At 40.4% G+C, this 121896-nt stretch overlaps 1 protein-coding gene across 2 annotated transcripts; it reads right to left on the minus strand.

Annotated features, from left to right (window-relative positions):
• Window positions 1–60625: 60625 nt before the first annotated feature.
• GRB14 (growth factor receptor bound protein 14) lies at window positions 60626–117871 on the minus strand. Of its 2 annotated transcripts, XM_088145186.1 has the most exons (14): window positions 117708–117871; window positions 115406–115538; window positions 98083–98239; window positions 78369–78490; window positions 76848–76922; window positions 73932–74069; window positions 72484–72594; window positions 72172–72267; window positions 68589–68666; window positions 65939–66055; window positions 65787–65856; window positions 64674–64761; window positions 61246–61339; window positions 60626–60772 (listed from the first exon to the last, which is right to left on the minus strand). In XM_088145186.1, the coding sequence occupies exons 1-14, from the start codon at window positions 117869–117871 to the stop codon at window positions 60626–60628; spliced, it is 1590 nt and encodes a 529-aa protein (XP_088001312.1). The 2 variants fall into 2 exon arrangements, with proteins under 2 accessions (XP_088001312.1, XP_088001314.1); XM_088145188.1 differs by lacking the exons at window positions 115406–115538; window positions 117708–117871 and adding an exon at window positions 106030–106092 and having other exon boundaries at window positions 65781–65856.
• Between the last annotated feature and the right edge of the window lie 4025 nt (window positions 117872–121896).

Raw genomic sequence — 121896 nt, forward strand, 5'->3', positions numbered from 1 at the left:
GGGAGGAGATCGTGGACTCCGTCATCCCCGCCAGCAGGCTGGCTGCAAAGGCGGTGACCCGAAGCCAGACCAAGGGGGAGCGACGGGACGCGGCGCCTGAAGTAAGGCAAGGGTTCGCGGAGGCGGCGGAGCGGGACGCTTGGCTCAAGCAGAACCGAGAGGCGCTAACCGGCCAAGAGGGGTTGTGGTGGCACGAAGGAAAGCTGTACGTGCCCGAGGGTTGCCGACGGGAGGTCATGGAGAGAGCCCACGACAGCCGGAGCGCGGGGCATTACGGCTTCGTAAAGACACTCCACTTAATCCGGCGGCAGTTTTGGTGGCCCACGCTCCGGAAGGACGTGGAGGCGTACTCGGGGGGTTGCCCGGTGTGCGCAACAGCGAAAGGAGCGAAAGGCAAACCTAGAGGCCTACTCCAGTCGGTAGCGGAACCCGACGGCCCTTGGCAAGAGGTCGCCATGGACTTCATAGTGGAGCTCCCGGAGAGTAAGGGGAAGACCGCCATTTGGGTGGTCACGGACTTATTCTCCAAACAAGCGCATTTTGTAGCGTGCCGGCGAGTCCCCACGGCCGAGGGGCTGGCGAGACTGTTCGTGCAACATGTCTACCGACTCCACGGCGCACCTCGACGTGTCGTCAGCGATCGGGGCGGCAACTTCATCGCGCGGTTCTGGCGGGAGTTCCTGAAGCGGGTGGGGACGAAACAAGCCCTATCCTCCGCGGCGCACCCGCAGACGGACGGAGCCACGGAACGCCTGAACGGGGGGCTCGAACAGTACCTGCGCTGCTACGTGGGGCACCAACAGGACGATTGGGCGGAGCTACTACCATTCGCGGAGGTGGCATACAACAACGCCGTCCACAAGAGTACCGGGTTCTCTCCGTTCAAAGTAGCCACCGGGAGAGATTTCGTCCCCATGCCGGAGCTGCCTCAGCCGGAATCCCAGATCAACTCCCTGGACGCCTGGTTCGCCCAAATCGACGAGACCCGGCGAGCGGCGCACGCGGCATTGCAAAGAGCCAAAGCCGACTACAAGAAGCACGCAGACCGCAAGAGGCTCCCCGAGGAAAAATGGAAAGTGGGGGACCAGGTGTATCTGTCAACCAAAAACCTAAAGACGCACCAGGCATCGAAAAACTCAGCCCAAGGTTTGTGGGGCCGTTCCCCATTACGGAGGTCATCAATCCGGTGACCGTCAGGCTGACGCTCCCGAAAAGCCTCGGGAAGATCCACCCGGTGTTCCATTGCAGCCTGCTAAAGTTGCACCAGCCGGGGAACGCCTGGCACAAGGCGGAGGGAGTACCGCCACCCATCATGGTCGGGGGGGAGCAGCATTTCGAAATCAACCGGATACTGGACGCCCGGAGGCACAAGGGGCAGACCCAGCTCCTAGTGCAATGGAAACATTTCCCAAGTCCCACAGCGAATGGGTGAGTAAAACCCAGATAAGGGCGCCGGACCTAGTGCGGGACTTTTACAGTAAATACCCCGGGAAGCCGAAATAGAACCGAGGGGGGGGGAGTTGTCTTCAGGGGGGCGGCATGTCAGGTTCGGTCAGCACGAGGTTTCAGGGAAGCACGGGGCTGCAGGGAAGCTCGCAGCCAGACCACGCGGAATCCACCGGCGGTAGCTAGCGGGGAAAAGAGGAACCGAAAGCGCCGCTAATTAACGAGCCACCTGCGGCCAGCTAAACAGGAAAACCGCAGCGGAAGCTTTTAACTATGAACTGATAACGGCGTGAGCATGCAAGGAACAGGGCCGCAGGGCAGCGAAACAAGATCGCAACGCAGCACAGAACCCGCGGGTCTGCACGTAGCAGGGAGGGACCAACCCAGCCGGAGGGGGACTGGCAATCAAGGACAATGGACTCTGACCGACCCTGCCATCATGAACGATCAAGGGGGACATTGGGGGCCTAATAGTCCACAGCTGCAACGCGATCACGAGGCGGGAAAAAGCGCGGGAAGGGGGGAATATAACAAGTGATGCAATTGTACCAAGCCAGTCCTGGCTTTGCTTGTGACTACTACGTTACGCATGAGTAAACCTTCTTTGTGACCCCGAGGAGAGGCGGAGCGGTCGACGGCAGTCCACCGGGAGGCGAGAGGCGACCAGAGCCCCGAATCTGTGTTTCCGATGCGGAGGCAGAGGCCACCGAGCGGCGCAGTGCCCGACGGAGCGGGAAGGCGCCCCACCACGGCCCGAAGTCAAAACCCCGCGTGCGAACGGGAAAAGGACCGGTGACCGACCGCGGAAGGGGGCAGTGGCGGCGGTGACCGAGAAAGGACGCGGGGGGTGGTCGACCCCGGAGACAGCATCCTCCGGAGAGGACTCGGAGCCGGCGGGAAACGAGGCGCGCTCGCACTGAACGGCGTCTCAGTGCGAGCAGGTGAGTCGAGGCGCGCGGACCCAATAGGAGACGAGGACTGCCCACCGTTCCGGGTGAGGATACACGTCCGGGGGGTGAGATCCGGAGGGGAGGCGCAGCTACGGGCGCTACTGGACTCGGGCTGCACCCACTGCTTGATGCACCCAGCGGTGGTCTCGGGGCTCGGGCTACAGCTGAGGCACCTCCGGGAGCCCATTTCATTCAGCCAGCTAGATGGCACGCTGGCAGGGGGGGGCCCAGCTCAGTATTACACCGAGCCGGTCCAGATGACGATCGGGAGTCACCGGGAAGAACTGAGGTTTGTGGTGGTCCCGGTGGCCGACTACGCGGTGGTACTCGGCTTGGCGTGGCTGCGGCGGCGGAATCCACGAGTCGACTGGACGGCGGAGGCAGTGCGGTTCGGGGTCGACAGACCGGCGAGGGGCGAGAGCAGAGGGGACCGAGCCGTGGAGATGGAGGCAGCCGCAACCACCGGCGGGCAAGCGGAGGGTCCGGGACACCGGGAGACGGGGCGAGAGCAGATGGGGCCCGAGACCCGGGCGGCAACAGCAGCAGCAGCAGCGCCGGGACCCCGGAGACCCGCCATGATCCCGAGGCGAGGGGAGGCAGCGGCGACTGGCGAGGCGACCGCAAAGCGAGGGGCCGGACCCGGGGAACCCCCGACGGGCGGCGGAATCCCGAGGCAGTATCGAGACCTGGCGGCAGCGTTCGGGGAGAAGGAGTCCGACCAGCTCCCACCACACCGGCCCAGTGATTGCGCCATCGAGCTAGAGCCAGGAGCGACCCTGCCTAAGCCGAAAATGTACTCCCTGTCGAGGAGGGAGATGGGGGCCCTGCGCGAGTTCATAGACAAGAACCTAGCGCGGGGATTCATCCAACCCGCGAAGTCACCATTAGCGGCCCCGGTGTTATTCCGGGAGAAGAAGGATGGCTCGCTCCGTATGTGCGTAGACTACCGGGGGCTGAACGCAATCAGCACGGAGTACAGATACCCCCTCCCCCGATGAAGGACTTGATGTCGCATCTGTCTAAGGGGAGGGTGTTCACAAAACTGGACTTGCACGAAGCCTACTTCAGAGTCAGGATCCGCGCAAAAGATGAGTGGAAGACGGCGTTCAACACCCCGCTCGGAAGCTACCAGTTTTCCGTGATGCCGTTCGGATTAAAAGGGGCCCCGGGGGTATTTATGCAGCTAATAAATGAGGTGCTGCACGACCTACTCTACCGGGGCGTCCTGGTCTACCTGGACGACATCCTCATCTACACCGAGACCCTGGCGGAGCACGTGAGCCTGGTGCGCACGGTGCTCCAGAGACTGCTGAAGGCACAGCTGTACGCAAAGCTCTCGAAATGCGAGTTCCATCGAGAGCAACTAGACTACCTCGGCTACCGAATATCCAGCCGGGGAATTGAGATGGACCCGGCGAAAGTAAGGGATGTCCTGGGCTGGGAAGCGCCGCGAACCCGGAGGCAACTCCAAAGCTTCCTAGGGTTTGCGAACTTCTATCGTCAGTTCATCCCGAACTTCGCCCAAATCGCCCTTCCCCTAACCGACCTGCTAAAAACCAAGGGCACTGGGAAACCCCCCAAGCCCAGCATGGCACTCGCGTGGACTGCAGAATGCCAGGGGGCGTTTGAGGAACTAAAACGGCGGTTCACCGCGGAGCCGATCCTGCGCCATCCCGACCCAGACCGGCGGTTTATAATCCAAGTGGATGCATCAGACGTGGCAACGGGAGCAGTCCTGCTCCAACCCAGCCCGGAGGGGGCCATCCACCCATGCGCCTACGCCTCCCGCAAATTCACCGAGACGGAGAGGAGGTGGATGGTGTGGGAGAAAGAGGCGTACGCGGTCAAGTGGGCGCTGGCCACGTGGAGGCATCTACTGGAGGGGGCAACTGAACCGTTCGAGGTGTGGACGGACCATAAGAACCTCGAGGCCCTGAAGACCCCGCGTAAGCTATCCCCCAAACAGGCACGGTGGTCCCAATACTTCGGGAGGTTCAGGTTCACACTGAAGCACATCCCCGGGAAGCGCAACTTCCTAGCGGATGGACTGTCTCGCATGCCCCAACACGCCAGCCTACGGGAGGAGATCGTGGACTCCGTCATCCCCGCCAGCAGGCTGGCTGCAAAGGCGGTGACCCGAAGCCAGACCAAGGGTGAGCGACGGGACGCGGCGCCTGAAGTAAGGCAAGGGTTCGCGGAGGCGGCGGAGCGGGACGCTTGGCTCAAGCAGAACCGAGAGGCGCTAACCGGCCAAGAGGGGTTGTGGTGGCACGAAGGAAAGCTGTACGTGCCCGAGGGTTGCCGACGGGAGGTCATGGAGAGAGCCCACGACAGCCGGAGCGCGGGGCATTACGGCTTCGTAAAGACACTCCACTTAATCCGGCGGCAGTTTTGGTGGCCCACGCTCCGGAAGGACGTGGAGGCGTACTCGGGGGGTTGCCCGGTGTGCGCAACAGCGAAAGGAGCGAAAGGCAAACCTAGAGGCCTACTCCAGTCGGTAGCGGAACCCGACGGCCCTTGGCAAGAGGTCGCCATGGACTTCATAGTGGAGCTCCCGGAGAGTAAGGGGAAGACCGCCATTTGGGTGGTCACGGACTTATTCTCCAAACAAGCGCATTTTGTAGCGTGCCGGCGAGTCCCCACGGCCGAGGGGCTGGCGAGACTGTTCGTGCAACATGTCTACCGACTCCACGGCGCACCTCGACGTGTCGTCAGCGATCGGGGCGGCAACTTCATCGCGCGGTTCTGGCGGGAGTTCCTGAAGCGGGTGGGGACGAAACAAGCCCTATCCTCCGCGGCGCACCCGCAGACGGACGGAGCCACGGAACGCCTGAACGGGGGCTCGAACAGTACCTGCGCTGCTACGTGGGGCACCAACAGGACGATTGGGCGGAGCTACTACCATTCGCGGAGGTGGCATACAACAACGCCGTCCACAAGAGTACCGGGTTCTCTCCGTTCAAAGTAGCCACCGGGAGAGATTTCGTCCCCATGCCGGAGCTGCCTCAGCCGGAATCCCAGATCAACTCCCTGGACGCCTGGTTCGCCCAAATCGACGAGACCCGGCGAGCGGCGCACGCGGCATTGCAAAGAGCCAAAGCCGACTACAAGAAGCACGCAGACCGCAAGAGGCTCCCCGAGGAAAAATGGAAAGTGGGGGACCAGGTGTATCTGTCAACCAAAAACCTAAAGACGCACCAGGCATCGAAAAAACTCAGCCCAAGGTTTGTGGGGCCGTTCCCCATTACGGAGGTCATCAATCCGGTGACCGTCAGGCTGACGCTCCCGAAAAGCCTCGGGAAGATCCACCCGGTGTTCCATTGCAGCCTGCTAAAGTTGCACCAGCCGGGGAACGCCTGGCACAAGGCGGAGGGAGTACCGCCACCCATCATGGTCGGGGGGGAGCAGCATTTCGAAATCAACCGGATACTGGACGCCCGGAGGCACAAGGGGCAGACCCAGCTCCTAGTGCAATGGAAACATTTCCCCAAGTCCCACAGCGAATGGGTGAGTAAAACCCAGATAAGGGCGCCGGACCTAGTGCGGGACTTTTACAGTAAATACCCCGGGAAGCCGAAATAGAACCGAGGGGGGGGGCGTTGTCTTCAGGGGGGCGGCATGTCAGGTTCGGTCAGCACGAGGTTTCAGGGAAGCACGGGGCTGCAGGGAAGCTCGCAGCCAGACCACGCGGAATCCACCGGCGGTAGCTAGCGGGGAAAAGAGGAACCGAAAGCGCCGCTAATTAACGAGCCACCTGCGGCCAGCTAAACAGGAAAACCGCAGCGGAAGCTTTTAACTATGAACTGATAACGGCGTGAGCATGCAAGGAACAGGGCCGCAGGGCAGCGAAACAAGATCGCAACGCAGCACAGAACCCGCGGGTCTGCACGTAGCAGGGAGGGACCAACCCAGCCGGAGGGGGACTGGCAATCAAGGACAATGGACTCTGACCGACCCTGCCATCATGAACGATCAAGGGGGACATTGGGGGGCCTAATAGTCCACAGCTGCAACGCGATCACGAGGCGGGAAAAAGCGCGGGAAGGGGGGAATATAACAAGTGATGCAATTGTACCAAGCCAGTCCTGGCTTTGCTTGTGACTACTACGTTACGCATGAGTAAACCTTCTTTGTGAACCACACGTGTCACGAGAGTTTCTCTGTCGAACGGGGCAAATCTTACACTGCCTATTCTTCTTCTATCTCCTAAACTCAAAATCTGTTGCAAAGGGTTCTCTGATTTTGGAAGGGCATAGAGGAAGAGAAAGGGTAAATCTGGTTCAGTGGGAAACATCACTTTTCAGTGGACTGACTCTTTTGAATATAATTCCAAAGCTGCTAGCTTTCTAACATTTCTGTTTGCATGTGTATTTTATGACATTAGTTTAACAAGTTTTCAGCAGGAATGTATAGACAGAATGAAGGAGAAAGGTTTTTAAAAGGAACAGAACCAGAGAGAAAAGAGAGAGAGCAAAAGGGAGAAAAGTTGGTTGGTTGGTTGGTTGGTTGGTTAGTTGGTTAACCTCCTAAGATATCCATGAAGTTGTTCATGTTTACTTTGAAACAATTCCCAATGAATTCAGTGGAATTTATGTATACATTTTATACTTCATCTTCCCATCCACCAGGAAAATCACAGCTAGTTACAAAAGTTAAATCACCAAATTATTAACACTTAATTTTAAAAGACCCATGAAAAAGTCCTCTTAGAAGAGACTAGTCTGACATAATCCAAGGATATTTAGGATTGCAATCTTGATATATGAAGCCAAGTCAATCTATAGCATTCATGTGTTTTGAGGATCATGATAAAAAAAATCAGAAGCCTGACAGAATCCCTGTTCATGCATCTTTTTTTCCAAAATGATTAATTGCATTTTTTCCTGCAGTACAAAACATCCTTCAAAGATATGAGGAAGTTAAACTGGTAACTGATTAAAAAAACAAAAACAAAAAATCTGGCAATAGAAATTATTGGATTAATAGCTTACAGAAGCATCACAGGGAAGAGACAAGTTCTGAGAGAACTTACACTGTTATCCAACATGGAAGAAAAAAATAATCCTGATTTGCAAAGGGCTGGTAAAGCAAGTTAGAAACATGTTCAGTTATTAACCCGGAAAATTAGAACTCTGTTAGGGCTAAGATACTATATAAATGCACAATTGTGTTCCTGATAGTTCAATAATTGCTCAGTATGGCTTTGGATCTTAATTGCAGCAGTACAATATACTTATATACAGACACATATTGTTTCCAATATAAGAGAAACTAGAATTACCTTCTTCAATGAAGACAATTACTTTGGTTCAAACAGATCATCTCAAGCTATGTACACCAAAAGATGTACAGAAAACCCATTCTGCTAACCATGATGTACCTGAACTCACTCTGTTAAGTGGATATTAATTAACACTACTTTACAATAGAATTCCTATGAAATTGCACACATTATATACGCATTAAAACCCAAAAGGCTCACCAAAGCGCTCCCTGTGATTAATATTGTAACAAAGAAAAGTGGAGAATCACCATGATTTATTGCCAATTAGTGACAGATGTTGTCGACTTTTCTTTAAACAGATGAAATAGCCTTAATATTATGCCATGGGCAAAAAAGAGTGGGGGCGGGGGAAGAGAGAGAGATCACGTGGTTCAGACATGGGATTCAATGTTCATCCTATAAAGGAATTTTTGTGGGATTCAAGTCCAAATGGAAAGGGATCTACTAGATTTCATGGAAGTTGGTACGACCAGTACTGTTTTTCCCCCCCTTGTTCTGGTTTTATTTCCTACACTATTAATAATTAGATGCTTGACGCGTGCTAAAATCTTCCACTTGATGCTCTGGGAGATTTGAGAGAGGAAAAGCTCCCTCCGCAAATCTTGGCTCCTGGAGGCTCCGGACAATCCATTCGAGCCTCTCTATTCTTCCTTGTATGCAGTTGTGCTTAACTGCCAATAAGGCACTGTGTGAAGCAGAGAATTAAATTAAAAGTTCAATAAACACTGATCAATATTCGTGTAAATATTGAATCCATAAAACGATCTTCTCCTTAACTGTAGTTATACTGCAGGTGTTCGTCCGTGCCCTCCCTGCCGGAATGGAGCTGATTGTTTTCCAGCTTCCAGCCCAGCTCATAAAAACGTTGCCGGAAAGGCCGGCGCGCTTCCAAGCCGCGCTCTGCCTCGCAAAGTGTGGCCGGGCGCCGAGCTCGCCCGCGGAATGAAGAAGTCGTCTTCTGTCTAACATGTAAATAAATCATCAGCCTCACTTACTTGACCACTGGCTGCTTGTCATTCAGGGAAATAATGGTTAATCGATGGCTAATCGATGAAGATGTGTAACGTATTAGTTTGCAGTCCTTCATCATCCTATTTTCTTCAATTGCCTGGGGGGCTGTGTTCGTTACTTACAGAATCGATGGCGGGGGGAGGCGATCCTTTCACTCGCGCGGAGAGCCCGTCAGCGGCGCTCTGAGGGAAGAGGGGAAGGGGACGGGGACGGGGTTTGCCCTTGGGCGGAGGGCGAGGCGCTCGCCTCTGGCTGCAGAGGACGAGAGCTGGGAAGCGGGGGATACCCCGAGCGGCGGGGAGGGAGAAACGGGACACGGCACGAGTCGCTGCAAGGCGCGCGGCAGTCGGGGAAGACAACTTTTCCGGGCTCCGCAAGAATCAGGGAAGGAACGAAAAGCGCCGCGTGCCTGAATCGGAGCACGCCTGGAGGGAAGTGACAACCCAGGCCAGGGAGGCCGAGGGGCCATTCTCCCCACTTCCCACCCCAAGGTCACACTGAATGCTGCCCTTGTTGCGTGTGGACGCGCTGGACAAGTCCTCCGTCCGAGTCACGCCCAAAAAGTTCCTCCTAACCGAACGCTCCGGGAAACAGCAAAGATGCGCAAAGACGCGGGCAACGTTTCCGCCATGCAAAATGCCCAGTTTTAATGTGTTCCTTTTTAAAAAAAAAAATCCATTTATTTATTTTAAAGGAAATGTAAGCTTGTTGCCACCGGTATCAGGCTGCGACAAGCCTGACTGGTCTCCTTTAAGCCCCTGCGGAGGGCCGCAATCAATGCATTAATCATGGCTTTTAGCATTTCCCTTGCAAATCCGCGCCGCTGACCGTCACCGGGAGCGCGGGTGAAGCCTAAGACACATTCAAGTCTTTTCGGGAAATAGTTGCAGCGGAACAGGACGGATTCAAAGCGTAGCATGTGCGTATGTATGCAAGGGATACCCGCGCGCGCAGGCCCGGGTCAGCCGCGGAGTTTGCGTATTTATACGCAGCCACGGAGTGTGTGAGCGTGAGTTCGGGTTAGCCGCGGGAGTTTGAGTGTCAACAGCACCCTCTTGTGGCCGAAAGCCTCCAGGTAGCCTCCCGCCAGCACTTAAACGTGCCGCTTTGGTGGAACTTCGGTGTCTGTCCGTTTGAAGCTTTCCAAATGGGACCTCGCCGTCAAAACGTGGAGTCGGACCAGAGGTGAAAAGCGCAGCAGCTTGTTCAAACCTAGGTCCGCCCTAACCAGGTCAAGGGGAAAAAGATCGACGACGAGGAGAGGATATTCCTCTATGCCTCAAACCGTGCTGGGGGGTCTGCCAAGCCAAATAAATAAATCTTTCAAAATTTCTGAGTTTTAATTTCTAGTACAATCAATATCAATAGATATAACCCACATAAACCAAAGCTCTTTGGGGTCCTCAATCGTTTTTAAGAATATAAAGGGATCCTGAGGCCAAAATCTTTGAGAACCACTGCTCTGTTCCCAGCATAACTTTCTGCTGGCTTCTCCTCCCCTACGGCCAGGGTCCAAACTCAGCTGAGGGGGCAACCTATTGGAAAATTGGGAAACCATGGCCCTGTTCGTCCCCAAATTAGCAAGGCGCTGATTTGGAGGTGATGAGGGACTTCTCTCTCCCTAACCCAGCTTTTAGAGGCGGGGAAGGTGGGGTGGAGGGATATCTTCTAAAATGTCCCTTAAGGAAAGGCTGGCTATAAATGTAATAAAACAAATAGGGCAGCCTAATAGAAGGGTTAATCACATCTCTGGATTAACAGCCTTCTGGGGCCCAGAACACTTTTATGGTATTTTTGTTAGGTGTTTTCAACAGCAGCAGATAAACAAGACCAAGTCTGCTGTTTGAGGAAGCATTTGTTGCTTTTTAAAAGAAAGGATTCGTTGGGAAAGAGAGAAGAAAAGGCTAGTATAAGGATGAAATGATACTGAAAGTGACCATTTGCCTTTTCATGTATGTATGTATGCACAGGGCTTGTATGCCTCTCCAAACTGTCGTTTATTGTAGCTACTGGGGCTTTTAAAAAACATTTTAATCAAAATTGTGCTTTGATGTACTGTCCCCGGTCAAAAAGAAACCCTATCGAGTGTTTGGATTGGATTTGTTTTCAGGATTTTCTATTCCTTTTGTTTCAGATACTGAAACAGCAAACAGACTATTTAAAATAACAGCAGATGAGCTGGTGCACGCACACACATAGGTCAAATTACATAGGCACCGTGGGGAAAGAAAACCACTTTTGTAATATTCAAATACTGCAAGTACTGTACATGATAAATCTGCCACTGAATTTTCTGAGGTAATGGAAAGGATGGCAAAAATGAACATAAAGGATAAAGAAAAGATACTTCCGGAGCTTCAGTCACTCCACTGCATGTCTGCAGTTGTTGGCTCCTTGGCCTTTGTTATCCACAGCTCAGACGGACGAAAGCAGAGGAGGAACTGTGTAAGGTGGTGGTGACACAAGAGTCTTCAGGCTAGAAAGCGTGTGGGTTCAGCTTAGGCCTAGCACGAAAAGCCCTTGTACCAGTGCAGTCAAAACTACTTAAGGTGCCAGATGCAATTTGTTTGTTACTCGCCAGTTGCTGATTTTTGCTATGTCCTTTTCAACTCCAAAAAAAATTAAAAATGTTATGTTCCGCATCGTAGCATTAGGTTTAGTTCAACTTAATTTCTTTATATGTTGCACTTGTTTTTAAGACTATTATTTTTCCTTTCCTTTAATGTGATGCTGTGTTGTTACAACATGCAGCCACAAGAACTTGATGATATCCTTGGAGAACGCTGGTCTTTGCATTCTGAAGCAAAATGACTCTGTCTGTACCTTCCACGTTCATCTGTAGATTGGAACCTGGGCATTCATTAATTGTCCCAAAGAGGACCAACAGTTTCTGCACCAGTAGGAAATGCAGAGACTCTTTAAAAGGCACACTCTGCTTTGAAGGAGACTATATTCTGAATACAGATTTTGAGAAAAAAATACACCTGTCTCCTGTGAAGTGGTTTGTAGTCTACAAAAGCTTACACCGTAATAATTCGGTTAGATTTTAAAGAAGTATCTTAAATTTGGATTTTTAGAAGACAAAAGAAAAATCAAAAAGAGAACAGGCTTATGATTGAAAAAAATGAAAGTCACACATGTTGAATAGACAGTTTCTTCATAATTAAAAGGCAATTAACATTGTTTGGTTAGAACAATATAAGCACTAGGAGTGTGCAAAATCTTCAAAAGGAGGTCTTCTTGCAGTACATTGGCACAAGCAAACCCCCCTCCCCCCCCATCCAAGTGTTCCAAAGGCTGTGTCTTCCACAAGGCTTGGGGCATCTGCTTCAAAAGCTCTTCCAATTCGTCAGAATTCAACATTTAGAGAGGATTACATTGGAAAAGGAGAGTTTTAGGAATTCTTCCAGAATGCCACCAAGGATATAAACACTTAACACTGGACATTTTGAGTAATCTATGCAAGGATATCTAGGCATCTTGGGTTACTCTCATTCCAAGGGCCCCTTTTACTACCTCCTCATAATCAACCTGTATCCTGGCACTCTAAGATTGGTGAGTTTAGAGCAGTAACCAGGGCAGAAGGAATGGATTCTGACAAAGATCCTGCACTCAGGCCTGGCTCAGTGTGCAGAAAACTCAGTCGGATCACTTGATCATTCTTCTGAAGAATTATCCTCAGGAGGCCATGACAATCTGTACATTAATTAGCTACCTAATGCTACCTTTTGCCAGAAAGCGTTAATAAAACCTACCATGAATGCACAATTATTTCTCCGAGATACAATGAAAGAGATAAGTTTATCAGGTGAACATGCTATAGCACTAACACTTACCTGAAAATACCCTTTTTGCTATTTGTACACAATTCATTTTGCACTATTTAAACAACTTTGCCGTCAATATTTACAATGAAACCAGAATACACCCAATAATACAACACTAGTGAGCACATTAACAAGTCACAGAAAATTACTATTGTGTTTGCTGAATAATATTGGAAGTAGCAGGATACGAACATTTTACAAAAATACACCAACTATATCAGCAGGATTTGCACATCAGGAGTTTATTGAACAAGCTATATTGGTCTGGTTCACAGATGATACTAAGCAGTAATAGGTGGCGTTTTGCATCACACTAAGCCAAAACAATTAAACAAACTGCACTGTGACATTAATGTTGTATGAGAACAATACTCCAGTGACCAACTTTAGATCTCATCTTTAACATTCAAATTTAGTATTTTGACATCCATAAGAAGTACCACTTAAATGCATCTCCAAAGGGACCACATTCATGTTTTCTCCTGTCCTAGCAACATATGTCCTATCTAAATATAATTGGTTAACTCTGATTATGATCCCAAGGACACTGTGAAACCAGAGTTGACTTTGTTGAATTAACATGTATGAAACGACAGCAACAATGAGACATTTTCATTGGGCTACAAGGAGAAGCTTCAGGGACTGGGATAGCCTTTAGCCATGATCTAACAGATACAGATTAAAATGTATCCAAGATTAATACAAAGAGTAACCATGGTATTACATCCTGGTTTGCAGCCAGTCCTCGACCATGGTTCAAGTATGCAGATATGTTAGTTATGTAACACTTAACTGCAATTGAGAAAAATCTACGTCTGCTATGCATGAGATCTTAAGATACCTAAGTGCTTTCATCTTTACGTTTTTCTGAAGATTCAGCAGTACGACCAAAGCGTAGGAAAACCAGGCATATCTTATCTGCCCTATCATCACCACACATAAGCAGTACATGTTAACATCTCATTGTCTGAAGACAGTCAAAATTTATCCTAGGCCATGTTGTTTCTTCTCTGAGTGTCTGCATGTTTGTTTTAAAAATGGATGTAAATGCTAGAGTATCTGGAACAACCTCCCAGTGACCATAAGATTTCTGCCTAAATTTTGAAACTTTGGCATCAAACTTTTATTTCCAAAGACTCCAAGGGCTCCACATAAATAGCCAAACAAAATTTAAAATTCAATTTATAAAGACAACTGACAAAATGAAAGTAAATAGAATGATGATACATGTTTATTGACACAAATGATGTTAAATATCATATTTATATCATCAGCAAAACAATGACAAATGAAAGACTCAGCAAAGGTTATGGTTTGACAAAATAACATTTTTAAAAATGTGGACACCAATCAAATTGCTGGAAGCATCAATGATGCAACACTTTCTGACACTAAAGTCTTTACTTCTGCTTAAATATATATAGGATTGTTTGCTGCAATGGCCTAATGTCAACTTTTGTCCATAAACTCTTTCATAAAACAGAAACAGAAAAAATGATTTAAGCAGCTCAATTTGTCTGTTTATCTTAATCTTTAACTATTCCCATATGCCTTAGCTACATGATGTATGACTCCTTATAAAGCCATTTTTCACTGATATCCAAGACAAAAAAAAAAGTCAGGCTAATAACCTTTTACCCACACTACTTTCCAAAACAAGTGGCAAAGCAGACTTTAGGCTGTCAGAAAAGTTATGGTTATTTTGATCAATCTAGGCCCTTTTGGAAATTGTTTGCATGCAATCTATATACTGTACTCACCTTTAACCATCAAATTCCAAAGAAACCTGGAGGTATAACTCCAGTTGTAATGTCTCAGATTGCAGCCAAAGGTGGAAGATTCAGTTTCAGTAGTCTTAAGATTGTACTGAAGTGTGATGATGGTACAATATTGCACTTTTGAAGTCAGGCACTTTTCATAATAGCTGCAACCAGTTTGTAGGTTGCCTTGTAGAGCCTCTATGTATTGAGAGAGAGAGAGAGAAAGAGAAAAAAAGGAAGGAAGGAAGGAAGGAAGGAAGGAAGGAAGGAAGGAAGGAAGGAAGGAAGGAAGGAAGGAAGGAAGGAAGGAGCAGCTCACATGGCCAGCGTCTGGGGTAGGATAAGGATAAGGAGTTCCATGTGGGCCACTTACGTAAGCAGGGGAAATCAAGCTGGATAGTTTGCTACAGGGAATATAACACTTACTGAAGAATAAAGATCTAGTTGTCTGCTGTAGTTGTCTGTGAAATCTGCTTGAAAGCTCTGAGTTCAGCCAGCAGGAGGCAGAGTAGAAAACAGCCCCCCACCCCAAAAAAAGCTCCAGAGAGAACACTGGGTAGTCTACCCAAGGAGGAGGATGGTGAATGATCACAGGGTGTGGTACCATGGCGAAAACAATGCCAGACTGAATTTTGACATGATACAAAATGCACTGAAAGTGTTAGGTAATGAACAACTTGCCGTTCAGGAACTTCTAGTAGCCAACTGGAGAACTGAAGACCATTTTTAATATTCAGATTGCCTTAGTGTGAACTTCCCAGAGGATTTTCTCGTTGACCTGTGTTTAGCTGCTGAGGGGAACATAAGTTGAGCCCTACAGGTTCAAACTAAAGGCCCATCTAGTTAAGTCTTCTGTTCCCACATGCCAACAGAATGCCCACAACATGGACACAAAGAGAAAGGTGCCTTCTTGTTGTTCATGTTGTGGGACAGGAGAAAAGGACAACTGAATAGATTTGGAAACATACAATCAAACAAACCATGAACTGTGTGCAACTCTCAGAAGTGTGGTTTGCAAAGTGGGGAGATGATTTTTTTAAAAATTGTTTACAGACAACTTGGAGAAGCAGTGGTGAATAAATGTGGGAATAGTAAGGATTACAAATGCAACAAAATACAAATGAAATGTTTTCACTTTCTCACATTGTTACATATGCGTACTATTACCTTTACAAGTAACAACAAGATGGCAGAAGACTCCCTGTGGTTTTCCTGAAGCTTGTTTTCCACATAGAACAGAAGTAGACAGTATGTGCTTCCAAATGTTCTTGAACTTCACTCCCATTACATAGACAATGCTAAGGGATGTTAGCAGTTGCAGTTCAGCAACATCTGGAAGGACAGATGTTGCCTACTCCTGACAGCCTTCCCCAGCTTGGCATCTTCCTGATTTTGGAGGTCCTACCCAAAGGAATTCTGGGAGTTACAGGGTCTTAATTTCCCCTTCATATTTGGAGAGTATTGAGAATACTCCTGTGAATATGGAACCATCATTTCAAAAGAGACATGCTTTTATTTCAAGGCAAATAAGCAATTAAAAGTGCCAGTTCTCACTGGAACCTTATGTCTCTCAATTAATATTCCAAAATTCAGGGAGTATATGCTTAATACAAGTAGCATTTCCATAAAAGATAATATAAAGATATAACTGCTTGTTAATTAAGGCGAAACTGGTGGGAATCCTCCAGAAAGTGGACTAATTTTCACCTGGGATCTCTTCCTTCACTATTACTAGAACTAAAATGGCTATTTTAAAAACTTCTAGTGAGCTTGAGAAACTGACTGTGGATCATGTATACAACACAGGGTCAATGCTGTATTGAATTTTTAGACCATTTTCAGACTACCTTCTGGCAATGGAAACATTTTGACCACTGACACTCCCTATGGGTATATCTGACTATCCTGGTACCATGCGCCATTCCCCATTATTGAATCTACAACAAACTGCTGTAGGTTATTCATTGATTGAGTGTTTAAGTGTATTCTTTGGGAGTAAATGGAAAGTGAATTCTGTAGACAGCCACAGAAAATAAAATTCTAAAAAATCAGCAGAATTCCTGGCTTTGTGCAGTGGCACTAATGTGATTACTACTACTACTACTACTACTACTGCTACTACTACTACTATTATTATTATTGTTATTATTATTATTATTCCACTTTCCTGAACCACTTTCTATGGATAGGGTTGTTTTTTTTTGTTTTTGTTCTTCTATTCACAGGAGATGGATACTTTGTCTGAACAAAAAAAAAAAAAAATTAAGTCATCACCAAGATGACTATGTAGGGACCTAATACCAAGGCATATTCTTACATTAACTTCTTTATCCAAATCAATTATAACATGCAACGCTCTTGTTAAATAGCCCCAATCTGCAAGCAAGAAATGGCCTTAAAGAACGGCTGATGGAGGCCAGGGCAAACAGGCTCCGTTTTTACAATGTCTGTGCCCTTCCATCTACTATCTATATACTACCTGGAGAGTTAAGGAAAAACACATGTTAGAGAAGGGGAAATTGAGAAAAAGAGGCAGAAGAGCCCTCCAGAGGCAAATCATCTGATTGCTTGTGGACAGAGAGAAAACAAAACTATCTAAACATCTTTTTCTGTAGGGTAAAATGGGACTAATCCAGCCTAAGTTCATCTGGAGGGAAAGGTATGAGAGCATGGGGAAGGGACCGAGCTGACTCATACAGGACCTGCCTTGTGTAGATAACGCTCCTCAGTCCTGTTCTCAGCTTCCTCAAGTAGGGTTGGAAAAGACCCCAATTTGAAACGCTGGACAAGCCCTGTCACCAGTAGGAGAACATCTTGGGTTAGACTAACAGTAGCCTGGCTTAGTAGAAACTACGGCTTACTCTATAGTACTGCTTTCCAAAACTTAAGCTCTGTTATGAATCCATCCCTAATTTTATTTGATTGCTGGCCAATCCATAGCTAATCTCCCCCCGCTCCCAAGATGCACTATGGGGATGATTTTCTGTAGAAAGCAATGTGGGTTTCTTTCTACATAAAGGACATTACTACGAAACCCTGCTGGGAAGTGACTGGCAGACAGTTGGGTTGTAGGTTGGGATGATCGACCCTGTGGCTTGATACAAAGGAAGAGGTGTGTAAGTGTGATGAAAGCCAAAAGGCAGAGGCAACAGGTCTCTATCCCGTATGAATGAACAGTAGGGAATGCCGGTTCGCTATTTTGCCTAGGGCAGAAAAATGCTTCATGCATACCAGAGAAAGGCAAAGAGTAGAAGATCTAAACTGTTGCCATTAGCCTCCAAAGAGTGAAGCCCTCTTCCTGGATGAAGACGTGGATGTCATTCAACATTCAGGGCTTGGAGAGGATGTTTAAGTCTCTGGAGGCTAAGCTGCATTGAAGGGAGTATTTCTCAAGAATAAATCAAATGTACTTTAGGACCCTTGCGCGAACAAATATATTTTCACAGGAATCTGGCATGTTTCCAGACAGGAACTGTTCATGTTTGTTGAGTAAATAATACAGCTTTGAGAAACACTTTTCAAATCTGTATACACCTGGCACAGTTCATAAACACTTCAGTCAAGTGGGCAAATAAGACTAATTGTAAGCACCACAAGGAATTTAGAGAGTGCATTAAAGAGATTTAAGAATTCATTTAACCTCAGAATTGCTGCATCACCCACCCAGACTCACTAAATCACTAAAATACTTTATAGAGTTTGTGTAGGTGTGTAGAACAGAAAAAGCCCTGCCAAAATCAAAATGTCAACCAGGAAGGAAAAGGGAGTGCAGAGGAAATCCTGAAGTTAAACTAACATGACCAAACTTTATGATTTCAGGAAAAAATATACAGGAAAAAAATGAGTGTTGCCTTTTCTTCAGCATTACCTTTCAGTCCATATCAGTCTCAGTTATGGGAAAAAGCATTCTAGCCGAATGGCTTATCTAGGAATTCACTTCTTCCAGACGATTAGCAGGAGCTGTTTGTTCTGCACACCAAACCTGCGATGCCTGCAGCCAGCAGAGACAGAAAGGTGATGCAAAAAGGCCAAGTGGTCACCGTCTTTAGAGAAATCTTGACACAACCTCCTGGGTATGCAGTCAGTAGCAAGGAGGAGTAAACATTGCCCTTGTCCACAAGTCAAAGGATAAACCTGAGCTACAAGAGTGCAGGGTGATTCTGAAAGACACATTGACAGTAGGAAGTCCTTCTGGAAAGAAGTCCTTTCCACATGAATGAGATTGCCGAGGCAGACAACGGTGAATGGAATCGGTGCGCGTGTGTGCATAGTAAAGGTAGAGGCAGAGCATCACCTATTATGATCCAGCTTTCCCATCTGAAGTGGGCTTCAGACGTGCTGGGCGATGGGTTCTTTCCTCCCCTTGTTAGGAATTGGGGGCAACTTCTTTTTGCTTTTATGCATTATAGCTTTAAATAATGAATGCAGCTTGTGTAGGCTGGCTGTGGCAATGGATCTAGATAGGCAGAAGCCATTTTAACAAATGAAATGAATGGGCAGTTTTCAGATAGCTCATCTGAGGCTCAAAAAAAAAAGTCCACAATGCATAAAACAGAAATTATAAATAACATAAAAAAATAGGCCAGAGTGAGAAGTCAGGAACTATAGGCAATATCAACAAAATGTGATGTAAGTATCAGGTTCCTAAACCAAGGGAAGAGAGGGAGACTGAATGGCTGCAACAGGGAACAAATCAGAAGCAAGAGTTCTGGTCCTGGTGTTCTCAGTGGACCCCGAGAGACACAAGTCCATCAGCCCAAGTTCTCATCTCCTTTCCTCAGCCCCCGTTTCCTTCTTTTTTCTTTCCCTTCATCAATCTGTCTAGAATCCAGGAGACGGTGAGTTCTAGTCCTGCCTTAGGCATGAAAGCCAGCTGGGTGACTTTGGGCCAGTCCCTCTCTCTCAGCCCAACTCACCTCACAGGGTTGTTGTTGTGGGAGGAGGAAGGAGTACTAGGTATGTTCACCCCCTTGAGTTATTTATAAAAATAAGAAAGGCAGGATAAAAAAACATTTTTTTAAATCAATCCTATCCATTATAACAACTGTGTGTAGTTAATGCTCCTTTTTTAGGAATCATGTATCATATGAAGTGGACTGCAATCTAGGAAAGTCTACACAATAATCAATGTATTAAAGTTGCCAAAAAAAAATCTTTTTTTCTTTGGTGGGGATGAATATCAACACACCAGATGCCGCAGCTATCTCCCTGATAAAGCCAAATAGTAGATCATTTGGAAGAGCTTTCATCCAGGATATCAAAACAAGAGCAGATACTCATAAGCCATGTAAAGCTTTTAAAATACATTGCTAATATATTGTTCACATACATTACTGTAATTTTTGTTTTTCGTTTTTGTTTCTAGACAGCACCATTGGTTAGATCTATTTTCCACAAGCATATTACTAATCCTTCGATGGTGGTCTTTTGCCATACAGCATAAGTACAGAGGATGGAAGGTCCAGGGATCTGACGGACAAACTGGGGAGCCCTAGCCATCTGTTTCCAGTCATGATAACCACAACATGAATAAGCATGTGTTGTGATGTCACAACACAAGCTTCACCCATTTGGGCTTGCACTGTGATGTTGTGATACAGTGCACAGAAGTATATAACTGGTGAAGTTGGCATCACAACATCAAGACATTTGTCTCATCACTCACCCACCCTACCACAGATGCCTATGAAGCCAAGACTTTTATCCATTATATGTAGATTCACGGAAACCATAGATCTGCATCCTTTTCATACATCCATACTGTCTAATTATATAACACAACAGTAAGATTATTGTTGGGGTCACAAAGAGTCGGACACGACTTAACGACTAAACAACAACAAAGATTATTGTACTTGAAAGGCCAATAAAATGCTGGCAACTCTGATGAAGCTGTGGCACATGTGATATTAAATAAGGTTTGTATTTTACCATCTTAGCCTTTCACTTTGCTGAAGCTAAACGAAAATGAATTTGGTCAAAGCCAAGTGAGAATATTATTTTGAAACTCTATATATACTCTTTTTCTGTTTCCTGAGTTGCGATGGGATAAAATAAAATTGTTTAGTTCCCCACATTTCTTCTGTCCTTGCCCATTCTACTTCTGTTTTTCACAAGTCTGTCTTTATCAAGTTCCTATCTTGTATGAAACACCAGCATCTCCTACTGGAGTGAACATTCTTACAAAATCATATGGAAATCTATTATGTATTTACTAACTTACCATTATTAAATGATCCGCTTTACATGGAGTAGAAAACATTCCAGTGACATCCACTTCCACTATCCATTGGAAGTGACCAAGACACATCTGAGCCCTATTATCTGGGAGGAATTTGACTCAGTTAGTCCTGAGGAAGTGGACAGAGTCCTCGTGGCTATGAGTTTGGCCACCAGTGTTCTGGATCCATGCCTCTCTTGGTTGGTTAAGACCTCTCAGGAGGTAGCATGTGGTTGGGTCCAAGCAGTGGTTAATGTCTCTTTGTGGGAAGGGGTGGTACCACCTGCCTTGAAGGAGGCAGTGGTGCACCCACTTCCCAAGAGGCCATCTTTGGACCCAACAGTTCTTAACAACTTTTGTCCAGTCTCCAATCTTCCCTTCATGGGGAACATTGTTGAGAGAATGGTTGGTGTTCAGCTTCAGATGGCCCTGGATGAAGAGGATTGTCTGGACCCTTTTCAGGTTGGGTTCAGGCCAGGGTACAGTACTGAGGCAGCATTGGTCAACTTATTGATGACCTTTGGGGGACTGGGGATAGGGTGGTGCAACTGTCCTGGGCCTCCTGTATCTCTCAGCAGCTTTTGATACCATCAACTACGGCATCCTTCTGAGCTGGCTTAAGGGACTGGGAGTGGAAGGCACTGTTTTGCAGTGGTTCTCCTTTCTCTGTGGCTGGTTTCAGTTGGTGTTGGTGGGAGGGGAAAGGTTGAGTCCTAGGCCCCTACAATGTGGGGTACCTCAGGGCTTGGGTCTCCCTCCTCTCCTCTTTAACATCTGCATGAAAACTCTAGGTGAGGTCATTTGCTGGCATGGGGTGCAGGGTCATCATTATGCTGATGATGCCCAGTTGTACAACTCCACCCTGGGATGGGCAGGTGATGGTATCAGGGTGCTGACTGAGTGTCTGGAGGCTGTGAAGGTCTGGATGGAGAGGAATTGGCTTTGACTTAACCCTGGCAAGATGGAATGGCTTTGGGTTTTTGCCCCCCCCCCCAGGGTCTGGGGATATGTCATCTTTGACTCTAGTTGGGGTTGCACTTCCCCGTACGGAACTGGTGCACAACTTGGGGGTCCTCCTGGACTTGTGGCTATTGCTTAATAAGTAGGTGGCAGCCATGGCTAGGGGGTCTTTGCACAGATTTGTCTTGTGCAGCCTTTCCTGGAATGGGAGACCTTGCTCACAGTCACTCACACCTTGGTCACTTCCCATTTGGTTTACTGCAACACAGTCTACATGGGGCCGTCCTTGAAGACCACCAAGAAGTTACAACTGATCCAGAATGCAGTGACATGCTCAGTGTTGCATGTCCCTAGGTTTGCTCATATTACACCCCTGTTGTGTGAGCTGCACTGGCTCCCAGTTTCCTTCTGGGTGCAATTTAAGGTGCTGGTTATTACCTTTAAAGTCCTACATGGCATGGGACCAGGTTATCTGCAGGACCTCCTCTCCCTGAGGACATCTGTCCGTTCCACCAGAGTAGATAGGGTGGGCATGCTCCAGATCCCTTCCCTTAAATACTACCATCTTGTGAGGCCTTGGAAGCATGGCTTTTCTGTTGCAGCCCTTGCCCTATGGAACACCCTCCCCCTGTGATCTGACAGGCCCCTGCCCTTCTATCCTTCCAGACAGCACTTAAAATCTGCCACTACTTCCAGGGATTAGGACCAGGCAAGGTCAGGGCAGGACGAGAATGTGGGTGCATCAGAGAAGTATGGCTGTGGCACCAGTATTTTCTCTTTTTAGTTTAATTGCTGTTAGTTTTGTACTATTTTATATTGTTTTATTGATTGTAAGCTTCCCAGAGATGGGGGGCTATATAAATGTTTTAAATAAAAAATAAATTCATTCATTCACTCACTCACTCCAACAATTTGTATGTCATTGAGTTTACAATATTAAAAATGAATACGAGGAAATGAATTGGGGGTGGGGGGTTTCAACCAACAGAGAAGGAAACTTTTGGTGCCTGGCTGTCATTCTGGGCACCTTTCCCCTCTGTAGTTGAAGACAGGTGAATTATGTCAAAGTTTGGAGCTTTATGCTTAATCCCAAAAAATGGAGACCATACCTAATAAAACTAGGCATGGCTGGACAAAGCAATTTCCTCCTGCATTAATCTTAAACACTAAGAGTTAACAGTTATCAGAGTTTTACTTCAGTGGCCATAGCTTGAATGGCTGGTTTTAACAGAATACATCTGTCACGGGTCTTCACATGTTCTCAAACTGGAGGCCATGACAATTTAATACAGGTTTCACTCGAAGAATACTTGATAACGAAGTGTTCTGGAACGCTTTGGCCAGCAGTAGTTTCTTAAACTTTTCTGGAATTAAGTTTTTTCATCTACAGTGAGCCTTCTACCACAACTCATTGTAGAAAGAATTCTGACTTCCAGTGGGTCTCTTTGAAAAGGCATCCTCTTAGAACACATCTCAGCTAGTAAAGAAGATTACACTGAGGGTAATATAATAATAAAAAAATCCAAATACTTGATACATATTCCTGCTCTAGACTTACCTATGGATAGTGACCTCTAGCAAAACAGCAGCAGATTGTTTTTTGCTGAGTGGTTAGTGTATGACAAGAAATTTCAATCTCCCTCTCTCTCTGATGAGAGTATTCCATGATCTCCGGCCCTGTTCTTCTCTCCTTCACCCTCATCATCCAGGGTTGTTCTTACTGCCCAAACCACCCCAAAACTCATTTAATGGCAAGTCTCTTTCAACCCTCCCATCTTTCTTTCTCTCTCTGCATTGAGCCCTTTCCTGTTATTTCTACTTGAAACTATTCTTGTAAGTTAATAGGAATTGGTTAGGAAAAATGTTTTTAATGAAGTTAATACATGCTGATTAAATTTGACTGAATTGATTCTTCATTGTAGGGTTTTTCAGAACGTATTGTTGCTAATTTTGGACAGCCAAAGCAACCAACATTTGCACTGAAAAGTGCATTGAAAACTGCAGCGTGTTTATCGTTTTTCATGTTTGGTTGTTTTTCCCATTTCTGGGACAGCAGGGTTAAGGGAGTTGGTTCTCAGAGTCATCCTGCCCCAACACCAAAAAAATGTGAAAAGCAGGCTGAAAAAAAAAAGCACTCCCCGCTCTTCTGATGTCTTCACCTACAGTGTAACATTCAGAAGGTGAAAAAGCAGAGCATCTCAAACATTGTTCAAACCTAGGTTAGGAGGTTGTCTGTAAGGAGGTTCAGGCATATCACCTAAGGTCTCTGAAAGAGAAATGTCTTTGTCCATGATGTGAATAGTTTTAGCTGGGAAGCGCAGGTGATGGCAAGAGGTGTGCTATTGTTAAATACCATAGATGTAGTTGCCACATACTTTAGTTTTGTTTTGAATACTGGCAAATGTGTAGGTTACCGCTTTTTAATTCTCCCAAGATTTTGGCATCTGCTCTTTTATGACGGGATGTTGCATGTGTCTTGAGGCGTGGTTTTTTATTGTCTGTATTTTCTATGTTTTATTTTCTTACTGTGTCTTATTTTATGTGATGACTGCCATTTGACTGAGAGTTGGTATTACGACAGATTAAATAAAAGAAACACAGGCAGAACTTAACACAAAATTAATCATATGGTGATATGTATTAAACCTAGGTTAATTGATGTGACAATAGAATTACATTATCAGAAGTTATGTCTCTTTGAAATTTAAGCATTCACTAAGCTATCTTTTCAGCAGATCCATTTTTTTTTATTCTTAGCTAACTCATTCTTGGTTTTTTTTTTTTTTCAAATGCACAAAATATATACCTATCATCCTCTTGATTTAAAGTGACAGATGTATTGGAGTGTGTGGGGAGTATTAAATGAACTTATTTCATTCAATATTTCCCCAACCTTAATTGTTGGAGACACAGCTTGTGCTTTCACAATCAATTATAATGCTTTCTTTAAATTCCCAAAGATGGGGTGCTTTGGGGGTGCACAGTTATGGTGCTTTACAGGATAACCTTTCATGTGTGTGCTAATTGCAAACATTTATTGGCCGAAACATTATACTTCAAAATACACCAGGGAGAATTCTGAAACCTTTCTTGCCTTTGAAAGGTTAAAAAAAAGTTCCAAAAATCTAGCAGGGCTAAACCATCTGTCTCTTTAAAATCTATTTTTCGATAATTCTTTCTGTTACTTCCCCTGTTGTAGCCCACCCATCCCCTTATCCTCAAATCAAATCAAATCAAATCAGATCAGCAAATAAAAGAAGTGAAAAATGTGGAAGAAAAGTTTGCTGGCCCAAGAAAACATACAAAATGGACACTTTCCCAGAAAGAAATATAAATCTAATAAATAAATAAGAAGTGCTAAACTAGGTTGAAGCAACAGAAAGCCTAGTTTTTGAAGGTTGCACAGTGATTGTCAGAAGCCTTGGCTATTATTTTAGAAACAGGACTACAGATACCATATAGAAAAGGGATGCAAAGTCTATTGTCTGGGAGTGATAGGAGCTGTAGTCCTTATCAGATCAGGTGGAGTAACCAGATTGAGGTAGGACTATAGTAAATCCAATCAGCAATGGAAGAGAAGAAAAAGTCTAGGAGCGATAATGGTTCCCTAATTAAGGAGAGGTGGGCACTAGAGAAACAGTGACGAAATATTGAAAGTGGAAGGAGGAACAGATAAAGGGCAGAATGTATAAATGTAGCACTGAATCAGGAGAAAGAGGAAGAAATATCAGAACAGGCAGAGGCAGATTTTCATTATTTCATGGGCAGGGGAAAGCAAAAAGCTTAATTTCCTTGTCTGATGCGGTTACCTGGAAACTCATGGTGGACAGACTGAATGATCCCAGCTTTCATCCGTCTAGCATGGTCCCTGTTCTTCTCAGTCCCATGGAGACCAAGACTGGTAGAGATGGTGGTAGGCCATCCAAAACCCCCTAGCCACTCTGAGGATCCCACAAGTCCTGCTGTGTGCAGAATAAGGCCTAAAATCCTAGAACAGAAGATGGTAAAGCAAAGCCCTGAAGTAGCCTAAAGGAAGTACCAAACAGGGGAAGAGGCAAGGGAACTGTGAAGCAAGGCAAGCCAGCTAAGATTTGAGTTGTGGCTGGCTTGATACCTTGGAAAACCTCCCCTTGAACTTTCCCTTGAAGTTTTTCACTAGTTACCCTCACTGGTCTTTGTATAATGCAGAGTTCTCCTCTTCTGCTTGTCATACAAAGGCAAATGAACTCAGAGCTGATGATCAGTAGGAGGTGTCTGAAATCAGGGGCATCGGGGAGTGTAAAAAAAACTCAAGATGGCAGCTTTGACTGTATGGTTGCAGTCCATCTTGACTTTTTTGACACAAGCACGCACACACACACACAGACATACATGCATCCTGTGGACATCTCTGTAAATACACCCCGTTTCCCAACTAACTGTTTCACTATTGCCAGGGTGGGGTGATCCTAATGCGAATGGAAATTCCCAAAGCTGACTTGATCTAGGAGCAACATGATATAAACCTTCCTGTCCTAAGTGGACTTCTCTAACAATATCCATCGATTAAAACCATTTCAAACTAGGAGGGAAAAATGTCAGTTTAAAGCAATCTAATTTTCTATAAAAGTTTCTTTACAGATAGTTAGGAAGTGAAATTTTTCCCTTGTGACATTGCCTTAACGAGAAAGGATCAAGTATATTGAGGTGCTGTGCTAATCTGCCTCAGAAAAGCACTGTATTTAAAAAGTATAATCATTTTATTTATACATCAATGTATTCTGTCACCCTGAAAGTTATGTATAATACATATTATAAAAGGAACACCGCTGGCCATCTTATTGTTTTTTTCCTTTAAACAGAATAATCCAGGGAATCTAGCAATTAGCAGAGAAGATTGGCAAAACCATGGCATCCTCAGGTCCAGTTGATTTCAATGGGGCTATAGAAACAGAAGGAACCACTGTGGATTGTAGCCAGTACGATATTTCAGGATAGGAAATAAAGAATTTCTAGTTGAAACTGTAGTGGAATGTCAAGCAGGCAGAAGATAATTTTGAAAACTTGGGATTTGGCCTGATCACAGGGATGGATTCAAACCGTCTAAAGGGGAAATTCTTCTAGTTAAATTTAGGGTCAAAAAACACTTAAGAGCCAACAGAAGATGATCTATGAGCCCGTCAGAAAAGGCACACGAGTAGTCCTGCAAATGAGGTCAGACAACTGAAGCACAGGCCATTCTACTTCTGGAGTGGTTCTGAAAAATTGGTAAACCTAATTAAAATAAATGGGCAGACAATAGCCTTTGATGCCCATTCACCAAAGATCGCTTCTTTCTCTGAAATTAAGATACTCCAATTCCAGGAACTTAAAATCATTTTTCATTCCCCGATGTGGAGGGCAGGCACACATGGCATGAGGAAATGTGCCCAAACTATGTCAGCAGCACATGAGCGGATAACAAAAAGAAGGGAAAGACGGATGATCAGGTTCTCGATAATTAATTTCTCTTTATACCCAGATCCATTCACAGCAGGAAAGCCAAGAGGGAAACAAAGCGATTGCCAATTGCTTTCTTCTTCAACAGCCACAAGGGTGTTTAACTGAGCTTGACTCATCATCACAATGACTAGTCAGCCTATCTATCGGCAATAAAGAGATTTGCCTGGCTAGCAAAGGTCAGCATAGAACACAAAGCCATGGATTTTACCATACAGAAAGATGACTGCAGGGCTACAACACTGGGTGGCTGCATCTATGAGAGGACCATAAGCACGCTCCATTATTTGTATTATAATGCGGCTGTATGCAAGGCATAAATATTATGCAACAGGTAAATTTCAGTAGTGGTGCCTTATATCCAAGGTGGGGTTTAAAGAAGGTTGTTCCGAATCCTTGGCTGTACATGGCAGGATTCTGCATGGCTCCAGAATCAGCTTTCAGTCCCTGTGATCCCCCTATATAATTTATTTTCACAGCAGAACCAATTTATTTCCAGTTCAGTTGCCATGAACTTGAAACAGTAGAGGATCTAGCTGGTTGTGGCTGTGGCTGTGTGGACCTTGAGGGCAAGGAGGCTGTTCCCCATTTGCAAAGCTCTTAGACTGCTGTTGGCTGGCAGATCTTTGAAAGGGAAAGGTCCACCTCCCCTCGTTCCTCCCTCTTATATATCACAGGAGCTTGCCTGGTAAGAGAGGAGAATGTTTTGCTGCCCTAGATCCAGGCCAAAATCTCACTGGGGAACTGCAAATGTACAGGCTGGAGAGGGATCCTTGACACCCCCCCCCCCCCCCAGTGAAGAGGCTGGGTTGGGTCTAATCTTTGGTGCATCAAATAGTCCTGGGAACCTCATCCTGTGATGCTGAAAGGCTGAAGTTCTACTCTGCTCCCTCATCTGATCACTGCCTTTTGCTAGGAGGGGAGCTCTGCACCTACGGCTGCCCCCTGTGTAACTTTGATTTCAAAGATGCTGAGCAAGCCAGAAATGCACGGCTCCCAAGGATGCCCCTTTTTCTCAGGTCAGAGGGAGGAAGGGAGGGTTTTAGTTTATCTTGAAGGTCTATCAAAGCAATTCTCCAGCTCAACTTATACCTAGCACAATTAAGGTGGAGTTACCCTGAGTCTCTTTCTCTGGTTTCCCTCTCCTCTGGATTAGGAATCTTTTCTGTAATAGTCCTGCTCTGTCCTCCAAGTTCTCAGGGCCTGTGAGATATTCCATCTCAGCAAAAAAAATTACTGCAGTGCAAGGCCACCTATTCTTCCTAGATTCTGCAGCCCAAAGAAATGTCTCTTTTGGTACAATCACCTGTCCTGTGAGAGTTGGGCATTGTGACATGTCTTTAACAGAGGCAGAATGCTTAATGCCAGAGCTAAATTGTCTCTTTTCACTTCAACAGCATTAAACTGGAGGGTTTCCTGGGTCATTAATAGGCGTGATTTGATTGTAAGGCTTGGCTAGAATCACTCAAGAATGAACTATGCTGAGTACGCCTGTTGTGGCCTAACTAAAGTTTTTCCCCCAAGTCTGATTCAATTTGCCTATTAGCACTACTTCCTTTGCAGGATATGGCCAAGTGGAGCCTCTTGTTCATTACTCAAATTAGATTTCATAGGTACAAAAGAAATAAGCCGTGATGGTGGGAAAGCATAAAGAATATGTTATTTTGTAATAATGTTTAATACACAAAATTAGGAATAGGCTAATAATAATATGAATAACTTACCCCTTCCTACCCTGGCTTCCAATCTATAGTGTCTATTTAAAGAAATACACTTAACTGATTTATTTGAATATATTTCTCACCAATTAATGGAAAGCAGCAATACACAAACTGAATGAGTACAGGCACACCCATCTTGGAAAAAGCAATGTGCAGTGTTTTCATTATTAAAACTTTAATTTGCAGCCTAAAAATTAATGTACGTTAGAAATTATTCCTAGAAACAGCAACATTTACTAAGATTGCAGAAGAGAGTACAATTTCTGAGATTCAGCCGTTACAATTTTCTGTAGCTCTATAGGCAATTAATTGTAGATATTTAACTCCATTTGTTGGATAAAAAAATATCAAATATTTAACTGTAGGGGATTTTGTCATAATTGGAATTTATTATTTGATTACCTGTCGGTCTTCTTACCAGGCCTCTGGTATAATAAGCGTTTCTGCGGTCACTTTTCTTTCCCCTGAGAGAACCACGCCTTGCATCATTTATCTGCTTTATGAATTGAGATGGGTTACGGGTTCTGCTTTGAAAATGCGTGTGGGTACACGCACTTTTTTGTAGCTGCTTTTAGCATTAAAAGACCAAACAATAATGCCAGTTCCTCGCAAAGCAGTGTCCCCAACTCTCTTTATTAACCCCTATTTCCCTCTCTTGCACACACACACCCATGCGCGGAGTCAGAGTCCCTTAGCAAACGGCTTTGGAAAGATGCCAAGATGACCAAATGGGGCTCAGGACCTCTGCTAGCATCAGGATTTGAACCCAGGGCTTCTAAGGTGAAAAAGGGACTGAGAGGCCCCCTTCACCCCCATGCCTCCTAGCATTGATCATATTTTAATACTAATTAGTCACTTACTTGGCTGATTATTCAGTCAAAATATGCTAGGCTGAAAAAAATTATATTCTTAACACATATTTCACACACCGGATCAAGCCTTGCAAGGGGTTCCTTTTATTATTTATAAGGTCATGTGACACTTCTGTGCTAAAAAACGAGGGTCTGCATGAGAAAAGAGGTAAAAGAAATGCACAGAAATGAAACAATCAGATATTCCCTAATGATATTTAAAAATAGAAAAAATTGCTACTGCTACATACAGCATGTTCCATCTTTTGAGATTTAATGGCTCTCTTGTGGTTTAATGGAGAATTAGTTTCAGTAATTGATTATTAAAATTTAAAATTGCTAACCATCTTCATTATTAGACGAGTGAACATGTTATCCTTGTAATTAAAAAAAAAAAAAAAAGCTTGAGATTGGCTTTCATCCTGTTGACAGACTGGGCACACAGGCTCAGTGCTCCAGTGTGATGGTTTCAGGCTGGTCTCTTGTTTGACCGAAAAAAATAAGCAGCACATTATTTTATGATAAAAATGTATAACATCCACAGAGGCTGAGCGGAGAATAATGAACAAAGATAAAATTATAAGAGAAATGACAAAGACTTAGAAGCTAATTAAAGTATTGGGGGAGGGGCTAACGTTGCCCACTCTCATTCCGCACGTTGCTTCCTTGTCTTAAATCATACTTTGCATTTGATCAGGAAGAGAGATATTGGGGGATAAACCATCATACAAAGGGTACAACATATCCATTGCATGCAATCTGTCCCGAGGGACAAGCTTTGCATCTTCAGATTGTGGGGTGTTCCACATACTCACTCCGCCCATGCTTTCATGGCAGGATTGTTGAGGCAAGAGAGAAGCGCCATCCTTGCACCCCATCCCACCTCTGCCATCAGTCCTATCTCTGTTCACTACTGTGCAGGGTTAATCTTAAGCAGGGTTGCACATTAGCAGGAAGCCTTGTTCCCTTCACTGTGATCATGGAGAAGGAGCAGCGATTTTGAGCACAGTGGGATCCCCATCCCCACCTGTGTTTCTACTGCCATTACATCAGTTAAGCAATGGGGAGGGGGGCAGGAATTGGCCATGCCCCACAAGCCACAGAAGGAGCCACCAAGGGCTGCATATGTCCTCTGGGCCATCTCCCCCTGCAAGAGTTCCCTCAGATTGGAGGTGAGTGGAGGAAAATCTAATTGACTGTTGGTTGCTGATCTGCAAGCAGATGGAATGAATGCCATTGGATTTCACTGATTTTTCATATTTACTTACTGAGATCAATCTCAGCCCTATTCTTGGGAAATCAAATAAAATCTACTTGCCTTATAAGGTAAAGGGGTGGGCTCTCTCCACATCCCCTCACTGAAGGAGTGCCATCAGCAGGGGCTGTAGAAACATGCCTGCTCTATTGCTGTCCCCTCCTTTGGAAAAGCATACACACACACACACACACACACACACACACAATGTCCAATGACTCCTTTCCTATTGGCATTTAGAAAGTCTGTAAAGACTTGACTGGTTGGACAAGCTCTTGAAGCCTGAATGGGATGTTGGTCCCTATACTACCGGAAATGGTTTTAAGTGGGCAGAGTGGACCTCAACTAGTCTCAGAGTCTTAAGTTTTGATTTATGCTTTTGATCAATTGATTGTATTTGCTTTCTTTTAATCCAAGTTATGGAGGGGAAATGTTATGCGTCTCAGAGTCAGTTGTAATTTGAGTGGTCTGTAAGCCCTGTAAAATAACTAAACATGGAAATCAAGAAATAAATAATCAGTTTGCCTTAACATTTCTTGTCTTCCCTAAATGGATTTGTAATGTAAGCTTATTCAGTCTTCTTTCAGATTCCAAACCATGTAAGAATTCAAGATATCTGATTCCAACTTAGCAGACACCTAGGGCACCTATATTGACCCTATTTAGACAGTAAAGTTGTTTACAATACATATCTTTGAAACAAGGCACATTTTCTACAAATTCAGAATTTACACACACACTCACAAATATTACTTGCATAACAGATCTGTTCTTTGCACCAATCCTAATGTCTGAAGCCCCTTTTTACTATTATAGTAAAATAAAATACTAAAGATAAAACCATCACAACTGCAGCCTTTGCATTCCTATTGTCTCCTGGCTTTCGATCATTTCATGGGAAAACCATATTTAAAGCATTTCCCCCATTGCATTCAGAACCTGACAAGCTCCTCTAGCCTGGCCCCAAATGTCATAATTTACTGCCTTAATTAATGGGACTGTGTGCATCACATCTGTTAGTAAATGGCAAGGTGTCAAAATCAACAGCCACTGCTGGGCAATGACGTTGAGGCTTTGTCTGCCTGAAGAACAAGCCAACTTGGAAGAGTTTCATTTGCCCGGCAAGCCCTTACCCTGTCTTTCTTTTTTCTTGTTCAACTTTAGCACACACAAAAAAAAAAGAAAGAAAGAAAGAAAGAAAGAAAGAAAGAAAGAAAGAAAGAAAGAAAGAAAGAAAGAAAGAAAGTAAGTTGGATCTTTTCACTGTTCTCTCTAGAGTCTGATAATGTTATTTGCTAAATCTTTTTTGTGTCAGCATGGATAGAAGCTATCTCGGTACAATGGAAATGGCAGATTGTGAATAATTAACATCAGGCATCAAGGCATTGACATGTCACTCACTGATAACACCATGGGATGGAATGCCAATAACGCTTTCTAAATATGCCATAGAGGGAATTCCGAGATCCTTAACGGAGGATGCCTTGATACATAATGTATAAGGAGGCATCTACCTTCCCCTGCAGAAACTGTGCCAAGAGGAGGAAAGGTAACTGCATTAGCTTTCAAAGACTGAGGACACTGGCTCCAAGGAACAGACTTTCTTATTTATTTATTTTTTATTATTTTTGGGAGTATGGTTAAAAACACACACAGACACACAGACATGGATTTCAAAATAAACTTCAGCTTGGAATATGCTGTTTTTTATATAATGGCAACCGAATCCTTTCTCTTTCCCTTTCTCTTTCCCTTTCCCTTTCATTCTCACTCTCGCTCTAGCTGTCTTTGTTTAAGCAACCTAAAAGTTTTATTTATTTACATCCAATATTGATATGCCACCTTGCCATTCTTAACGGAATGATAAATATAAAGGACCACAAAAATCATGCTATTATCCTAACAAAGCTAAAAAGCCAGATTTTGGAAATGTTGACAGTAGGGCTACCATGTCCAGGGAGGATGGACCTCCTGATGACCATGGATTGGCAGCAGTTCTATTTACTACCATCTAATGATCATCTAGATTTTTTTTCAGCCCAGATATAATTACAGCACAGTAATCCAGAGAAAATGGATTTTAAAAGAAACAATGTCATTATTAAAAGACAACTGAAGCCCCCCCCCAAAAAAAAGGGTTAAGATTGTTTTAAAGCTAAGAAAGATAGTCTTAAACGTGTCTACGAGTTCCAGGAGTATGAGACAAGCACCTAAAAATAAGAGACCCAGTTGGGTCTAGTGGTTGAGGCTCCAGGCTAGAAAGCAGGAGATGGTGAGTTCTAGTCCGCCCTAGGCATGAAAGCCGCCTGGGTGACTTTGGGCCGGTCTCTCTCTCTCAGCCCAACTCACCTCACAGGGTTGTTGGTGTGGGGAGGAGGAAGGAGTATTAGGTATGTTCGCCGCCTTGAGTTATTTATAAAAATAATAAAGAAGGATTTTAAAAAATCTTTAAAAAAATATTTGCATCGTCTTTCAGTCTAACAGCCACTGGTGCAAACTGGATAATGACTCTGTATCCAGGAAGGAAAATGTTTGCTCACAAATTTAAGAGAATCCCATACATGGATTACCCTTTCCTTGTGTCCTTTCTATTCAGTTTCAGCTCTTCCTCTGTGTGAGGTCGATCTCCCCACCTTGTCACGTTCTCATAGATTTCATCCCAACTGGAAACAAGATGCCCTGCCATTCGTTTTGCAAAGGATGGAGAAAACATCTGTTAAGTTTAAGCACATCAAGACAAATGCTATAAGAAGAGAATATTAGATCTCCTGACCCTTGAGGAATTTGTTCTTAATCCATTACTTATAATTTGAAGAATTATTTAGTGTGCTAAGTGTGCCAGTTGCTGTAAGCATCTCCTATCTACATGACTTATTTGGCCATATTTTTCAATAATGCTCAGTTCACTCTATGAAGGATGCATGTGAGCTATATTGCAAGTTCTAAAAGCTTAGTTTTTAGTAACTAATACCTATAGCAAGAAGAAAAGGAAGATAACCAAATTTTTGAGATGTGCTATTTTTTTTTTAAAAAAAGAACAGCCAAATAGAAAAGTAATATGGTAAATAAAAAAAATAAATGAAGATATGTCTTTAATTTATTACTGCATGTTGGCTTCTTCCATGTGAAATGTCTCATTTTACAACATGTTTTTAAGTCAAGGGTATTCCCTGAGCTACAATCATTAGCATATAGATGATTCTTCTGAGTGAAATCCGATGCATGTTTACTCAGATGTAAGCCATACTGCATTCAACAGGGTGTATTCCTTTATGTGTTGACGATAGCAGGTTAGATGAAATTCTGTTCTCATAGAATGAATTTATATTCAAAACAAGCCACATTCCAATAATGTTTAAGTGTGACTGTTTGAAAAACAAGCCCAGAATTCCCTCATAAAGTTATTCATAATAAAGTGCTAAAGAGAAGACATTTCTGCATACTAGGATCAGCATCTCAGTTTTAGGTGAGATACTGTAATTTTCTAATAGGTTTCACTGTTCTCCTCCACCCCCCACCCCGTAAGTTCTTTTAAACAGCTCATTTGTGAAAAGGAGAAAGTCAAAACCCAGCTTGGAAGGGAACATAGCAGCAATTAGTTTCAGACCTACAGCAAAGTTCACTGAAGTTTTCCTTTTCACTTAAAGAAAGGGAGGGGGTGGGGATGGGAAGCAGAATATTGTAAGGCTTGCTCCAATTGCCATGGAAGTCAATGTTGCGACCATCAGTAGCTCCCAAGGGAACAGGAACAAGCACCTGCCCAGATTTTAAATTTAAAGTTCCTACACGGGAACACAGTTACCCTATGGGATGCCTTTGAAATCCAGTGGCCAAAGCATGGCGCAAGTCCTTTCAGAATACTATTTCTGGGATTGGCTGGGAATGTCCCTCAACCATTTGCATTAAGTGAGGAAAGGCCTTGGAGTTGCTGTTAGCCACCTGAGGTTAATACTGGCTTCCCTGTCTTTGGGGAAAGTCAATTTACCAGCAGCACTTCCTAGACTCAGAGATCAGTTGAAGTCATGAGTCTGAAAATTTATATCAGGGGTTACATTGACCAAATACTCTTTCCTTTGCCACTCAGACACAAATCTCCAGGAGGAGCACCATGTAAGAGGCAGGGGGATCAACACAGCCGCCTTCATTTCAGAAAGCATAGGGCAGCCTTCCCCAAACTGGGGCCTTCCACGTGGATTGGACTACAAATTCCACCATCCTCAACCAGCAGATCAGCAGGGGACCATAAAAGGTGATGGTTCAGCACAAATGGATGGCATTTAAGGGGCAGACTGAATTGAACAGTCATTATATAATTACTACATAAACAGCTAAATGTGTAGGCAGGAAGTTCCATTCCAAACTATAGAAAAGCAAACACGCTAGATGATTAAACTATCTAGGAATATTTCTTTTTCCATCTCTCCTTCACACACACTTTGTGGCTGAGTTCACACCCATTAGGCCTGAGTAGTTTGTGATTCATGGCATTGTGGAAACCCAGCCATTGTCTTAGCACTTTGCATGAAGCTGACCATCATTAAACCAAAGCTTGGCTTTGTGTGGGCAGAGCATGTAATTGGGCTTTGTTAATCCAGGTTTACACAATTTCTGACTTCCTTTCTAGGCTGAGCAAGATTCTTCCAGGTAATAAACTCTTGTCAGTCCAACAAGGTAGACCAGACTAAGACTCCAATGCCAAACAGGTCAGGGCTTCCCCCTCCCTCACTTTATCTTTGTGCAAACTAAGGAGGAGCTTGCCTGAAACATTTGCTCACATTACGTTCTTGCCTTGGACTCAAAATTCTTTTATCTGACTATTGCCTTGGTAGTGGCTCCTCCCCCTGTCCTTCAAGGCCATTCCCTCTTCCCTCTACACCTATACTTTAGTTCAAAGGCAGAAGACGTGGATTTTTTTTTTCCAGAAAAAGTGCTTATAAGAACCATGTTTGAAAGAAGGGGCTGCACATCCATTCTATTATTTTACAATGAGCAGTGTCATAAAAGGAGCTAATGTGTCTGACCCCAAACTCAACATTTATTCCTCATTGTAAACCTAAGACTTATAAGAGCAAAGGGAAGTGTTATCTGGTATCACCAAAGACTAAGAATCCATCCTCCCTGGAGTTCTGGGTATCCTGTTCTGCTGCATGTATTCTTACTGGCTTCAGTAAACTTAACAGGTCTCTGCTGTAGTAGTGGATTCTTCCACTGGGCAGGAAGTTGAACTAGATGATCTCCAAGACCTCTTCCAACTCTAATGTTCTATTCAAGGATTCCATGAGGATTCAGCTTTAGGGCTTTAGTTCATTCACAATTCTAGTATTTCAATGGGATACTCTAGGAAAGGGATGTATTAAGTAGCTCTGCTAAAGCCAAATTTCTCATTCAAAGGTGCATCCATCCTTTGCCACTCACTGGGACTACGCGAGCCCCTGAATTACATAAAAAATCCTATTAAACCCGCAGTTTTCCTGTTTCTACACGCATGGTGATTGCTCCTGCTCTGCTCTGTTTCCAACAAACATGTAACATGAGCCTTATTTCATAGTACAGGTCATCCCAAGGAAAAGAAAGAGGGAAGAAAAGGGAAACACAATGGATAGAAAGAAAGAGCAGTGTGTAACATCACCCAGTACTTATTCAGCTAATCTCTTTTTCATGTCTGCCATTTCTGTGATATCACTTTATTATTGATTCGTTTCTCTCCATAGCAGCCCAGGAGCTTTGAAAACAGAAGCTTAATCTAGGATTTCTGCTGTCTAATATGTATGCTTCTGTGTGCGTGCATCATCAAGAAATAGTAATAAAAATATGCAGAACACTAAAAAATTATAGCAAATAAACAAAGGAGGAATATGTTCTCTTTTTTAATCTTTCTCTGGCCATTAAATCTGAAATGGAAAATACATCTGTATATCATTGTGTTTCATTATATATAAAGTGTTCAAATGTGATGCAATAATCCCATTCATCAGAATCTAATCTGAAATTAATCTGATAGAAGAAAATGAAGTGAATGGGGACATTATTTTGCTCAAGTGTTCAAGGTGGCAATTTGGAGACTTGAATTTAAAACTTTTATAATTCAGTTTTCAGAGTATGTTGACAGTGTCTTTTGAGTGCAGCAATCAAGCGAATGAAAGAAGGAATGATGAATGAATGAATGAATGAATGAATGAACTCAACAAATTTAAAATGGGGCTCTGTTCAACATTCTAAGTCTTTTAACCAAATGGGTTTTGTTCTTTTTACTATATCTGTTTTTATTCCCACACTTTGCAGTTATTTCATTCTTGTAGATCCTTTTTCTCATCTGTCTTATTTTCTACTTTTATTGCCTACTACAATTATAATAATTTACCTAGGAATAATGTAACACCAGCGATACACATTTTAAGTTATTCATGTAATATTTAGTAATTTAATTTTATAAGATTAATGTTGGTCCCACCCTTGCCCTTTTTTGGGAGAGTAGCTGTCAGCAATTTACTCAAAAACTAGAACTATGCTTCCCTGAACTAAAGTGAAATACAAAAATTCTGAAAACTGTGAAAGGTAGGGAGTTCACAAAATCAACTGGTTTTGCAAATGATCCCAGTTAACACTTATGGAGAAATTTATTGTTGTGTAGATGAACCTTTTACTCTGTAAGACTCCCTTCCTCTCTTCCTCCTTGTACACCCTGAATTCTATACCAATGTGGCTTGGGGGATGTGGGGTATCATAGCAGGAAGGGGAATTGCCTGCTTCCAGCCTGTTTGATGGGTAATTGGATACAACCTATAAAGATCTAGTGGGTCAGACTAAGTATCACCCCAAGAATATTTGACTATTCTGATTGGCCAAGATTTTTCCCTTCACTTAACTGATCCTTTTTCATGGCGATCCTTTCACACAGAGACTGAATCCAAAAATTTCTGCATATAGAAAGACATCCCAGAATATGGTAACAACTGAAGAGTTGTCCATTGGACCATTATTCCAAGTTAGGTGTGTACAAAGGAGAAAAATGCATTTACTCTAAGAGCAAGATTTGTTTTATTTCTCCTTAATTTTGTTTCCATTTTCCAAATGATTTTTATGAGAAATCTACCCTGGTTTCTATTGCTTATTACTTTGATATTTCCAATTAAATGGCACACATTTTCAGACATTGCATCACACCTTCAGGCCATTATAACCACTTAATGTCATGCAGATTAGACAAAGATTTTCTATTTTAGCAGTAATTAAAAAGGCTGCTTTCTAAAGAAGACCTAGCTAGTCTTCTCCTGTTTGTCTCGTCAGTGTTTTCCAAGTTTTGAACTTCCTTTCTCGCGGCATGATTTGTACTAAGCCCAGTAGATAAAATAAATGTGAAAAATGCATACAGCGTTTATTATTTTTAAAGACTTCATTGTGCAGTAAGATGAATGGAAATGCATGCACTGAAATTTTTATTATTTTTTCAAATGTAAGAACAGCTTATTTCCAGTTGCATAGTTATAGCCTGTGCAGTCTCCAGTTGCTAGTTATGCCTGGAGTTGATTAAAGTTAGATGACTAGGAGAAGTGGTTTTATTTATATAAAATTATCCATGTATTTGGTACCTGACAGAGAAAAGATATGAGGATGCCCAATCCCAGGGATAACTGGAGCTTAAGGTGATGAGCTTGAGGCAGGGGGAATCTGGGTACAGTTCACCCATTTGCATTATTTGTGGGCTAGTTGGCACTGGCAGAGGCACCCTCAGAAGGATCAAAAAAGTACACAAAAAGGAGTGGGGCTTCAACCATGTGATCGTGCCTGCCACCTTGACTTCTTACTCATTCCTTTTAAGCCTCCCCCCCCCCCACGTCAGTTATTTCTTTGTGACAAAGGATGAGGTCTATAGGCTGGCTAAAGCAACAAGGGAGTGATCACAAGAGCATTTTAGGGAGAAGTTAGGGAATAAAAAGGAAACACAGGGAATCATCATACAGAGTGGGAGATTTTGGGTGACCATGGATGGCAAAGCTGAATGAGTGAGGAAAGGACGTGTCATGCCATACAGTCTGTGCGCAGAGATTAAAAAGACAAAGTCATATAGGCCCTCGAAGGCAAGGAGCACCAGCCTGTGCAGGCAACATATAGGGAACAGCAGAGAGGTTTAATGTATAGAGTTACATGGTCAGAAGGCTGAGAGAGAGAGATAATTTTGGCAGTAGAGTGGTAGATGGATGTCACTGGATTATAGTGCAACGACAGAAAACCAGGGAGAAAAATACTGTAATTAAGGCAAACATTACCATAGTATAAACAAGGCTCTTACTGGAAAAAATAACACACGAGCTTACTTCCTGAAGATAGTAAATTAAGAGGCTTCTTACTGAAGCCAATGTGTTTTTAGATAGTTCTTGATAAACCTATCCCTGCTTGATTAAAACATTTAGAGATTAAGTCTAAATTGTGGGTGTGTAATAGCTTTAGGCCAGGTGCCACACAAGGCCTTTAATTGGTGTGTCAGGGGATTATACTTGAAGACAAAAAAAAAAGTTTAATGTTATTTTATTCAAACACAGTTAATATGATTATCACTCCTCTGGTATTTTCTCATTCAAGTGGAAACTTTTGTCAACAATTTCTGTTAAAGGTTTCCCGTTCACCAGCAACTTTTGGACTGTTCTGGGGCAGCACCCAAATGTTGTACAGCAGGTTGGGCACACCCATGAGGTAATGACTGTCTCTTACAACCACTGAGCCAGGAAATTACACTGTCCGTCCTTCCTTCCTTCCTTCCTTCCTTCCTTCCTTCCTTCCTTCCTTCCTTCCTTCCTTCCTTCCTTCCAACATATTTCTCAACCAATTCTTATAGTATCCATTTTCATATCTAAGTTCACTGCCTCCAAATGGCACCAGGCAATCATTCATGTTTCCTGGTTTGTTCATCTGTGCTCAGGTAAAAGACACAGCTATCAGTCGTTTTGACCTGAACTGCTTGTACGTTACTTAAGAATTGAATAGTAGCTAAAAGGCATATTACATAGCCATGAAGACCTGTTCTTCTTTGTTACTTTTTTTTTCTTTTTTGCTGTGGAGCTATGCAAGTTGAGAGATGTAAAAGAAACTGAGATCATATTTTAATGCATGAGAAAATTGAAATGCCTTAGGACAACAGCATAACTATTGCCAGCTAATGTACTGGGTTCAGAAATAGAATCCATTTACCTTCCTTTTCCACAATTCACAACTATGTTACAAAAGGAAATGAATAGCTGATGGAGATCATTGCCACAATGATATTTCCTTCTGTTTGAAAAGCATACGACCAATTATAGATGCAAAGAAAAACTGTTAAGTTGGGGACGGGGTTAAATTTCAAAAATATGTCCTCCCACTATCAACACATGGTGAATTCCCCCCCCCCCCTTGTAGCAGAGAGTAGATATGTCAGATTAGTAGAAATGCACGGATGTGTACTATAAATCAAACATAATGTCCTGGGTATTCATTTACATATTTATTTTTTGACCTCACCAGTGGTCAACCCTTAACTTTTCTTGGCTGAAATTGGAAGTTAAGCAAGATGGCATTGGTTCATACTTGGATGGGACCCTCCTAGGAATTCCAGGGCTGTTGGTTGGACTTGGAAATTGAAAATTGAAAGCATTATGGAGGAAGGGAATTTCTGTAAAGTTGCCAAGAGAATTACATGGATGCAGTCCTTGTAAATGTGATTATTAATTATTTGAGGCCAAGGTAAATAACAAGCATCATCAAGATATTTGGAATTATACCTTCCAGAAACCCTTGCCATTAGCCAATGATGGCTGGGGCTAATGGGAAATGAAAGTTAAAAGCTGGAGGATAGCATGTTCTACCCTTAATTTAAGGATTTCAGATCTCATGGGATAAGAATTGTATAAGAATTGCCTGTAGATTGTTCTGCAAAAGAACAAGGTGTAGCTGAGAATTTATGCAGATAGCAGAATTGGACATTCCATTATTAATTGATTTTAATTATTTTAGTTAGCTGCTTTAAGGACATCTTGGTAGAAAAATTGGGGTAAAATATCTTAAATAAATAAATGAAATTATGAAAAGAAAATCATCCCTGTAGGAATGTGGTCTGCTTAATAAATTTTACACTTGTCCAGTGAAACAGAGATTTCTGCTCCTATTGGTCAAAGAATATGAAAGTTAGCCAAGTGATTGAGGTCTCTAATATATAGCCATTTTTTTCAAAGAACTTAAGAGAAACTAGCAGTGTACATAACTCAGTCATTACAGCGCAGCATCACGCTATTTTTAAAAAGCTATACCAGGATACCTGTTTCCAGCAAACAAAAACTCAGTTGCATCAATAGCAGAAATTTCATATTTTTGTAATATAGCTTTGAAGATGCCTTTGGATTGTCTGTCCTGGCAAGTCTTAGAATCCGGCTATAAAAATTATTGTGCACATAAGCCATGGAGAGAAGTAAAACAAAATAATAAAGACAGAAAGAATCATGGCACAGAAACTTGCTGGCAATCAAAGACAAGGGGAAAAAATTGCAAACAGACTTAATTTGTTCATCATTCTGAAATAAAAATCAAGATCATCATCATTTAGAAATAAATTGTTGGCCTCAGTTCAAGTGAAAAATAAAATGCAGATCTGAAACTGATGTTCATGTGTCAAAATTGGTAATAAAGTAGCATTTATTTCGTAATAAAATTGGCAACTAGCATCAAAACTTCTTTAGTAATAAATGATATTGCTGGAATGTGGAGAATAAGGTACTCTCAATTTGTTTATAATGAATGAATTCATTGTTCTTTTTTCCCTTTCTAAAGAATAGATAGCAGAGAATCCATATTATTGCTCAATGAAAAGGGGTCCCCCCACCCCACAATTTGCACTTTGCTCTCACAGAATTTTTCAAGACTTCCAGGTCAGGATCTGGAGCCATCAGCTGGGATCACACAATGTTCTAAGCTATGGGCTAGTTTACTGAATAAATCACAAATTAGTAGTTTCATGTATAATACAAAGCCATGAACTTTGCTTTAGAACTATCATGGCTGGTTTTATACTTAGCCAAAATCAAATGAGCCACATTAGGGTTTAGCAGGTGTCCTCAGTCTAAATCTCCCCCCGCCCTTTTTTTTTGGTGCTTTGATTCAGTGTTGACTCCTGGCAACTGCCTGGACAACTCCCTGCAATTTTCTTGGCAAGATTTCAGAAGTGGTTTGCCCTGGCCTCCTTCCCAGGGCTGAGAGAGAGGGACTGCCCAGAGTCACCCAGCTGGTTTTGTGCCTAAGACAGGACCAGAACTCACCATCTCCTGGTTTCTAGCCTGCGGCCTTCACCACTGCACCAAACTGGCTCTTGGGAATGTTGGGGATACTGGGAATGTTGAAAACACAAGGGCATTCTTACAAAATGGCTGCTGTATGTGTAGTCACCAAACTAACCACTCTCCCCCTGGATACTCCTTCCATCGGTCTTCTTTTTCTGGGCATATTGGTGCACTTCCAAGTAACAACTGGGATATAGTTCCCACTTATTTTTATTTTCAAAGTATGCTTCTTTAGTCTATGTGGGACCCAGAGGCATTATTGAACAGAAAGATGCTACCTGGCACATTGGTGCCCATATGGGGATGTCAAGATGGTACCTTTGGTTACAGAAACACCCCAGCAATTTTGTTTTTTGTTTTTTGAAAAAAAAAATACATATGCCCCTGGCCCATGGGCTCCACCTTGGTGACTTGGAAACAGTGCCTAAAACCAGTCACGGATCAAGCATCAGAATATTTTTCTAATTCAGCCACTAGGAAATGGGGTACTTTAAGATGTTGCACACATCAATGCAGACTTTAGTCAGATAAATATACTGACAAGTATTACAGTGTCAATGTACCTGGGCCTGTAACCTATGACCTTCCAAGGAATCTGTTTTGTAAGAACCAAACACTCTTCTGAATTAAAAATCTAAGAACCCTGCTATTTTGATCAGTACTCTGTAGCAATCCATTCATTTACTCGTATTATCTCTGAACATCTGTGCTTGATGTAAGATAGTTTGTTCTTAAGCTGTTTTTTCTACAAGCTGTTATTTACTGTGGTCCTAAGGTTTGCTTCCTTATTTGTCACCAGCAATTTAAGCCCCAACAGTGCATATAAAGAATTGGAATTGTTTGTCCCAATATCCATCATTTTACACTTCTTGGCATTCTACTACTTTAATCATTTTGTTACTTATTTATCCAGTATGGGGAAATCATTTTCCAAGTCTTTATAATTTGCTTAGGTCTTCACCATTTGGCATTGGCTACAAATTAGCCACTTAGTTGTTTGTTGTTGAACATTAGCACCAGCCCCAAAAACTCACTGGCAGAAGCATTCTTACTTCCATCTATCATGTAATCTTCCATTTCCTTCTTCTTGTTTATCCTATTATTAATTCATAAAATCAGTCTTAAAATATATGTGTCTTCTAAGTGGCAAGAAGTTTCAAGGTTGCCAACTTTTATATAAGATTTCTTGGAAACAGATCACTGGTTGGCATTAACTCTATTACTATTCCTTTTCAGATCTTCAGAAGAACCCATCATGTCATAGGATTTCTTTATCTCTCCTCCTTCCACCCCAGATTAACTACCTTCTACATACCCATTCCATATTCATCCCACTTTCTTTACTCAAATATGAAAAGAAAGACACTTCACCTCCATATATATCCTCCTTGCACCATGGAAGCACATTTTCAGCTGTCAGTAGCCTCAGAACACCTATTTTGATAGGTTATTATACATAAAAATTGGCAAGAACAGGATGTTCTCAGCCAATCTGCCAAATCCATCATAGTATTTTCATTTACCTTTTCCTATTTAATTCCAAATAAAAGATAGCATTGAGGTAGCCCCAAAGTTACAAAATGCAAAATTTAGTGGACTGTGAAAAAAAAAAATACTATTGAAAAATTCTGTATTTGATTAAACATAGAATCATAGATGAGAAACAATTGGCTTTTGAATTATTTTTCAAAAGGGAAAAACCTTGGCAAAATTCTAAGGGGCAAGATGCAGAGTTCTTGTATTTAAGAGGTGTGCAAAATGCATGTAAATGTTTGCCTTTCAATATACAGTACAGTCATTTCTTCAGCTGTCCACACTCTCTTTAGCTCCCCCATACTCTGTTTGAATTTCACAGAAAAACCCTCTCAAAAAACTCCTTATATGGAGCTTTTTCAAAAATTGGAGGACAGATTTTAGCATAATATTAGGAAAGAAATCATTACCGGGCAAACATTTTTTTAGGGATGGCAAAAATAACATAAATGTATGTACAAGCTTTTGAGTTCTCCAGAATTCTTCATGAGGCTCCAGTGCCAAAATCAAAGGAAGAGATAAGAAATAAGAACAGTTCAGCAATTAGGTCAATTAGTTTAGATTCAGATTAAAGGTTGGCGTTGCAGTCTAGAAAATAAATCACTTATTTTTTAGGGTTTTTATCCCGCCTTTATTATTTTTATAAATAATTCAAAGTGGTGAATGTATCTAATACTCCCTCTTCCTATTTTCCCCACAACAACCACCCTGTGAGGTGGGTTGGGCTGAGAGAGAGGGACTGGGCCAAAGTCACCCAGCCGGCTTTCATGCCAAAGGCGGGACTAGAACTCACCATCTCCTGCTTTCTAGCCTGGTGCCTTCATCATTAGACCAAACTGGCTCTCTTTTATTTTTTATTTTATTTGATAATTGCAAGTATCAGATTACACTTAGCATCCTTGGCCAAAGAAACAGTGGCTGAACTCACAGTTCTGGGAACACAAAGGCCAAATTGTCTCAGGTCTATCTTGGGCAAATCACACAGACTCCTTGGTGGAACAGAAAGAAAAGCAATATTATCCTTGTTTTGGCAGAATTGGAGATTAAATGTTATCAATGAAAAATGTAATTCTAATTTTATCAATTAGAATTAAACTTCCAATCACTAGATTATATGTCATCATTTGGCTTCAGTTGGCTCACCTATACATGAATGTGCCAGTATTGACACCCACAGCTTTACAGCAAATGAAGGAAAAGGAGGAGCAGTTTCTGTCCTGGTTCAGGCTCCAGAGTGGAAGAAGTTCAAGGTGGCCATCAATCTCTTCCTGGGGGCGAGGTGGGGGGAACCCATCGCACAGACTTCGGAACAGAAGCCGACCCACAAAAAGAGAGAAGTGGTGTTGCCGGCCTGCAGCTCTTTAGTACGTCATCTTCTCGAAAAGTTGATGGGGATGCAAAGCAAAGCTTGACATGTAATGCGAACTTTTAGCATGTGAGAGGAGGCATTACTTTTCCTTCTCTCGTTCTTCAAAGAGGGTGGATTTTTTCTCTTCTTAAAGGAATTATGACAGAAATGAGCAAGACTTTCAGAAACTGTGACTGACAGGACAAAAGCTATAAAATTTGGTACAGACACTGTTTTGAGCATACCAAGTGGCTTTCTCACCAAGAGCTAATAGAAATATCCCATTTCCTCATGACTGGATTTCAAGATACATTCTCTAACTCATTCGGAGGCTATAAGCTACAGCTGACAAGAGGGCAAATGCCTGAAACTTGTTACATCTATGACAGATTTTTATATATATATATATATATATATATATATGAAAAAAGGCATGATTTTAGTTATTACTAGTTTTCTCTAACAGATTACTATGAGGGATCGCAATCTTAAGGAAGTGTTCATAAAATGAAAATATTTTAACACATTAAGATTCAGCTAATATTAGCTGAATCTTAACATGTTAAAATATTTTCATTTTATGAACACTTCCTTAAGATTGCGATCCCTCGTATTATTCTGTTAGAGAAAACTAGCAATAACACAAATCATGCCTTTTTTCAGCATGCTATAGAACTGTGACAGTGTAAGTAGATCCTCCCCCCAACCCCTGAAATATGTATTTATGTGGAATTAAGCTAGCTGTCTTCAAAACAGCTAAATATATTGGAACAATGCTTGATTATAGTGAAAGCTTTAATTTTCCAGAAGGACTGCATTGAAGGACTCTCTGAATTAGATATCCTTTCCTCCAGATATGTATCCATTTCACTAACTTTGGGGCTTCTGAGTGCACAGGAGCTGTTTTGATGCTTTCAATCGCTGCCTCTGCCAGTTTTTATTTCCTTCCTTTTTAACATCCTATGCATCGCTTCCTTCTCCCCTCCCCCAATGCTTTTATGAAGAATTTCAGCTTTCTCCCCCTAAAAAATTAATTATAGAAATCATTAGTATTAAAAAGGTAATATAATGGTTCCAAGAACAAGCTTCAGAGAGTATCTGCATATTTAATCATCTGGGTTAATAAATATTTAATCATTCATTGAATTCAGGTTCTGTCTTGAAGCTTAACTTGATAACAAACCTTGCAACTGGTAGAACTAATTGGTACAGAAGAAGTGAATAATTTATCAGAATGAAAAGCGCCGGGTTTTCGGAAGGTGTGCAGAAACCAGGAAGTCACAGCTGTTTCAGGAGCTAACAGGAAACAATGGTTTCTTCTAGGGATTGCAAGCACACTGCTGCCCTCCCGAGGCTAACGTTGATCACTGGCTTCTCTCTTTTAAAAGAGAACTATAAGGCCGACTACAAAGTCAGATCCATTAAGTTTTAAATATTCATGCATTTCATTAAAGCTATCATAATTGGTCTACCGTACACATTGATTATGCATAGACCATCAAGTGTTTAACCTCTGAAAGCTTGCATGCGTATTTAAATATATCTGTTATGTCCTGTCTTGGTGGCTTCAGAGAAATCTTGAGCCACACAGAGCTGAATGAGAAAAACAAGAGGCTATCACCAAAGGAAACAGAGGCCATGGAAACAAAGCACAATAACAGCAGTGTTTCTATTTGCTTCTTCAGCATGATTGAAATATATGGTTCTGAAACATTTGATGGGACCAAACAGAAGAAAATAAGAACGGTTTGGCATTCCTTTACATCAAGCTGTTCCTTTACAGCTATTTTCCACACATATTTAATTTGCAGAGCACAGATTTTCAAAGCAGAATGAAAATGTCTGTTTTAGATGCACTGCAAAACTATGGTCAACTTACCTAAAAAGAAAAGGCAGAAGCCCCATCCTATCCAATAGCTCATCAGACCCAGCAGTTAAACAGTAAAGGACCATATAACATTGGAATACATTGTATTAAAACCCTTTTTAAATGCACAGTGTTTATAACCTGGGCTTTATAGTAGCAAACCTGACCAAAACCAAATACCTACTGATGGCCAGAAAAGGACCATTACTTTCATGACAATCAAACATATTTCAATCATATTCTTAAAGATATCCAATAAAATCTTAAAGAAACCCACTTATTTTTTACTTCCGGGGGAGGTATGGTGAATTGAAAATGTCTCTGCAAAAGTGGAGCCAACGACCACAGCAAAGCCCAAAGAACCAGCAAGTAGACCAGTTCCTGCTTTTTAACATCTGTATGAAACCACTAGAAGAGATTAGCAAGAGATATAGACCAAAGCATCACAAAAATCCAGACAACAACTAGAGATATTTCTTATATTCATCTTGTGCAGGTTAATAGACTAGATGGGCAAGCTAATGGACTAGATAAGCATTAATAACAGATATTAATTAATATCCAGACAAGGCAGAGATAGTCTTTGAGTTGTTTATTTGTATATTTAAATGACATTATTTTGGAAGGAAATGTACTCTTCTAAAAGATCAGGTCTATGGATTGATGTACTCTTGATTCTAGTACTGTAATTGGCTTCATAGCTCAAAATTCTATCTTCTATCAGCTTATATCTCGGCTGGTATATCAATTACAATCCTACCTGGATGGACAGTTTTTAAAAGTTATTCTTGCTCAGTTTTTAAAAGTTATTCTTGGAACCTCTCCGGATAAGGAGAGGGTGTGAGATTACCCACATGTGCTCCAGATGGCTGCTCCACAAGAGGAGAGTTTTCCATGGGTTTTAGCACCAGGAGACAAAGGGATTAGCCATCTTGCTCACAACCAAAGCAGAGCCTTTTAAATGACACTAAATTCACAGGCCTCATTTTTTAATCACTTTCAGAAATTGCCTATTAACCACCTTAAAGTTATTAGAGACCTTCAGAATGACAAGTTTGAAAAGTTGCCTGGTGAGTTTAGCTTCAACACTGAACAAAAGAAAAATTACTTACAAGCTTAAGAACTTAAAGAATTTGAAATAAACAGCAAAAAGCTAAAAAAGATTTTGATCTAAGAAAGTTACAAATGGATAAAGGGTCCAGTTAAATTTGGAATATTGACTTTTACCATAAGATTTTGGAATTAACTATACAAAATAAATAGCTTCTTGTGGGAACCAGTTATTTTGACTATCTTGGTTCATAATAAACAGAAGCAACTTTATGATTTTGGAAACTGGATACTAGAGAGGACTACAGATTCTAAGTAGAAGAAAAAAAATATAAGCCAGCTTTGGGTGTCGGTTAATTGGGACTTACAAAATGATGCAAAATGTTATGACACTGGAAATATTAAAGGAGACATTTGGAGAATAGAGCCAGAAATTAGTAGCTACAATATCAACAGTGTCAGGAATGATATCTGATTCTATGGATAGATTATGTCCAAAAGGTGTCAATGAGGGAATGACAGTGCAAATTTTGTCTGACAAGCAGAGAAAGTACCGAAAGTGGAACTACAAATGACAGGCCAAGAGAATGATTTGGAAAAGGACATTTTATTGGATATACAAAAGAAACTGACTGAGGCCTTAAAAATTAAAGCAGGAATACAAATGACAAACCAAGAGAATGACCTGGAAAGTGTTGGATCTACAAAAGAGGCTTAAACCCTTGAACAAGTTTGTGCAATGGGATAAAGAAGAACTGAAGAGAAATCAAATCCTACAACAATATTTGAATGAACTAAAGATTAAGACTGTTAGAAGTAAAGGAAGGAATATAAAACTAATTGATTTGATCAGGGTTAAAGTGAGACATTTGTTTGCAGTTTTGGCAACCCTTTGCCGACATTTTGCTGACACCAGGATTGAATAGTTGATATTTTATGGATTTGCTGATAGATAGGGGATGGGATATGGGATGAAGAGATGTCTGTGTGTGACCTTATAGGAGGTGAAGAGTTACTAAATTTGTCTATACTTATGTGATGAAGGTTGGAAGTCACTTCTTTATATATTTTTCTTTTTATCATATTCTTTCTTTTCTCTTTCTTTTTTCCTTGCACTTTTTATTCTAACTATTCTTTTTCTTTCTTTAAGTTTAGTTTGTATTAGTTTTTACTATTGTAATCAAAATCCTTAATAAAAAATTGTATACTAAAAAAACTCACATTAAATTTCTTTCTAATAAACATCTTAAATCATTGTGTAATCAGTTTTAACCCAGCACAAGTAGTATGTACAACTAGAGAATCTCATATAGCTTTTAAGAGCCAGGAGTTTCATTCAATAGGAATCAAATCAAACCCAAGCACATTCCTCCTGGGTCTTCTGCTATAACTATGGCCAATGTCTCGGGGAAGTTCTAGAATTCCAGCAAGACTAGAAGATTAATTCACAGGAATCTCTTTTCTCAACCACTTGAGTGTCTTGGGCATGTAAACTTACATTAGCAAATGGGCATGTCTTTGAAAGAGTGAAAATGGCCTGCCTAGGGGTCAGAAGCAGGTTTTTGGCTCCTGGTGGACTGGCACTGCCATTACGTTTTTCTCTTCTCAAAATAAGACTGAAGAATTCTACCCTACTTTCTTCTACCATTCCCTGCCATACAGGTGATAGTGTGAACAAGCCATCATTCATTCATTACTATATATTTCATCTTTTGCCAAACCAACAATTAAAACCTAGCAACAAAGTAGAGTAGAATCATAGATGAGCGTATTATATTATGTTACCATATTATATATAGTATGTACAGTATATCTATCTATATTTTTGTGTGAGAGTGAATATATACAAGTTTTGTTTGACAAAAGATGGCAAAATATGAAGAGTTTTGAAAAACTATGAGCAAAGGTGCTACCTAGCCAGTATGATCCAGTTCCTGTGAACTGGTTGTTTAAAAAGTTAGTTTTAAAAAGTTAACAGCCAGGGCAGAAGAAGTTAATTGGGAAAGAGAACCCTGAGATCACATTGATTCCAGGAAGGAAGGATTGTTTCCAGTTCCCAATTAACAAGAATGCTTAGGCAATTTTTGATGCTGAAGCCCTCTAAAGGGATGGCAAGAGAATGACTTCCCTTCCTACTTAGGGAAAGGACTATGATGACAACTGTTAATATAGGTTGCCTGCTGCTCCCTTGTCTTCTTTCCATGTTCCATGAACTGGTCTTTGGCTGAGCTTCTTGGCTGGGGAGGCAATCCAGTAATTTTGAAAAATTGGTTAGTGGAAGAAACTGGCCATCAAGATGTCATTCTTCCTGTATATAAATTCCTTTTGAAAGCTGTGATGGCATTGTAGTTTTTCAGCTATATGCTTTTTCCAAATGGCTCCCATAGCAGCTGTAGATTACAGGCTAGACCCTCTTTTGTGTTGGAAGGACTGAGTAACAGCTTGCTTGAGCCCATAGGCTGGAAGGTAGATTGAAACATGGTGCTTTCATAAGCAGGGAAAATAAAGTCAGGGTTTTTTGTGGCTATTTTAATAGGATTTGGAAACTTACTAGAAAAATTAAAATACTATGCACTGATACACTAGCATCCACAGGGCTGGATCAAAACAGGCAAGTTGCAGCATCCCTATTGAAGCCTTGCCTCTTTGTATGTTTGCAAGGGTGGATACCACTGGTTGCCTATGAAATCTATGAGTGACGTTGGCTTGATTGCCCAAGGACTGCCTGAGTGTCGGAACAAAGTGGCCCATCACCAATGCTGGATCTGTGCAAATATGCCATATATGGACATCTCTGAACCCAGAGAAACACATGAGCATCAGGCCTTCTTGCAGGCAAAGATGCTTTCCTGTGGGGAAGATCAACATACGGGCTTGCTAACAAGAACATTTCCTCAGTCTCATAAAACAGTTCTCAGCATTTAAAAAGCACACTATTTAAAAGGAAAGTGAAGCAAAGTATTTAACCTCATGAATGGAAAGCAGAGGTTTTGGGGATATTTATGAGCCATACTGCGGCATAGGACCATTCCCTGAGTAATGTTACTAGTTCCACAGGCAAGCCATAGTACTAAGAGGACAAAGGATACTAAGAAAGCAGCTCGTATGTTTAAACCTGAAAATGGCCTTTCTGGTGCAATGACCTTCTTACACATCAGCAGGGGAAGTTAGTCACCTTCTGATTATTTTTACAATGTGGTTTTGAGCCACAATCCATGATGTAGTCATTTGTACAAAGTGGGAAAAAATGTTTTGAAGTACACGCTAAGACGAACTACATCAATTTAATGAGCACAAATGGGGAACGTACATTAAATTTGTGCTGTAATCTTGGATGCACATTTTCTTGGGAGTAAGTCCCGCTGAATTTGATAGACTGTTCTTCAGAGTAAGCAGCATGTGCAATTTAGTCTGGATCCCATCTGGTACCTGGGAACGCATGTATCCTTCCAGAAATGTCCCTAGAGGCTTGTCAAGCTCCATGGCCCACCCTGGATCACAGTCCTGCCCTCTCCTTGGAACTGCCTTAAAACAATCTACGTTTATATTGAACCAGCATGCAACAGTTCAGTCTACTTAACAGAGCTAACAAAACAAATCATATGAAGCTTACACCATCTCATTATGTTTCAAGGCTTAATTCAAGTGGAGGTTTTGAAAAGAAATGGAGACCTGAGACTGCAGGAAGTGCCTTCTTCTAAATGAAGCCATGTAATGTAACAAAGGACAAGCTGGGGGGGGGGGAGCAGGGGGAGAACCAGATGCAAATCCATCTTCAGACATGGAAGCGCATGGGGTGACTCATTCACTTGCTCTGATCCAAGCTGCCTCACTCTTCTCAGCCATTCTTTTCACCCTACCAACAGAGCTAGTAGGAACAAGATAAAGAAAGCTTTAAAATGGAAACACAGAGATTATCAGACAGCTTTCACACCATTGTGTGCTTTCCTCGTTGCAGCTTTAAAGGAAGGAGTTAAGACAATGGCTTGGATCACTGACATAAGTTAGCTACAATTAAGCCTAATGAATGGGATTTTCCACTGATTTCAATGGAAGCAAGAAGTTTAGCTCCTATCCAGTGTTGCTTTACAACGGGTGGCTTTATTGCCTCTGGTGCTCTTTCTTGTTTCCTTGCTTTTTGTTTTGTTGGTTGCATACCACTTTCTATTCAATTTGCAGAGCATACTGGCATGTAAATGTTATAAGTCAACGTAAATAAGTAGAAGTGTATCAACCATGTAGATTGGAGCAACTTTTCCCAATCTGATGCTCTGTAGTTGTGTTAGAAGTACAGCTCTCAGAAATTAATTTTAATTTTGTTAGCTGCCTTGAGTATTCTTTGGAACAGAAAACTGGGTAGACAGGGTATAAATCAAATGATAATTTTTAAAAATAGATTCCCATAGCTGGATTCCTTGTATTTCTAAGGTAAGTGTAAGTTGACGTATTTGGACCATTTTCAAAGCTATTGCAATATCACTCTCAATTGCTTTGAAATGTATTATGATTGTTTCTTTACACATTAGGGACATAGGAGCAGTGCAATTAAAACTAAAGATTGATTTTACAGCCTAGTTCACTTAGAACATAGGCATCTCAAGGAACGATTTCTATGCTACAGTCACTTTGGAAAATGTAAGATAAATGCAAGTTTGGAATCTCGTCTTAGATATGACGCCTTGCTTGAGAAATTCTCTTCTCAGAAATACTCACTTTTTTCCTAATTTCTTTGCTCACCAGCTGAAGATTTTTGCATTTTCATGGCAAACAATCTTTATCTATCTATTATCTATTATCTATCTAACCTATCATCTATCTTTCCCATTTATATGACTGCCCATCTCAAATTCATGACTCTGGGCATGAACATTAAATCTAACAATATTTTAAAAACCAGCACAAAAACATAAAAAATAGAAAGACTACACATTCTTTAAAAAAAAAAAAAGCAGCCAAGGTAAAAACAAACTCACTAATTACAAATCATCATAATTTGTGCCCAATGTATGGGCTCAGTCACACCTCCTGACCCCCAGGCCTGGTGACAAAACTATGTCTTTAAGGCCTTAGGAAAGACTGACAATCTCTGGGGAAATGATCCAAAGGGTGGGTGCCACAACAGAAAAGGCTTTCTTCCTGGCCCCCGCCAGATGGCACTCCTTAACAGATGGGACCTGGAGCATGCTTCTTCTGCTGGACCTAATCGGATGAGTGGAGATAACTGGGGAGAAGTGGTTCCCTCAAATAACCTGGCCCCATTCCATGTCTGTGTTTCTATTTTAATGGAAAAATATTTGTATGGAAGGGGGCGGTATTAATGTAGTAAACAGGTATTCTTATGTATTACAATAAGATACCTGGCATTTGATGGGAGCTGTTCGTGTGGCTTTACATTATGTGACGATTTTGCAAAATATTTGTTCCTAAGACATGCATATTATATTGTTACAGTTATGCTCCCACTTCAGTGCTTGAAAGGGCAGGGCATTCTCTCAAAGGATTTCTTTATATATATAATTTTTATTCAAGAAGTTTTTCCACAGGGCAAAAACAATTCAAATTTTAAGTTAAAGGTTAAGAGAAATAGAGAAAAGCAATAGAAAAGTGAAAAAGAAATAAAAAGAGATCACAAAGGAGGAAAAAGGAAAAAAAATATACAAGTGGATTCCAATCTTCTTAAGAGCAGTTATAAATACATACATATTTTACCCTCTCTTTCTTTATATTCATTTAAATATATTTAAATATATATATATATATTTAAAGTTTATATATATAAAAACGAATATAAAACTAAAAGACCTACAAACAAAAAGAAAGAAAAGAAAAAAAGAAATATAAAAGATGATTTCCCCCTCCCTCCAAACAAGTATATGCATTAATAGTAATTTAACATCTTCTCTAACATTACTAAAAAAAAGCCCTCTTCATCCCCTTTCTCATCCCTAAACAATAACTGAATTATGAAAAATATTCAACACTCTAATCAGCAAAAGCATTAAGAGTGCCAGTAATAATAAACTATATATTTTAAGCTTAAACAAGTCTATTCTGCATTTTAACTTCTAATTTTTTCTGAAAAATAAAACCTAAAAGATCTCTCCCCTTAAGCATACAAAAGACCAGTAATAATTACATATGTATTTTAAACTAAACCAAATAAATCACTTTTACAGGTATAAATCATTGTCTTACACTCCTGGTCAGAAAAAGAAAATTCATTATTAACAATCCAAAATCAAAACACAGACAATTTAACTCTGATCTAATAAATCCACTTTGAATTCCTTTCTCTTCTTTTTGAAAGGCTCAGTCTTCAGTTTCTTCTCCAAATAAAACCCCAAATAGCAATCTCTTATCATTCTTTCTCTATCTATTTTGAGAAAAGGTTTCAGAGATTTGATGTTTCCCTTCCATGGGTCCAAAATAGGATAATTCTCAAAATCACTCTTCTGATCCATTACAGCTTCTTTCTCCATATCATTCTCATAATCAAGCAACTTTGAGTCCATCTTCAGATCCACAGCATTTTTTCCCATGTCTCTCTTAAAATCTGGCATTTCTTTAAAGTCCATTTTAGAATCCTTATTCAAGTCATCCTCAACTGCTATTTTATCCAGTAAAATCTTTTCATCTTTTACAACCTGTTAGTCCCAATTTTAAAAATAATTCCTCGACACACTGATTCCAAACAGCTAAAAATTCTTCTTTGAAAGAAGGATACTCCTCCATTGTGTTAAGAGAGATATATTTCTTTAATTGGTTTCTGTTCCCTCTGACCTTGAAAGCTCAATCTTGTCTGGTGTTTATTTTCAGAAGCAAAACTTTCCCAGGACAGATTTTCTTGCAATTAAATCCAAATTCACTTACTATATTTTCTTAAACATTTAAAACAATCCTTTAAAAAGCTGTTTCAAATCCATCAAGCCTCTTAACTGTCCCCAGTCAACATTCTTAATTCTCTTTCACTGTTTCCAAATGTTAAAATATTTCTTTTTGATCTTTAAACTTACTTTAATCTTCTTTCTCCCAGGATAGTAGGAAATTCTCCCGGTGCACAGCAACTTGTCTTTCAGAAGGTTTTTAATTGCCAAATAAATCACAAATAGGCAATTTATGTTGTTAATTAAAAGAGGAAGTAAAGCAAATCTAGTGTCCTTTTGAAGGCTCCGCACCATGGCTTGGGCTCAGTGTTTTTCCCTCAACTCCCAGAGCACTCCACCTGCTAGAGATTGTTAGACTGCAATCTCTTCATAGGGATTCTCTGTCAGGAGTACCTGTGGGTGATCCTGTCAATCTCCTTTATTTGGAGATGATTCCAAAGAGCTGAACCAAAGCCAGCACCTCTAACTGCTGTGGGCGTCAGTTCCACAAAAAAGGGAACCGTGTTCAATCAGCCATCTCTTTCCTGGAAGCCATATTTTACCTTTTCTTTCTAAGGTTACATCAAAGTTTCCTTCTTTCCATAACCTACCCTTTCTTATCATCAAATCCAAATCATCAGTTCATTTTTTTTCTTTTTTTAGCAAAAAGTCCATGAGGGGTTTCCAGTCACCAATAAATGTAGTAATTGACCTTTCTCTAAGCAAACAAATTAATTTTGCCATCTCTGCTAGTTCCGTCATCTTCACCAACCATTCCTCCACTGTGGTATTTCAGAATCTTTCCATTTTTGTGCATAAAGCTGTCTCACAGCAGTGATCATATATAAAAATAATCTTCCATGGCTTTTTTCTAGTTGTCTGTCCATTAATCCCAACAAGAAAAGGTCTAGTTTCAGTTGAATCTTAGTCTTTAAAATTATTTGTATTTGAACCCAAAATTTTCTGTTTTTTTTTTTTTATATAAGTCCTCCAAACATGATAAAATGACCCTTCATGTTGTCCACATTTCCAACATAAATTTGAGGTACCTTTAAATATTCTAGATAATTTTTTCTGGAGTCATATACCAATGGTACATCATTTTGTAAATGCATAATGTGAATTTCAATCCTTTCAACCACATGTTTTCCCACTGTTCCAACAATATGTTATATCCAACATTCTTAACCCATTTTATCATACACTCTTTCACTTGTTCATCCTCCATTTCAAATTTCAGCAAGACTTTATACATTTTGGCAATTACATGTTCATCATTTATACATAATTCAACTTCAAATTCTTTCTTTTGTTGCTCAATTCCAAATGTCCTATAATCTACCTAGAATCTTTCTCTTAGATGCATAGAATACATACAAAAACCATTGAAAATTAAATCCCTCTGCAGCCAACTGTTCTCTTGATTTCATCTTATATTCTCCATGTTCTTGTTCTAACAGTTCTCAACAGGTTGACCATTTCTCTTTACCTATTATCGACCTTTTTCCTATAAAATACTTCTTGTGCTGAGATCCATAAAGGCACTTTTGTGCACAATCTATTCCATATTCTCAATATGGCACTTTTGACATAGTGATTTTAAAAATCTACATTAACCTTATCGTACCACAGAAAACCATGCCATCCAAACCTCAGATCATGCCCTTCTAATTCAAAATTATTTCATTTCTCAGCAGCACCCATTCTTTCCTCCAAACCAAACAGCTAGCTGCAAAATAGTTTTAAATCAGGCAATTCTCCTCTCAAAGGACTTCAGAAAGTAAAAGGCTTCAAGTAAAATAAGAATTATCTTCTCCTAAAGGTGGCTTCCTACTTCCTAAGTTTGAAGACTTTCTTTGTTGTTCAGTTCTGACTTTTTGTGACCCAATGAACATCTTCTTGCCAGGATTGTCTGCCTGCCTCCTTGAGTTCTTTTAAGTTCATGCTTGTGTCATCAATGAGAGCATCTAGCCACCTTGTCCTCTGTCATTCTCAATTGCCTTCAGTCTTTCATTAGGGTCTTCTTCAGAGACTCCTGCCTTGTCAATAGATGTTATAGAAACTGGTCAAAGAAAGATCCACAGTAAAATTATGATAAACTCTGAGTAACCAAGGGAAGACAAAAATAACAGCAACATAGAACTAATCATCTCTATCATGACAAGAGCAGGAAGTGGTCTGAGTGAGGAGGAGTCAGGAAATGCATAGCAGCAGATTCTGACCATATTTTAATGGCAGACTTCAGCGAAAGGAGGAAGTATGTACCCAGAGGCAACACCCATGGATGGTGCAGGCCATGCTGGAAGAAATACCAAGAATGATGTAAAAGAAGGATGGAATCAAGAAGCTCACTGAAGGCATCCCAATGGTCATCCATCTGCTGCGCATCATCTTCCCTAAGATCCCAGATCAGAGCCTGCCAGCCTAATTGTGGGATGTCTGTAAGTTTGTGTGCATGGGGGGGGGGGGATAATTGATTATAGAAATTGTTAAAAAAAAATCTATTGCTGCTTGATTTTTCTATGGTCTCATTATCTACTATTGCACAAGGGCTGCATAGAGTGATCTGATGTCAGGCGGCATCAAATAAACCTAAACCTCTCGGCATGGGTGCCCAAGTGCAGCTGCCCCTACATTTTGGTATAGAAAGCAAGGACACTCAGGGACACTCCTAGAATTGTATAACAGTGTCCAAAGTTTCTCAGCGTTAGTTCTTCCAGTGAACAGTTTGTTTTCCCTTCATCAAGAAATGAATAATTCTTCTTACGGTCCTTCTCAACAGTCTTCTTCAACACCAGAATTCAGAGGCATCCATTGTTCTTCATTCAACCTTTCTGAAGGCCCAGCTTTCATAGCCACATGTTACAACTCAAAAAACCATGGCCTTGACAATATATATCTTTGCTTTCAGTGTGATCTCTGCACATTAATGTATATCACAGTTTTTCTCCCGAACAGCAGACAGCTATTTATTTGATGGCTACAGTCACCATCCATATGAATTGCTGAGCCTAAGATGATAAAGTCTGTTACTACAGCTTTTCTCTTCCTCTTTGCATTGGGCTGGCATTGCCTGTTGACACAATCTTAGTGTTTGTTTTTTTAATATCGAACAGCAGGCTGGCTTTTATACTCTCTTCTTTCACCTTCAACAAGAAATTCCTTGAGTCTCCCTCCTTTCCAGCCATTTAAATGGTATCATCAGCATATCTGAGGTTACTGATATTTTCCCCAGCATCTTTAAATCTGATTTCTTCTAATTCAGCAATTCTTGTGATTTATTCTGGATATAAGACAAATAAGGACACAATATACAACTTTGTGCAATTGTTCAGTAGTTTGAGTATCCTTTAGCACTGCCCATTTTTGGTACAGGAATATAAACTGATGCTATGTTTTCCATACCAGCTTACAACTACACGAGGCACTTTAACTGCATCATTTTATAAGATTCTAAACTGTCCTGCTCCTGCTGGTGTTTCATCAACCTCTGCATCTTTGTTGTTAACATTTTCTAGGGTCCATTTAACTTCACTATCCAGAATGTCTAGAAAGTTCAGTGACCAAACCTACCTACCTACCTACCTACCTACCTACCTATCTTCCTTCCTATATATATATATGTGTGTGTGTGTGTGTGTATTATATATACATATACATATTTCTGCAGTCTTTTTGATACAGTTTTTCAAATTATTTGTGCTATCTCTTCTTTATTTCTTTGTTCTCCAATAGATCTTTGCATTCTCTTTTACCGTGCCTACTTTTGCATAAAAGTTTCCTTGATTTCTGTAATTTTCTTAAATAAATCTCGTTTTTTGTTGATCTAACTTTCTAAGAAATTGTGATTTGAGCCACAGTCAGCACTATGATTAGTTTTTGTTGGCTGAATAGAACTTCTCCACCTTTTGCTTATATATTGTTAGTTTGATTTCAGTATTGTCCATCTGAAGGTGACCATATGTAGAGTCATCTTCTATGCTGTTGGTGGAAGATAAACATTGATAAACATTGACTCTTCTTTGTAGAACCTTATTACTGTACTCAGCTTCCTGCTTTGTTTCATACATCAATGCCAATGTTTTTCTGTTATTGCAGATTCTACTTTATTTGCAACTTTGACCTTTCAGTCTCTTATAATTTTTTGTTTTGTTTGTTTTGTTGACAAGGAGTTGCAGGTTTTGATAGATCTGTTCCCCTTCCACTTCTTTGGCATCTGTGGTTGGAGCAGAGACTTCGATGACTGTGATACTGACTGGCTTTCCTTGGATTCAGATTGAAAGTAAAATAAAAATTAACTGCTCTCAAAGGTTATTTTCTACTTCCTAAGGTTTGAAAGCATCCTTATAGCATTACTTTTCTCTTTCCATTCCATTGTATTGTCTGGAACCCAGAGTGGGATATTGAGGAATATTCTCTTTAAAGGTTCATTCAATTTTTTTTCCCATTGAATTCCTTCATAAAGATAAGATCTACTTCAGAGAAAGATTCTCAGCTGAATAAATTACAACCAGAATTTTACATTTCTTGATGACATTTTTAAAAAACATCTTGTCTATGAATTTTTCTATGGTAATCAGTGATTAAGGACTTTTTAAAATTATATCTTGTTTTTGCCTATTGTATTATGAATGAATGTTGTGGCTATTTTTATACAATCTCTTGTCAGTCAAATTATATAATTTATTCTAGGAAAAACTGTAAATAAATAAGAACTGTAAGGAAGGCACATGGAAAACTCACTGAAAGTCAGTCTAATCGACTCTCCTGGGGTTCTAGAAAGCTCTTAAAACCTAGGTCAGCTCCCAGTTAATGTTTTTGTGGGGGCCCTGCCATGTTTTTATTGTTGTGGTTGTTTTTAGTCTGGGCTATCTCATTTGGTTTTATGTTTTTGACTCTTTTAACTGTGGATTTTATAAAATTGGATTTTATAAGCCACCCAGAATCTACTGGAGTGGGCGGCCCTAACCAATTTAATAAATAAATAATGTTGTTTTGACAACAATTAAAGTACTGAATGGGAAAGTAACATATTAATGCCATTATTAAGGGGAGAAGTCAGATGTCCTTTAGCTATTTTGAACCATATTCAGTCTATACAATGAGTTCTGTTAAATGGGATAATGGGATTTGTAGTTTATAATACCTGAAAGGTTACAGGCTGCCTACTTGTTCTCTATAGATTTAATGGGTAGACAAAAATTTTTATTGTAAATGTGTACTATTATCAATGTGAGCTAGCTATAGCCATTTTATTTGCCCAATATCTCATTTATCCAAGATTTTGAAATTTACCTTGCAAATAGATATTTTTCACTCTGATTAAGCTCTGAAACCATGATCTGGAACACAACACATCAAACCATGGCTGGGTCATCTTTGTATATCATGGCATTGCACAGGTTATATTCATCTGATTTCATCAGATGCAAAAATCAACAAAAAGTGTAGCAAACAAAGGCAAACAAAGGCACAAATGTTACATTTCTACACTGCACTCAAAAGCAGTCTGAGGAAGCTAACAGTCATGTTTGCAGGGTATGTTTTTGCTATAAAGTAATTGTGAGGAGAAAACAGAGGAGACGTTTGAAAAAAAATAGTGAAAAAGACATTTATTGGTATTTTGAAAAATATTCCCTAGGATTCCAGCACTGCACAGTTATACAATTTCAGTTTGAAATTCATATTTGGAAGATTAACCATTGATTAATCAACTCTAACACAAAAGTACTGCATTTTGTTTTTCTGTAGGGAACAGAAGATCTTCTTTGTAAGCTGAAATTTACATTCAATTACTTGTTTTTAAACTTCATTCACATAGCAAAGTGCTTTTTCAAAAGTAATGTTCTGTCTTGATTTGTTATTCTAGTGGGCTTAGGTGAGATGTTGATATTTTAGCTAAAGTGCAATTCGGGCACAGTAATATTTTAACTTGCAAGGAAGGATTCCTTTATTGAGTTGGTAGAACTCCACGAGTTGAATAAGATCAGAGAATCTGGTGTGACCATCATCCAATGTATAAAAGAGTTTGCCTTCCTCTTCTAACTGCAAACAGAGAGAGAGAGAGAGAGAGAACCCATAATCTATAATGAACTGTATTCAATAGGACTTACTTTTCAATAGCCAATTAACTAGGAGTAGCCTGCTATTATTGATACATATGGCAGCAGGATCTTGGGTTTTATTTAATAAAACATTCCTCTGTCCCATATGAATCTTATTTATCCATCATCTCTCAAGAAACAAGTTCTGTGAAATATGGACTGTATCTTTGAAGATCCAAAGCACATAGGAAGAAAAAGCTAGAATGATAGTCCCGTGTAGTCTTTTTGGGATATATGTCAAAGCTGATGCCAAAGTCATAATGAGAAGTTATAGCTCATGGTTTTGGGATGCAATTTTCATAAAGGAGTTGGTTGGAAACTTCTCTCTCATAGAAAAGTGCAAAACAATGGGATTTGGTTATTATAAACAGAACATCAAAAGATTTGATTCAGCATCTTAATGGCTATACTTACTGGCACAATTTGGAAGTGCTTTATTTTTAATCCATGGCTTAATGACAACACAAAAGTTTTGGGATTGCTTTGACTATCCCGCACCAAGAAAACTCTATGGAAGAAAGAAAAAATATGATCAAGTATATTTAGTTTTGGTAGTGAAATAAGAAGTTATGTCCATAAATAATGGCATTCTGGTGCTAGCACAGAAATTATAAATATTTCTGGATTACAGACACTTTATTTTACCTGTTTATTTTTTCAAAGCTCACACAATTAACATTGCTTTAATTGCTATATTCCAGGCTTGGCCTGGAGTCATGTGTTACAGCATCCAGGATGAAGTTAAGCAGGTCTGGATCAGCAAATGGGAGATTTGCCAAGTGAGTTTAAGGTATGGAGCTTTAAATTATATCATGGACAAAGAGGAAATAAGAATGTGACAAATACAGTACATCGTATATGCTATTATATCCACAAAAAGCGCAAGATGGATGACAAAGATAAAAGGTCCCCAAATGAACATAGTAAACAGCTTCAAAAACCAGCAATATAACCAACAGCAAAAATGTCTCTACAAATTTTCTAATGAACAAAGGCACTAGGCAAGGGTGCCCACTTTCTCCCTTATTATCTGTGATTGCTTTAGAAGTCTTGATGGACAAGATTTGGACATATTTGGGGTTAAAATTCCGGGAGAGGGATAAGAGTTGAAATGCTATGCAGATGATGTAGTACTAAGCATTATGCAAACACAAAGCTCTATAAGAGCTGATGAAAACAATCAAAAGAGTTTGGTGAATTCTCTGGAGACAAACTCAATGAAAAGGAAACAAAATAATAACAAGATATTTAACTCCAGATGAAAAAGACCTTGTTTTTTAAAAAAAGAGTCTGGTTGTGAGACAACAAAAAATCCAGTGAAATACTTGGGATTTTATCTGATACGATGCAATAAAGACATATTTCAGAACAATTACAATAAATTATAGGAAAAATATCTTGAAAGGTAGAAGAACCTAAAACTTTCTTGGCTAGGTCTTATCGTGACAATAAAAATGAACATACTGCCCAAGATGAACTTTTTATTTCAAATGGCACCAGTTCCAATCTCAATCAAAATCTTGCAGGATCAGCAAAGAAGAATAAAGAGATTTTTATGGAATAGGGAAAAATAACAAGAGTCGGATTTAACATTTGCAAGATTTGGAAGAAAGATGTGACCTTGCATTTCCTAACTTTAAATTATATTACCATGCTAGCTGTCTATCATGCATAACATAGTGGATAAAATCCCCAAATAGTAGAATATTAATAATAGGAGGAGCTGATTTAGCAATGGACTTCATGGGTACTTATGGTATAAGGAAACAATTTGAAGAAAATAATTTGAAAGGACATATCAAGATCAAGTTTGATAAAAATATGGAATCTTTAAAAACAAGAATAAGTCTGACAACCTCACCATTAGCTTCACTGTCAAATGCCTTTTACTCTAAGGACAACAATAAGATTTAATCAGATATGCCAATATGGTTCATTCAGACTCAGGAAACAGACTAAAGGCACTGTAAGACCTGCTCAGTGGATGTACAAATTTACCATGGCTGGTGAACTTACAAATTGCCGGGAGAATAAAAAGTGATCTCAGGAAAGAAGGAGGAACTTTTGTATAAGGGTTTCAAAATCTGCCATCTTTCTCCAAGATCACCTATTAGGTTATACATATACATACTGTATATATTGAAACATGTATATATTGAAACATGACACAGAGACTGAACAAATTAAAAATGGTACGATAAAGTGGATGCAAAACTTCAAAATTAATAACATTTACTCTAAGTAAATTGGGATAAATGTTTTATGGATGGTATATAACTCTATCAGTAATTACCAAGATAGATAAATCATATAACAGTAAATGTTGGAAATGCCCTAAAAAAGAAGGAAATTTTATCACATGTGGTGGTTGGGGGAAGCCCTCAAAGGTACTGGAAAAAAATACATCAAAATATTCAGAAAATCCTAAAAATAAAATTTGAACTGATGCCACAAATATTCTTATTAGGTATAATTCCCGAAAACATAAATGAAAAACATTACAATTGACTAAGATACAAATCTGGCACAATGTTGGAAAAGAGGAATTTTGCTGACAATATTAGATTGGGAAACCATCATTGGAGAATATGCAGCAATGGCAAAATTGACAGTATATCCATAATAGAAGTCTAACCAAAATTAAGCAAAAATGTCTCCCATATATGCTACACAGCAGGGCAAATATAGACATTTGGAATATAGTATGGCTTTAGGAAGAAAGTTATGAAACTGATCAAAAATAATAGATTAAAGGATTCAAATAGATGCTAGCAATAATCTTCAATGTTTAATGTAAAGTATATAAATCTAGGTTATGGCCAGTGGTTGGGGAAATAAACAGAAGGAAAGGGGAGAATGTCTTACTAGAAAGTTTTCCCAAAATGTTTTTATTTATATTTTATTCAAGCTTAGTAGTTGTTACTTTTTGTGTCATTCAACTATTATTATCCAATAGAGACCTTTCTTTTTCTTTGCAGGAAAGAGAGAAACAAAACAGCAATATTTAAAAATGTGCCTCTATAAATCAACTATGTCACTGATAAACATATATATATTATGTTTATCCCAACAATGTTAATCACTTCTGGCATTTCTTTATAAAAGCAGAATGAAGTGCCCATCTCAGGAACCAGATGTTGGAGAAGAGGCAGGGAGCCACAGAGACCTCTTCAGAGAAGAGAACTCTGTGCATGATAAGGATGTTACCTCTATCCCAGTATGGTAGACTTCCAGCAGATTAGATAACACCTTAAAGCAGATTTGAAACCCTCAGTTGAGGCCCGCATTCAAACGAGGACAATCCACTAAGGGCTGCATGGCTGGAACAGATGGTCATCCCCATTGTCTATTTTGCCCTCTTCTTCCTCTCCTCCTGCTGGTCGACTGTCGGGGGCTTGAACTGATTCTCTGTGGAAGCTTCTAAAATTAGGCCAAAGCCTTCTGAAAACAAGCTAAGAGGTGCTTCAGATACAGATAGCCACCCTTACTGAGCTACCATTACTTCATGTTCGTTTGTTTGATTGAATTGATTTTTAAGACTACCAACTCATTGGTGACTTTGGCATCTTACAGAGGATTAAAACAACCACCACCACCATTAAAAGAACTCAAGGATGCTGGGAAGAATAAATCAATCTATGACATTGCTAGTGGTGCTTAGTGGGAACGCATATGAAACTAACTCAGAATCTACTGTCAGAGTCAGGGCTTAAGTTCCTCCCCGAAGACCAGCAGAGTCAGGGCCACATGGACCCTGGAGGAGATACTATTCCATAGGGTAGGTAAGTGGAGCAACATGAGCAATCAGTCATGAAATATAATTGTCAAGGGAAAAAACTTACCCATCCACCAATCCTTGCCTCAGAATCAGTTGATGTGCATCTTCTCTAGAAATCTTATGATGAAACCATGGCTGTGAACTGTGTATTGCTAAAAACAGAGTTGTAGATCAAGTCTGTCTCATACGATTTTAGGGTAAGGTAATGCGCCTTTACATTCTGCTTCAAATATCTGGGGATTATTTTCCACAGTTCTGGCTCCTGCAAAGAGTGTGTCAAACCCCTAGCCCAAAGTGCCCAACAGTGTTGCAGTAATTCTGGGCTTTTTTCATGCCAGAGAGGTCCATTTTATTCCAGCAGCCTAAAAGCTTTTTGATTCAAAAGCCCTAGCACATATCTTACATGAACTTACCTTGGGTCACACCCCTAATCTGAATTAATCCAGTCAACATTCTTAAAGGCTATCTTTTAAATTAAAAATTGTATTCCCAATGTTATTTTGCAACTTGAGGCTGGATTTTTGAGCTAGAGTTGAAGATCTCTATCAAATCATGACCAATTGGCCAAACTTTAAATTGACCCCTTTGGGTTTGGCTCCTTTCAGTCTAAGAAGCCTGAGTATCCCCCTAAACCAGGGTTCTCCAGTGGTCAATATCAACCCCCAAGGGTCAATGGGACTATCTATTATTGTTATTATTTGCTGTACTATCAGTTAAAGTAGCATTTATTAAATTATTCTCATATAATAAATGTTTGGGGGTTGATGAACAATCTGAAACTTCACGAAGGGATCAATGAGCTGAAGAGTTTAGGGACCCCTGCCCTAAACAATGTATTTTATAAAGATATGCACCATTCTCTCATTGCCTTGCTTCTATGGTCCTCCCAAGAATTTTTTTGCTTGCCCAGAAACAGAGGTATCTGCAGAAACCTTTTGCCAAAACGGCAAAAGCAACATTGCACTATAAGTTCCACATCATGACACACATATAAAAGGGGCAGCATTTGCATGCAGGGCTGTCCCTTGATAGGCACAAATCAATCTCCATAATCTCTTTTAACAACGAAACTGAGATAAACTTGTTTCATGATTTCATTTTGTGAATATATATATGTCTGTGTATGATGGATGAATTCATGACTTCACATGCTACAAGATTCATCAGTGGCGCATACCTGCAGCTGAGGGAACACTTTGCAAAGTGCTGGGACTGCTGTGTGTACCAAGACGTAAGCTCCCTTTTTTCTACATGAAAAGAAAGAAAAAGTACTCAATTTTTGAACAAGAAACCTAAAATTAAGAATGGCTTTAAATGAAGTTTCCATACCCGCCATGCTAAACCTTCTTCAACTGCAACTGATAGGGCTTCTGTGGGGCTTTCAATAATTCTGGATTTATTCCCTGTGAAGTCCATAGCCACAAGAGAATTCTCTGAAACACTTCTCTATAGGATAAAAAATGTGTTAATTGCATCTAACCAAAATATTTTACAGTATACCCTTGATTATTCTCAGACAATATCAACATAGGATCTATTGATTAGCCAGCAAAAAAGTAAAAATAAAGGCATCTTTTCAGAAGAGGGTGGCTCATAAACAATATACAGTGGGGCAAAAAAGTATTTAGTCAGCCACCAATTGTGCAAGTTCTCCCACTTAAAAAGATGAGAGAGGCCTGTAATTTTCATCATAGGTATACCTCAACTATGAGAGACAAAATGGGGGGGGAAATCCAGAAAATCACATTGTCTGATTTTTAAAGAATTTATTTGCAAATCATGGTGGAAAATAAGTATTTGGTCAATATCAAAAGTTCATCTCAGTACTTTGTTATATCTTCTTTTTTGGCAATGACAGAGGTCAAACGTTTTCTGTAAGTCTTCACAAGGTTTTCACACACTGTTGCTGGTATTTTGGCCCATTCCTCCATGCAGATCTCCTCTAGAGCAGTGATGTTTTGGGGCTGTCGCTGGGCAACACGGACTTTCAACTCCCTCCAAAGGTTTTCCATGGGGTTGAGATCTGGAGACTGGCTAGGCCACTCCAGGACCTTGACATGCTTCTTACGAAGCCACTCCTTCGTTGCCTGGGTGGTGTGTTTGGGATCACTGTCATGCTGAAAGACCCAGCCACGTTTCATCTTCAATGCCCTTGCTTATGGAAGGAGGTGTTCACCCAAAATCTCACGATACATGGCCCCATTCATCCTTTCCTTTACACGGATCAGTCGTCCTGGTCCCTTTGCAGAAAAACAGCCCCAAAGCATGATGTTTCCACCCCCATGCCTCACAGTAGGTATGGTGTTTTTTGGATGTAACTCAGCATTCTCTCTCCTCCAAATACGACGAGTTGAGTTTAGACCAAAACATTCTACTTTGGTTTCATCTGACCATATGACATTCTCCCAATCCTCTTCTGGATCATCCAAATCCTCTCTAGCAAACTTCAGACGGGCCCGGACATGTACTGGCTTAAGCAGGGGGACACATCTGGCACTGCAGGATTTGAGTCCCTGGTGGCATAGTGTGTTACTGATGGTAGCCTTTGTTACTTTGGTCCCAGCTCTCTGCAGGTCATTCACTAGGTCCCCCCATGTGGTTCTGGGATTTTTGCTCACCGTTCTTGCAATCATTTTGACCCCACAGGGTGAGATCTTGCATGGAGCCCCAGATCGAGGGAGATTATCAGTGGTCTTGTATGTCTTCCATTTTCTAATTCTTGCTCCCACAGTTGATTTCTTCACACCAAGCTGCTTGCCTATTGCAGAGTCAGTCTTCCCAGCCTGGTGCAGGTCTACAATTTTGTTTCTGGTGTCCTTCAACAGCTCTTTGGTCTTGGCCATAGTGGAGTTTGGAGTGTGACTGTTTGAGGTTGTGGACAGGTGTCTTTTATACTGATAACAAGGTCAAACAGGTGCCATTACTACAGGTAACGAGTGGAGGACAGAGGAGCCTCTTAAAGAAGTAGTTACAGGTCTGTGAGAGCCAGACATCTTGCTTGTTTGTAGGTGACCAAATACTTATTTTCCACCATGATTTGCAAATAAATTCTTTAAAAATCAGACAATGTGATTTTCTGGATTTTTTCCCCCATTTTGTCTCTCATAGTTGAGGTATACCTATGATGAAAATTACAGGCCTCTCTCATCTTTTTAAGTGGGAGAACTTGCACAATTGGTGGCTGACTAAATACTTTTTTGCCCCGCTGTATGCCCACCTTGGAGCCATTTTTTAAGAGTATGCCTGGAAGTTATACCATTACCAAGATCAGCAAATGATATTTCATTTTTAAGAATTATAATCTGCACTCATAACAATTCTGTTTAGGTAGTTAAAAGCAAGATTGAATTAATTATTTGATTTTTGTTAGATTTATATTTTAAATATACCATTTAAAACAGAGGTAGAAAACTTTCTCCCCCTTGGATGTGGTAGACTTTGACTCTCACAGGTCCCAGTCAATGGTCTGGTACAATGGGGCGCTGTAGTCCAACAACCTTTAGAGTCATACCCTTCTCCGACTTACCCCAAGAAACTTGCTCTCACATAAAAAGAACCTGAATACTATCAATGGAAAAGTATAATGGGTGGGGAGGAAAGAAGAAAGAAACCTGGAGAAATTATATAAAGGGTGCCAAATTAGTGACAGGAGGGCTAGACTTTGGCCAAGAGATTCCACTGCATAGTAGAACTTCAAATTCATTTATAAATTCATTTATTCATTCATTCATTAATTTGTATGTAACCAAATCAATAAAGGCTCATAGCCAGTAAGTCATTGTGGGGAAATCATCTTGTTTTGGCAATCAAAACAGAAAATCCCACAACTATATTGTAAAAACACAACAATAAACAAGCTAAACAATTTCCTCTTCTTCCATGATCTCCAAAATCAGCTGCCTGAGGAGGCCACATAATGCAAAAATCAGGATTTTGTGTTTCAATTTTAGTTTAAGTAATTGTTATTAAATATACCTACCATGGGTGTGCTAAGAAAACTGCCCCCACTTCTTCCTTGATAGGGCTGTGTGTAATTCTGGTACAACTGCATTCCATACTATAAACAAGGAACAGAGAACTATTACAATTTTATGTATATACGTTCAACCACCTGAGAATATTCTACCATCAAAATAGAAACACAGCCATGGCATAGAGCCAGGTCATGCCAGGGACCACCTCTCCCTGATTATGTCTATCCATCCCATTAGGTCCAGAAAGAGACGCATGCTCCAGGTCCTGCCTATTAGGGAGTGCCATCTGGCAGAGCCCAGGAAGAGAGTCTTTTCTGTCATGGCACCCACCCTTTGGAACATCAACCCCCACAGAGATTAGATTGGCCCCAATACTGCTGGCTAAGGCTTTAAACAGTTTAGAGATCTGGATATGTGGCAGAGCCTGTCTAATGGCCATATTGATTTGTGTTGTGTTAAAAAACAAAACAAAACTTTGCTGCTGATTATGTGTGCATTGTTTTTATTGTCACGTGTTTCATGGTGTTTTTAATTGTTGTTACCTGCCCAAAGTCATGAATTTAAGATGAGCCATCATATAAATTGAGATAGATGGATAGATAGCTGGACAGACAGGCATTCAGAGATGAATTCTACCACTAGGCCATATGGTTGAAGATGACTGGCAGCTGCAGACCAACATCTCTAAAGGACCCAATGTTGGAGAATGTTGATTTAGAAAACTCAGCATGGTGGCTACTCCTATCACTTAATATTATCATAGTCACAATGATAAGCCAAATTATTATTCCATCTCTTTTAAACATGGATTGTGTGATGTTCTGCTACATACTAAAAACAATATAGAATGCCTGTGTTACAGACTTTACAGGCATCCTCAAAATGCTGAAATAACAAGTTTTCATGCTTTTTTTTTTTTAAATAACTGAGCAGGTCTCTATTTCAAAAACTAAGATGAGGAGGAGGAGGAGGAAAAGGGCACTGTCTGCCTAGATTTGCTCTTATCCTTTGACAAGTAGATTATAGGGAAAGAAACAGGGCCACCTGCTGACCCAGAAAACTTCAGTGTACCTGAAAGAACATCCCTAAGGAAACCTACAGCTTGCCAATTCCAATAGTAATACAAAGAACCTGTAATACACTGGAGCAGTTATTCATTGATTCCAACCCTAACAACAAAAGGGTATCAAGCTTTTGTATTTTATAAGCAGTAGCAGGGTGGAATTAGGCCCCCCTTTTTCCCCAGATCCTATCCAGAAATACCCTAGAAAAATCCAAATCTATTGGGAATTTTAAATATCTCTTCTCGTGCTGCTCTAAGACAGGTCCTGAATCAGATTTGGATGTATGATTAAATAGTGATTAAATAACGACATACAAAAGTAATTATTTAAACACCCACTTTATGCACAATATAGTTTTGTGCTATTAGGTGACTGGCTTGACAAAAGCATTAACAAAAGGCATTTTTAAAAAATCAATCATATTTTGTGCAATAAGCTCTTGGGAAGCTAGCTGAAGAATGTATTTGCTAAGACCCCAATAAATGTGATCAGATGATTCTGCTCAGGATAGGAATAACAATGATAGAAATAAATATTTTAGATGAGCAAAATTATACGTTACTTGGAGGAAGCTAGTCTTATAGCCACTTCTCCCTTAAAAGACACTAATCTTTCTAGGAGGTTATTCAGGGGGTTATGCCAAATCACAACAAACTCTTTGACTGCATTATTATATCTCAATTAAACTACTACATCCAATTTACTGTGGTTTATGGCTTAGTGTGATGAGTGAACTCAACCAACTGTGATTTATTCAACAAGCTCTAGTTAAGCAAACCATGAGTTAGTATAAGGTATAAAAAGGTTTTTATCTAGGCTTCAGCTACAAGAGTGATCACCCCTTCAGCAAACAGAATATTCACAGGATACGTTTTTCCTATCTCACTTTTTTTTTTCCTGTAGTCATCTACAACCCCTGAAAATTTGTCCTAGCAGACCCCTTCAAATTATGCATGATATGACTAGGAGAGCGTTTTGCAATCACACCTATATTTTTCTATAAATTGAGGAACAACATATGATCTAAGCCAGTGGCCTGGTTCACATAACACACTAAGTCATAAAATGCTTTATTTGATTTAGGCCTAATACGATATACAAACCAACCCATTATGGCAACCCAATCACTTCTTCAACAAATCATTCAGTCCAATAAACTGAAGCTGAGTTACCTTCTGAAATATTACTGTAAATATATAGCGGGCCAAAGTATATGTCCTATTTTACTTTTTCCAAATAGAAATATTCTCCTTGCCCCAACAGAAATTTTAATAGAATTTATCAATATTTTAAAAATGAATGAATAAAGTGCAAATAAACTTATATTAACAAAGAAATCACATCTAGTCTAAGGCAGAAATATGTAGGCTGGATTTACATATTGCCTTAAACCATAGTTTATTCAAGTTTGGCGATTAAGCCACAATTGATTGTTTTCAAACAACATGCCAAATCAATACCAAAGAAACCCCAATATGGCTTAGTGTATTGTGTGAATCAACATTGGTATAATAACTATCGAATGACTGATGGTTTTGTGGTAAGATTTTTGAGTTAGTTCAACTGTAAGCAATGAACCTTACCTCATTCGAGGAAAAATATATGTTTTATAGACTATTTAACTTCACTGGCATCTGCTGTAATTTCTATTATTTTCTAATCTATGCTGCATATTTTAGATTAAAAAAAAATCCATCTAAACTGCCTGAAGCAACGTAGTCCTCTTAATTGAATTTTAACGTTCACTTTTATTGGAGTGGAATAGTCCCAGATGGAAAGTTCCTATCACTACCAGTTAAAGATGTAATACAGCTCTGCTGCCTTCCCATCCTTGGAACCCTGATTATGATAGAACAAAGCAAAATAAAAGTTTGAAATAGCAGTAACAAGCACTTCCCTGCTAATCTGAAACCAGTGATGGTGCTTTTGTGCATAAATCAGTCGTGCATCCTCTGTTGCCCCTTTCATTTTCAGGCGATTCTTTGACCTTTGCAAGGCTCCTTTAGAGTGATTCACTTCTCCTACAGCTTCCTTCCATTTCTTCAAGGAACGCCTCTTCCAAGCATTGCTGCCCATGTGGTCTGGTCATCCTTCTAAGAGTAAGTGGGTTGCTCTAGGGAGTGCTTGTTCAGGCAGAGTGCTTTTCCAGTTGTGGTTCTCCCTCGCAGGATGCCCTCCCTGGGGGGCATGTCTGGCACCCACTTTAGTGACTCCTCTAAGTTAAGAGCTTCCTCTCTCCCCAGCATTTTTAGCGAGCTTTGGCTTCATATTTCTATAAGTGGTTTGTATACATTTATATTACATCCTTGTGGTGCTACTTCCTAATTGGTTTTAATGTTTTAAGTAAACATTATTTATTTAAATAATTGTGCAGATGAGAAATATACACATGCAACACTGAGCTTCAGAAGGCTAAAAATACCATTTTTACCCAGAGTCTAAAGAAAAGAGTGAAATGTATTGTATATAGTAACTATAGAAACAATTGGTGAAGACAATGAACTGAAGAAGAGAAGACATTTACCTTCAGCAACCGAATTGCTGTCATCCAACAGGTCCTACTTTGTTCACTGTCTGCATAAAGCTGTTTCAGGTCTCTGGTTCCTCCTGCTTTATAAGGCTAGAAGGCCACAGCATATTGTTTAGCATTAATGCATATCTTGAAGACTATACCTGTTGAAATAAAGGCCACTAATTCTCCTATTTCACAAACAAAATCTCTTTTTTTTTAGGTTTTTTTCCCCCTGCATCAAAAAAGTGCCTTAGCATGCAGAAAAGAAAAAAAAACGAATTCTCTGAAACATGTTTGGCTCTTATTAAAATGCTAAATTCTTACCTTGAAGCAGAACCCAAAAGTGGCTGGTACTCCGGATATCTTTTTGCCTCTCAAAGACATATATATGTCACTACTGCAGAATTCACTGAAAAGCTGCAGGTGCCTTGGTTCCTAAAAGGACAAACATAAAACTATTATGTACCTCTTTTAAACTATTACTCCAAGTGTGTGGGGAGTGGGAGAGGGAGAGGGAGAGAAAGAGCCAATAGTGGAACACACTGAATTTTCAAATAATTATGGAAAGTTCCTCCAAGTTGTGTGCAGTATCTTATGACTACTCGATATCTTTTAGATCAGGCAAACTTCTATCAACACTACTGAAATATCCCTACACAGTGAAGAGGAATAGTAGACATTTCCTAAATGAAAAGAGCTGGAAGTAATGAACATAGTAGCTGGGTTTAGACATTCTGCTAAGCCATAATGTGGCTCATTTGGTTTTGCTGTTTTGTGTTTGTGGCACAGGATTTGTGGTCACTGTGGTTTATTCAACAGATCACAGTAAAAGCAAACTATGGCCCAGTATAAAGTGTGACCCTCATGTAATTGTCAAAAATACTAGATATCACTGTTTATTGTAATGCAGTGACATAGCAACTTTCTCCTAAAGCAAAGCCTAGGCAAGCATGCATCAGATGTAGGGGTATCCAATCTGCAGGGAGGGTCAAAAAGCCCAGATGGCAGACCCGCCCAAGTAATGGAAGCCCTCTCCCTCTGTTCATGCAGCAATGTTGTTGTCCATACAAAGGGGCGGGGCTTTGATCATGCAGTCATGCCTGTCATTGGCCCACACCCTGCAGATAGCCCAGTGGATGTTTTCTCCCTGGTCATGATATCTTCCCTCTGCTTCAATTCCAAGGGAAGGAAAACTAACGACTACAGCTCCAGAACCAATGAATCCCCACCATTTCCAAAACAATTAGGGGAAGAAGAGTGTTCATCAGTCCTCTTCCAGGGTATAGCTGGAAGAACTAAAGAGACAATATTTTAGTACTCCAATAAAAAGGTTTCTGAGAGCAGACCAATTTCACTTTTGATGTATAGGATGTCACCACTTCTTCCACAGGCAGGGACCATCAGCATAATACTACAGCTCTTGTGATGCCCTCCCAGGGACTATAGGACTATAGTCTTAATCACAAGATATTTTTTTAAAAAAAGAATTTCATACTTCAAGAGCAACATCATTAATCCTTCAACATGGGAAAGTTAGCAATAGAGTTTTTCATAAATAAATTTCATTTATTTTAATTTCAAGTCATAGCTCATTCCATGCCTATATCATAACGATTATCCACCTTTTCACCTTTCTTCCTCAACAAGAACAAAACTGAAGGGCAATTGTTCTAAATCACTGCAGGCTTAAAAGGACAAAAATATCTCTATTGCATAAAAATAAAAAGTGTGACAATTTCTAACACTTCTTCTTTTGTATTTGCCAATCTTACCTTTGATGTCCCCTTAGTGGAAAAATATAGACCAGATCTTCGTAACAAAAAATACATCTTTTTCCAGGTTTTCTTCCCTTGCTCTTTAAAATGCAAATAACCATGAATTTCAGGATATGCAGTGGAACTTAAAAACATCTGAAAGAGAGAAAGAGAGAGGAACAGAGAAGGAGAGAAACTCTGCTTTTAAATTCCATTGAAATGTTCTCTTATCTTGCAGGTCCTTGTGCATGATGAGGAATTCTAGCATCGCTTTGGAAGCGCCAGCCCACAAAAAGTGCATTCGCTTAGAACTTTGTACAATGAGCTTCTACGTGGTATATATTGCTGAAGGATCTACAACCTTCTTAAAACTATGCTATAAATGCTAAGTGTGCTAAACAGCAGTATTCTTCCATCACCTTATTCTATAACCATCTTTCCTCTAAATTCTTGTTTGTGTATTTCAGAAGAGCAATAAATAAGACAAAGACCCACCAACTCTTCCGGACCCATTGCAGGGAAAGTCCCCCGCCTCCATGAAAGTGCTTATAATTAGCACAAGATGTTTCACAGCTGGCACTGGAATTCTGCTCAGTTGTCTCATCCAATATTATTCACAAGTCAACCAACCAGTTATAATTTCTTCAATACCTTTTTGCAGATGGTAGGCTATTATTACATATAATATCATCTGATAGCACAGTTAGGTAAGAAGACCATTCTTTTTCTTCTGGCTCACTTTTTCTCTGTTACATAAACGCACGCACACACGTACACACACAACACACAGTGACTTCATTAAAAGGAAGAGATGGTTATAAACCTGACACCTTAAAAATAAATAAATCCTAAGCCAGATGGTATCCACCTGAGGGTTTCCAAGAACCCAACATGAAATTGCTGACCTGCTGATAAAAATACACAACCTCTGTATAAGATCGCCATCTATTCCCAAGGACTGGAAGATTATCATTGTGACTCTACTTTTTAAAAGAGAAACTGAGGGGAGATACAGGCAATTGTAGGACAATTAGCTGAACGTCTATTCCAGGTCAAATTATCATATCATTTGAAATAATAATAATAAGAAAAATAATCAAACACAGAAAAACAGTCCTTGGTGAAAGGGAACCAAGATGGCTTCTTCATGGGTAATTCTTGGCTAAATTTCTAGACTGTTTTATGGGTGTCAACAAGCACATAAACAGGGATGACTGGACAGATCCTGAAGATCTGGACTATTCAAACAACTTTTGCCAAAGGCTCCTGAGCAGTCTCAGCAGCAGAGGGATGACCAGTGATCTTAAGAAGAGGCAGCTGGCTAGAAAATAGAAATACACCGACCACTTTCAGATTGGAGTAATATTCAGAATTGAATCATTTTCTAATCTGTTTATACATTATCTGGAATGAAGGGTGAGCAACAAAGTGACCAGATTTAGTAATTGGGTCAATCTGTTCAGGATAATAACACCAAAAACGGATGGCAGAGGATTTCAACAGCATCTCTTCAAAGTGGATAACTGGATTCAAAATAGCAAATGCAATACAATGTAAGCAAGTACAAAGGGATGCATAGCAGCACACCAAAAGCAAAAGTTCAAATATAAATTAGGGGGATGTGAATGCTAGTAAGAGGTTCTGGAACATAATGGATAGTTGAATGAAAACACCCACGCAGTGTGAAGCTGCTCAAGAAGGAGGAGTGAACTACTTGCTAAAAAAAAAATTAGGAAGGAAATATAAAACAGCTCTTACATAAATGTATGGTCAGTCTGCACTTGGAGTATTGTGCACAGTTCTAATCACCGTATTTGAAAAAGGATACTTTAGAGCAGCCTTTCTCAACCCTTTTACCCTGGAGGAATCCTTGAAATACTTTTTAGGTCTCAGGGAACCCCTGCATAATTTTTTTATATCTACAGCTCACAGTACATTAGCATGATCAGTAAGCTGTAGTTACTGATAATCCAGTAATAATAAAATATAAAACAGAATGGCACAATAAGTAACTAAATGAGAAAATCATAAAAAATATGAACATTTCACCCCACAATTCACTTGGTATGGAATCCATATTTTACAATATTTACAACAGAAAAGGGCTGAGTCATGGCACGTGAAAGTTCCCACTCTGGAGAGCGCTAGCACTGCACAGCGTGCAAAGTTAAAAAACAAAGTTTTTTTTTTCCCCCAATAGCGATCTCTCACAGAACTCCTAGCAACGTCTTCGGGAACCCTGGGGTTCTGTGAAACCCCAGATGAGAAAGGCTGCTTTAGAACTTGGAAAATTACAAACTATTAAAATGAAAATACAAAATAAAATAACAGTAGGGGGGGTTGCTCCCATGTCTTCGCCATCTCTCCCGTCAACACACATACACAACACACATACAAAAAAGAAAGCACTCACGTAGGAAAATATGAAGTTTAGCACTGCACATATTGTAAGAAAAATACTGAACCATGCAAATCCTGTCATTTTTTTTAAAGAGGTAATGCTTAAGAGTTTTCATACAGCATTGAGTTACTTTAAGGAAGACACTAGTGGTTATGTCTTTTTAAAAACAAGCGAACCTTATCCTAAATATGAAGAATCCAAAAGAAACTGGAACCCTAGGATGAGTAGAGTAAGAGCAAATTCAACTTCTTGGCCCCTTCTGTAGTCCTCACTGAGGTCAGCTTCCCTCCACCCTTATTAACTTGCCCAAAAAACCCCACAATTGCTTTACTGAGACATGCGGGTTGCTTTAGGGCACCATAAAAGTCGGGCACAAGGGATTCAATCTCAACTAGGGCTGCTTCAGAGGGAAAAATTAAATTGGATCCCCAGTGCTTACTTTACACAGAGGACAGAATCCACTTAACCGTGCTTACTGTGATTTGTGGTTTGATCCACAGGTGAATGATTTCATTTCAAAACCAGTACCTTACCTGCAGTATCTGTGTATGGTTCATTGTGCCATTGCTGTCATTTGAGAGGGATACCAAATGATCCGGGAAAAAAATCTGCAAAATAAAAAATTAACAGAAGGCACCAAACATTTCATAGGCTTGAGCTGGACACAGGCTACATTGTGGGCTTCATTAGGACTATCAGATCTAGACTGAAAAAACCCAGGAAGCCACTAGATGGCAAGAAAGCAATACAGAAAACTCTAACAACTCTAACAACTCCAGTGATCAACTGGAATTGAGCAGCTTCGCACCAGATTTATTTGTGAATGTGCACTGAAAGAATGCCCTGGCTGGGGAATTCTGGGAGTTGAAGTCCACACATCTTCAAGTTGCTAAGGTTGAGAAACATTGGATTAGGAAGTGTATATGGGAAAGGCATTTCTGTTGCCAGTCAGAATTTTCTATGGACTTAAAATACAGGTAGTCCTCACTTAACGACCACAATTGGGACCAGCAACCCCATTGCTAAATGATATGGTTGTTAAGCGAGACATCACGTGACCGCAACAGGCTTCCACTGCAGTCATTAAGCAAATCACTCATGGTTGTTAAGTGAGACATCATGTGATTGCAACATGCAATTTTACTGCCAGCTTCTCCATTGACTCTGCTTGGCAGAAGCCAGCTGTGAAGTGCACAAATGGCGATCACGTGACCACATGACACTACGACAGTCATAAATGTCCACCAATTGCAAAGACCTAAATCTCGATCCATGTGACCATGGGGACGCTGCAACCGTTGTAAGTGTGAGGACTGGTCACAAAGTTACTTTTTCAGCACTGTCATAACTTTGAAGTCGCTGAAAAGGGCAGTCATTAAGCGAGGACTACTTGTAATACAGCCAAGTCTTCTCCAGATGTGTTCAAGCACAATTGGAAAGTTCCATGTTGTGGAAAATTCATATAATGTACATAGCTCACAGCTCATAAAAATTGAAAGAAAACCATTTGTCACTTTTGTGTGTATATAAAACAATATGCAGTCAAGGGTCTCTCAGCAAGATTTTTGACTGCCACCATAACCTTCAAGCTCTGTTCATACATAGGAAGTAGCTGAGGGATTTGGGGCAAGCAAGGCTTTGCACACCTATTTCCAAAGCTGTGCTTTTCAGAAGATGGGCAGAAGACAAAGAAAATGAATCCCCTGCAATGCCACTTCTTCCAGTGGGTGGGTGCATGAGGAACCTGTGGCACTTTAGGTAGTCTGGGTGGTGCTGAAGGACATGTCCTTCAGCACCATGTAGAAGGCCACGGATTCCCCACTCTGCTCTATGATTTTATCTTACTGGACTCTAGGTAAAAAAAAAAAAAAATCATGGGGCTCAACTATTAGTCTGTTGAATCAAAGAGACAATGGGGTATGCTTGGAAGGTTTTTTGGCACTAGACCTGATATAGCTGATGAGTTCCTGTAACTAACTATGAAGAATTATGCTGAATATTAAATGTGAAGTAGATTATTCATGTTATTAAAGTATTATGCAATTAGGACTTACCTCAGGGTTTTTAAAGAACTCATATTTGGCATAATTTTTTCGGAAATAAAATCTATTGCCTTCTTCAATTCCCCATTTTGAGTGGACTTCAACAATCATTTCATGGTCTTCTACTATTCTCTCTGCGAAGCGAAACAGAAATGCAAATCCTCGTTCTCTCTCCAAAGGCCCCAGGAGGAAGTGGGTTATCTGAATCCTTTCAGTTGGGGTTCAAGCCAGGTTGTGCTACTGAGACAGCACTGGTTGCACTTGGGGATGACCTCTGGAGGGCTTGGGACGGGAATGGTGCATCCATCCTAATCCTCCTGGATCTCTTGGCAGCTTTTGATACCACTGACCATGATATCCTTCCGGACTGGTTTAGGGGGTTGGGGGCACTGTTTTCCAGTGATTCTCCTCCTTCGACTGTCCAATTCCAGTCGGTGTTGGGAAAGGGGATGATATCAATCTCTAGGCCCCTCTTGTGTGGAGTACCTCAGGCCTCAGTTGTCTCACTTGTCCTATTTGACAACTACATGAAGCCCCTGGGTGAAGTACTCCAGCGGCATGGGGTACAGCATCAGCAGCACATTGATGATACTCAATTGTACATCTCTGCCCCAGGCCAGACAAGTGATACCATTCAGGTGCTTACCCAGTAATTAGAGGCTCTAAAGTCTATAGGGAAGAACTGACTATGATTCAACCCTAGCAAGAAAGAATGGCTCTGTGTTTCTAGGTCCCCTGGATCAGAAGAGTTACCATCTTTAACTCTTGATGCTGTAGCACTCCCATAAACAGAGTTGGCATACAACGTGGTGGTTCTCCTGGACTCATGACTCTTACCTTTGTACAAATTCAGCTTGTGCACCAATTGCACCCAATCCTGGACTCTGAGGCCCTGACTATGGTTCTCATGCCCTGGTCACTTCCTGTCTGGACTACTGAAATGCATTCTACACAGGGCTACCCTTAAAGACTGCCCGGATACTTCAATTGGTCCAGAATGTGGCAGCAATGCAGTTCTGGGCTCCCCACAGTCTGCCTCTGTTACACAGCTGCTGTGTGTGCTACACTGACTCCCAGTTCCTTTCTAAGTGCAATTCAAGGTGCTGGCTATCACCTTCAAAGCCCTATATGGCATGGGGCCAAGTTATCTGCAAGACTGACTCTGCTTGAGGATATCTATCCATCCTACTAGATTGGAAAGGTGGACTCACTCCAGGTCCCCTCCCTTAAATGTTGTCATCTGGTGGGTCCTAGAAAGCGAGCCTTTTCTGTAGCTCGCCTACCTTATGGAACAGCCTCCCCACTGAGGAACAGTAGATCCTTACTCTGCTTGTTCTCCAGAACACCATTACAACCTGGCTTTTCCCCCAGGCAGTGGGTCAGGAGGGGAGGGAAGCCCAGCATTTGTAGGTTTCTGATGGGGTTGTTATGGCACTGGTGGCATTAGAGTTTTTAATTTTTGTATTGTTACTGGTTTATCTGTTGCTAGCTAGCTAGAGTTATTTTATATAATATGAGCAGCCATATAAATCTTTAAAACAAATAAATAAATATAAATAAATAAATAAATAAATGTAATGCCATTTCTGTAATTGTGAGAACTGTCAGAAGTCTGAACGATTGAGGCAGATTACAAACATTGTAAATAAATAGCATAAATTTGCACAAGCCCTTCAAAATAATGCTCCTACTATTGTGAACATTTTGAAAATCTTAGAAGACAATTAAACTGGCCTGCTCAGGAGAAAGAAGAATTTTGTAAACTGCATAGCTTAGAGCAGACACACAAATTATCATCATCTGTAGTTTAGGATGTAAACTAAAGGCAGATGGTGCATAATCATGTTGGAGGTCAGCCATTCTGGGTCTAGCCAGTGACTTGAAGGAAAACTGCTTTGGAAGCCCTTGAATTCCTGTCACACCTGTTGCAAGGGATTTCTTCCTTGGCCTGTAATACTCAGAAGTCATCAGTATATGGAGTTTGGCCTTCACACAAAGTGGCTTCTGGTAGCTGCCGGACAAAACATGGACACTCACACGATAAGAGTGTCTAAATACTATAAACTATGCAGGAAGCATGTGCTCACCTCCATTTCTTCACAGACTAATCAGCGCTGCTACTAAGAGATCAAACATTGGCTTTGTGTTGCTTTGACAAAATGCACAGGTGTGGACATGGCTAGAGTGTAGTTTACTAATATCTGGGATGGACATGGGCTCCCCACCTTTGCCCTTGCACATTCCACTTCCAAGTCTGCCAAAAGGGTTTATACCTTGAAAGTAACTGAAAGCCTCAAACATATGCCTGATAAAAGCTCCCCTTATGATAAAAACAGTCAACCTTTTGATATCTGGGGACAACACATGAAGTTTTGGGGGATCTGAGAGGTACAATGGGTGGGGTTAATGACACAAATGGGAAAGGTTATACCATGTCAGTGAAAAGGGCTGGTATTTTTTTCTGTCAATTTTGGGGAGTTGGAGTTTTTATTTTTATTTTATATTATTATTATTATTATTATTTTATTTTATTTTATTTTATTTTATTTTATTTTTATTTTTTTTAATGGGCTGACCTTCTTTTAGAGAGAATTCTACTGTTTCCTTATTTTCCCATACCCAACACATAGAAGACTACCCTACGGATGTTCAGTAGTCAGTGTCATGATCAGTGAGGGCTCCAGGGCTTCAATAAAAGATGTTGGCTGGGGACTGTGGGCTGTCCAACCCTGCCCTAGGGTGGTATCAGCTGAACCAAAAATTGATTTTAGCTCAATCAAAGCTCTCAACTGCTTTGTGGATTTATTTATTCATTTCTTTATTAAAATAATTTCCTGACTCCTCCAACGATTCTAGTTGACTCACAATAAAATCATCATAATAAACAAACATGAAACATGCATATTAAAATTCACAAATAAAACACATCATGTGGCCTCAAAACGAGAAGTGGTTACCTCCCTGCGTTGGCTGCTTCCAAATAAGTTGCGCCTTCCAGCCCAAAAGGCTGTTGAAAGGGGGCATGATCTTGTTTACTTTTCAAAAAGACAAGAGGGAAAGCCCATCCTTATTTGGAGTGTCAGGCTGTTCCAAAACAAGGGGGCTTTCACTGAGAAGGCCTTTTTCCTGACTCCCTCACAGAGGAAAGATCCTCAGCCAGTCCTCTCCAATAATATTCAGCTACCACTACACTCTCTTCGCTGGTCAATGAAGCCAACCTCCCTTAAGTTCTAAAAATAATATGTTCCAGATCAGGAAACGTAATGCACATACATCCTGTCCTTCACACTAACTTCCATAAATTCATAGAGTCTAGCCTGGACAAAAGATGGCAACTTTTCTCCAAAAGATACCTTTAATTTCCATGCCAGCAGAGGGACTGAAAAACTCTACTGAAAACTGAGTTGTCTCAAAATGTGCTACCTTTGCTAACTGTGAAGGAAGCTTTCAAAACTAGCCTGACATTTAAGTGTAGCTACACAGATGTCACTGTGGCATTTATGAAAATGCCACCTTGTATAGGAGGGGAAAGGTATTTTGAAAAAAACCTGTAACCATCTTCAATAGAATATATTAACACTTTTATCAATTGCACCACTGACTATTATTACTTGGATGAATAATCATCATTTGACAACAACATTATTGTCTAATCAGAGCCAAACTCTACAATATTCTTTATTCCATCTAACATAAATTAAAGCAATTTTTCATCTTCTGGAATAAACAAAAATCACATAAAATGTATGAATTTATTACAGTGATTTTGATAATCTGATACATTAAAATGCTTTTCAAATGTATGAGCATGCAAGACAAGGAACAGTGGCAGAACACAAACTAGAACTCACTTTGAGCAGGTCTCATGATCAATCAAGTCAAGTACAGATATTTATGATGGCCTAACAGGCATTAATTAGAACTTAATTTTAATTCTGCCTCCATGAGACTATAGAAAATAGAACCTGATAAAGGACCTGGCAAATCCTACATGGGCCTGTTGTGGGAATTGACTACCAGAGTTTCTCAGAGCAGAAGCGTTGATTGCACTGTTTCAAGATCAAGAAGCACAAGGCAAAAAGTCCATTAAACAATGGGAGAAGTGGGAGATAGAAATGCCAGAATTCAACTGCAAAAGAGGAATTGCTCTTCCAAGTTGGCAGAAGGCACTTGCCTGCTTTAATGGCTTTTCCTACTATACAATAAAGACTAGCCGTGTTACAAGCGTTTTAAACCAAATACGAGTCTAGAGTCTAGTTAAGCCACACCAAATCAAGTATCCAGGAAATTCCGCCAAGGTCTTGCCAGTAAGCCTGGCAGCAGATGACCTATTCAATTTGTTGAATATAAGTTTTTGAAAGCCTGCTCTAGCTTTTGAAATCCTGGCACTTTTGAAATTGAGATTAAAGCTCCCAGAATTCCCAAGAAAGATACCATTACCTACTTACATCAGCACACCATACGAACATCTTTCCAACTGCTAATAGCAATAGGCAACTAACATCCAGACACTTGCTGCAGAAACACCTGTGCAGCAGTTGAAACGACCATCAGGGACAAGGGGCAAGGTGGTCCAAAAGCATCAGACTTGATACAAGTTATTATGCCGATGATGGATGACCAGCCTTCAACACTGTGGAAAATGCCAGAATCCAGTGCCTCCTCCATCTGGCTGCCCCCAATTACTAGTTCCTCTCATGCACAACTTTCAGTAGGCAGGTGGTGCTGCTCCTTTACCATAAATGCAAGGAGGAAGAGATGGAACTGCTCTGAGCAGTGGGTCTTGACTTTTACATCCACTTCACCTTAGACGTTTGGACCAGAGGGACTTTAAACTGGCCCATTCCCTTTGGGCAACCAATGCCAATTCTGACCCAATTTGGCAATGGTTGTCCATCAGTGTTTCTTGCCCACCGACTAGTGTCATAAGCAAGAGGGTACACTCCACAGCAGATGACATGTCTGCATACTGACTTAATGGAGCTTACCTACTGCCTAGATAGATGGTGAGCCAGTCACTAGTCTGCACACCTCTAAACACATCCTGTGTCTATAAAGACTGCAACATTTTCTTCTTTTCTCCCTGCAATTGCAAACTTGGGAAATAGGGGAGAGTGAGGAAGAGGAAGAGTGGATTCATATGACTGACATTCTACCTTCTAATTGCAAAGAAGGACTTTCTGGCTGTTTTCAAATCACAGTGCTTTGGCGGAATCCTTTGCCTATAGCTAATGAGAGGGTACTAAAAAAATTTACAAGACTAGCTGTTTGCAATGCATTAGTACATTCTGAATGGCCTCAATGAATCATGGGAAACCTGGGATCCATCCCCAAATCAACACATTTGCCTAAATAGGTACCTTTTCAGCAAATGTTAATTACTGTAGTTCCCAAACACTGTATTCTCTGGTATTGTATCCACAGTTATAACTGGCACTGCTCAATAATAGAAGCACATTTATTATTGTAAACCCAACCCTTTACATATTTGTCAGATATTTAACTGGATTTTTCCCCTCATAAGAGGCAAGTACACTTGCAATTATCATCTAATTCTGCTCAAAAGCAACTATTTCCCAGGCATACTTTTTTTTTAAAAAATAAATCTTTGAATGAGCATGCTGCAAAATTCCTCAACATACATCCAGCAAAGAAGAGTTATGGAAGTGTTCCCCCCTCCACGCAATTTTCTTCTTCTTTTACTCTGCTGGGTATAATTTTAGGGCCACGGGGGGGGGGGCACACTGGGGGAATGTGGAGCATAGGTCTTTGTATATCCATGGAATCTTCTGACACTTTCTTGAAATATCCTTTTCCTGCCCTCATCATCAACAGAACATTATAGGTAAGAACAGCAGTACCAAAGCTTTTCATCACTCCACAGAGAGACATCTACTAATGGATCTTCCTCTCCAGCAACAACTCTTTAGTTGCTTCACAACAACACTGAATCGTTCCCAAATGTTGTTTTATACTGTACATCTTTCTCTTCCGATACACTAAGTTTTCAGACACTCACACAAGCCCGTTTTTCTCTACTCTGTTTCTTTCTTTCCCCATCCAACCGATGCTCCTAGAATTCTGCTGGCCCTGGGATGTGGTCTGGAGCATAGAATTTAATCGGGGTGGATTTATATTTACATATTCATTTTACATTTTGTAGATTAACACACTGCTTCATCCCCAGAGAGTTCTTTAAGTGTGCATAAACCATTACCTTGCCATTTGCTTCCAAACTGCTAGCTATCCAATTTTGTTATTAGATGAACAAGGAATATTGTACTTTAGTCTTTGCCAGTCACAGAGCCCTCCATATACATTACGTGAACTTCAACTCCCCAAGTTCCCAGGTAACACGGCCATTGCTGTAATTTTAGGAGTTAAAGTCCACATATCTCTGGTGCACCAAAGTTTGGAAAGATGGAATATCTCTACTTTGCAACAAGAGTGCACCTACCCAGGGTTTCAGCCATCCACACCATATACTGTTTAGGATATTATATACAGGTAGAGCTCAATACAGCTTCTGTCTCCCCACCAACAGCACCATCCATGTTTCTTTTCCAACTGACATTTAATATTCCATGGTTACTAAGCATGTTGTGTTCTTTTGGGGCAAAGAATTGCCCATTTTTCATTTCTTTTTAGCTTAATTTTTCCCCCAAACCTCAGGTTTCCCATGAACATTACTTCCCTTATCTTTCACTGTTCCTGTGGCACTCACCAGCAGAGCTCACTGACAATGCCCAGCTCCAAACCAAAATGGAGACATGGTCAACTTTAAATTTCTCAATTTTCCTTCAAATGATAGGCTTTAATTAGAAAAATTAGAATAGGGTGATTTTTCTGAGGACTCAACCTCATGTTAAACACATAGTGAAAAAAAAAGGGGGACAATTGATCAAAGCTTGCAAATTTGATCATCTTGAATCTCTCTCCTTGGAAACTACTTGCATGTGGGGTGACCAGATCTAGGCTGCAAAACTGGGCAACCACCAGATAACAGTAAAGAATTAAAGGTTGTTTAGTGTCATCTGCATTTTTGTATGGTATTCCCACTTACCAAAACCCACACTTTGGTGAAACTTGCTTCATCTTTATTCTATCTGATTCCAGAGATCTCTTCCCCCCACTCCAAAAAAATGAGCTGCCCAAATACATTCTATTAAAGTTCCCTGTCACTTCAGTCAGCTATCCATAGATGTCATGTTCTATTACAAGAAGTGACTGATTGTTTCTGACTCATCTCTGATTGATTAAAGAATTGATGTACTGAACCAGAAATTGAAACAGATTCTGTCTCTTCCCCTGGCCTGGAAAGTGATTGTACCATGTACCAGACTGCCAAATAAATGCACTCATCTGACTCTTGAAGAGGTTCAGAGAAAGATCCAAGAAAGGGCCCAGTCTTCTCTAAGTGTAAGCCATAAGCTTGGACTCTCATGAATTCAGGCTGATGTTAGTAATTCTTTCATTAGTGTGAAGTTCTTGGTACTCATCAGTGATTATGCTACCTAGCTGGGTAATGAAATGTCTGCAAGCAAACAACCAAGCTCAGAGAGCACCAAGAACTTCACAGTTCAATCCTGAGCTACAGATATTCTCTTCTTTCATTAGTGATAAAAGTGCATCTACATCTGAAATATATGACAAGGAGGCACACTAGTAACCTGTCCTACTTTGCAAGGTTGCAAGAGCTCTTTTGTCACCCTCTACTGTCCCATGAAGTCACTGGGAGTTGAGCTCAATTCAAAGGAGATTTTACTGTAGGCTAAGAAAAATGAATTACTGAAATTCTGCGATGAATCTTTTGCTAAAGGTTAATAGATATATTTGAAAGTGAGAAACAATAGTGACACCCAGTGGACATTTCAAAGCTATACACATCTCTTAGTTTAAAACCTGCCATTACAGTAATGTGTACAATTATCATTCATTCTTTATAAAATACCTTCAGCATTTCCTATACTATGCAATTTTAACCTAAGATTTAAAGAATAAATCAGTGATATATCTTTACTTACTGTTCTCCCTTACTAAAGTCAAAATTCAGAAGCTACTTCTATTCCCATTACTAGAAAAGATTCTGTCTAGATGATAAAACCTACCTTACGTCTTGACTTTCTGTATAGCTTATTGAACAGTCAGCCACCACCATTTCTTTTGCATTGCCCTTGAATCTGACCCTGAAAAAATAAAGCCTGCTAAATCCTGCCTATTAATTCCATTTAGTAGATTGGATTAGAGTCATGACCAAAACTGTCTTCTGCTAGAGCACAGTGATTTACTATTAGACAGTGCTTTTAAACCCCATATTGTGGTGGGACAGCAAAAATATTTCCATTGACATCAATGTAGAGCCCCAGATTTTTTTTTAATATTCCCAGATATATCAGAGGACATGATCCTGATCAGATACCTCTGCACAGATTGATCAAGTCAAAGAGGTGAGTAAATGTGTCTGGCAAAGCAGCATCAGGGTTTCAGAGCCAAAAATTTAATCTTCCATCTGGTTCTGCACTTTTCAAACCTAATTTACGTTTAATCTTATGGAAGAAAAGGATGATGTAAAGTAAGTTCAGCAAAGTTTGAATACTTGAAGTGTTGGATTATGACTATATCAACAGATGGATGGATGGATGGATGGATGGATGGATGGATGGAAGGAAGGAAGGAAGGAAGGAAGGAAGGAAGGAAGGAAGGAAGGAAGGAAGGAAAGGAGTAAAACACTGAAAGTGGCAAATGGAAAACTCACTCAGAATTCAGTTTACATTTCAGACTCCCATTCTGATATTTTGCTTTTAAGAGTTCAGATCCATCCACAAACAAGCTAAATGGTGCAGAAAACATAGTGCAGAACAGTTCTAAGTTGATCAACCCAACTGTGTGGCCTCTCTCCGGAATTCACAAGCGTTATAGCCGATACTTTCTAAAGCCACTTCTAACCAGTTTTAACACTTACCAGCAGAGGGAATACCACAGGTGGTAAATCAATGGGCAGAGCTTTCAGGGGCCTCCATGTAGAGTTCATTCCAAGTGGATTTTCTGTATGCTGGTGGAGAGGGGCTTCCAACCCACCCAACCCCTCCTAAGATACAGATTTGGATCTGTGCTCTACGGAGGAAAAAAGCTTTTTTGCCCAAAGCATTTAGAAACAAAAATAATCAACCGGAAGAATTTTAAAAGACTGATGCTGGGCACATTACAGCTGCACGAATCAAGGTTAAAAGCAGCTGACAGTACATAGCAAAGCTTATGCCCGGAGAAGAGAGTGGTGTTCTAATAATTAACATGGTGTGTAAACACTTAACACACATATGCATTATGAAATCTGACATGTGATTATTGTTACAAATAAAAACCCCATATTCAATTTACTATGATTCACAGGTTTAGACCTCTACCCACAAGCCCCTGGAGCAGTGACTGTGTGTTAGTGAAAGAATTTGAAACTGCTATATTATCATGAATTATTTATTCCCAAACTGGAAAAACCAAAGCACAATTTTCACTATTTTCTACTGGGAAGCAACATTATATATTAGATAAGATTCACACAATGACAAAAACAGAGATCAATCCTTTTGAATCATCCCCTGCCTTGCTCATTGTACAGGGGTCTTCAAGAGAGGTTTCATATGGAACTGCGAGGGAAAGTGACAGTATTATTATTACTAACATATTATTTTCTCAGTTGTGATAGCAACTGAGAAAATTAGAGACAAATATATCAAGCCTACTTCTCTACCTGTCAAGGTGACTACTTAGCAGAGCTCAAGATGTGTTCTGCATCGTGGGCTTGTTGTGCTAAACCCCAGCTGTGAGGTCTTTTCCTGTGTTTAATCTTCTTTTGGTGCACGTCTGTGGATGTGGGTGTCTGTGTGCCTCTGCAATACCTTTGACTTTAGTAAATAAAGCGCTGAATTGTTTGAAGAAAACAGCATTCTCCTTCTCTATGCTACTTACTTCCAAAACAGAGCTCTATAGTTCTTCAACTGTAACATTTTTTTTTTTCAGAACTTTCCAAATAGGGCAGAACATAGTTTTGGAAGGAAGAAATAGGGAAGAAAAATGTCATTTAAGACCATAAATAAAATTAAAAGGAATGTTCCAGGCCTGTGTCATAGGTGTTTGAGCCACGGCAAAGTACAGTTGTGTTTGGCTTTGGGTTTTTATCGTCCAGCAACAACAGGTGTCTTTATCCATTGGTTTATACAGATGTCCAGAACTTTCAATAACTTATTTCTATGAAAACAGGCAGTATTCTCTAGCTTGGTGCCCTCTACACCTTTCAGAACTGCAATTTCCATGAATTTATTTATTTACCTACTCATTAAATCTGTATGCTGCCTGATTCCCAACAGCTCTAGATCGGAACCCTAATCTAGTCCAGCAGTCTCACAACACTTTGGGGGTGGCTCTTTAAAACTGCTGTTGCGGAATGGTTCTATTCTGCTCACCAATTCTGGTTTCTTGCAGATATAAGTTCCCAAGAGAAAAGGTCTTTTTGGCTGTGAAAATACAAAGGGTTTCCTTCAAAGTGGAGGATTGTATTCCAATGGAAAGTATCGCCAAACTTTACCAATGCGAATCCTGACTCTTGGGGAAGGAATGATGGAATCACTGACCCATCCAAAAGAGAGGTTGCATCTCTATAACAGAAACCCATTCAGAAAGTTTAAAAGACTTATAGAAGAAGAGAGACTGATTTGGTATAAAGATATGGATTGAGGAAATCTGCTGTCATACTACTGTAACACAAATAATCATGGGTAGTTTTTAATCAGAAACTCCAGTTCCAGCATTCATAGATTTTGTTTTGGGTTTTTTTGCTGCTGCTGATTATTATTTTTAACTTACTGTATTTCAGATGCCAATGACTGAAGATAATTTAGTGCCAGCAGGCAGAGAGGATGAACACGAGTTGTAATAATTGTAATTAATATTTATACTGAGGAAAAAGAAGCTTTATCATATTTCTTAGGTCTTGTCTACATACAGCAAAATAATCCCCCAACTCACAGAGGAACTAGAGTGCTGGTGGTGATGGGTTTTTAAAATGAGCCCCTAAGTTATGCAAATCGTAAACCCGCATGCGGTAAGCAAATGGCTTGGCTAAATCCTCTCCAGAGCTATCTGTTATGTATTTGCAGGAAATATTACGCTTTCAAAATGCAGGAACACTTAAATGTGACCTTTCCACTCAGTGTCTGAAGTGGTAGAGTCCATTCTATATACATAAGCCTTCCACTGCTTCATCCTGGTGCACATGTAGACTGAAGCTGTAGCTAACTTCACATCATAGCTGAAAAGAGTCCAGAGAAAGATCTCTTTGTGCAAAGAAAGCATTCCCAGACATTATGGGAATTGTAGTAAAATAAATGAGGGGCACTGGATTGCAGAGAGCTATTCTACATCCTTTCAGTAACTGCTATTCCCCCTCATTTATTTTAAATTGCTTGTCTTATTGAAAGTTGTTCATGGGAGATGTTGAAAGCATTTGTAAAAAAAACACCAAAATTGATTCTACATTTGGGGCATACTTCACAATTACATTTGTACTTATCACGTTAGGCATAAACTATTATATCCCCCTAAAGCACTTGCTCCCATAAGCCTAGGCAAGCATTACTAATGTAGGCCAAGCTTTAAAAGTATCCCCCTCAACTTCCATGCCTCTTATTCAACACCAGCTTCTGAACTATGGCCAAAATAGTATAGTTTGATCTAGGCTTTCAGAAGTTCGACAGCTGTAGCTCTGAATTCCTCCATTGTGTTAGCGGACTTTAAATCAAATTGCACTGGGATAATTTATGACCCTGTAAGAGGATGCTTGACAGGTCTCCTTCAGTAGAACAAAATGTAATTTAGAAGACAGCATCTACTATCAGCACAGAAATATGCAGTCGAATAACACTTCTGTAAACTCAGGACAGTCAACAATGCCCTTGCAGCAATATTTTGACTGGCTATGTTGGGTTGACCCTAAGGTCAAGGTATGTGAAAGTACATATAAATTATGGAATTGTTCTCCCCCTCCCCAGTATATAGACTTTTTTTTTTTTCAAACTTCTGGAAACTTTGGATGAGTTGTAACAGCCATATCCTAATAGCCTGCTGTGAAAGGCAAAAAGCAGGCATGATAGATCACAAGCCACGATGCCACAGTGGTGTGTGCAGCAAGTGAGGATAATGAAAAATGCATCTTGCAAGGCCTGAGAGTAGCAGGAATGGAATATATGGCAGCAGAAAGGAAGCACCAATTGTAATCATATTGCATTACCAACACCAGCAGAGATTCACCCTCTCTGAATCAGGTCATTATTTATTTATTAAACATATTTGTATGCCACCACAATCAAAAACGACTCTTGGTAGCTCACATAGAAAAATACAATATAAAACAAACTCCATATAAAAATTAAAAATGCAACAACACTACAAGAATAGAAGGAGAATAAAAGAGGGAAACAAAAAACTCAAATCAGGAAAAGGCTCTTCAGAAGCTTGTGAAAAACTGACAAAGAAGAAGACCTCAATCCCCAAACCTTCTGAAAGTGGGGCACTTGCAACAGTTTCTCCCTTCTAGATCTAATTGGTCAAGCCAAAGTTGGCTGGAGAAGACAGTCCTGAAGGTATCTGGGTACCAAAACAAATTTATATGTAATTTAATTTATTTATATTTATATTTAATATGTTTACATTTATATTTAATTTATTTATATTTAAATTTATAGATTTATAGGCCAAAACCAGTACCTTAAATTGGGCCCAAAAATGAACTGGCAACCAATGCAGGGTTCGCAAAACTGGTGCTGTGTGTTCCCAATGTCTGGAGCTTGAAAGTATGCAAGTTCCTGCATTTTGAACCAATGGCAGTTTCCAAATATTCTTTAAGGGAAACTCCAAATAGAGCACATTACAATAGTCTAGACAGGGGGGATAAGACCATGAGTTGCTGCTGTCAAGTCCTCCTGCCCTAGGTAAGGCTTCAAGTGGTGCACCAACTGAAGTTGATGCAGCAGGAGCTGTGAGTCCAGCAGTACCCCCAAGTTACGAACCTGCTCCCTAATGGGTAGTACTTGCCCATCAAGGAGTAACTCTGGCAGAGGACCCCGATGCATTAACAACAACTCCAACTTGCTAGGCTTCAACTTCACTCTGTTTTCTCCATCCAGACCCTGACAAGCCTCCAGGCACCAGCTGAGATGGTGATATACAATTGGGTATCATCAGCATATTGATGATACTGTACCCCAAACCATCAAATGACACACCTGCACACACAGCTTCATATAGATGTTAAGAAGCAGAGGAGATAAGACTGACCTCTGCGTACCCCACAAGGAAGCAGTGGAACCACTGAAAGATGTCTCCAGCCCCCAACCCGTGCAGGCAGTCCAAAAGAATACCGATGTTATCTCCCTCCCAAAACTGGACCTGAACCCTGACTGAAAAGGGTCCAGATAATCCACTTCTTCTAGGTGCTAAAAAACTGATCCACCACCACCACCTCAACAACCTTTCCCCAAAATATAGTTGTCTAACACCACTAGACAACTATAATTAGGTCCAGGGATGGCTTCTTCAGGAGGGGGAATTGACAATTCCCAGGACTCAAGTGGTGACCATCCCCCTTGCTTCCTGTACAAGCCAGGAGGCAACTGACATGTGGCACAGAGCAACCGAGGCAGCACCCTATCCACTTCCTTGGAAGTCACAGACCAGAAGGAGTCCCAGATAAAAGGGCAAGACAATGCCCCAGTCACACTAAATATTCTGTCCACATGGAGTCAAGGCTGTAGTAAAGTGGTCATAGCAGCTGGGTGGGAGATCACAAGACTTTTTCCACTCCAGATGGGAATTCCTCACCCTATATAGGGCCACTGGACAGCAGCCATCCAATGCAATGAGGAGGAGAAATAAGCACACTTTGCTCCCCTTATCGCTACAGTGTACATGGGCATCTACCTGTGTTCAGTCAGATTCACTTCTAACTTCCTCTACTCCAGGCATCCTTTCTGGCTAGTTCAGTAATATACAGTCAGGTCCAGAAATATTGGGACATCGACACAATTCTAACATCTTTGGCTCTATACACCACCACAATGGATTTGGAATGAAACAAACACAATGTGCTTTAACTGCAGACTGTCAGCTTTAATTTGAGGGTATGTACATCCAACTCAGGTGAACGGTGTAGGAAGTACAACAGTTTGCATATGTGCCTCCCACTTGTTAAGGGACCAAAAGTAATGGGACAGAATAATAATCATAAATCAAACTTTCCCTTTGTAATACTTGGTTGCACATCCATTGCAGTCAATCACAGCCTGAAGCCTGGAACGCATAGACATCACCAGATGCTGGGTTTCATCCCTGGTGATGCTCTTCCAGTCCTCTACTGCAACTGTCTTCAGTTCCTGCTTGTTCTTGGGGCATTTCCCCTTCAGTTTTGTCTTCAGCAAGTGAAATGCATGCTCAATGGGATTCAGGTTAGGTGATTGACTTGGTCATTGCATAACATTCCACTTCTGTCCCTTCAAAAACTCTTTGGTTGCTTTTGCAGTATGCTTTGGGTCATTGTCCATCTGTACTGTGAAGCGCCGTCCAATGAGTTCTGCAGCATTTGGCTGAATGTGAGCAGATAATATTGCCCAAAAAACTGCAGAATTCATCCTGCTGCTTTTATCAGCAGTCACATCATCAATAAATACAAGAGAACCAGTTCCATTGGCAGCCATACATGCCCACGCCATGACACTACCACCACCATGCGTCACTGATGAGGTGGTATGCTTAGGATCATGGGCAGTTCCTTTCCTTCTCCATACTCTTCTCTTCCCATCACTCTGGTACAAGTTGATCTTGGTCTCATCTGTCCATAGGATGTTGTTCCAGAACTGTGAAGGCTTTTTTAGATGTCGTTTGGCAAACTCTAATCTGACCTTCCTGTTTTTGAGGCTCACCAATGGTTTACATCTTGTGGTGAACCCTCTGTATTCACTCTGGTGAAGTCTTCTTTTGATTGTTGACTTTGACACACATACACCTACCTCCTAGAGAGTGTTCTTGATCTGACCAACTGTTGTGAAGGGTGTTTTCTTCACCAGGGAAAGGATTCTTCGGTCATCCACCACAGTTGTTTTCCGTTGTCTCCCGGGTCTTTTGGTGTTGCTGAGCTCATCAGTGCGTTCCTTCTTTTTGAGAATGTTCCAAACAGTTGTTTTGGCCATGCCTAATGTTCTTGCTATTTCTCTGATGGGTTTGTTTTGTTTCTTCAGCCTAATGATGGCTTGCTTCACTGATAGTGACAGCTCTTTGGATCTCATCTTGAGAGTTGACAGCAACAGATTCCAAATGCAAATAGCACACTTGAAATGAACTCTGGGTCTTTTATCTGCACATTGTACTTGGGGTACTGAGGGAATATCACACACTTGGCCATGGAACAGCTGAGAAGCCAATTGTCCCATTACTTTTGGTCCCTTAACAAGTGGGAGGCACATATGCAAACTGTTGTACTTCCTACACCGTTCACCTGAGTTGGATGTAGTGGGGCAAAAAAGTATTTAGTCAGCCACCAATTGTGCAAGTTCTCCCACTTAAAAAGATGAGAGAGGCCTGTAATTTTCATCATAGGTATACCTCAACTATGAGAGACAAAATGGAAAAAAAAATCCAGAAAATCACATTGTCTGATTTTTAAAGAATTTATTTGCAAATCGTGGTGGAAAATAAGTATTTGGTCACCTACAAACAAGCAAGATGTCTGGCTCTCACAGACCTGTAACTACTTCTTTAAGAGGCTCCTCTGTCCTCCACTCGTTACCTGTAGTAATGGCACCTGTTTGACCTTGTTATCAGTATAAAAGACACCTGTCCACAACCTCAAACAGTCACACTCCAAACTCCACTATGGCTGAGACCAAAGAGCTGTTGAAGGACACCAGAAACAAAATTGTAGACCTGCACCAGGCTGGGAAGACTGACTCTGCAATAGGCAAGCAGCTTGGTGTGAAGAAATCAACTGTGGGAGCAAGAATTAGAAAATGGAAGACATACAAGACCACTGATAATCTCCCTTGATCTGGGGCTCCACACAAGATCTCACCCTGTGGGGTCAAAATGATCACAAGAATGGTGAGCAAAAATCCCAGAACCACACGGGGGGACCTAGTGAATGACCTGCAGAGAGCTGGGACCAAAGGAACAAAGGCTACCATCAGTAACACACTATGCCACCAGGGACTCAAATCCTGCAGTGCCAGATGTGTCCCCCTGCTTAAGCCAGTACATGTCCGGGCCCGTCTGAAGTTTGCTAGAAAGCATTTGGATGATCCAGAAGAGGATTGAGAGAATGTCATATGGTCAGATGAAACCAAAGTAGAACATTTTGGTCTAAACTCAACTCGTCGTGTTTGGAGGAGAGAGAATGCTGAGTTGCATCCAAAGAACACCATACCTACTGTGAAGCATGGGGGTGGAAACATCATGCTTTGGGGTTGTTTTTCTGTGAAGGGACCAGGCCGACTGATCTGTGTAAAGGAAAGAATGAATGGGGCCATGTATCGTGAGATTTTGAGTGAACACCTCCTTCCATCAGCAAGGGCATTGAAGATGAAACGTGGCTGGGTCTTTCAGCATGACAATGATCCCAAACACACCGCCCGGGCAACGAAGGAGTGGCTTCGTAAGAAGCATTTCAAGGTCCTGGAGTGGCCTAGCTAGTCTCCAGATCTCAACCCCATGGAAAACCTTTGGAGGGAGTTGAAAGTCCGTGTTGCCCAGCGACAGCCCCAAAACATCACTGCTCTAGAGGAGATCTGCATGGAGGAATGGGCCAAAATACCAGCAACAGTGTGTGAAAACCTTGTGAAGACTTACAGAAAACATTTGACCTCTGTCATTGCCAACAAAGGATATATAACAAAGTATTGAGATGAACTTTTGATATTGACCAAATACTTATTTTCACCATGATTTGCAAATAAATTCTTTAAAAATCAGACAATGTGATTTTCTGGATTTTTTCCCCCATTTTGTCTCTCATAGTTGAGGTATACCTATGATGAAAATTACAGGCCTCTCTCATCTTTTTAAGTGGGAGAACTTGCACAATTGGTGGCTGACTGAATACCTTTTTGCCCCACTGTACATACCCTCAAATTAAAGGTGACAGTCTGCAGTTAAGGCACATTGTGTTTGTTTCATTCCAAATCCATTGTGGTGGTGTATAGAGCCAAAGATGTTAGAATTGTGTCGATGTCCCAATATTTCTGGACCTGACTGTAATTACTCTAAATTCATATACATGCATATACACACACCCACACACACACGTGCTTTCGGCCACAATATGGATGGACCTCAACAAATGCAGCCAGCTGTAACCAGGAACAAGCCTTGATCAACAGTAGAAATAATTAGCAGAGATGGGAACCATAATACACTTCACGCATTGGGATTAAGAGCCAACTCTATCTATTGAGAGCACAACTGAGTGAAATTGGCCTTACTGGGGCCAACAGTTCATTCTGCAATACTATGACTGCTTTCCGCAAACTGTTAGGACATTTTAGAAAGAAAGAATGATGCAATTTCAGGCTAAAACAATCTTTACATTGGTAAAAGTGTATGCCCAACCCCTGCAGTCTGGTTTCTCAACAAATCCAAAGTATTAGTTATAGTTGGATTCTATCAGCACCTTCTCTCTTTCTTCCTCCATCTTCTCCAGAATATCTGAACTCTGTCTCTTTCATTACTGGTTCTTCATCAGAACACATTTTTAAACAACTGAATAGATCAATCAGCCAAACTGATGGGTCACAGGTCATGTGGAAAGAGATAGTATGTAAATAAAGTAGATAAATTAATAAGCACCTAGGAGTAAACTTAGAATATCCTTCTAGGTAAACTTAAGTCTGTTTTTCAGAAATTCAACCTATTTCCCAGGCAGATAACTATGATGAGAGATTTGGAGGAGCATTGTGGGATTGCTTAATTGTTCTCCAGCTCAAATTAAAATCTTAATCCAGCTTGCTACCCCTGATGAACCCCATCTTTCCTCTACCTTTTAAGATGGGAAGATGTTGGGTGGCTGGGCAACAACTAATACTAAGGCTAAGGACAGGGACTGAAGTGAACAGGGCAAGGAGACAAAGCATGTGTGGCTACGTCATGCAAATAAGCAGGGCCAAAATTGTCCAATTTCCCCCAGTTATTGGAAGAAAGAGGGCTTTTCTCTTCATTTAAAAACTATATTAATTCAATTTGAAGCTTACAATAGAGTTTTGTATGTTTTCCATCTCAAAACAGCAGGAAATATTGTTATTCATTTTCATCAATCGCAGTCAAAGAATGCTGAAAGTTTCTCACTATTAAATTAACTAATATTTAGGGATAGCCATGAGTAAAGAGAAAAAGCAATTTTCTTACTTAAAGGTGTTCTTAAACAGAAGGACAAGGATTAAAGAGGAGCTGAATTCAGATAGCCTTGGTAATATGGAAAGCTATTTGGCTTTTTGGGTGGGCATCCACACTACAGTAAATCTAATGAAGTCAACTGACATAATTTGATTCCCAGATTTTTTTTTTAAAGTCCAAGCAGAAGACTAAATACATACATAAATAAGTGGTGCTTTGATTATTCCATGCTAGCAAAAAAAAAAAAAAAGCATCTAAAGGCTGCAGCTGGTCTGTTCTCAGCTGGCAACTGGCAACAATTACCAGCAGAAAATAAGCCAGTTGAGCGGGCAGGCCTGTTTTTTGCCAGCAGACAAGAAACAAGATCCACAGTGTCTGAGCATGTGCAGTGATATCACTATGGAAGCTCTGTCCTGCAGTGGTATTATGATATATACATGTAAAGGAAGGGCTTGTGCAGTGATATTACTACAGGTAGACCTCGCTTAAGGAGCACAATTGGGACTGGAATTTAGGCTGTTAAATGATGAGGTCATTAAGCAAATCATCACGTGACCAGACCCAATTTTACAACCTTTTTTGTGGCAGTCGTTAAGTGAATCACCATGGTCATTAGGTGAATCATGCAGTCATTAAGCAAATCATGTGGTTCCCCATTGATTTTGGGTGCTGGAAGCAGCTGGGAAGGTCGCAAATGGCGATCACATGACTGCAGGGGCACTGCAACGGTTGTAACTTCAGGCACCGTTCATAAGTTACTTTTTTTAGCCCCATTGTAACTTTGAACAGTCACTAAACAAACAGTTATTAAGCAAGGACTACCTGTACAGGATGGGACATACCATAACTTGTCCAGATTTGCTACAGACATGCTGCCAGAGGAGGATTTAGCTCATTCTTCTACAATCTGGGCATCTGAGGATATGAATCCTTAGCAATGGCTGAAGTTGAGGAAGCTGGCTTAACTTATTCTATAAGCAATCCAATGTTAGCTTTAAACAGGGAGAACAATATTCCTCATTTCTGCTAACCACTGAAAGGCCACTAAATGTGATGTAACATCACGGCCCTTGGTTAATCAGTTGTTCTCATTTCCTAGCCTAGTTTTCTCTTTGACACAATAAGGTACTGGGTCTGAACACATGTTGTTTAGAAATAAATCCCACTACATTCAGTGGGGCTTGTTCCCAACTGATACAAATGCTTCTAACATTGTAGACTTACTCTCTGCCTCCTCAATTTCCACCCCATCAGAGACACCCAACAAACACTGCTGCTTTTAAAAGCAAGTAATACTTACCTAAACCTAAATAAGTGAGACGTTCAAAGAGTGTCCAGCTATGATCATCAACATAATGATTCTTTAGTATTAGCAGCTGGCACAAATCTCTGGCTGTTATATCACTTGGTACTTCAAAAGCTCTGCTAGTTTCATCCTCACTATATACTTTAATTACCTATTAAAAAGAAAAAAAGAAATTGACACAGCATTAATATGTAATACTATTTGTTACCAACATTACCATTATTGCTATTTGTTTTATGCTGATCTATGGCCAAAAGAAAAGCAATAAAAGTAATATTATTTATTAAATTTATATCCCAACTTTCCTTTAGAAGCTCAAGACAGATGCATAAGGCACTCTTCTCCTTTTTCCTCCACAATAACATCCCTGTGTAGCAGGCTGTGCTGACAGAGAGCGACTGGCCCAATGTTACCCAGAGAGCCCTCGTGGCTGATGGTAAACTTGGGTCTCCCTACTCTAGTCTAACACCTTTACTACTACTTTACTGACAGACACAAAGGTTCAGATGCGCAATCTTTGTTGGACTGAGGATACGGGTTTTGCCGAATGTGCTGGGAGACCACATATAAGTTGACCAAGGGGAAAAAAGGTCATTGTAAAACACACACATACCTAATTTAAAAATATTTATTTCTTATAGCCTAGCTTTTTATCTGTCTGTCTATCTATCTGATTTTAACATTTCCCCACTTCTGCTTTATCCAAGCTTAAAGCCATCAAGCTTAATTTAAATCTAATTAAAATGAATTGTAATTTAATTTACCCCAAATTAGCAGCAGCTGAGGATGCACTCTTTTGATTATATGGAGTTTTGTATTTCCTTTTATTACAGTCATAAGACCAGCATTTTGTGTGTGTGTGTGTGTGTGTGTGTGTGTGTGTGTCTTCATACCCCCAATTAAAATATTAGTTTCATTACTGGGTGACAGTTTCAGGCCATAAGAAGAAACCTTAATCCACAATAAGAACTGTGCTGTATGTGATCCTCAATATAATTACCATACATCAAATAACTGTTTAGGGTAAGGCATAGCTCAGTGGCAAAATACTTGCTTTGTACGCAAAGGATTGAAGATTCAGTCCTTGGAAGCTCTACTCAAAAGGCTCTGGGTAGACTATGACCCTAGAGGAATGTTTCTTATTAGACTAAATGCTACTGAAATCTTAGATGGGATGTTTCAGTGGTCTGATTCAGGACTCAGCAGCTTTGTAAGATTTAACCGCAAGGATTCAGAATTTTAGGAGAAGTGGGAGCTTTGTACAAATAAGCTTCTGGGCCTGTTCCCTTTCTTTTCTTTTTCAACTATTGTGGTATTAGCAACAAGGACAACAAGAAGATGTCCTATTCATACCCATCTATTCTTCTCTGTTTTGGGATGTTGCAAATACATGGTACTGAGGAACCTATGACACACTATGGCCCAGTGTTTAGGTCCATATTAAGCAATGCTAAGCAGCACTTACTATCGGTTTGGTTGTCGTTTTAATGAATAAAAAAAGGAGTGCATTGTCCCAATCAGGATAAAAACCACAGTTTACTAAGTGGCAGAAAGGAGACTCTCTCTCCTCACACTTTTTGTCCCTCAGTTCAACTTGGAGTGCAAGAATTGCAAACAGTATATTTTTTGGCTAAAGCTACCATGGCTGATACATGCCCACTAGAAGGCAGGAAAGGATTTTTCTATATTTCCTTGCTGCCATCTAATGATTGTCTATGTTTTTGCAGCCCATATTAGATAGCTCTACCTTATCATGATGTATAAATGCCCCCATTATATTTAGGTTCATGGACCAGCAATGAATTATCAATGAAACTCACATTCTGTGAAGACATTCTTTACTTATCCATAAATCAGAATTGCCTGGGTACGCACATTTTAGACCATAAATTAGGGTTCACAAACTGCAAAAGTTAGGTTCATGTAACATGTTAAGTCAAAACCCAACAACTACATTATGGTTTAGCACCATGTGTGACCCAGCCCATACTGGGTGTGCTGGCATAGCATTATGTGTAAGCCACGTCCCTTTGAAATATGTAATATATGGAACAGGAGATAACTGCTCTTCTATTTAGACATGATTTTAAAAAGATATATGACATGATTTGGAAAACATTTAATAGTAGATTGAAAAGCAGGGCTGAAATATCACAAATGAACTGTCTAGAACACTGTAAGTGCTTTTTAAGTAAAAAAAAAAAGTGGGATAAAATATGAAATTTAAGTTTGTGGTATTTCAAGGGGAAAAGCCCACAGAATTCACAAGTATGCACAATTTATTGAAGTCATTTTAGTAGTATCTTCAGAGAAATGTCTCAGGAAAGGTGAGAACCAATTTACTACCAAAGGTGAGACCAATTTCTCGCATGCAATTTCTATGCTGTACCACTCTGCTGTGTGCCTCCACAAAGAATCCAAATGTCCACAGAGGAAAGACTTACTGCTTGCTAAAGTAACAGTTCAGTAGGCTACCCAAGATATGACAGTTCAAAATCAGATTCTGATTTCTGGAGGCTTAATTTATTTGAAAGAGGGTTCAGGTGAAGACATGGAGTTGCAGTTTTCTCAGCCACACTGAACCTTCTCCCCCTGCATCCCAGGGATGTGTCTCAAGAAGAAAATGTTTTTCTGAACGTTGGAAAGTTGGCAAATGAAATAAGAAGCCCTTGGTCCCTATAAGAAACATATTTCAAACAAATGGGTATGGAAGTGGAAAGAGAAATCAAGAATTCAAGGGGGAGGTATGTTCTATTGAGAATCATCAAGCCATGAAGTTGTATAAATATTTTCACTGATAGCATTCGTGCAATTGTGCAGTCAGATACTCTAATGTATCTGATAGACCAACTTTATCATGAAACGTGGGGAAGGTCATCGAAAGCGTTGCCTTGACAATACAGAGAGCAAAAGTATTAAAATAACTACATGCTGTTGTGTCTTTGCTTTGCTAAGAAGGTACCTAATTCAGCAAAGGGATGTGACAGAAAAGATTACAGAATAGAGATCAGTCATGTAAAAGAAAAAGTACATGAATATATCACAGGGTAATCTGTGGTTAGTAAAGGGATCTAAGTATTATTTAAACCTTAAAGCATTTTGTTTTGTGCAAAATTATTTTTAGGTGTACAGTATATACCTAGTAGCTATCTAGGACAAATCTACACACCTCTTCATAAGTGTAATGCAGTACATGGGCATGTTATTGTTATCCAAATATGCTTTTTAGATGTATTTACAAGTTCCTCCAGCCTGTACCCAACATTAAAAGCCAATCTACAATAGATTTATGCAACAAATACCTGTATAAATACAGAACAGACATAATCAACAATGGCAGAGTAGTTATTTGTCTTAGTCCTGATTTTTCTTTTAAAGTTAGGCTGTCTTCCGCTATCTAGGACTCTTGCTGCCTTCCCCTTTGGATGGACTTCATCCCATTCCTATCTAACTTTGTTCTGCTTGCCTCTTACTTATTATAATGTCCTAACTCATCTTTCCCCAACCTAGGTACTCTCCAGATGTGTGAACTTTAACTCCCAGAATTCTCAGCAATGGCCATGATGGCTGGGAAGTTCTGAGAGTTAAAGTACACACTTCCGAAGGTGCCCAGCTTGGAAAAGGCTGACCTGGTAGTTCAGCTTCTCTTTATAAATTTGCTGCTGGAAAATGGGACATAAACTTCAAGCTCCACTGTTTTGAAATGATGTTTGACAGGTTACTAATGTCTATGAAAGTACTTGGAGAAGCATTTGAAAACTGCCTCCACAAATTCATTACTGAGCAAATTCTATTCCGTTCATATAATGGGTGAGATATTCACGGAAAGGTACTTTCATGAATCATTTCATGAAGCTTCTTCCCTCTGTTGCCTTATGTGTCCATTCTCAAATCAATTCCTGCGATTAGGATGCTTGATTAGGACAGCCTATTTCTCATTGACTATCAGTTCCATTACATTGGCTTAGATAAGCCACAACATGTGTGCAGAGCTCTTTGCATGCACTGTTTCCTGATCTACCTTTCAGGAATCTGAGATAACAGCTGTAAACATATATCCTTTTGTCTGGGAATAATCATGGTTTTTGAATAAACTATGATATTTGGTTTGTATACAATGCTCAGCCATGATGGGTGGGTTTACTAAGCCAAATATAAACCACGTTATGATATATTATTCTGCATGACCCAGGAGATAAATATTTACTTTTGAATAGATATGTAACAGACCATGCCACAAATCTATGAAGCATTCTAACTATTCTACAGAACCATATGTGCATATTTTCATATGCCAAATACTATTGGAAAAATAGCTCCGAAACCCCACACCTGACTAAATATGTTTTAAATGAACTATATTCTACTATTCAATTATTCTTACTTAATTTAATAGAATTAGCATACAGCAAAATGAAAGGGATGTTGCATGATCAGTTGAAAAGGATAACACATTCAAAGTTACAAAATCTTACACATTCCAGTAACATGACCACATTCAGCTAACACACAAAACACACACACACACAAACTGCACTATGTTGCAACCTTTAAAAATATATCATTTCTCTCTGTCAATAATATTTTACCAATGTATTGGCCCCATGATTTGGAAGCCTTTTGGCACAGCAATCTCAGTGGGCCATCCAAAGTGGAAAAGGCTGGATATACTAACTGAATATGCTTTTAGGTAGCACATGGTACTCTCTGTGCAAAGTTCAAATAGTAGTATCCTTAGCGTAGTAGAATCCTCACTGATCTGCAGGCCTAGGCCAATGTTTAACCTTACCACCCTTATAAGCCAGCCCTAATTCGAACAACCTACAAGTTGTTTTTGTTGGAAAATATGGGGTTCCAACCATGCCTGTCTCACATGAGCACAAAGGGAGGGGCGGCTCCGCTGCGGCCTAGCTTTGCTGCCTTGTGTGGGCGGGGCTTGGAGCCCACCTTTCTTCCAGTTTCCCTCATTTTCTTCTCTTCTCTGCGAGGTAGGAGTGAATCCTCTCTCCTCCTCATGGTTTCCGAACTAATATTTCAGAACCCCAACAGTTCTGAAGTCCTTAGCACTTGGAATTAAGCAGCAGGACACACCTTTCATCATTTTACAAGAACCTGAATTGCTTTCAGCAAGTCAGATAGGTTAAAATATTTATTTCATATTACTTTATTCAACAAATCTCATTATATATTGAAGACTCATTGCCACTCTAGAAATATTTCTCTTATACTTCAGCTTTTCTGAACAGTCATGAACAGAGTTTGATAGCCAAAATGTATAAGAATACTTCAGATTTATGTTGGAAATGTGGGCAACATCATTTTATCATGCCTGGTGGACTTGTAAAAAACCAGAAAATTTTGGGTTCAGATACATACACCAATACAAAGAATTTTAAAGACTAAGATTCAACTGAAACCAGAATTTTTTTCGTTGAGATTAATGGACAGATAACTAGAAGAGAGCCATGGAAAATTATTTTTATATATAATCACTGCTGTGAAACTACTATATGCATAAAAATGGAAAGACTCTGATATACCCACAGTGGAGGAATGGTTGGTGAAGATGATGGAACTAGCAGAGATGGCAAAATTAACTTGTTTGCTTAGAGAAAGATCAACTATTACATTTATTAGTGACTGGAAATCCCCTATGGACTTTTTGCTGAAAAAAGAAAAAAATGAACTTGTAATTTATGGGTTTGACGATTATAAAGGGCAGCTTACAGAAGAAGGAAATTATGATGTAACCTTAGGGAGACAGGTAAAATATAAATGAATGTACTGTTAAAAAGATTGGAAGCCACTCATTTATAACCTTTCCTCCTTTCCTTTCCTTTCCTTTCCTTTCCTTTCCTTTCCTTTCCTTTCCTTTCCTTTCCTTTCCTTTCCTTTCCTTTCCTTTCCTTTCCTTTCCTTTCCTTTCCTTTCCTTTCCTTTCCTTTCCTACTTATTCACTATTCTTTATTTTCTTTGCTTCTTTTCTAATGTTTGTATTGTTTTTATCTTGTCAAAAATTTCTTCAATAAAAATTATATTTTTTAAAAAATGAAGAGTTTGATAAAAGTAGGATAAAGCTATCGACAACAATGATACACATAACCTTAGGATCAGACAGTATATGTCCAAATATTAGATCCTAGGGAAATTGAACAGATGGATGGTCTTGCCCTCATGTTCTGTAGGATCTTCCTAAACGAACCTGGTTGGTCACAAGGAGACTGATCGCTAAATCAGATAGGCTTCTGGACTGATTCAGTGTTGTTCTTTTAATGGCTGTAAAAATAACAGGAAGGCCTTCAACCATGTACCTACTGGCCTTCCTCAACTTAATTATAGACATAAATTCAGCAGATTTATTTTTTCTCTAGTAGGTGCTAGAATGGTAGAAGCCATGTCTTTAAAAGGTATAAAAGCTTTTCAAGGCCCAGAGATTATGCTGGAGGAATGAGAATAGAAAATTTACATCATCTTACACTTTCTCACGTTGGTGCCCTCTGCAAATTTTGGGAATATTTTACTATCTTTTCCCCATAGTGGCTGGGAATATGTGTACAATAGTCCAATGCAAGTGGAGGATGCCATGTTAGATGAAGGGAAGACAATATGAATCATTCACTTTCAGCATCAGGCCTGAAGGCATTATGTATACACAAAATACTTCTCTGGAAATGTAACAGTTTTTAACGTTTTCAGTGTTTTTTTCCTGCTCAAATTGGTGTGTATATGCATGTATGTATATGTAATATGTATAATTATAGTTTTTTATATAAATCATAGCTGCATTATAAATCATAGCTGCAGGTTGATTGACTCAGTTTTAAAGTCTTGAACAATATCCAAACAAATGTAGCAAATTTACAGGCCAAAAAAAAAAAGTGATTTACCAATTGCAAACCAGGCTTCCAACTATCCCTCCCCCAATGAAAATATGTAAACACGAACAGTATAAGAATTTAATCCAAGTCCTAATTTCATCTGACAGCCTTAGATGCAACCATTTTTTAACTTCACATAGAACCTAGCTGAATATTTTGCCATTTCAAATATAAAGATCTGCTGCAATCTTAAGCTAGGCTGTAGAGCAAACACAGCATTAAAAAAAAAGAAAAAGTACAGTGGTACCTCTACTTACAAACGCCCCTACTTATGAAATTTTCGAGATACGACAGCTCCGGCCCCAAAAATGTACCTCGATGTGCGAACTCCGCCTTGAGGTACGGCCATTTTTCCACCCTGACACGTGGTCCACGGCCATTTTTCCGTCCTGACACATGGTCTGCGGCCATTTTTCCGCCCCTGACATGTGGTCTGCGGGCGCTTTTCCGCTCCTGACGCACAGCACGCGGGTGTTCTGCTGCCCCGCCGCCCGGCGTGCGGGCGTTTTGCCGCCCCTGACGTGCGGCACGCAGGCGTTTTGCCGCCCCGCCGCGCAGCACACAGCGCTTTTCCGCCCCTGACGCCTGGTCCGCAGACGCCAGAACAGATTAACGGTAATTACATTGAACCTTATGGGAAAATTTACCTCAACTTGCGACCAACTCGACTTGCGATCAGAGTCATGGAACGGATTAAGTTCGTAAGTAGAGGTACCACTGTAATGCTACACTGGGACTTATAAATAGCTTCAATGACAAAGGCCATCTTATAAAATAGGTACAATACAAGCATAAAAGTCAGTTTAAAGAAGATTCTAAAAAAATCATGCCCTCCATTACGATTAGGGCACTCCCACCACCTCACTCTATATCCCCCAGCTTGACCACTTCCAGGAAGCAACTGCCCCTCCCAAGTCTGTGCCACTGAGCTTTTCTTCCTACCTGCCATTTCACCTCCTCCACATAGCTCCACATATTTTGTGATATCTAAAATATAAACTTTGTGACAGTATACGTTTCCACAGCATCCCTTCCTCATGCTACACTTCACAAAGTCACCTACCTGTCTTGGCAGAACTGTTGGAGAAATCACTGGCAAGGTTTCTGTTCTTCCATACAAGTTCATCTCTGTGGTTGACAGCTAAACAAAAGTCCCTTGTCCAAATCACTGGCAAAAGAAAGATTAATCTCTGGAGAATGAGTTCTCAGACACCCATACCTCACGAAGAGCCAGTGGAAAGAGATAACTTGGAGGGCAATCAAAGGTGTGTTGTTTGTTTGAATCTACTTCTTCAGAAAGCCAATTAAGGACAAGTCCCAGATAGAACTGACCAATAGCAGGCTAATCAGAAGGTGCAGGGGGAAGAAGGGAAGGCTCCATCTCTGCCCTTGGAAACGCATTATGACACTCCTGTTTATCATATTTGAAGAAACAAGTTTAAACACAGGGAGATAATTCACTCCAAACCCTTTTCTCTCAGCAGTGCCTTCATCTATTGAGCAAGGAACTGCATCTGACTGCTCTTTTCCTCCTCTCCGCAAAAGACAGATCCCTTCCCCTTATTTGAAAGGAAAGACGTGCATCTTAAATCTTATGTTATTACAAGCAGTGACATTTAAGCAAGATGTAAAACCCAAACTTGCCTTTTAGCCAAGTCAGGAAATATTCAAAATAAAGACTTCTGTACATCGCAAAATTGACACTAGATTGGTCCACTGAAGCCAATGTTGCCTTCGAATCAAATGCCACATTACTTTCTGACTAAGTTTGTTTGTTTATTTATTTATCCCATTTATATAGCCGCCCATCTCACACAAAGTGACTCTGGGAGACGTAGAACATTTGAATAAAATAACAAATAGATAAAAACAATCATTGTAAAAGAATGATTACAAGAAGTAGCTGCAGGAAGACTCCACCTTGTTCTTAGTTAGGGTCAACCAAGGATAATTTCTTGCCATGTGAAATAGCAGAAGGCTAAACTGAAGCGGATGCATCAGCAAAAGCCTAAGACTGCTTTTATTTTGTTGTTTACTACATATTTGTACAATATACAAATACTTATATATTTACATGAATTGTGCTACTACACAATTCATGTAAATATATAAGTGTGAAGCATGTTTGTATGTGTATACCCATACCCATAAACACCCACACACACTTATATATACTTACACACATATATCTCTTCCCTGAATTTCTCAAAGCTCCTTCAGCACATAGGTCCCAGTAGCCCATGCCAGAACTATCTTATTTTCTTGAAATAGCTGGAAAGCATCCAGCTGAATGCAGTTCAGTGACCACGAACGATAGACAAAAGAGAGCAGTGTGAATCTGGGTTACATTAGTTAGCAAAATTAAAGAATTAAATCCTAATCAGATACCAAAAAAAGGGGGGGGGGAATGGCAACGAGTCTAATAGCTTACTTCTTAATACAGGAGTCTTAACATGCCAGAGCATGCCTGGTTAATGCTATTGCTGCTTATCCTTTCTTCGTGGCAAACCTTCAGGAAATCAAGGTCCTCAGCTTTTCAAAGGGACCAGACAAAAGCATTAAGGCACGGTCACAGAATTCTCATGCAACAAAGACAAATCCAAGAGGAGATGATTTCCCATATGAAACTAACAAAGTCAGCAAACGAAAGGTTGCACAAATGCTTCCAAAAATGCAGAGGAAATTCAGTTTTCCTCAACTTTTTGCACTGTTGCCCAATATTTGCACATAGCCTCTGCTATCTTATAGTGCACGGACCAGGACAAAAACTACATTTCATTTCATTTCATTTCATTTTCATTTAATTAATATAGTTAATATAATTCTCTCATAATGTATTTAATAATTTTTCCTGTCTATTACATTATAAATTGCTATACAATAATAACTTTTGAAAGGTGGGGGGAGGAGCACTTGTAGAGTTTTAGTTGTGCATTTCTGGTTTAGCTAATTGCTTTATTTATTGAACATCCCTGAAGCTCTTGAACATTGGTTCAGTAATGTTCAATAAGGAACATCCCAGCTCCCTAAATTGAAACCAGAGCTCTGCCAACTCTGACCTTTTGATTTCAATGACATCACAGCAGCTCAGCCAATCATCACCAGCTAGGGAATGACATGCAGCATTTTTACCTTACAATTAATTATGCAGGTTCCTGGGGTCAGCCAGAAAAGCTACTGTTCCCCCCACCACCACAAATCAACATGCTTTATGCTATAATATGATGTTTCTTTCATGGCAATACAATATATATATATAGAATATGTAGCCTATAGATAAAAAAATAAAGATAATTTGCTGATAAAAATAAATAAAAATAAAAATATAGGAAGGCAACCTGGTATGATTATGACTTCCTCTCTCACAAGCTTCCCTGTTCCTTTCACTCTGGACTCAAGATCTGCGTTTCTTAAAACAAATTTGCTCCCTTCATTGAACAAACAATCCATATGCCACAGCTCTGGTTGTGTGACAGAGCATCTGCAAAGCTCTTGACCGTGGTTATTATGGTGCAATTATTTCTTTAAGATCATTTTTTTCATACCCCTTCAATCTCTATCACTTCTGATCACAAAAGATGTGGAATTCCCAACAAGCTGAACAGAAGTTGTTATGAGATGTAGCCAAGGTCAAACCCCTGCTCCTTGTCTAGTTACTTTTAAATCAAAGACTTCTAAGAAAGCTATAAAGCACAAAGCCAGATACAACCCAGACATACCTGCTGCCAAAGCTCTAAGCTTGGCTTAATTCCTACTCTCATAAAAGCCATAGTAACAATGCAATCACCTCAGCATTAAAGACATAGCCATTTCTTTATTGCCTTTAGGTATCTGCAAGCTCTACACAATACCATCTCTTCTCTACAGCATCTACAGTCTTCTCCTACAATAGGAATTCAGTCTATTTGTGTTTCATATCATATTTATTGAAAAGTACGTCCCACATTTTCGAAGAGGCTTTTCTTACACCATATCAGGCTGTGCTCTTAAAAAGAAAGAAAGAAAAAACCCTGAACAAGTCCAAGTTCATGACAACCCTTTTGGGCAGGCACAAGGTCCAGCAGGGTCTGATAGTAGTCAGGCAGACTTTGGAGCTGGCAGCTGAATGTAGGAGGCCTCGTTTCAATTTTCCACAATGCCCTTGAGGTAGTCTTGCTCTAGGATCCACTGCGGAGGTAGCATTTTCATGTCTCCTACTACTCCAGGGCCATGCTGCACCAAGAGCATTGTGGGAAATTAACCCATCCAATATTCATCACACTACTCCGACTTCCTGCTAACAGGTTTCATCATTGCCAAAAAATCTCCCATTCCCCTAACTACAGTGTGGGAGGAAGTATGCCTCTTAAGGGAATGTTGTGGGCGTCTTCAAATGTGGTGTATGTCAGCCCTTCAAAGTAGACCAGATCAGAAAACAGGCACTGCATGAACTCTCTTTCAATGCTGTAGGCTATAATTACAGAATCTTGAAAGTCTGACAGAGATTCTCTCTCTCCTGAGGCAATCTTGATTTTTTTTCCTCACTCCCTCTTGTCTATCTGAGCTAAACTGATCTTTATGTAACAGCAGTTGTATTCCTTCTTCAAGGCATCTCCGTACTCCTCTACCCAAAAATAATTTCCTCAAATAATCTTCCCTTCACTTCCTTAAAGGAGGTTTCTTAAGTTCCTGCTTTCTGTAAAAAGTAAAATCACTATTTAAACTGCAGCAAAAAAGACCATTTCCCCCATTGGACTTGCAACCTTGTAAAGAATTGCATTGACTCCAGATGGCAGGATTTTTTTTTTTAATCAGCTACATAGTGATTGCAAAAACAGAGTAGGAGCCTTTGGGCTTACTTTAAAAGGTTTCCCTAACCAGGATCATCTGGATGTGTGGGATCCATAATGCCCAACATTTCCAGCCAGTGTGGCCATCTCCATTCTGGGGTTGTCTCAGTCCCCAGAGAGCCCCACACTGAAGTAAAACAAGAGAGGTCTCATTCACTCTGCATTTAGCATAATCTAGTACAGAGTTTCTTAAAACATTTTTCTCTTAGGACCCCTGCCCACTTTTAAAAATTATGGAGGATCCCAAAGAGCTTTTATTTGTATGGGTTACATTTATCGATATTTCCCATATTAAAAATTAAAACTGACGCATTTGCAGCCACTCATGATTGTTTGATGGGAACTTAATATTGTATTATTTTTCAACATAGGCTGGCAAATAATTTTGATTTCACAGACCCTTAAGAAGGTCTTGGGGGATCCCCAGGGGTCCCAGGACCATACTTTAAGAAACACTGACCTAGTATAATCTTCACTTTCTAATTTAGGGAATGAAATAAGAAGAAAAAGGGATTACTGCTTTATTCAGTCCTCCAGCCCAAAGTTTTCTTAGACTATGAGTAAAAAATAATTCAAAAAAATAAAAGACATTTCTCTACCGTGCTGACATTTTTAAAAATGCATTTATTTTATGCATTCAACTTCTGGGGTGAAGGAAGGAAAGAAAGTTGGTTTTTATTGCTTTTGAAAGTGATTGGCCTCCAGTTTTTAGAAGTGTGGAAGACTAGTGGTTGGGGGTTACAAGTCAAAGAAATCTGCATATGCTTAAACATATATAGCTTTCTAATTCTAATTCTAATACATAGTATAAAAATATACCATGTATGCCCAACAACGTTCTTGTTTAGTTTATGTAGTATATATGAATAGCAAGATTGCTTTTAAAATATGGGTCATAAATTGGCAGAAGGGAACAGCAATATTCTCTGGAAAACCCCAAGATTGGCAGAAGCAGATTAAAATCTTTGAGGGGGTGCTGAAAGGAATTAGGCAAATTCCTTTTTCTTTTTTCTTTCTTTCTCCCAAAGAAAACCCATCATGCTCAGAGAAATGGAAAACTGGTCAGAAAGAGAATGAAATGGAATATCCTGTAAAAAGGCACAACTGATTGATAAGCCATGAAGAGCAGCTTTTCTGAGGTTGTGTTCTGGTTATTATTTTTGCTTAATTCAGCAGTTGTTATTGGAATCACAGTTTCACTACTAAAAGTGGAGCAGACGTGTCCTAAACTGAATCAATGTGATCCAGGGTATAGTACATGCATTTGACTCGTCTTTGCGCCATGACCTTTGAGTTCCTGTTGTGGGTGGATTGGTTTGGCAGGTTTGTTGATTTGGGAATAATCTGTAGTGACCTTACTATTGGTGATGGTGACCCCACCATCACTCCCTTCTTTCTTGAAACAAATGGCCCTATTTTAACTTCTGAAGCTCCAGAACGTATACTCATGATAATCTAATAGCAAAAACAGGTACTGACAAGGTCGCCTGGTAGAATCTTTCTATTAAAAAGATAACACATAAATATGTAAAGAATGACTATATATACTCAACCATCACAAATATAGAAGCAGGAATATAAATTATTCACTACATTTACTTAAATGAAAACAGGAGTCTGTAGAAGGCTTTTGAGTGGAAAAAACTTGAACAAGGACATTCCCCTTTTCAGACATTCTCTTTGGGACTGCAATGGTATGAAGGCAGAGAGTAAAACCATACATATATCATAGACATTGTGTCTTCACCACCTCTGCGTCACACATATTTGGAGAAATATATGAAAAATGCTGCCTGACTTATATGCATAGGTATTTCCTCTCATGTAGAACTGTAAGTGTACATACAGGATATTAAATCACAGTGGAGTTCCATATGTGTGTAGTACACATGCAGTACAGCATGCATTCTCTTCCTTCAATACCCCCACCTAATGGTACAGCCAAAACACAACTGCCTGATCCCCATAATGTATTAAGCCATGATTTGCTAAACTATGGCTTGTGATAAAAACTACAACTTATTAGATTCATATATGTTTGTGGTACAAACCATGGTTTCTCAAATTGTGGGTTCACATAATGCACTAATCTTAGTGCAATGTGTGAATCCAGTCACAAGTTTATTCTCTTCTTCCACATTACAATGATTATAAAACCAAAGGAAATTTTTTTTTGATAAGGTTAAGGTTTCATATCTATACTTAACAAAGTATGATATCACCATACTCTGAAAACTAAAATTCTCTGGCAAGCAATGGGATAATCTGGATGTTTTTGGAAGCTCTTGTCCTACACACACTTTTCAAAACTTAGTATGAATTTTTATGGTTCTTTGAGTTAATTGTCCCCAATTTCAGAAGCAGGTATTTCCTACTTCTTTATGCAGGGTGCATGAATCAATGGTGTGCTTACCGCAGCACAGAGAAAAAAATAACTTGTACATTGCATAATACTGCTTAAACCCAGTGATGACATTCAAGCTTTTCTTTCTTCCAGTCTGCACATATTCAATGACAGCAAGCCTCTTGCTGCAGTTCTAAGGCAACACAAAAAAAACAAAAAACAAAGATGCACTAATTTATCCATTAATGTAATAAATAATTTTCAAGATTCCTCTATTACAGTTGGATTATTTTAAAACATGCAGATACAAAGTAACACTCAACTATCAGCTCTACATAGTTTATATATGATATGGAGATTGTTAGAATACTGGATTGGGGTGTCTACGGGCAACTAAATCCTACTTAGAACATGTGGCAACGTCACTGTCTCTCTCTTCTTGCAGGTAACAAGGTGACAATAATGCTAAGCATCAACTACATTCAAATTAAGCAAATCAGCTAAATATCACTCTCCCATGACAAAGGACAACATGTAAAGATAAAAATGAGGTGAAGATGAAATTACTCATGAAAATACATTTTGTCTAGCAGGGATAAAAGAAAGTTCTTGTTGGCTCTTCTAGAATTTTAAAAGGCAGTAACTTCATAAAAGGACCACCCTTTGTCAAGTTTAGGAAATAGAAATAATGGAGAAATGACAGACACATGGACTCCAATTCCACTCCTTTTACGCCCAAGCTCCTGCATGGATGAGGTCTGCAGCAGGGCTAGGATTGCCTTTAGCCAAAAGCATCTGCGGGGGCACCACTTTGGAGAACTGGAGTAGACTAGGCAAGAAACCTTGGTGGGAATTAAAAAGGACCCATATGTTCCTCAGAGCTTGCCAAAGACATTCAGCTCTCTCCAGTGGTCTTTCATATTGCAGGCAAGGCCCAGAACACCAAACTAGCTATTGTAAGAGATCAGACATGGTTGGTCAGGAACTGTCATGCAGCTGAAAGTAAAATCTGCTTTGAGCTGAATTGGACTCCTGGTCATTTCATGGACATATAAATAGTTTTCTTGGCAATGTTATGGAAGTGGTTTTCCATTAATTTCAGGTTAAAAAAAGAAACGGTCTGCCTCAAAATAAAATCTTCAGTAAAATGTCAGTAGAATGGTTCCATTCTAACTCTCAATTAGTAAAGAGTAGTGCCGAAGTTTGCTTACCAGTGTTCCTACAAGAAACAGATTTATTTTGTCTAGTGCAGTCAAGTTATTTACAAACTGTGAATATCTAGAGTCAGATAATTACAGAGAAACATAGCAAAAGAATAAAATGTCCCTGGGCTTTAAATACCCTTGAGTTTTGCTTTGCCCCTTCCAATCATGTTCAAGGAAGGCAACAGACTTGATTTGCCTTGAACTATTTTTGTAGAGAAGTCATTTCTAACTTATCTTTGACCAAAACAAGATTCATCACTTCAGTGTACATTTTCCTTCCATTTATTCACTTATTTATTTAAATTTCTTGTGGTCCCCAGATAACTGACATTCCACCACAAATATAATCCATTTATTATGATGTTGTTTTTCTATCTCAAAGCCCATAACATCTTAATGTAAAGATTATCCATCAAACAGTTTATATTTTTAAACTCCATGATAAAACTAAACAATTAGTGTTTGTACATGAAACACAGCCATGGGAATCACTGCTAAATTAATACTTCTGTTCCTGAAGGCCATGTAAGTCTAGGAGGATCTTAGGAGCAGGCTATTCTCTCCTAAGTATTTCCAGTGATTCAAAGCTTCCAGTTTGTATGTCAGATTCTATGTATGTGGACGTGTGCAAGCTGGAGTCCCCTTACATGGCTGTATTTATGTGTATGATGCTAGGTATGCCAGAAGACAAGAGTAGCTTCTCAGGTGTCATTTCTCAAATCAAAGTTGCATGCAGTATTTCTTTCCCAGTTTTGTGATTGAACAAAGCAGAATCACAAACATGTACCTGGATCCATGGGAGCCAGTTTATACAGGACACTCCACTAAATCAATGCATTCAGTGGAGACCCATGCACTGCATTTTTATAAGATATGAACAAAGTCTTAATTATTAAGTAAGTTCTAGCACTCTAGGTAAACATACATAGGATTATGCTAAAGATGCAATACCTTACAAAGACTTTATCTATACTTTTATCGTGAATATTACTTTTATATATATTAATGGACAACTTACATACATTAACATTTGGTATAATTTCCCATATCTAGCAATATCAACTTTTGTCCAGGCTTCTCATTTCCTGGGCTGGTTTGGGCATCTAACTGCTCACTCCCAACTCCATCAATTAGGAGCAAATAAAAAAGCACAAGTCCCCAAATTCAAAACTCAGATGGATTTTACTCCTTAAATCCCTCCATGCAGGACAGGGCGCTTATTCCTACTCTCTGTCTCTCATTTTTTTTAAACCATATCCCAACACTTAAGAGGATCTGAAACTTAGGAGATTGCTTATCCCAATCAGACCACTCATTCATTTAGCCCCATATTGCCAACACTGACTGGCAATACACTCAAGAGATTCAACAGGAATCTTTCCATCCTAACTTGGAAATGTCAGGGATTGAACCTGGGTTTGCATGCAGCATTGGGGCTTCACCACTAATCTACAGCTCCTTTCTTTCTCTTTTATCCCATGGTTGTTACATTTAGTCAAGAACTATTCATAAGAGGCTTTCACAAAAAATATTTTAAAAGTCCAGGTCCAGAATTAATATCTACTGATCACCCTTCTCCACCTGCAAATTGATATTGTTATGGTAGATTCTGATTTCAATTGTCCTTGTGTCATGTATGTAATCATATTTTGGATCATTTCAACAAGCCTTGTATTCACATACTTTATTAATAGTTAGCACAAACACCTGATGTGGAGCACAGCTGTGTCTCCAGTTTCCAAGTGTGAAAAAGCCCAAGGCTTGAGCATCTATGTTGAATAATTTGGTGAAACAATATGGGCCCCAGCTTGGGTGTTCATGTTTATGATAAACAAAATATCTGAGTATGGCTACAGAATCAACATTTCTAGATCACAAACATAAAGGATTCTGTCTTGAAATAGCTGACAATAAAAGGAATTAGTAGGGAAAAATCCTGGATTTAATTGCAAGTAATACTGTTGAAAAGTTTTGAGATGTAAGCACTGGATCTGTTGGGAACTACAAAGAAGAAACATATTTCTCTTCATGGTTTGGCTGTCAGAATTGGAAAATGCTTACCTGTTTTATCCTGGGATTTGCCTTAGGCAACAGGCTGGCTGACAAAACTGATGTAAATGGAGAGACACAAAGTTCAGGAAAAGGATTGGGTATGGACGGGATTTCTGGCATATTAAACTCTGTCTTTTTTGTCCTATATTGAAGAGAGATCATATATTCATATAAACATAATTATCTACATTCAATTCAAAATTACAAGAAATAGTTATCCGTGCAAAAAATGCAACCTGGAGATATGCACAGACATTATTAGGAAAACATGAAGCTAGATATTCTTAAGCTAAACCAATACTGCTGCTCCATTCCCACAATTGTTAAATGGGGGGGGGGAATGTGCTGACAATTCAAATTTTTGAACTGGATTGATTTCTAGCAATGTTCTTTGATTTTGTGGGAAACAATTTTTGATCTTGTCTTGTAGCCATATTCCTCAACTTTTAAAAAATTACATAGTAAATTGGATGAAAGCAATTGTCCTTACTTCCAGATAACTGACTTATTAGAATCACAACAATGCTGCTTGTTCTCATGAATTCTTACTTACAGGTGAACCACATCATGGTTCTCATAAGGCCTTCAACTGCAATCCTTTCTAGGTTCACTTGAGTAAATCCCATTTAAATTCAGTGGGATTTAAAGCTACATGAGTGTACTAAATCCAGAGCCAATCCTAATATGAAAGGTCAACAATGTTGGCAAAATTAGGATCAACTTATATGTCAAAAAGTCATTTTCGGTAATCTAAACTGCATTGTTCTAGATTTCTTTGCATTAAATATTTTAGAAAAATAAAGATAGATTATCTACCATATTAGCATTGAGTACCATCAATATTATAAATACTGATTTGATTCTACTTCACGGTCATTAATTAGCTTTACTTATGTATACAGTGTTCATGGATAATAAGGTACGTTATGCACTATTCAAAGAAACTGCTTGAATGCCCTGAATAAGAAATTTCCAATAAAGGAATCTTCATAATGCAGCAGAAATATTCAAGCTATTTTCTCATATTTGGGTATTAATTAATAATCCTAACATTTTGTATGAATATACATTCTTTTGAGTATTTTTAAAGAAACTTTTACAAACCATTAGCAGGATAAAAAATGCAGTACCTATAAGCATCATTCTGATAAATCATAATAAAGTTATACATGGAACAATGGCATTTAAGTTCACTCCAAACATTCCCACTTACAAATTCTGCCAATTATTTCTTGTTCATAAAGTCTTTTTGTTATAATAAACAGAACCCCCAATTATGTCAAATTAAGAATTTTTATTCCAGAGACCATGGCAATAATATGTCCATGTCCCACCTTGGATGTGTAAATGTCTTTTTTAAAAAATATATTTATAGGTCCTTGAAACATCTATAATTTAAAAAAAAGAATCTAATTCTCTCTTTTGTATGATCTTCTACCAAGTGCACAGAAGCACTAAAGTCTTTTACAGTATTACATTTAACATCATCTGCTTCAGCTTTTCCTAGCTGGCACCTTCCAGATGCACCTAATTTCAGCTCCCATCATTCATAGCCAAGTTGAGGCAGGATGGTTTGGTTATAATGTGGCAATGCTGGAGACAACCTGGGTATATTTGGGCCCCCTAGAAAAGCACTGTCTGAAACAGACTCCCCTGGCCAATTTCCTAACTTGGATTCCTGCTGTAAGGGTGGTGGAGGAGGAGGAGGAGGAGGAGTGGGGGGCAGGGCATGTGTGAAGTTTTCTCTTCTCATCAGAACAGGTCTGCTTGATCAGGCGCACCAGGCTTTAAGCCTCTGCAAGCCCAGGGGGCAAAATGCTCATTGGAGCCTCCTCCCACTTTCTTTCCATTGCATCCCATGTCATTGTGGTTCTTTCTCCTTTCACTCAGGAAATCAATTGCCAGAGTGTGTGGGCAAACCCAAAGTACTGAACTAACTCTTGGGATAGTTCTGCTGCCTTGGTTAAAAAGCAGCCCAAAACCCCCCACCTGGGATCACTTCCAATACTGAGCTCCCCTTCGGATGGCCCCCCTTCCACACGCTTGGAAGAACTAGTGCCTCTCTGAACCGCCCCGCCCCCGCCCTAAGCTCATCCAAAGCAACCCCTGATACAGGAGTATCCTCTTTGGGGAAGCTTGGACCCTGCAGGGTTTCCCATTCCCTCCACAGTTCTGTTCTCAGAGATACACTGTCTCTGAACATGGAGGATTCATTTGCCTACCCGGCTATCCTCCTGCGTCCTTGGCAGTCCCCGGCCTTCTTCCTCCCCTCCCCTTCCTCCCCTCCCTGCCTTCCATCGGAAAGGCTCACCTGTCCTCTCGTGCGAGCTGGGCCGAGATCCCCGGAGCCGGAGGAGTCTCCCAGGCGATTTCTCCCACGCTGCTCCCTCCCTCGCTCCTCGCAGAGGAGAGTCTTCGACGCTCGGCTGCCGCCCTTCCCGCCTGGCTCTGCAGACCGGGCAGAGAAACAGCCATCCTGGTCCGCCCCGGCTGCGGGGCTAAAGGCACATCCTCCGCGGCCAGCAGCGATCACGGGGCCGCAGATCCACAGGCGGCCAGGCACACCTTCCCTTCGCCCGGCTTGCCCGGCCCCACGTGCAGCGTTTAGCCAGAAGGGGAGGAGCCGACGGGAAAGCTGTCAAGGTAACTCCGGGCCGGCATTCCCCCGGAGGGCGGGCATTGCAAAGCGGGGAGCCGGCCGCGGCGCAGGAAAGAGGGCTCGGCCGGCTCCTCCGGCGGGGGCTTCCAGAGCAGTTTTCATGCCACCGTCTCCCCTCGCTCGCTCCGCTGCCAGAGGCTGCTCGACGAGAGGTGGCCTTCTCGGGGAGGCTGAGGGCGACGCACATCTCCCCGGGAGTCACCCCGGGACTTGTTTCCGAGAAACCCCGCCTCGGCTTTCCTCGCGGGTCTTGCCTTAGGCGCCCCCTTGAAGCCCTCAAGTCGCCCTGAGGGGCGCCCATCGCCTCCTTGCCTTTGCGGTGCTTTGATCTTGTCGGTATTGTTTGAACGCTGGGTCTTAAGGGGGGAGATGATCTGCTGTGCAGAGCCAGCTCGTGGTTTACGACGTTACCCGGAGATAGGGACGCCCCGGTTCACCTCCACAGCGTGGGGGTAAGGAGAAAATGAGGGGCAGACGTTATGTGCCTTGCCCTGAGCTCTTAGAAGAAAGGCAGAGAGTAAGCATAAAAATACTTAAGAATATAAATAACTGGCATAAATTTTAAAAAACCTGATGCCACAGCAGTGCATAATAAAGTTACTTTGACTGGATGGAACTTTTAAATAATGGCCAGTTTTTGAAGTCTTCACCAGGCAAGATGGTAAAGAAAAATAAAAGAGAGGGGAAGGGTTTTGTTTTTGTTTTCTAAAGTTAAATCTCTTTTTGGTCAGGTTTGAGACACAACCTTGCAGTTTACTTGTTGGCAATAAGGAAGTGGTTTCCATTTCTTTCATAAAAGTTTTCTTTGAAAAAAAGAAAAAAAAACTTCTAATAGTTAACAGGATACCCCCCTGGGATATCCTGTTAATTTCCCATCTGAGTAGTAGCCGGGTCTGGTCCTATTGAGCTTTTTGAGATTAGCCACAGTTTGCTTTAAATTCCTCAATTTGTCGTAAAGTGCCATAGTATTACATGACTTGCTGTTTTTAAAACTGATTATCACCTCTTCTTGATAATCAGTAACATACTAGCCATATGTGAAAATGTTCTTGTGCTACAGATGGGGTGGTTTCTTCCTATTAAGCCATGGTTTGCTTAAGCAGAGTTTATTAAATGAGCTAGGCTAGCACAGGTAAACTCAAGCCAAACAACCAACATTATAGCTTAGTGGTTTCAAAGTGTGAAACTAGCCAAGGACAGGCATTATTCTACAGAAGCCATTAAAATTCAGGAAAAAGCTGAACTTGAGGAACCCAGTGAATTTTCTTACTTAGTTTAGGGCAGTGTTTTTCAAACTTGGCAACTTGGCAATTCTGGGAGTTGAAGTCCACACATCTTAAAGTTGCCAAGTTTGAAAAACACTGGTTTAGGATGAAGGGAGTAGGGCTTGGCCTGTAGTATGATCTTTAGTGTAGGCAGAGAATGAGATCTTTATTGGGAAGCCCTGTGTGCGGTGGAGGAGTTGCTAAAAACAGTCATCAAAAGGACCATCCATGATTTTAAACCACCTTCTTTGGTTGCCATAACTGCATTTTTGTAGTTTTGACTTGAATATAGTACTGTCATAATTCAAATCTATTCAAAACTCACTAGCTGTATTTGTACAACATGATATGCAAAAGTTTGCTTAACTATCATTTGCAAACTTTATTTATTTAAAACTTATATGCTATAACCCTTGATGGGCTCACATATCCTGTTAAACCATGGTTAACCCACCAGAAGGTGGGTTTACAGAAGACACTAAGGCAAACTGTTATGTCACAGCATGCTGTGTGAATTATGCTAAGTGGTTTATTTCACTCAAGATTGTTGACTAAAACACTTGGCTAGGTTCACATATGCTAAGCCGCAAATGATAGTTTGTGGACTAATGACAGCATTACACAATGAGTTAAACAGCCACTTTATAGCTTAGTACAGTGTGTGAGCCCCCTTTCTGAGTCAGACCACTGTCCCATTTACCCCAATATTTTTGCTACTTCCAATTCAGCAAGGTTTCACTCCTAACTGGAGATGCCTGGGATATGTTTTATGGAAAATCAAGCTCTGGCTTCTGCCCTGAGCTAGTTCTATGTTAATTTAACATTTGGTAGTCAAGAAGCATCTTTTCCAGCAGTTCTAATTAAATTTAACCATATGAACATTTGTACTTAATTATTTTCCATGAAATAATTCAAATTCTCAGCTGTGAATATTGCAGCCCTTAGACAGGGTTGTTAAAAGAAGATTAAAATAGGCTTTTTCTATCAAATGCAAAGTTATTGCTACTGTTTGGCTGTGCAACATAGGAATGTGTTAATTGTGGGATTTTACTACTCAGGGTTAGGCAACATAGTGGTTTCTAGATGTTTTCTACTTTAACTGCCAGGAGACACAGTCATCCTAGCCACTGGGTGAGAATTTCAGAAGCTTTTAATATTGGGAAACATCCCACGGCTTGAGATTCTCCTGTTCTGTGAACTGCGTCATTTCAGATTCAGGCTCCATGTGGTCTGAAAAATAAGCAGCGTCTCTGTCTTCTGAATGAGATGTTATAGTTGCTGGCTTTGCCCCACACATCAAGACCCACTGTCTGTAAGGAAGCAGGGCCAAGTTTTCAAGATTCTAAGGACTGAAATGAGGGTCTTGGTCCTTGGCTCTCCTCCTAGATGCTAAAACATGCAAGCCAGGAGGGCTGAGGGAGGCCCAGCAGAAATCCTAGCAGGCCCTTTAGCTGTATCTTTTACACCCTGCTTTTCAGGATCAACAGTAAAAATGCTGATGTCACCACATACATTTATGCAAAAAGCAAATAATGTTTGGCATTAAAAATATTAGAGAACAATAAATTGGGAAATTATGCAAACCGAGGTCAGACACAAGGCCTACTGGTTCTCTAGCTTACCTCCTCTTACATCAGTAAAGACTTGCTCAACGGTTTGCTTCTTTGTGATTAGTCTAAAAGGCTAAAGGGCATTAACATGGTTTTTAGGACTTATTTTACAGCAGTGCTGATTGTCGTATTACAATAGAAGTTGTTGAGCAAAAGATGGTGCTCGTCCAAGTGCCTCAGACTGAAAAGGGAAAAATGGCCAGAGAGCAAAGTTGCCACAAGAGCTGCTAAAGATTTCAAGCTGAAACATGTATGTTGGGGGAATCCGAAGCATTTCAGGGGCCACCCTCCCAAATTCAGGACAAAAAAGGTAGATGGGGTACACAATTTGATATAATTTAAATTTAAGCTTCACTAGACTGGACTGGAATGGAGTTAAATAGAGACCACAGCACAATTGCTCACCGTATATTTAACATCTTCTGCCGTTTACAGTGTGAAAGTGGTTTTCTAAGGAGGGAACTTTTGGGCTTTGGAGTAGATTATGTCATAAGGCTTTATGTACAGTTGCGATTTAATCCCCCCAGGTAGAAGTGTCTTTTGTACATCATAACAGTGCATTATCATTTCCTGTATCAAATGTGGACAGCACAGATTGACAGTGAGAAATCCAATGTATTCCCACATAAAACTAGCCATCTGAAAAGATATCTGAATAAATGACATCAAAATAAATGTATCCTCTAATGTGAGTCCAACCTGTTACATATTTAGATCTTGAAAAATACCTAAGACAATCCACAGGACCTATCAGATTAACAGGTAACTCTACAAAGAAGGGAAGCATGAGAGATCTTTTATTTGTTGTTTCCCAATGTGCTCTCACTTACATATAGCAGCATTTGGTGTTGGTGTTGGAGATTCTTGGTGCTGAATCTTTTATGGGAAGGAGGTTTGCATTAGAGAGAATAGGTGAAAAGTGAAAGAACACACACGTGGACAAGTATGGACCTGAGATGCAGAAGG

Source organism: Python bivittatus, unplaced genomic scaffold, assembly GCF_059951505.1.
Source record: "Python bivittatus isolate LINGU-HERP-01145 unplaced genomic scaffold, Pbiv_v1 ctg000480_np1212, whole genome shotgun sequence".
Lineage (NCBI taxonomy): Eukaryota > Metazoa > Chordata > Lepidosauria > Squamata > Pythonidae > Python > Python bivittatus.

Coding starts and splice junctions, on each gene's coding strand:
- GRB14 (XM_088145186.1), bottom strand. CDS start 117,871: ATGGCTGTTTCTCTGCCCGGTCTGCAGAGCCAGGCGGGAAGGGCGGCA. Junction 98,240..115,405: donor CAAATCCCAGGATAAAACAG/GTAAGCATTTTC, acceptor TCTTTTTAATAG/GTAATTAAAGTATATAGTGA. Junction 64,762..65,786: donor AAGTGTTCCCTCAGCTGCAG/GTATGCGCCACT, acceptor CTCTGTTTTTAG/CAATACACAGTTCACAGCCA.